This window comes from Pelodiscus sinensis, chromosome 3 (genome assembly GCF_049634645.1).
Source record: "Pelodiscus sinensis isolate JC-2024 chromosome 3, ASM4963464v1, whole genome shotgun sequence".
Taxonomy (NCBI): Eukaryota; Metazoa; Chordata; order Testudines; family Trionychidae; genus Pelodiscus; species Pelodiscus sinensis.
Window position 1 is genome coordinate 43,300,256 of NC_134713.1, and position 144,179 is coordinate 43,444,434.

A 144,179-nucleotide genomic window follows, 5' to 3' on the forward strand; every position below is an offset into this window, starting at 1 on the left:
AGTTATGAACGGGGCTCACCCCGGAGGACACGGACTGCGGGACCTCGCGGTCCTGCCGCCCGTGTACTCCGGGGCTTTCTCCGCTTCTCCCTGGTCTGAAGACCAGGAAGACGCGGAGCAAAGCTGCCCGAGCCCCCCCGCGGCTTTGCAAAGCCTCGGGGAAGCCGGCAGCGGAGCAAAGCCTTGGGGGAAGCCAGCAGCAGGACAGCCCAGACGCCCCACAGCTGTCCCGCTGCTGGCGTCCTCAGAGGCTTTGCTCCCCATCTCCCTGGTCTGCTGGTCTCCAGCAGACCAGGGAGATGGGGAGCAAAGCCGCAGAGGACCCAGGCGGCGGGACCACGGTGCATCTCGGTCCGCCGCCCGTGTCTTCCTGGTCTGCTGGGGTGGGGGTGGGGGGGCGCAGCTAGTACGCCCCCCCCCAGCAGACTAGGCTTTTCTCCAGACGCCTGTGGCAGAGCAGCTGGGGCGCTGCTGGTTGGTCCCGCAGTGCCGCTCTGGGCGCTACTTGATCAACCCAGCAGCACCCCAGCTTCTCTGCCCCAGGCGTCCCCAAGTCAGCTGCTGCTGAAACTGACCAGCGCTGACGACAGGAAGCCCGAGGCAGAGTTGCTCTGCCCCGGGCTTCCTGGAATCAGCTGCTGATCAGTTTCAGCAGCGGCTGACTTGGGGACGCTTGGGGTTCTTAAGTTGATTCTGTATGTAAGTCAGAACTGGCGGTCAGTTTCAGTAGTGGCTGAATCTGGACGCCAGTTCCGACTTACATACAGATTCAACTTAAGAACAAACCTACAGTCCCTATCTTGTACATAACCCGGGGACTGCCTGTAAGAAACACAATTGACGTAGCTCAATTTGCCTCGCTTATTTTGATCCCCAGACCAGGGAGACTGGGAGCAAAGCCACGGAGGACGCCGGCAGCGGGACAGCCGTGGCGCGTCTGGGCCATCCCTCTGCGGCTTTGCTCTGCGTCTCTCTGGTCTGCTGGGGGTCCCCTCCCCCAGCAGACCAGGGAGACGCGGAGCAGCTTTTCTCGCCCTGGAGGATGCGGGTGGTGGGACCGCGGTGCATCTGGGCATCCCGCTGCTCGTGTCCTCCGGGGCGAGAAAAGCCCCGTTCGTAACTGCGGATCCGACATAAGTCGGATCCGCGTAACTCGGGGACTGCCTGTAGTTTAATGCTATACACAGTTCAGATAATGATTATGTCTTTAAAGTAGTAAAATGAAAGCTATTTCAACAAATGTCAGCAATAAGACATGAAATTCAGCTAACACCATCCACCGTAACAGACATTCTCTTGTGTTCTAGATTTAAAGAACATAGAATCATAGTATCAGTGGGGAAATGGTCCCACTATTGTGGGGAACTTTCTTGGCTCTTACACTACCCAGGTGAAATGGACCAGCAAGAGGATCTGAGTCCCCACTCCCAGTTCCTTTACCCAAAGGTCTCCCTGACTCTGAGGGCTCTGCTTCCACTCTGCTGAGTAGCAGAGTGGGCCCAGATTTTCTGGAGCTTAATCCCCAACCTTGTAGTCACTTAGGGCAAGATGTAGCACTGGAATTGAATTTTTTAATTAATAAATCAGTTGTAATAAATTTGTTATAGCAAAAGGTTTGGATTAAACTTAAATCCAAGATGTAGGCCTTACAGGGCCAGGTAGCTTTGTTATCTTAGCTCCAGCTCTGTTTGATGTTATCATGTTAAAGTGAAGGGGTGGAATATTGTAATATATAGTGATGTTAGTGTTAGATAAAGCCTTGTAGTAGATAGAAAGAAGTTTAATGTTGAAAGACTTTGTAACTTTGTAAAAATGACTTAGAAGTACCCCTTTGTTCCATGCTGCAATTCTGTAAATGTATTGTTTGTGTGAATGAGAGAAAGAGAATGTTTTAGGAGAGATAAATGTGAAGGCCACTGCATGTCAAATGGTCAGAGGAGGGGCTGAAAACTCAGAAGTACAAAATAATTATCAGCTAAGTGAAAGAACTCAGAAGACGCAGACTACCCAGGCAGACTGACGAACTCTGAAGCTAGAGGCAAACATCCCTTGATAGGGAACCAATCACAACTTTTGCAGGAAAGACAACACCCCCGAGGAGTCATCAGCATACTGATATCAAATGACTCTGAGAACTTCTTCCCAATAAACATATGTCATAGGAAGATTGATTGTGATGCTGAATGACTGACTAAGGCCTGATGAAGCAAAATGCATAGACTTGCATGGAAGGAAAGTCCTATAAAGTATGGGGTGTCTTGTATGATTCTTTGGGTTCTGTCCGGCTAATATCAAGACCAGGAGTGGCATCAGTCTGGACTGACATGAACCCGAATCCTACCTTGCACCTGACCTATTTGGGCTGAGCAACAGACTAGTAAGTATTCCATCAGCAAGTTGTGTGTGTGTGTGTGTGTGTGTGTGTGTGTGTGTGTGTGTGTGTGTGTGTGTGTGTGTGTAAAAACATATGCTACTTTGTTATTTTGTCAATAAATTTGGTTTGTTGCCTTATCCCCCTGAATAAGCATAACAAGGGGCTAGGGTGTCCCCACTCTGGGGTTCTCTCTTCACACTAACCCACTGATTATTACATACAATTCAAAGCAAATACAATGTATTAAACAGCAATTGATTAAAAAGAAAAGAATAAGGAAAAAATGAGAAAGATTAAAAGAGAACACATAGTCCCGCTCTGTAGCACGGGGACATTACAAACATACTGTAGAGTATAAGGACAGTTCACAACCTGTTCCTCATAGGTCCCAGGGTTCTTTCTCAGGCCCTGGCTGTGCAGCATGGGGGCTGCAGGTTGGACATGCTTGCTCTAGCAGTGACCACATGACTTCAGGCTCTAGGTGGCAGGACTCTTCTCCCAGTTGGGGTTACAGTCCCTCCCCAAGTTTGGCCTCCAAGCCCTCTTGGCTGGTGGTGTCTCCCTGCCCAGAGCCTCTTCTCCCCGCTTTCCGGTCCCAGCTCTTCATCATACCCAGCTGTAGACTATGCTGCTTTGCCAGCCTCCAGCTCCTTGTGTTGCTTCTCTGACCTCCCCTTTGGCTCTGGTCACTGCAGGTCTGCTTCTCAGCACAGGATCTGCTCTCTCTGATCTATGTGGGTCTCTGGCTCTGTCACTGCAGGTCTGCTTCTCAGCACAGGATCTGCTCTCTCTGATCTATGTGGGTCTCTGGCTCTGTCACTGCAGGTCTGCTTCTCAGCACAGGATCTGCTCTCCCTGATCTATGTGGGTCTCTGGCTCTGTCTCTGCAGGTCTGCTTCTCAGCATAGCTTGGACCCCTTGCTGCTCTTCTTAGCTCTCTCCCCTTTCTCTAAGAGACCCAGAAAATCCAAGGTCCCACTGAGCATGGGACCTAGCCTCCTAATTCCCTCATTGGCCTGTCCGACCTGTCAATCAGGCTGACCTGGAGTGTTGGCCTCTTTCCATTGTCCCTGGGGATTGTGAGTTTCAGGGCCCTGATTTCTCATGGACTCCCTTTTGGTACTGGGAACTAGCCAACCAAAACCCCCCACTGAGTTTTAGTAAGGGGCTAATAGTCCCCCTACAATAGAATATTAGTACAAGAAGGGACCTCGAGAGAGGTGATCACATCCAGTCTCCTGCCCTCACGGGACATGAACTTAAGTTTCTGGTATAGCATGACTCAGAATCAAAAAACACAGCATAGCAAATTAGTATTATGAGTTTATTTATGAGATCTTAAAATATAGCAACATAGTCCAACAGCACATTTTAAAGAATATAATTTTCAGTTTCTTATTCTCAAAATAGTACATCAAAAATATATTACTTAATGTACACCAAATTCAGTTTCCATTAAATTTTATTTAGAATAAATTGAATTCCAAACATCATAACCATCTACCTGCTTTATTAACAAATCCATCACTTTTCTGAAAGTATCCTCCCTGAAGTTTAATGTCAGTTATCTAAGTGATCCTCAAATAGCAATTCATTTAAGAAAATGTATTAATATACCTTACTGTACATGAACTGCAATTCAATATAGTTATGGAGGTATATAAAGTATAAAATAGTAATTGCAATGTAATGTTTGGAGAAAATGCTATGACTGAAAAAAGTGTTAAACTCTTCAAAAGATTAAGTGTATGTTTAACAATCTAAGATGCAAATCCAACAGTGAGATAAAATAAATTAGTTTCTGCAAAACACACACACGCACACGCGCACGTGCGCGCACACACACACACACACACGCACACGCACACACACCTGATTATATTAATCTGCACAGACTGTGCTTTGTGGAATGTGCATTAAATAAACATAGAAATCAGGATTTAAATGAAGAGATTATGTAAGGCATGAGAAATGAGTGTGTTCTATTCATTTTCATTAACACTCAAATCTAGCTATATTTCTACTGAAGCAATTCCAAAACAAAACTATATAAAATAATGGCTGGTTGCTGAGATGGTAAACTAGGAGATTCTGTTCTCCCATATGAACATTGGGATATTCAATTAAATTAAAATGGTAAATTCAAAACTAATAAATGGAAATATAAATTGCAAATAGAACTTAGAACTTACTGCCAGAGAATGTAATTGAGCAAACAACTTAGCAAGACAACAAAACGTAATGGACATTTATATGGTAACAAGAATATCCAGAGTATAATAGTAAATACAATCAAGTTTTGGAAGAGATTAGAGATTAGGAGAAGACCTATAGTATGAAGAGATTATCAGAACAACTGCTGCTGGTCACTGTCAGAGATAGGTTACTGCACAAGTCCAATCACAAGTCTGACCAGGTATGGTAACTCCTATGTTCCTAAATACCTTACTGTGCACAAATTATCAAGACCAGCAAGAAAAGAAAGTTAAGGAAAACAAATTCTGTCCAGATTTTATTCTTTTACACGTTGCACACATATATTCATTATTGCCCATATGGAAAGGGGACTCAGGTGAATGTAGAGATTGGTTTGTTTGTTTTGTTGTTATTAAACACAACAAAAATCTGTTCCAATAGTGTTATAGATAATAGACTGACATAAGCTATTTGAGGAAAGAAGATTGTACTACACATTTTTAGTGTTAACTCAGAAAGCTGCAGGCACAGACTAAAGCCCATCTCCACAGAATTCCTGAAGATTTGAGCCTGTTGCAAAATCCCACAAGCCAAGATGTAATATGTTTCCTCCAGTTAAATGGATTCTGTTAAAGAAAATAGCTAAAACAATCATGTGCAGTCTTTCAGCTTTTACATTCTATGTACTGTTTGCTTACTTAAACACTGTTCAACATTTCAATTTGTCTAATAAAGTGGAACTTCTAAAAGAAAAATTATGTTTAGCCAAGTGTTTTTTCTTCAATTTTTTTAGTACCTTTTCTAAATAAATATCCAAGTATATATTTCATTTGCGCAACATAACCAAATGTATCCAATTTCCTTTAACAATATAAAACAGTCACAGGAGTTCTGGACTTTCTAACTTTAAAAAAAACTATACAAAAAGCCATACTTTAAAATGTTGAAATGGACTGAAAAAGGCCTCTCTGTGATCAATTGAAAACAGCTTTGGAGGTTTTCCAACATAGTAAAATGACCCATAAAATAAACTGTTTTGAAATTTCACCCATACAAAAGAAACTATATACCTGTAAATAAATAAAAGATACTATATACATTTCTGTACATTAAATGAGAGATGACAAGAAATGGAATAAGTTTAGGGATGCTTTTTTACTAGCAAGAATCATATTTTGACTTGATTACAATTTTGAATAAGCACTGGGTTAGAATTTTTTTTTAATTTTTCTTTTTTTATGCTAGTGGCAGCCACATGAACGTACCACCATATTTCTGTATTTTTTCAAAATAACATTAGAACTGTCATCAAAGTAGAGCACTGAGATTGCATTCAGTTTTGTAGGTGCACAGCATGGCTTAGGTACATGATCAGGGAACATCAAATGAACCTGAAAGAGAGAGAGAGAGTGCAAAATTGCTTTTATATCAAAATAGAAAGTATCAGGGCAAATTTATTGAAAACACATCTATTCAATTTGCAGAGTTCTGTACTTTTTTCATTTAGCAAATTTTGTACAAAGCTCACCTCCAGATGCTCTACTGATCTAAATAATACACTTATACAATAATAGCTCATGGAGAAATAAATTAGGAAGCATAGCGAAGAGAGAAAATTGGTTTTCAGATGAGATTTGAAAAAGAAGAAATGGAGATAGGTCCTGGTTTAGGAAAGCATTTGAACATATCAGGACAGAATTTGAGCATATGCTTAAATCCCTGACTTAACTAAATTGTCTTCCTGAATCACAGCCTTATGGGGAGGAAGAAAGGAGTCCAGACAATGTGGAGGCAAATACTCTCACAAAGAATATATGGATTCTATAAAGATTCAAGAACATGGCTCTTTTTCATCATCTCTATATTTCTAAGTTGTCTGTTGCTTTAGTGTCGATTATCCCACTAAGGTCAATGACAGTTTTGACAGAGGAAAAAGAATCAAGCCAAAAGGTAGATGGAAGATGCAGGGAGCGGTATAGAGAAGGTATTCTCTGAGGGTGCGTCTATACAGAACAGTTATTTTGAAATAACGGATATTAATTTGAAATAACAATGCGAGTATCTACACAGCAATTACGTTATTTTGAAATAATTTAAAAAATAACGGACAGCTTATTTTGACTTCTATAAACCTCATTCCATTAGAAATAATGCCTTTTCCAAAACAGCTATTTCGAAATCAGCTGTAGCGTGGACGCTCCATTGCTGCTATTTCAAAATACTCCTCTCTAGGAACATTCAAACTAATTAGTCTCCAGTGCCTCCTAGGGCTCTAAATCAAGGTAGCAGATCCACATTAGGGAAGCTGCCCCAGAATAATTTTGAGGCTTCCCTGTAGCTTATTTCAAAATAAGCTATTTCGGAGTATTTCTTCTGGAACAGCTTATTTTGAAAATAAGTGTGCAGTATAGACATACCTTGAGGTAGGCTGGCATACATCAATGGAATGATAAATAAAGGAAGGCAATTTTGAGCACGTCTCAAAATGAATGGCGATCTAGTGAAAATGCAGACAATTTAAATATGCTCTTTTTATTCTTGAAAGAAGGTTGAGAGTAATAGCTGGAAACTGGGAAGGTAAGAGAGAAGAGAGATGCGACACAGAAGGCAAGAGAGGAATAGATGAAGACTTCCACAGTAATCCATTTTATTTGTACATTAAGTCTTTTTAAATATGTTATAGCCATATTTCTAGCAGTAAAAGCCTTTTCCACGCAGGCTATGTCTACACTGCAAGGTTTTTGCACAAGAAGTCTTTTGCAAAAGAGTTCTTTCACAAAGACTTCTTGTGCAAAAGTGCATCCACACCTCAAAGGTTTGTGCAAGACAGCGTCCACACTGCATGGAAGCTTTGAATTCAGTGATTTTTTAGGGAATGCCAGTCCCTAAAAATGCCAGTCTCTAGAATTTTGGCTCTGACACTAACTACATCTGTGGTCCTAGTCAAGTCACTTAGTCATTCTGCCTTAGCTTCCCCATCTCCAAAATGGAGGTAATAATTAGAGATGGAAACAAAGCCAGCCTCATGATCTGAATACACCTATCCTTTCAATGTGCATCCAAATTTTGCAATCTTTAACAATACTGAAAGTAGTATTAACAATTAATAGGGTGGGATTTTCAAAAGCATTCAGCATTAGCCTAACTGCTTTCACTGAAGTAAAAAAGAGTTTATCCAGGGATGTTGGTGGGAGCAAAGTTAGCTCTACTCCAACACCTTTTTACTCCAATGGTTACAGCTTAGACCTCTGTAGAAATGAAGATGTGATCAACCAAAGGTTGCTATAAAACAAACAAAAACAGTTAGTTATGTTTGAAGGGGTTCCATAAAATAATCTCATCCCAAAACAAAGAGCTGCTTTTTTAGAATGTGCAATCATGGTGGACAAGAGCTGATTATGTTTGTATTGGGGAGAAAGTATTATTAATTGCTTCCCAAACTCTCCCTGTGTGAAAACCTTAAGTAAATGCAGGTAACTTGTATAATTGAAAACAAAGTGTTTGGCTACTGCTGATCCAGCTAATTTATGTGCATTTAAAATTCACTTAGCTCCACCTTCCCCTCCCTCCTCATACCTTCTGCCTTCACCTACAGTGAGAAACTACCTATCGGAGATTTCGGTAAAATCTCGGTGAATGCATGAACGTTGCTCTGGTATGTTTTATCTTGCATGACACACAATTGCATGAGAGAAGCTGCAATTTAAAGTCTCACTGACCTTGGCAACTTTTCTAGGCAATCTTTGCCATAACAACTAAAGAGAAATAACAGTTTATTTTTGTAAATATGCTTTTCTTCATCATCACATATGCACACTGCCTAGTTCTTGCCAAACAGCACTACTTTCCCTCTCAAAATGAATCTCTTTCCCACAGCTCGTTGCTTACTTCCACCTTTGACTCCCTCCCCTCCTCCTATTCCCTTCCTACTCTCTGTGCAGGATCTTGCTGGCTTGAATGTCGGGATGGAAGGATATAAAGTCATTGGCTCTCTAGCTGGGGACTGCTAGGGGTGAGAGGATTGAATGGTGGGAGGAGAAAAAGCACATTTAGTGCATGTTAAAAATGGATCTTTAAGAAGATATGTGCCTGTTTTGATCATAATCACCCTGCTTGTCCACTGTATTCCTTTCCCCTGTCCTTCATCAATCTTTTAATTATATATACTGTGAAGAGCTTGGCAGTGGATCAGATCCTCAACTGGTGTAAATGAAAAAGGAGAGCTTAACTTTAGACTTCTACATCCATATTTAGGCATATAATAAGTTTACTGAGCTTTTTGAAGTGCTGAGCACCCGTAGCTCCCACCAAGCCTTTTCTAGGGGACTGTCCCAGTAAATATAAGTCAGAACATCCCATGGTGCTCCATCTCTTATGCTCAGGGCTGGCCTGACCTCTGGCTGGAACCAGGACTGGGAGAGGTGGATAGGTGGCTGTAAGACTCTTTCCACTTCAGCTACACCAAGTGGAGAATCAAATCCAAATAGTACTAGTTTTATAATCGTAACTGGTTGGCAGACATGACTGCACACAACATGCTTCCTCCTTCCAACTGCATCAGCTCACACATCTTATTTTAAAAGCATTTTTCAGGCCAGTCAACTGACTAAGGCTTTTCTGATAACAGTTGAAACCTGAGAGCCACTGTGCGGCCACAGGTAAAAGTTACCGGAGGTTGTAGTGAGAATATTGACAAGGAAGTTCAAAAGTTGCATAAAACAGTTGGAAGCTGGGAGGGAATCCCTCTTTGCTTCATGTCAGCACAGTGGTGGATTAGCCACTAGGCTGATGGGGCTTGTGCCCAGGGGCCCTGGACAATTGGGGGACCCTGGAAAAATGGGATCATCCAATCCCATTCCTCAGCAGGAATGCCAGATGTGGGGGCGGGAAGAAGGTCTCCATGCCCAATCCCAGCTGTGGCCCTGGGACTGGAGAAAGGCTAGCTCCCTGATGCAGCCTCAGGGCTGGGGGAGCTTTCACTTGCCACTGCTGCCCGAGGCCAATGGCCAAGGGAGGGAGGGGACAGAACTTCTTCAGTTCTGGGGCTGAAATGGGTGTGTGTGTAATGGGGAAGACCATAGGCAGGAGCAGCATGGGGTGGGGCTGTGAGTGGGGCGATGAGCAGCAGGGGTGGAATAGGGACAGGACTGCAGACAGAAGAGGTGGGAAGGGGTTCTCCGCTTGCTCTGGCCCAGAGCCCTATGAAACCTTAATCCACCTCGAGGATTAAGCATACCTACTCAATGCTGTGACACCAGTTTTTTCCCTCTGCATTACTGGGCCAGAAGCAGAATGTAAATATATCAAAGAGGTTTTCTGGGCATTTCATCCACCAGACATTACAATCACTAACATTTTTAGGCACGGATGTAATTTAAACAAAATTCATCCGAATCCAATAGTAATAAACCAAGAGGAAATATAGTCCCCCTGTCCCAAGCTGCTTACATGTTACAAAAATGATCATACCAGTGTTTGAACTATGGCATGGTTGGTAGCATTCATATGGGCATTGAGAGGAAAGGAGCATTCTCCATCACAGTAGAATGCAGCATAGCCTTCTGGTGCGATTATCCAATCCTGAAAAATAAAACAAGCAAATTAAATAAACCCCACCACAAACAATCTCAATCCTCAGTTCAATCAACTCAAAACTGTATCACTATCCACTTGGCTCCACTGATGACTGAATATGCTATGTACAGAAATACAGTATTTGGGGAAAACAGTCCCAGTCTCTGTTTCTACAAAGCCAAGAGCAAAACTGAGTTAAACCTAGAAATAAATATTGAATACCCCCCAAGTAACCCACCAGTAAAGGAATTTAGCAAAGAAATACATTGAAAATAGCCTTTAAAATACTTTTCCTCCCAATTTGAAATTCTCAGGCTATTTCTGGTTCACTTAAAGCCTGCCAAATGTGTCATTCTCTGGCATATCCAGTGCCATGATCCTATGATTTGTTTGAGACTAAGACAATTTATGGACACAGGAGTTGGATAGGGGATGGTGACATTAGTGGGGTCACAGAATGATCCATTTTGGGAGTCTTTCAGCAAACCAGAAGAGAGGAAATGTATTTTAAACATTCAGTTATAGAATTTTTCTTTGTTGACGTCCCCCAATAGCCTGACTGAGATGGAGAGGGGAAGGAGTATTAAGCAAATATTTTGGGATTAATCCAATGTTATTGTAACCCTGTTTACCTTTAATTTTATTGATTTAATATTGAATTGTTATCCTTGGTTAGGTGCTTGCATTATGAGATTATCTTTCCTTTTTATAAATAAGTATTTAGAGAAATCTGAGCTACACAAGCTACAACATTTTCGTGAAATAACAATATTTTACATTATCTGTGATGTCTTGCATTGCCAAGGATCTCAAAGTGTCTTACAAAATGATGGGATCTGTGGTAAATAAATCTATAGCAGAACTGGAGGTACTTGAAAAATTCTGAACTTCATCACAATCCCACCACATGAACTATGTGAGTAGTTCTTCCTTGCCCTAGGTTGGCCTCTACACTCTCTATGGGCACTGCCAGACTGAGCAGGGAAACAAAGGAATTAACGTCAATGGCTTTGGTAGGAATTATGCCACAGAATGACTCTTCAACCGCATTAAGGAACTTCTGCTGAATCAAAAGAAGCTAGTGCTTCTTGAGTTCAATCCTCCTTGTCAGGGTTTCCCTCCCTCCCCCCTGCTTCTTTTTAGTAGAGTTTCCAGTACTTTATGGCTTTATGTCTAAAACTGGAGGCAAGTGACACAACTTTATGAACAGTGGCCAAACGTTTAAACTAGGGTGCATAAAGTTAAACATCTATATCCACATCACCCACTCAACTTCTGTTTATGTGCTTAAATATGGACCATGGAACCTAACTTAAGCCATTGTATTTGAAAACTGTAGCTGGTTGATTCTTTTTGGTCTTACAGCTAAGAATAAGTACACTATTAACAGCAATTAAGTATATACCACAGCTCATATTTAAGGATTACATCCTGACTGTACCTAACAATGAACACTTTAGTTTTAACAACAGAGTTCTATATTATTTATAGGGATCACATCAACCATCACTGAAATGAAACCACCTCTGGGGTATAAAGTTCCAACTGTTTAAGAGCACACAGCAGCTCTACACATCTAGGAAGCAAAAATGAATTCTGCAGAGGGAATTTTAATATACATGGAAACCTGAAATGTGTTATCTAAATCAGTTGCTGATGGCCTTCCCATTATTTCCTTAATAAAATATTTCCTTTGAAAACAGCTTTTGCTTCTCTGGAAGAACCCAGAGGAGCCTCTGTTTTCTCTGCCTTTTGATGCCTTACCTCTGCCTTTTTGGCCCCACAGGTACCATCTTTTCTGTTAGACTATGGCTGCATAAAAGGTTTGCTGTTGAGTGATTCAAAACACCTTGCAGGGGCTAAAATCTCTGCTTCCACAGAACTCTGAACTCTGATGGTATAATTCTCATCTGTCAATACACAGCAAATGCAGGAACTAGAAAGAAACTCAAGCCAAAACTGGATCTGGATTTCAAATACAGTACACCAGAGTTTGCCAGGGGTGCTAGAACAATGTATACAGTGGAAGTGTTAAGAGCCATTGAACCAATCTGTAAACCCTTTATATGATGGAAACTGCTTCAAGCCAGCACTCCCAGCATCCCTAGTTCCAGAACCTATGAAGTACTGGGGTGTTCAGAGATGGGACTGTAGTTTGATCAAATATTGACAGTGTTGAGTGGCAGTATTCTGAAGCAGATCCAAACCCCAACACCACCAATATACACAGAGGCTGTGTCTACATTGGCACCCCTTTCCGGAAAAGTAGGAATAAGAGATCCTCCGGAAAAGGCTTTATTTTCCGGAGAATCACGTCTAGACTGGCGCTTTTCTCCGGCTTTTCCCCAAGCCGGAAAAAAGTTGCAGCCATGTTAATGCAAATGCCGTTGGGGATATTTAAATCCCCCGCGGATTTGCCTATTCCAAAGTCTACATTAGCATCCCTTTTCCGAAAGGGATGCCAGTGTAGACACAGCCAGAGTGTCTGGCTCTTGAATAAAGGTTAGGGCTCATTGCTGGTAAAACCTATTAATTTATCAGGACTATAATACTATTAGGCTACATCTAGACTGGCCACAAATTCCGGAAAAGGGATGCAAATCAGGTAAGTCAGCATAGGGAAATCCGCAGGGGATTTAAATATCCCCCGCGGATTTAAATAAACATGTCCGCCGCTTTTTTTCCGGCTTGGGGAAAAGCGTCTAGACTGGCGCGATCCTCCGGAATAAAGCCCTTTTCCGGAGGATCTCTTATTCCTACTTGAAAGGATCTTATTCAAGTAGGAATAAGAGATCCTCCGGAAAAGGGCTTTATTCCGGAGGATCGCACCAGTCTAGACGCTTTTCCCCAAGCCAGAAAAAAAGTGGCGGACATGTTTATTTAAATCCGCGGGGGATATTTAAATCCCCTGCGGATTTCCCTATGCTGACTTACCTGATTTGCATCCCTTTTCCGGAATTTGTGGCCAGTCTAGACGTAGCCTTAATGTCTAGGGGATGTCTTTCAGAGATTTATCTGCTTTTTTTCCCCACATGGCTTTGTAGGTTGTAAACACAAATAGCTCTATAACTGCTACAAAAGGATTGCAGATAGGATCACAAATCACTATAAAGTGCATTTTGAGAATTGTTTACTTTTCAGGGCAACTCCAGTTACCACCAAGAAAAATTCCTCTACAACAGATAGCAGATTACAAAAGAGACTATAGAAATTAGCACTGATATGAAAGAGTATATCCATACCTGCCATCCCAAGTCACGAAAACTCACATAAAGTTCATGTTTTTTACAGGCTTGCTTTTGTTCACTTGTGTTATAATCTGCAGAGAGAAAAAGACATTCTTCAGACACACGGCTGTGGAAGACAAGATTCAGATTTTAAATTCCTTGGCAAACTTGTGCAAAGCAAAGGAACAGAAATTGTCTCATTTCTACAGCTAGGGATGGTCGTAAAGTCAATATCATATTTTGAAGTTCAGAATCCCCAATCTCAGGTTGGCATAGTGTATGTACAGAGCATAAATGATGTGTTCAGTATTAGTGGAAATAAATGTTCATGCTATCTACTTGTTAGCTATCAAACAAACAGGTCAGATAATATTGACAGATATAAGTTTTCAAAGATGGGAAAAAAAATCAAGGACTTGATCTAAATCTCATTGAAGACAGTGAGAGCTTTTGCTTTGGGCTTTGGATCAGGCCTTAAATTCTAGCTGAAGAATAGGAGGGACTCTGATTTCAAATTATAAACATAAAATCATAATTTCAGTTATTTAAAACTTATCACATTTTGTATAGCTATATTTTTTTTTACCATTGTAAAAAATATCCACCAACCAATGACCTTTAGCTGTTAATACAAGTGTAAACAAATAGCACAATAGATGCACTTTAAGACATAGGCGTGCCAGGATGGGATGATCCACAGAATCTTCACTACATGCCAGGGATAACCATAATTCCTCTCTTTGGTAACGTACAAAGATGTGGGGAAGCCCCTGTCCCATCTCATCACCACCCAGCAGAGGAATTGGATGGGCATGGAAGGCACCAGGCTGTACCACCTTATGGGATGGTGCAGCTTAGTGCATTCCCGTGTGTGCCTGGGATCTGACAGAGTGACTATGCTTCCTGCTAATGTTCAATATTACAACCAGTTAATATTTGTTTTAAAAATATTTGTTTTTAAAGACTAAAATCAGCTTTTTGATCAAAATAAACATTTTCATAGAAAATTCTCATTTTGGTTGAAATTTCAGAAACCCCTTCCCTCCTTGGAAACTAAAAACCCACAAATTTAAGTGTTGATAAAAATGTCAAATTTTTAATGTTGATAAAAATGTCAAAAATTTAAACTAAATTTTTAAAAAACTGAGAAAGGTTTTCAAACAATAAAAACTTTGTAAGTTTGTGTGTCTGTCTTTTCAATATATTTTCTTTAGAAATGTAGGGGGCCATACTTTTAAAAATGCTGACAAATAATTTCATATTCCAGCCTATTTTATTTAATACACTGTGGAATGACATGGATAGGCTTTTTGTTGGAATAGCTCTGGCATGTCCTGCAGATACATTAGATAGGTACAGCCACTGAAGGGTCTTGTTAGAACTTATCTGCACAGTGCTCTCCATTTTAAATCAGCAAAGTATTGAAGTATCATGTGCTTTGCTTTAAACATGTTAAGAGTCTCATTAACTTCAGCTTAATTTTAAATACAATTTTGCTGGATTGGGCTGGCATGCTCACCACGATGATTGTGCCCTTGGTTACTAATACAAATACACATAGGACTAATATTAGTTTAAAATGTTGAATAAGTTCTCTTTCATAACTTTCAAAGAATATTTTTCTGGTTTTAATGCTCTTTAAAGATTAATTTTGACCTCACATATTCAAACTCTCACAGTGAGTTTTAAATTCATAATCCATGGAAATCCGTACAAGAAACTGAATTATGAGTTACATTCATTCAACAACGAAATAAAGACAATGCCATGTGTCATTTCAAATTGGAATAGAAATTAAATTTGGAATAGAAAACCACAGTATAAATGAAACACATGAAAAATATGACTGAGGAATTCACAATCCCTTTGTAGATAGTCCACAATCAGAAAAACAGGTGGAATCTGGTGAATACATTATTCTTAATCCAGTTGTCCATCAGCTTGAGCTCTGGAATCAATTTCTAATATTGTGAAGTTTTTGTATTTAACACACAACCTTCAGCACCAAGAAGCTTGAGGAGAAGAGTCCTATGGCTATAGGAAGAAGACCCCCCAATAAATATTTATAGTGTCACTTCAAATCTTTTCACAATCTTCAAAATCCCCCAAATTTTTAAAAAAATGGATGATCTTGCATGGATGTAAAAAAAGTCCAAGAATACTTGTTATGAAGACATGCATTCGATATACAGGTTTCTGAAAACTACATAACCACGCACCTATTTAGAATTCTAAACTACTAAAGAAAATCCATATTTCTTCCCTACATTCTGCCTTTTATATAAGACAAATGTTGTGTGTAATGTAACATTACATAAAAGTAGCCACAGTGACATTTACAACAGAAATCTGTGCCAAGGATCCAGTTTCACATTCTATAGCTTCAAGGTCTATATGCTTATTCTGTCAGGCATCAAAACCATGGTATATTATGACTGAGTACATTTTGTACCTAAGCCATCCAGGGACTGCAACTGGGTTCCAAATCTGTATGTGGCAGAAGGAGCTACGGGAGTAGGACAAAGGAATCAGATTTATTATTCCTATGCATATTCACTAGCAGTCAGAGAGGATTTTGGTTACTAAAGAAGAGATGGAAGTTGAGACGTATGAACCTGCCTGCATTTGCTATCACAAAGTACCATATGTTTAATTAATTAGTGTAACAGCAACCAATAAAATCCAGGAAATACACAGTTAAGCATGTTTTCCATTCTTATCTCTTAGCATCAGTAATAAAAAGTACCACAGCTTTGCTTTTGAATTTCCTGGTATATGTCAGTTTGCATCAGTGTCTCTATATTATTAAAATATAGATTTTATTTTGTGCCAAATTACTCTTTCCCTCTTTAGAACCATTTTGTAAGGAAAAGGGTTTTGGAGTTTCTTTTGTTCGTTTCAGGACAAGTTAAATAAAGAAAAGATACTTTTCCTCTAGACCTTATTAGCAAGATGACTCCAGTTTTACTAAATAGAAGTAGCGCCTGAGTAATAACTCAAGGAAATACTGCAAATTTCACTCCTGCATGTGGAACCAGAGAGCGGAGAACGGAGGCACATGAGGATACATTGTTCTTTTCTGCCTTCTGTTGTTGCCTTGCATTTAAACCATGTGCCGTAAAGTTTTCATTCCAGAGAGAAAGGTCAGTCACAGACCTGTCGACATCAAGAAGAAAACTTTTGCAAAGTGTTATGATCAGTAGCCATATATTTAGGCTTTGTTCTTATTCACATTTTGTTTGTTTATGTGCACATGCAGGAGTATTTCAAAAAGGAACCTCTGAGTTTTAATTAGCTGTAAGGGAGGGAAAAAAGTGAACTATGGCAAGTAGAAATGTCTTTCTTGACTACGTAAGGTGTTTGCAGGGTTGGTTGTAGCCACATTCATCCTAGGATATTAGAGAGACATGGGGTGAGTTAACATCTTATCTTTGGGCCAGTTCTATGGGTGATGAGGCAAGATTCCAAGCTACTCAGAGGTGTTCCTCAAGGTCCTTCTCTGATCTAAAGAAAATGCTGCATAGCTCAAACACTTATCCCTCTCACCAACAGAAGTTGGCCCAATAAAAAATGTTACCTCACGCACCTTGTCTCTCTAAGAAGCATCAATAGATAAGCTACTGTAATCTCCATTGCCTGCCCTTGGGCAAGGCTAAGCATAGTGGGCAGAACTACTAGGTTTTCTATTTAGTTTACAGAAGGGATCACTCTACCTTTTAGCAACTGGCCATTGACAGAGGCTGCACCCCAGCACACTAGTAGAGTGTGCCTTCTGTACCCCCCTCAGGAGATGTAGCCAGCTCCAGTGGCTAGTGAACAAGCAGTCCTGAAATGCAGAGAGCACAGAGATTTGTGACTACTGTACTCTGCCACTGTTCAAGGACACACAAAGGCTTGTTTTTTATTTTGTTTTCTGCTTCCTCTTCTGACATCCTAGAGCAGCTGAATAGAGCTTGCAGCCACTGGTATCTTCATTTGCAGGTAGTAACTACTGCCACAATAACTATAATCTCGAAAAGCTGATATTGCTCAAGTCTTATATCTATATATGTAAAACCCTAATTAAATGGACTGGTTTACAGCTACACAGTAATGGGTGATATGGAAATTGTTTAGGGAAAATGTAAGCAAGACAATGTCAGAGCAACTTGGTTTTCATGATGAAAGCAGGTACCATGGCTTATGCTTCAAAACAGTTCTGTGTTTCAGGACCCTATAACTTGATTATCTCTAATCAGCTGCTCTATTTAATACTTGAAAGCAAGTCCTTGAGATGCAAACGGACAGCTCTTCAGCTCTACTGTGAAAATATGCAAACAAACTCCAAGACTACTTTAAGACTGAGAAAACTCTCTCTTGCTCACACAAACCCTTTCATCTTGAAGGAATCCCAAGATACTTTGCAAACATGAAATATAGATGTCTAAATATAATTACAGCTCCTTTTTTTCAAAGAGCTCTGAACAGACCTGAAATTCAGGAAATATGGGTCATGGGATAAGCAGGGGAGCAACCCACAATGTTTACGGCCGGTGGGGGATATGACTGACTGTCGATTAACCAAAGGTCGAATAAATGCAGTCATTGTTAATATGTAGGAATCATTTCACTAACCATTGAAATGCAAGCATCTCTAGGGTGGAACATGACATTTTTAACAGTGCACTACATCATCTGAAATGAAGAAGAATAGTATATGCTAAATTTAGGTGTCAGGAAAATGTAAGCAGATTGTAATAGCAAAATATAGTTATCCAAACCGTAATTTAATGAAGACATTGGGCAAACACCATTGCTCTTTCCAAAGGTGCCAGGCGATCCTTAATTACAAGATTTTGGATTTTAGGATATTTAAGAATATGTTTTTACATATTATTCAAACAACCCCTAATAATACCACAGTGACCTGTACAATCAGACTTCAGTCCTGATTTAAAGGGAATAGTATTATCTATACATGAATTACTTAGATGAATTATTAAAAAGTGTACTATATCCAGCTTTTAAATGAGCTTTCACAAAGTTACTAAAGCAGTTACAAAATGATGGCCAATCATAGAATTTGGTGGTGATGGTCAAAAATTATTGGTAAACCTCCCAAAACAATTTGAATTTTAGTGTGGTTTTTTAACTGATAACCACAAGGTCTCTGAAAACTTCTTAACATACCTCTTATTATAAATCTAGTTTATTGAGAATGGGCATGGGACTAAAATACCAAACTGGCCTACATGGCAACATTAGCATTATCAGAATTAGTAAAAGTGTTGTAGGAAATACACAACAATGGATTTTATATATAATTTATGCATGAAGTACTAGTCACTGTAGAAATCAGTGCTAGCTTCTCTGGAGTCATTCCAGTTGAATGTATCTAACTAGGTTTCTTTTCAAAATTACTATTTATGTCACCTACTCAAAGCCATTTTATGTTACATCTTTCTATGGTAAGTATTACTTACTGGAAAGAAACAGTTCCTCTAGAACCATTCCTGACCATCTCGCAATTACACACAGGCTACGTCTACACTGGCATGATTTTCCGAAAATGCTTTTAATGGAAAAGTTTTCCGTTAAAAGCATTTTCGGAAAAGCACATCTAGATTGGCAGGATGCTTTTCCGCAAAAGAACTTTTTGCAGAAAAGTGTCCGTGGCCAATCTAGACGCGGTTTTCCTCAAAAAAGCCCCGATCGCCATTTTCGTGATCGGGGCTTTTTTGCGGAAAACAGTACTGTGCTGTCTACACTGGCCCTCTTGCGCAAATGATTTGCGCAAGAGATTTCCACAAGAAAACTGATGATCTTACATGAGATCGTCAGTGTTCTTGCAGAAATTCAAATGGCCAGTGTAGACAGCTGGCAAGTTTTTCCGCAAAACCAGATGATTTTGTGGAAAAACTTGTCAGTCTAGACACAGCCACACAGTTGCAAAGAAAGTTACAAAGTGGTGTAAGCAGGTGCAACTTCCATTAAAGTCAGTGGATTTTGACAGATTCAAACCTGGTGTAAGCAGGCATAACACAATGAAGTTCAAATCTCAGAATACCAGATCTGAACTTGTCAGCTGGTTTAGAGCATTTTCCCCGTCTGCTTCTTTTTTGGAGTTATAAAGTGCTGTTGCAGGTGAGCTGCTCCCGAGATCATTCTATAACAGTAAATGAAAGAACTTTACAATACCCAAAAGAGACAGGCAAGAGAACAATTATAAGTAAAGCACCACAAAGTCCTAACAACTTGTAGGTGCTTTTAACTTTACGGACAGGAGGCTTTTCAAAAGCTGAGTGATAGGGTTCTCAATCCCTGAGCACAATGAAGAGATGTGTGTGCTTTCTATGCTGCGTGTCCCATAGGATAATTTCTCCTCCAATACCTCAATGTAGAGCAGCGCAAAGTGGAAGAAGCCCTGAACTAGCACAGAGCACAGCATTTTATTGATATTTTACATATAATTAAAACCCACAACCACTAATAATAGCTGCTACCAACTGAGCCTTTTTTGTTGTGTTTTATGGGCACTGACATTTATTTATACCCTAAAAGATGTTTTGGATTGAATAGATCATGGAATCCATCTCCATAGCCTCTGACTGCAATAGCCACCCTCAAGTAATCATCATTTTGAGCATCAACTCAGCAGCAGTTAGTATTTAGTAAACAGGAAATCCATCCCTGAGCACAAGGCTTATCCACTGATTAATACCCATTTAATCTGCTAGTCTGAGGACTAAATGGGGCATATATGGAGTATAGGACTTGTACTAGTTTCCACACATATCTGAATGTTACCTTACAGCTGACTTCTGTCCACATAACTGCCTTGTAAGGGCACTGATTTACCTACATAATGGTCATGTTTGAGAAGCTGGCAATAGCTTTCAAGAGAAATTCTTGATCCATTAGTACTATACTCGGCTACAATATCTGCTAAAAAGATACATAATTGGATGTGCCGGTCCCATCCCACAAAAAAAGAAAACAAGGTTTCTTCACAATAGGAAGATCTTGAATTTCAAACAAGTTCTTCATGTTCCTCTAACTGAAAACATATCAGGAAATAATTTATTGACTATAATTAATTCCAGAAAATTGATTGAAAACCACTTTAAGCATTCTCGTATGCATTATTGACTATGTGAATTTTTCAACACTTTTAAAATAAGAAAGAGACCAAATTGTGCAAGACATACTAGCATTTAGGGATACCATGTAGATTTATAACACCAAGAGAAATCTGAGTTGTCTAATCTCAGTACTGACCATTTCTTTAATTTGAATCAGATCTTTCACCTTTTCTGAATCAAAGTTTCTCAGTGAATAATTCACCAAGCAAGAAGACTGAGGCTGCTGAATTATCACAGCATTATTCAATTGGACCAAGTAACCTGAGAATAGGGAAATTTAATTCAGTATCTAACTTCTGAAATGTACCATCTTGCAGTTTTACTCACAGAAATGCCTACTACGTAGATAGTACTATTGCTTCATTTTACCTGCAACACTGGGCATCCTGGAAGAATCCTGGTGGCTACTGGATTTGTTGCGGTTCTGATTTTTCCTTTTATTGTTAGCTGCTCGGACAGATCGAAAAAGCACTTCACTTGCCTTGAAGAATGCAACCATGAAAGGCTGCTTTGATTGAGGCCCGTGTCTTCCTATAAGGCCAGCTGATTTAACATTTATACTGCGACCTATAAAATAATGCATACATACAATCAATACCATAAGTACTGTCAAATGTTACTATTTCTTATTGCCAGATAAATATGAGTAAAATCTTGGTCAAAATGACATCAATAGGAGTTTTGCCATTAACCTTGTGGAGGCAAGGATTTTACTCATGACCCTGAATTAACAAAATAAAGTTAAGGTTTCTAATATTATAATGTAAAGGGGAGAGAACGCAACACATTTATTTTTAAAAGTTTCAGCAACTTCACAGTCTACCACTGCATGAAACATTGTCTTTGTATGTTACGCATTATACACAGAACCCAGATATATTAATTCAGTAGTATATATACCGATGCATTGCAAAGAAATAAATCAACTCCATTAATGTCTATTCTCTTGGAAAAGAATAAAATGATGCAGTCTTGTTATTTTACTTCACAAATATGTTAGGGGAATTTTATTTCCCTAACTAAAATCATTAGGAATGAAAAGAGTAGGCAATAAATATATTTACACTTTAAACACTGTAAAAACATTACTCCAAGTTCATGTGACGTCATTATTACATATACAGGGGCACTCAATCTTTCAAGAGGAATATAAAAGAGTTTGAAATATGTACACAATTGACTCCGGTCCTGCTCCTAAGGGATGTACATACTTCTTTAAAATATTTGTTCAGTCAGGACTGTGTGGTAACCTCACTGTATCGGAGGAACTGACCCTCCCTAAAAGACAAGTAAGCAAAACAAGTCACTGAAACGGCATCAGTGACATTTTAAGAAATAAACTCTTTCTCTTAACAGAATTTATTTTGGCAGCATAAACACTTTTGTGTGTATGCGTATTATGCAGAGCCCTTCAACCATCAGAAAATGAGTGTGTCACATGAAACTATGCAGCTGTGCAAGGGTGGGGGACACGGAGGTCCTGTAAATGTGAAGATATTGGTAAAGAAATAGTCTGGTGTGGGCCACTGATGTGGGCGCTATCAAGGCATTCAACTATTGCCCTAGTTGATTTGAAAGAGTTGTTAAATAGCTACAAGGATAATAAAGGAGCATCTGCCTCACAAATGAACTGTAGAATGCCATTAAACTTAATTTTACTAGTAAAAGACCTTACAAATAACCATAGGAGTAAACCTTAAACAAATAAGCCTATAGGTTTCCTTTTAAATGCAAACTTACAGTGGCTCTGTGCCAGGGTCTATATTTCTTAGAAAAACTCTATCACTGGCGTAAATGAAAGAGGCAGTTTGATTTGTGGTTAAAGCAGTTTCCATTCTACTTCCACTGTAACAAATGTATTAATTCAGCTCAGACTTCCTCCTTCTGGCAGCCCGTTTGCAGTAAAAAGAGAAATTAGAAGTTCCAGCCAAATACCATACCTTGAACTGACCCACTTCAATACATAAACACTTTTACAACATGTTTATTCAGGTGTAGCACTTTAAATTGGTTTAAGATGTTTCCAGTGACAGAGAGCCCAGCAATGGCAAAAGAAGAACTGAGAAAGTTAGCAGTTATGAAACGGAGTAACTGGCAACATATTCTGAACAATTTTGATAATTGCTTTTTTGACTAGAAGGGGAAAATTATTTGTTAAAGCTTCTGATTTCATTTTTAAATGGCTTTTTAGTTTTATGTTATTCTAATTCTTCTCTTCATCTATTTAAATAACTATGAAATAACACATTAAAATTAATTTCTGAATGTTCAAGTCTTATGTAGCAGGTCAAATATGAAACACTGTACAGACTATTCTCTATTCATTACAACATGGACCGACCAGCTACTTACCACAAAGTTCCACGTTTCCTTTCCTTTTCTAGAGGGAATTCTTTTTGTCCCAATGACTTTCAAAATTTTAATTTTATCTGTAAAAGATTAATACCTTACTGGCAGACATTTTAGGAATCCTATTAGATTTATGTACTGAGGACTGTAAAAGATTGTGTAGGTTCTCTAAATTTAAATCTAGGTTCACTGAATTTACAAAGGTGGATATTGTGTGAGAAGCAAAATACTCTCAAACCATGTGAACTCCCTTTAAAATAACTTTTAATATTATTAAGTTTCCTCTTGGTTTCCTTTAGACTTCAGCAGTGAGATGACTATTAAGATTCCACAAGTTAAGGTTTACTTAGTTACTCAAGGTATAGAGATATAAACCATAAAAAAAATCTAAGCCCATAACCCACACTCCTTTTAGACACAGAAGCAATTTATGTGGCTCTGTAGCCTCTGTTTATTTGATTTTCTGAGTAGCCAAACTACATTTTTTAGGAAAAGAGGGGTTTTTTCCAACTCTGCTGTAGAATAAGAACACAATTCTACCTACTAAACTCAATTCTACTAAAGTCAAAGGTAAAAGTATTGCTGACTTTTTACTTCTCAGTGCTTTGAGTTCCATTGCCTACCTTAGTTTATTATATATGTTAGATTTAATTGCATCTTTCAGAAGATGATTCCATCAAAAGATACACTTTTCACTAGTAGTACTAGCTATATTTTATATTGGATAGATTAGGGTAACTTCTAAAATATATCTCAAACTCTGGGTCATATTGTCTCCTGTATATTACATCCATGTAGACTACTGGAAAAATTTGAAGAATTTCTGTTTGCACAGCATCCACAAGATTACTCCCTAGGAAGAGCAGGAATGCCTATCAGAGCAAAAAATACAGACCCTCCCTAGACACAGTAGGCCCTCCTAGCTCCTTGCCTCTGAATTGCCTCCAGCTTCCTGTCCCTATCTACCTCCATCAAATGTGCCATAGGCTTGCTTGTCAGCTACTGAATCCAGACTAAATTTTCATCTGTGGTGAGTATATTAGCAGGTGTTCTACACTGTGGTAAGAGAAGGAGACGTATGTAGGTGTCACATGGTAGGAAAATGTTTGTTAATCAAAAGTCTTGAATAGCTAATGACAAGGACAGTTACTGGACAAAACTGAATACAGGCAGTCCCCGGGTTACGTACAAGATAGGGACTGTAGGTTTGTTCTTAAGTTGAATTTGTATGTAAGTCGGAACTGGTACATATTGTAGGGGAAACTCTAGCCAAACATTTCTCCAGAGCTCAGTTTTATTCTCCCACACCTCACTTCCCTCAGTCCTTTATTCTCAAGCAGAGGTGTCTGCTGAGAAAAGCCGCTCCACGACTCCCTGGTCTGCTGTGGGGGGGGCACTAGCTTCGCGTCTCCCTGGTCTGCTGGGGGGAAGCAGCTAGTGCGGGGTTGCCTCACCCCGTTTGTAAGTAGGGATCCGATGTAAGTCGGATCCATGTAACCCGGGGACTGCCTGTATATCTAAATGGATTAGCTTGAGAGAGATATTCAGATTTCACTTGGCAAATTTTTGAAAACTATCCTATTGTGCCAATTATTTGCAGGCAAAACCTGTAGTTCTTAATCCACATGCCAGAAACCCCCCTTTTGACTTCTCTGGGAGAACTCTGGTTACAAGTAAATAACCATCATTTATTTTCATTGGTTTAAAAAACACATGCTGGTATATCAGAAAAGAGAAGGTTGGGCTGGGGGGAGGGGAGGCGTTCTCTGGATCTTCATCTTGAAAAGTAATTCCTGACTGTTTTGTATATTTTTTTTAAGAGCAGGGTCTGGTCCTTGTTCTGGCCAACTGAGCTGATTATGAGTTGATCCCTGGCTTGCTGCCCTCCCTGTGAGGAGTCAATCAGGTCAAGAGAACTGGACAGATGCACTTTGATATAACTATGAAAGGGATGGTGCAGATAAGCAACCGAGTCTGAGTGATATAACATCTTTTGGAGAGAACCAGAACCTGAAGTTCTTCAGGATGGACTCTGAACATTCACACTCTTGGGGATGCACTGAGTACGTCCAGCCAGGATGGTGGAATCTTCTATTTTTAGGGCTACTCCTTCTTCCCCCACCCCGAGCACACAAGTGTATTCTGAGTTCATGGTCATAGGAGGGGCATAGCATGCATTTCTATCTCTGTTTCTTCTAATCACTAAAGCAGAATATAAATTAAGAGGTGGGAAGAGAGAGTGAATATTCAGAATCCATCTTGAAGAATTCTAGTTCCAAGTAAGCAACCTTTATAATGCCTTGAAAGCGGGCACTCTCAGAGCAGCTAGGAGCTTCTCTGCAACACTCTTGAAAACACAGTCTAACCCTCTTTAAGAAGGATTGTGGTGAAATGGCCTGACCTTTAAAAGGAACAGTATGGGAGAAGACCTAACGCTCTTAGTTCTGTCCAAGTAGAATGAGAGCACGCGCTTCACAGCTAAGTAACATAATCTAGATTCCCCTTTAGTTGTAAGAGTTTTTGGGAAAAAATAGGTAAATTCATACTTGCATTTCTATAAAATTCTGAAACCTCCTTTGGAAAGAATTTAGGGTTTAATCTAAGAGCCACCTTATTTTTATAAATGGAAGTATTGGGGAGTCTACTATCAATGCATGTACCTCACAAACACTTCTGGCAGAAATTACTGTTATTATAAAGGCTGTCTTCACAGAGGCTTTGTCTACATTGCAGGGTTTTTGCACAAGAAGCTTTTTGCGGATGTGCTTTTGCGCAAGAGAGCATCCAAACTGCATGGACCCTCTTGCACAAGAAACCCCAGTTGAGCATCCACGCACATCCTTTTGCACAAGGACTGTTGTGCAAAAAGGAGTTATGCCTCATAACAGGAGGTATGCTTACACCACAAAAAGACCTCTGTTCTGTCGATTGATTGTAGATTTTCTTGTGCAAAAACGCATGTGAGGTGTGGACACTCCATGGGTTTTTGTGCAAAAATGCCTGGTTTTATGCAAAAACCCTGTAGTGTAGCAATAGCCAGAGATGAACCAAAGAACAGCTGAACAGTTGTCCAAACAGCAGAGACCTCAACTAAATTCAAATCTATGGAGGGATGGGATCTAAAATTGGGGAATATAAATTCAATAAAAAGGTTTTCACTATCTTGTTTGAGTATTCTGGATTTACCATCAATGTGTGTATGGAATGCTTCTGTTGCTGTTGCTGCTAAGTGGATTTTCATAGAGGAGCGAGACAAGTCCATTGTCTTTAAGTGTAACAAGTATAGGGACAGAAATAGGACCAATATTCTTATTAGTTGCCCACATAACACATCTTTTTCTGGTAGATGGGTTTGACATTAATAAGAATTCACTGCTCTTCAACAGAGTAACACTGTTGTTTTGGTCATGCTGGGGCAACTAGAAACACTCTGGCGAATATCAGTCACATACCCCAATTTGGGAGGAATGTGGCCTTCAATGACTGATTGTCTGGCAAAAATGAGCACATTTCATAATGAATCTTGTAGCAAACAGCTCTAGTTTGTGAATTCCCTAAAGGCTGAAAATGTTCTGAATCACTGAGTTCCTCAGAGACCATGTATGCATCTACAAGGAATCTCTGCTCAGATGATCTGCAAGCTCCCTGTGCCATCCTGCAACACATAAAGCAATTGCTAATATGTTATATAGGATACACCAGTCCCAAAGTTTTGTCACTTCATTGCATAGGTGAGATGATTAAGTTTCTCCTTTTTTGTTCACAGAATATACTGCTGACATGCCATCTGTGGCCAAGTGAATTACCACATCCTGAATCTCTAGGAGAAACACCTTGAGAACCAGCTGACTGGCCCTCAGTTCTCACATACTTCTATGTAGTAAGGATCCCATATCATTCCAAAGATCTCAAAGAGTAAGGATTGAGGAGGTGTGTTCTCCAGCCTATTCTGGACTCTTCTGTGTGACCACTTGGAAAGGAGTAATAATACTCCCCTGAGGACATTTGTGATTTTGATCACACTAGACAGAGAAACTTTTCTCAGAATGGTATTTTGGGCATAATGTCCATACTGGTTTTGAAGTCTTTTAATAGCCAATGACTTTATTCTGAGTCTGGTATAGAAGAACACATATGTTGTGGATACCATGAAGCCTATTAATTCCAGGAAATATATTATGCTCTGAGAAGGTTGTAGCAGCAATTTCTGTATAGTGGCTTTTAGTTTCAAAACTGTCTCCCTTACAAGTTCGAGGATTCCCCAATGAAGGTAATCTTTTGTGATATAATTAGAAGGGACTTCTCTTTGTTTTTGAGAAAACCTATGGTTTCAAACAGAGAACAAGTGATCTGAATGATTTTGTTTAAATTCTTTTCAGATGGGGCCTTGAGCAGCCAATCATTTAAGTAAGGGAAAACAAAGATCCCTTGTCTCTTTAAATGTGCTGCTAGTGGAGTCAGTCATTTGATAAAAATCCTGTGCATGGTGGAGAGGCCAAAGGGTAAGACTTTGTATTGGACATTATCCAAACCAAGGACAAAATGTAGATATTTGTGGTGAGATGTCTTACAGGGATGTGAAAATATGCAACTTTGAGGTCAAGAGCAACAAACCAACCCAGGGTTGGCAGAGAGGGAATAATCAAGTCAGGGAAAGCATTATGAATTAAAACTTCCTGGTGTATCTATTTAGAGTTCTGAAATCCATAATTGGTCTGAGACCTCAATTTTTCTTTGGTATTAGAAAGTAGAACTCTTTGTTTCTGTAAATTAACAGTACTTCTTCAACAACCCCTGCATGCAGTAGAGCTGTTACATCAGTCCCTTCTGAAAAGGAAGGGCAACAAAGGGTTACACGGCAGTAGGCATTTCAATTGGATGAAATAATCTTACATTACTGTGTCTAAAAGTTACATGTCTGAAGTAATATTTGTCTCTGGCTCATAAAATTAAGACGTGGTCTCCAAAAATGTGGATTTGGATCTAAGCTCTCAATTATTTACAGTGAACATGCAGCCTGACATTCTATAGGAAGGATGTGCCCACATTCTTGGTCTGGGACTTGTAGGGTTTCTTCCTTTCCTGTGTTCGCTGTTGATGATGTCTGCATTCTTCAATTATAGTAAGATTAAAAAAGAAATGGGTGAGACATATTGCCTCTGATACCTGAACCACATTCTCTGAAGAGGACAATGCTGTTGCGAGTTCCATGTTACCATCAGATGAGCTACTTTCCAGCTCCATGGTATATTCATATTCATTTTGCAGAGATCCCTCCTGGTACTCCTCTTCCAAAAGTGTACCCTGAGACTGAGGCAAAGAAGAGGAATGTTCCCTAGCTCCTGGATATGGATCTTTCAGATCCAAAATGACTCATATTCATGGATCCTGGCAATATTCCAGCATTGGACAATCAGATTTTTGGAATGATAAGCAGGCATGGGACAATACGGCCAGGACATCCAAAGGGGCATAGGCTAGTCTTGCCAATGTTCCCTGGTGTCATATTACTTACTTGATACATAAGATGTTGAGCATTATTACTTAGAGAAATACATCTAGATGTAGAAAATTCATAGCTCTTTGCCAAGAGTATCAGCTCTCACTCAGCACACAATCACAGACCTAATCTTGATGCAACTGGCAGGATCACTGAAGTTGGGATTCAAAATAATGGAAAGTGGCAAAATGATCTTTCTAGGTGAGATCACTGGAGTTTTATGACAGGAGGATATCGATTCAGAAGCTCTGTTCTGCTCAATACTTTATCTCAGCTCCTATCATGAGATCAGTGAGATATTATTACACCCATTAAGAGATACAGATACAGGTGAATTTGTGCTGGAACCATTTCAATATGGTATTATTTTGTCATGATCAAATCTGGCGGTCTTTTCTTCAGGTCTGCACTCCTCATACAATCCAAAGTCTTAAGTCCTTAGAATTGAGATGCACATGATATAAATGATCTGTGGAGCTGCTTGTGTGTTTTAATTTAACTTTTCTCTTCCTCACAGCTGAAGAAGACAGCTCCAGTACATGGTGCAGATTCTCATAATGTCTGTCCAGTGCTGGTCCCGATGGAGACTGTCCAAGGATCAGAACTGGATCAATTAACTTGGAATTGTACCTTGATGTCAAAGTCAAATCTTTTGTGTGTAGTCCTTAGATCTGGAAACAGTCAGGTCCAATTCAGATCTCTTGTTCTTGTTTTTAGATCCTTTCAAATTATCAGCTCTACTGCTCAGTTGACAAAGTCTCTTGTGAGAGAAGAGCCTGACATCTATTTTGTCTCTCCTTTGGGATTGATGAGTAAATTTGCTGCTTGTAGCACAATGTGTCAGCAAATGTTTCTTAACCAAGCATGTGTATCTCATGATGAGATCTGCCATGTCAGAACCAGTAAGTATCTGAACTAGATAAGAACAACAACCATTCTATGGGAAATTAACTTATCTTAACTATATATACAAACTATTAATGGGAAGAATCCATAGGCACTTATCTCAGAGATCAGGAGGTTCAAGTCCTACCACTGTGGCAATTAAAAGGATCTTAGATGGTAACAAGCAGCACATTCCTATCATGGCCACAGAACATGCTCAAGCACTGGGATGATGACGGGGGAAGAGGGATGCCCTAACAGGCACAGGTACTAGAAGATTCAACCATTCTGATTGAACCAGGCCGGCACATTCCTGAGAGTGGTAAAATGCACAGTACATTTGAACAATGTATTGTCTCCAGCCTATACTGATTTTTTTGAAACTATAGACTTTGAAACCATTATACTGCAGATCTGTTGATCTCCTTACATTTTTATTCATATAGTGCTGAACATTTGGCAAGACTTATTTTTTTGGCTTGGCATTTTAAATTATTTTTAGCTTTTATTCCACCTGATAGTGAAGCACCCTCAGCAGCTAGCATGAAGGATAATATTTTAGCGCACATTTTATTATTTGAATGAATGACCATTTCTTTTCATTTTTTCATCATAACCTTCTGTAATTAAGGAATTCCTTATTAAAATGTTCAGGTAATTTCAGCCGGGATGTTAAAACATTTAATCGTTTTAACTCGGGGCTCACCACCTGGGCTGTTACGTGTCTCTGTTGTGGCCATGGGGTCCTGCTTCCAGTCCCGCTGCATACTGGTATGCTTAATACTTAACCATTTTAACATCCCTAATTTTCAACATGCAAGAAAGGTGCTAACTTGACACCAGTGAAGATTTAATTCCTCTCTTTCTCCACTCAAAAGGTATGACACGTAGCAGAAACTGCAAGCTCCTCCATAACAATGTCTTCCAACCCTGGTCTGGAAAGCTTTACTCTAGGTTTAGAGGGTAGCTCATTGCTATTCAAACCTTTGCCTGTCAGCTGAGACAGCCAGCATGGATGCCAACTGTGGTGGTGATTTTTGTGACTTGGACATTTGTCATGAGACATTGTATCCAAGACCTTTAACTGTCAACTATATTAGTCACAGAGAGGCATTAGATTTTCAAAACCTTTCACCCATTAAATGTTTTGGTCAGATTTATATGCGCAACCTAGGCCAAAGAAAGGTTACAAAGTCCATTATTATACCCTGAGTCAACCACTTGCAGCAAAGCACTCATGTTGTCTTTAAAAAATAAATACTTATTTATCTTCAACAGTGTTCAAGAAGTGAGAAAACATATTTTACAAATTTACCAGAGCTTGGAAGGAGAGTAGCAATTCTTGTAATATTCTTATCTATTTTTAGCTTAAACTTAAAAATGTAGTGAGGGTGGATAAGTAATTTTTGGTTTGCTAATTCAATCATTCAGATGTCACAACCATTATTTATTTCTTATTAGGTGTAACATATAAGAGGAGAGCTGGAAAGTTTTGAAGCAAAACTCTGCTAATAGAAGACCCAATAAAATCTTTTTACTCAAACAAAAATCTCATTGAACCCAGTGGGAGTTTTACCAGAGTGCAAAATCATACCAATATGATCTAATCCTACATCTGCTTAAGAGGATCATCATGCCAGTCCCATCAACTTCAAGCAAAAGAATGTGTGTAGTGTTAGGCTAAATGAAGCTAAACAGCACAATTAATATTTTCTTTAATATTTTCCCTTTCTTGCAGTTTGTACACATGTACACAACTCATATACACCCCTCTGTCCCACAAACAATATGTGATCAAACATAATTTATGCGTTGCACTGCCAAGTCCCAATAAAGTTAGATCACTCAAGTTCCATAATTCCTATGCTGAAGTTAAAGCTGATGTTTAATTCGGAATTTCTAGCAATCTTCCCATTGTTGCCTTAAGTCAGACCAGCAAAATTAATTGTACATATTTTTGTGGTTTAACTATACTTGTTGAAAGTGGTACTGTATTTGAAAGCACTTTAAGGCAAGCTCCCTGGATAATTTATGAAGATATGAGGAGCCATAGAACAGTATATTCCACTATAGTAGAATATATTATTTAAAAGAAAAATCTTGTAATCATATAAAAATATGACCTTCTAAATATTTGACCTATTCTTTAAATTTAATGTACTTAAACTGTGAATGGTATGTGGGAGTGTTTCAGCTTTCTTGGCACATGTGCTATATTTTCAGCAAGAGGATGAAATATGGAGAGATTGGATTATTCTGTCATCTATTGAAAGAGTTAAAAGCATTTTCCAAATAAAACAAACCTCCTTTTATTAAATCTGCAATTCTGGCAACTATTTAAGTGATGCAGTGGGCCTGATTCTAAAATCAGATTTATCCCAGAGAAAGTCAACTGATCACTGTGAAAGCACTTCTGATTGTTCTCTGTCTGTGTAAACTCGAAAGCTTGTCGGTTACATGAATAGAAAACAAGCCAGTAAAAGATATTACATTACCTATCTTGCTCTCTAGCATAAGTGACTACAGACTCAAGCCTAATGTTTCTATTATTTAAGTACCAAATATGTACTCAGTTCTGTAGCAGATAGTCTCCTTTCAAGACATTCATATTCTAGTTTGACTGCAAACAGAAGCATCATTGAAGGTGCAAGACTCGTGGCTCAGTTTACATACAAATACAGATATAGCTAATAGAGGAGCAATATATAACATGAATGATACCTTCTTGGTGGATTAATATTGACGGGTCAAGGGAAAAAAAGAAGGATTTAAAAGAAAAGGTTATTCACTCACACACAAGGAGGCAGGAGGAATTCTAAATGTAAGTACAATATAATCATGATCCTCACTTTAGCTTTCAAGCATTACCAGAAAAATAATTGTAAGTGGAGCAAGTAGGGATCCACATATTTGGTTGCCTAAGACTTATGATTATAAAGCATTCTTGCAACCATTTTTCTCTGAGAAGCTCTCACACCTAAAGCGTTTGCAGCAGGCCTTTGGTATTCTCCATCGGGAGAATCTACTTGTGCTATAAAATGCCCTTTTTTGGTTCCATATTATTCCATTCAAATTTGACTGTGACATCGTATTACAAATAAAGCTCTCTCTGACTCACATGCCTCAGGAAAACTTTGGCAGTTTGCCAAAATCACTCAACATTCAAAATTTGGACTCATGCCACCATGAAAGTATCACCTCTGCTGTCACCAGATGCTGCATGGAAGCTGGCCAGTCCAAGAGAGCATGTGATCCCAGTGGCCCAGTTATCCTGCCACCCTTGTGCCACTATAGAAGACAGGATCTCCCCCAACTCTGAGATTAGAATTGCCAGGTGTCCAGTATTGACCAGGTATTTTTGCCTCCAGTCTGGTAAAAAATTTCAGAAAATACTGGACACCTAAAATGTCTGGTATTTTCTGTTTTTTTTCCTGGCCAGGAGGTAAAAATACCGGGTGCTTACCTGGTTCCGCAGGGGAGCTCTCTGACCCAGAAGACAAGATGGTGGATGGCCATTGGCAGTCTGTTAGGGCCAAAAAGCCTCAAAGGCATTTCTTAAAGGAGTCATGCTGTTTTGTTAATTTAATTTAATTTTTTTGTTTGTTTAATAATTCTCGGGGACTTTGGTCTCCTTTTTTTTCTTCAACAGAATTTTTTCCCCAGTGGTATTTTTTTGGGAAGGGTGGGGGGTGTTCAGTATTTTTGGATAAATCATTTGGCAACCCTGTCTGAAATGAGGAAGTATGGAGGCCATTGGAAAGGATGGGGTAGAGACAGAGGCGGATTCCAAAGGGAATCATCAAATCATAAATGCTCCTAGAAGCACATTTTACTCTTTCAAAGCTGCTCTAAGATTCTAACTTCATAATGCTCAGCAGCAGGGGAAACAGCCAAGAGCAGCAGAAACAGAAGGGCAAACTGGAGGGTCTAGAGGCTCTCTCTGAATCTGTGCTCAGATCCGTGGCTCTGCAGTCTGCTTTCCCTCTGGATTTTTTTGTCCTTGATGTTACAGACCTATGTTTTCTTCCTCCTTTATGTTTCAGAGAGAACGTGTTGAGTTCTTTTTTGAGTGACTATCATGACAGAAAAAGAATACTCATACTTTTTCCTCTCTTTTGGGTTCTTATCCTCCTGCATTAAAAATGATGTGCCAATTGATGCTAACTTCCCATTATAAAAATGTGAAGCATGAAAACAAGAGGTGCAGAGTCACACAAACCATTTAAAGGTCTAAGAGATACATGATTGATATACAAGTACAGTAAAACATAAAATTAAGATTTTCAAATTGTTTCTACATCTGCATACATTTGTTAATGTTGGAATTCATTTAGCACTGCACTTGTATCAGTGTGAAAGAGATTTCCTTGTTTTAAACATGGCAGAGGCTTTCAGCATCAAAAGGAGGGAGTCAGCAAGAAGGATACACTACAGAATATCGAGGAGATATATGCAGATATTTAAAAAGAGAGAACTAAAAAACCCATGACCCTTAATTGAGTACAGCTCCAGGGAAACAGTAAATTATATGTTGACAGCTTCCATATGTATTATGAAACTCTTCATTTTTGATATTGACTATGTCCCATTAACAGAAAAATGGCCACATTTCATACCAAAGAATGCCTGTGATACCAAATATATCTTAAAGAAAACAACACATTCCAGTGCCATGGGAACACTTGTATGTTTTCAGCAATTTAAAGGGGGAAAAATCTGAACTCTAATAATGTCTGAACCCAGACATTTCTTACTCTTACTTCATTATTGTTTCAAAATAGTTATGAATTTGATGTTTAATATAAACATTTTTTAGACTTCACCAAAGGGAAGTTTTCACCCAAGGAAAACTCACATTTTTTCTAATTACCTGAAAATTCCTCTACAAATGACATTCAGAACACTACTTCTAATCAATATTGTGTTGGAATAGCATCTAGAAGGCTAAGTCATGATCGGGGCCCAATTGAGCAGGTGAAATACATACAAATAAAGTCTTTATCTCAAAGAGCTTCTAATGCTGGGACCTAATACTGCACTTGGATCCCCTAGCATGGACCCCAGCACCCAAACAGAATCCTTTTTATTTCACTGGGACTCCATACAGGTACCAATGGATCTTCACAGAAATTTCTTAATGTTTGCCAGTGCACAGCCCAGACCTACATTTCTCACTCAGAACTCCAGTTGAAGTCACAGGGAATTTTTCTTAAGGACTGCAGGGCAGGGCTCTGTTCTAATGCCTACAAGAGTCAATGGAAGTCCTTCCATTGAGTTAAATGGACAGTGCATCAAGTCCCATATGCACATATAAAATAGATGGGAGGTGGGGCAGGGATTCTGTGACTTATACACAAAATCTCTTACATATTGTGTATCATATTGTGTGACTTATGCACAGAATCTTATTCCATCTGTGCACAAACATGTCATTCAGCTGTCTGTTTATAGTATAATAGGTTCCAGAAATAAAAGCAATTCAATAAAAATAATTAAAACCTTAAGACCAAAATTCTTAGAGGCGCTAAAGATGATTTTCCCATTACTAAACTAGAGAAATGGCACAGCATGTCTCCCCTAGAATTTTACCAAAATCTTTAGATAGGCACTAAAACTAAAAAGGTAAAAAAGTAAGGAAAGAGGGGAAGTCATTCTCAAAATGAAGAGCTTCGTTTAACTAATACATCACCAAAAGAATCAAACAAATCAGACACAGAAATTGAAACTGCCTGTGGCATTTGTACCTGAGCACCTCTTCATTTTCAAATTTTCCTACTGAATTCCTCTCATAAGGTGTTCAAGAATATTTAACTTAAGTATCCTACAAAGAAACTGAACTGACCTGAAGCTCCTGAAAAAAGCAGGTAAAATTTATTCTACAGAAGAAATATTATTTTATATTCAATATTGTGTTTTATATCCATGATTACACCAAAAATGTTTAAAGAATATATATTAAGGCTGTTACGAGGCAGCTAATTCACTAATTGTGTAGTCAATACATTTTGTATTGACTATATGATTAGTCAACAAGGGAAGGCTTGCTCATTCAGACAGCCCGGTTCTTACTACCTTTAAAATGCAGAGCCACAGTGGGGGTAACTCCCATACTGAGGCTCAAGCTGGGACTGAGTCTGGCTTGCTCAGTCCCAGCTTTCATTGGGTCCAGCAGCCCTTGTCCACGGGGGGTCCCAGTGGGTAGCTGGGACCCCTCGAGGACAGGGGCTGCTGCTGGAGCAGCCTCTACCCATGGCCAGCTTGGGCCACTGTGGATAGGGGCTGCTTCACGGAAGGCTCCCCCCTCTGATAGAGGCAGCAGCATGGGGGAGCAGGCTGCACTGTGAAGACAGTGCTGGGGAAATCAGCTTTTAAGACAACTCCCCCCAGGACCAGCTCTTGCTTCCCTCCCCCATTGCTGCCTCTGATACAGAGGCAGTGGGCAGGGGGAGTGAGTAGTCGAGTAGTCAACTCAACTACCCGATAAGTCTAGGCTTATCGGGTAATCGACTACTCACTTACATCCCTAGTATATATCTAGTAGTCCCTAGATTTCCAACCCCAGATAAGGAATTGTTGAACGCTGATGTGACATGTTGGCATCCCATTGGTACTGTCACTTGATATGTTGAAACCCCACTGAGCCTGCTTCCTCTGACGGCCTTGGCTTCTTGTAACCATGTCTTAGGGTATGTCTACACTACCCCGATAGTTCGAACTAGGAGGGTAATGTAGGCATACCGCACTTGCAAATGAAGCCCGGGATTTGAATTTCCCGGGCTTCATTTGCATAAGCAGGGAGCCGCCATTTTTAAAACCCCGCTGGTTCGAACCCCGTGCAGCGCTGCTACACGGGGCACGAACTAGGTAGTTCGAACTAGGCTTCCTAGTTCGAACTACCGTTACTCCTCATTCCACTCCTCCTCAAGCCTAGTTCGAACTTCCTAGTTCGTGCCCCGTGTAGCTGTGCTACACGGGGTTCGAACCAGCGGGGTTTTAAAAATGGCGGCTCCCCGCTTATGCAAATGAAGCCCGGGAAATTCAAATCCCGGGCTTCATTTGCAAGTGTGGTATGCCTACATTACCCTCCTAGATCGAACTAGGAGGGTAGTGTAGACATACCCTTATTAAGCCCAGATCTCCAACAGAGCCAGAGGAACAGGGCCACACTTGCAAGGCTGCAGGCACAGAAAGAACTGCAGAGTGATACCTTTTCCCAGCTGGTCCCCTAGGAGCTGAACCCTAAATAAATCTGATGCTGTGTAAAAATCTGTGCAGTGTATGCTCATAAATTCACCCTTTCTCAGTGTAAAGAAAGAGATGCACAGGCTCCTTCATCACCACCCCCAATAATTATTTACACTGGTGATTTTATTAAATATAAAAGGTAGGATTTAAGTGGTCATAAGAGATGGGATGCAGAACAAATTAGGTTACTAAGCAAAATAGAACAGGGAAACTGAGCTTAATATATTAAAGAAACTATTTACATGTAATAGCTTACCTAAAATTTGTTCTAATAATCTTCACAGACTAGATCCTGGACCCCCAGTTTGTTTCCAGCAGTCATTTTTGGTAGAGTAGCCAGGGGGTTACTGTATTACCTCACTCCGTACCCTTAAATAGGATTTGTGTAAGGCAGGAGTCTTTTGTTTCAGTTTGTCCCTCCTCCCCCCAGCTTCTCATGGGAAAGTACAGAATTTAAGACTGATTCCATCATCAGATGACATGGTCACATGTCCCTGCAAGAACTGTCTCCATACTTCATGGGCTGACCCACATGTCCCCAGGAAGGTTAAGCTCCATTTCTCTCTTACAAATGGGACATCACAGCCCTGTACTGTAATCAGTGGGAGTGACCCAAAGTAATGAATATGCAATTACAGATACATAGCTCAATATTTTTAATTTGATCCACAAAAATGATATATGCATACAAATAGGATAACCATATTCAGTAGATCACAACTTTACCAATCATCTCACATGAAGTATGTTGCATAAAACCTATTCCAGTTATGTCATTCATATTTATAAGAATATTTCCATAAAGAATATGGGATGACCCATCACACCTGGGTCTCAACATGGGACTCCAGCATCCACACTGAAACTCTACTATCGCGAAGACAAAAAAGGTCAGCCATTGGTATTGTGAATAATTTTGGCAGACTTCCTGAGCATGCGTCCAGCAGGACTGAGTGTACACTGCAAAGCTTGAAACCTGGATCCCCAGCTTCACGCGCCTCAGCCCCTCCACCCCATTGGACCTCAGACAGAGGCTCCATTCTCAAGGTTAGTATGACTTGTGTGTATGTAGAAAGAAGGGTTGGTTTGGGCCTGAGTTTGAACCTTGGTCTCACACTGTAGACATACTCTAAGAATGCAACACCAAATACTCGAAAGTTAAGAAATGCCAGTATTAAGGTTGTCTGTGTAATCCCAATTTAATCATTTTGAGAAAATGCATTATGATTAGGCTGGGAAGAATTCAATTTTTTTATAATTTTGTTTGAGAATATTAATATTTATTTTTAAACATTTTTCAATTATTTTCCAATTTACATTTTAACCATTGAGGGAAATTGGTGAAGGACATTTAAGACTATAATTACTTAGTGCAGTCGATGTGGAGATTCAAAAAGCCAAAACTTTATAACTATTAAAACATAAATTGTAAACATATTGCTAGTAAATATCTTTACGTCAAAGTGTAATAATTTGTCAAATTTTTATTATTATCAATGGAAATATTTTTGGATTGTTTTCTGTAAGTGCAGTGAAATCAACATTGACCAACATTCACTGATAAAGATCTTCAGAGGGGTAGCCGAGTTAGTCTGTAACAGGAAAAACTTAAAAACCAACAAATAGTCTAGTACAGGGTAGCCAACCCATTCCGGGCAAAGGCCAAGATATCAGTGGATCTAGCGCGAAGAGCCAGGGCAAAGTTGTCAAGCACAGGGAGCCAGGAGGAGAGGGCTGTTTTCAGGGGCGCAGGGATGGCTTTATGAGCCACGGTGGGGAAGGGAGGGCTTTGCAAGCCGCATCCTGGGAAGGGAAGAGCCACATGCGGTGGCTGGCTGGTCTAGTAGCACTTTAAAGACTAACAAAACATGTAGACAGTATCATGAGCTTTTAGGGGCACAACCCATTTCTTCAGATGACCAGCTCATCTGATGAAGTGGATTGTGCCCATGAAAGCTCATGAAACCATCTACATGTTTTATTAGTCTTTAAAGTGCTACTAGACAATTTGTTGTTTTTTAAGTTTTTACTGATAAAAACATAATCCTTACAAGCCTAGTTATGATATCTTCTGTATTTATATGATCACATACTATTTTTTCCACAGCAGCCAGAGGCTGTAATTGCTGGGAAAGTCCTACCCAACCCTTGCTACTCTGGGTTGAAGCATGTTCAAGGCAAATAGAATCTGGATAATTCACCTGCCAAACTGCTACAAGTCTCTGTAGATAATGAACAAACTGAGATTTTTAACAGATTCATAACTTAGTACCAAATTTGGGTGATATTTCAGATTTGAGAATAGAAAAGGCACATCTCTGACATAAGGACAACCATTTCTTAGTGAAAAAGCTGAAAGCATTTTTAACAGGGGCAAAGCAAGGTGGGTTTCCCCTTTTCTTTCTAGCAAAAGGGCTGAATCAATTTTGCTGATTTTTTTAAAATTCAGCCTGAAGCATACATGTCAGTTGGAAAATTTCAGTCCCAATGCTTAAAGTGTGACAATGTTATAAGCAACCCACAGCAAAGTCTCATAGAGGGACATGTCAAGAACCCAATAACTTTTGGCAGTGCCACAATTTGGACCCTTCCTACTTTTCACAGTTCTACTTTCTATCACCTTTTGCTAGACAGCTTCAGATTATAATTAATTTACAACTGTTGATGAATAGGGATAGTAATTTATGGATTAAAAATAAAGTGGTGAAAAAAGGCACTATCCATTTTTGGGAGGCAGGCAGGAAATGACCTTTCTTTATTTTTCATGTATGTTTTCAAGGAGGATAATTGTGAATTTGTTGAATAATTTTTCCAAAGAGCAAAAAAGAAAATACTTACAAAAAACACTCTCTTTTCAACATCTATCTTCGCTGAATGTCAGAAGATGATAGACTACTCTGGATTTAGTCGTCTGTAACTGAGAGCTGAATTTGGCTCAGATTCATCACTTTTCAGTAGAAAATATGATGATTGGTACTTTTAACTGATAACTGCTGCATGGTTTATGAAAACTAACTGATTTTTTAAAAGAAAACACAAAGTAATGTTTGCCTTAAGAGCCCAAAGGCATTTTCCATAACAGAAAAAGAATAATTTTAAATCAGTATCTTTCTGGAAAAATGAAAATGTTGATTTACTCCCAGTGTGTGTTAGTTACTTAAGCAGCTAATGCTTGCTAACAAGTGAATGCTTACTACCAAGGGTATTCCCACTAATGTGGATATGTTAGGTAGCAAGTATTTGCAGGCTCATAAGATAGCAAGCAAGCCTATTTTGTCAAAGATTTTCAGGTTCTCAAGAACTATACACTAAAATGCAGCATCAGATTTTTTTAAATGACAGAAAAACTGTTGAAGCCTAATTTATTTATTATGTCTCATATATTGAAAACACCTGTCCCCACAATAACTTGATCAAAAATGGGCAGAATCTTCATAAGGAAAGGACCTGGGAGGGGACATCTCAGAGAAGAAGTCAGAGACCTTTTCTAACTTTCTAAAGATGAGTTGCTCACAGACTGATGAATGAGAAACCCAGTTTCTGAATGCTTTTAATTACCAATGAGAAAGTGCTACCTAGGACAGGAAAAATAGTAAAATATAACCCATCACCCCAGAATTTCTTCTGGTACTTATTAACATTATGTCAGCTAATGTTCAGATTAATTGACACCATAGATCACCTGACATTTGACACAAATAGTAAACTGACAAAGCAAGAGTTTAATTTGGAAAAAAAAAATTGCAGAGCAGTATGAGCTAGTTAAACCATATCAGAGATAATATTATAATTCAGTTTACTACTACATTCACTTTTAATTGGTTTTTAATTATGTGTAATTATTGGCCAAATTCTCTAGAATATCCTGTGTAAGTGAACTTGCATTTATGTGTAAGCTAAATGCAGCTGTGTTTAGAAGACATACTTTGGAAAGGTCAGTGTAACCATGAGAGTGAAGTCTGATTGAGCAGACATGAGTAGCTATCTTAGTCAGCTGGCAGATTTTTTTTTCATCAGAGTACTGCAGTTATTCTATCTCCAATTCCCTGCCAAAAAGCTTATGGAGGGAAAGTAGTTTTATCTCAGGGTACCACACAGGGTCACTTTACAGCTGAGTGGGAAATGTACAGGAAAAGGTTGATTTCAACAAATTTCCCATTTCAAAACATATATTTTCAAAATAAAAGTTTCATATTCTGGTTTTAAAACTAAATATTTTGATATCTTAGTTCTTTATATTTCAAAATAGGCAATGTTTTAAAAAGATTGGAACATATCAATTGACCAAATCTTGAAAAAAATCGTTCTGATTTAACAGTTTGTGAAACTTTTTTTCAAGATTTCACCCTTTGTCTGAATTCAGGATGGGAATAAAATTTGAAATCTCAAAAATTCTCACAGTTAAAAAAAGCCCTATCCAGATCTTTCTTTCTCCATGCCATTCTCCAGAGAAGGCAGCTGTGTGGTGGTTCTAATGGAGAGGACTCTGGGCAGTTCAGCCAAACCAGGGCTGTACTGCAGTAGGCTTTGGAGGTAGCATGGATAGGAGTTATGGGCCCTACAGGGTCATCCTTTTCAATAGAGGACTGTTGTGATAATTTTTCGCGGATGAAAATAAAGGCATGCTATCTGCAGCAAGATTTTTTTTTAAAGGTCCTATCTATGCTTCATGAATGGGCATCTTATGGGCATCTTCAATGTTGCAGACCTGGAGAGAGCTGTATGTAGCTGAAAGAGATTGTCTCTTTTACCAGCAGAAATTGTCCCAATAAAAACATTGTCTCACCTTTCTTGTCCTCTCATCTTATGGGTTATCATCAGTGGCAGTCCCATATAATAAATCTTACCTAATCTAAGAGTTCATTAGGTGTAACCAGGTTCACTCCAGTTTCTAAAGTCACCACATTCTGGAACACTGACAATATGTGGAGGTGACAGGCAAGTTAACAATCTTTTCCTGTAAATTAGCAGTGAATGACATCTTTTAACCACTGCAGTTCTAATCCGTCCTGCACCCTGAAGTCTTGCAGGGTGCACCCCAAGCTTATAAAGTGAAGTAAAAACTGTAACTTACCATCTCCAGTTTCAACACAGAGTTGCAAGCCTAAATTGTTCTGTGGATTAATCACCCAATGATTGCTGGTCACAGTGATATCAAACACAAGCCAACCCACATTAAAAGCTTGAGTTTTTCTTGTGTCCAGCAGGAACAGTTCTGCATCCCTGTTTTAAAAACAAACAGCATCAAGTTAGGACAATAGCGAAGTTGTTACTATATTTGTTTATCTGCACTTCTGAGTATGATATGTCAGAGCCCAGATGAGTAATGAGGCACAGCTTTCTGGTCTTCTTTTGCTGTGTCACAAGATACAGGTTGATCCTCTCTGGTCTGGCACCCTCAGGATCCGATTGGTCCCGAACAAGGGAATTTGCCAGACCAGGGGAGGTCAGGCATCCAGGATCTCCCGGGCCTTCCCTCCTGGCTACTGCTCCAGGAGAACCTGGAAGCCTGACATCCTCTGGCTCAAATGCCTGGCTCTGGTGTCCCCGTCCCCCTGCCCGACTCTGCTCCCTGCCGCCAGCCTCACGCAGCAGCAGCTGTTCCTGGGGTTCCTTGGCTCTTGTGCATCATGGCAACAACAGCTGGTCCTAGGGTTCCCGGACCTTGTTCCCTGTGTGGTGGCAGCTGCTTCCCAAGCTATCTGCCCCCAGGTCACTGGCCCCAGACCAGCTCTGCTCCTATTCACTCTGAATCTCTGGGGTCAGGGCTCTCTGGTCTAAAAACATCTGTGGTCTTGCCAGACTGCCTGTAACAGAATCCATGATGGCAGTGTTCCTTGAAATCTGAGCACTTAGGCAGTCACCCAGCAGAGATCCAGGTGCCACCTAGCTGACTAGCAGAGTGCCCACAGCTGGCAGCATGTGTTTCTATTGGTGGTGCATTGCACCCATGCCTTGGTGCACATAACAAAATGTATTCCACACATTAATGGAAAAATAGAGGGCACATTGCTTGGTGGTTCCTTTTTCAGAGGGTGGAGGAAACTGGCTTGTGATCTACACAAGACAGTCATATCAAAGTATATGCCATTGCTGATGCTGCCTGTGCTACCATGGCTCCACTACTATTTTTAGCATGTTAGTTCAGATGGGAGCAAAAAGAAATATATTCGCACAAGCTGAGAATCACTCTGGATTGTGGTATAGACATACCCTAAGTGTTTGGTATGGATCATCTCTTTGGGTGTGTGTAGACTACCTAGTTTTGTCGACAAAAGTGGACTTTTGTCGACAAAACTATACCAGCGTCTACACTACCGCTGAGTTCTGTCGACATAATGTCGACAGAACTCAGCAGTTTTGTCGACGCTGGTATACCTCATTTTACGAGGCATAACACCTTCTGTCGACAGAACTCTGTCGACAGAAGGTGTTATTGCCTGTAACATTGCGTCCAGACTATGGAGTTCTGTCGACAAAGCAGCTTGCTTTGTCGACAGAACTCAATGTGTCTGGACGCTCTTTGTCGATGGAAGTTTTGTCGACAGTATCTGTCGACAAAACTTCCGTCGACAAAACGCGGTAGTCTAGACGTACCCTTCGTTGTGTATTTGTACAGGACATAGCACAATAAGCCCTGATCCTTGATAAATATTGTTGTAAAGCAACTGAAAAATAAACTGTGCTTAATCAAATTCTTGAACATACAATACCATTTATTTAATTTTGGGGGGTATTTTCTACATGTTCAAATATATTGATTTCTATTACCACACAGAATACAAAGTGTATAGAGCTCACTTTATTTTTTATTGCAAATATTTGCACTATAAAAAAACTAAAGAAATAACACTTTTCAATTCCCTCCCATTAAAAGTACTATAATGCAATGTCTTTATTATGAAAGTGAAACTTACAAATGTAGAATTATTTCAGAAAAACTGCATTCAAATATAAAACACTGTAAAACATTGCAGCCTTCAAGTCCACTAAGTCCAACTTCTTGTTCAGCTAGTTATTCACACAAGTTTGTTTGCATTTGTATGAGATAATGCTACCTTCTTCTTGTTTACATGTCACCTGAAAGTGAGAATAGGTTTTCACATGGTACTGTGGTAGCTGGGGTTGGAAGGTATTTATATGCCTGATGTGCTAAAGATTCGTAAGTCCCTTAATGCTTCAACCAGCTTTCCATAGGACACACATCCATGCTGATGATGCTTTCTGTCTGAGAATGAGCCAAAGTGGGTAGACCAACGTACGCTCATTTATCATCCAATGCTGTAATGGACAGAAGTGCTGACCAGTACTCAGTGACTAAGGGATTAAACTCAGATAGCTAGCAAAGGTATTGGCTGGAGAACCAATTGACATAAAAGGATGAAATTTGAATTGGATATAGATTCATGGCCAACTTTCTTTGTGTGGAAGAGAAAAAATAGGAGTTAAGAGACACAGAATGATTTAAACACAGGCAGGACTACCATGCCTCCAAGGAATTTGGGGCATGGAAGTGGACTGAATAAAGAAAAAATTGGAAGTAAGTAAAAGAAAAGTGGATTTAGTCACAATCAGCAAATTCTTCTTCATTTTGGGGTTGTTTTGAACTGCTCTATCTGACTCTATGCCTTCGCTCCCCATTTAACATCTCACATTGTGCCCAGAGATTCTTCTCTATGTTTTAATTTGTTTTCCTTAGTTGCTCTATAACATCTAGCAACCAAATATGATTTATCAAGTTTAACTTTTGTTATGTAATAAAAAATCACTTTTTTTAAGGTGATGATTTGATTCTTGTGTCCTGGAAGGTCTGTCTGTCTGTGTGTGTATCTGCATGCCTCAGACTGGGAGGTCAGCTACTAGAGACTGCAGTTTGTTTTTCTCTTTTCTTTTTTCAAGGTCTTTTGGGACAAAAAAGCTTGGGGTACCTCTGGGGGTGGGTTCAAGTGTTCACCCCTGGTTTTAGGGATAAAACCACTTGATGGTTGCAACTTGTTTGTCTGTTTGTTTCTCAGATCCAGGGAATCTGTGACTCTGGGAAGTTTTTGTAACCAGTGCCTATAGAGTCACGGTTTTTAAACTCTGTTGCAGGCCCTCATCTTCCGCACTTAAAGTGCCAGGGTGGGGAACAGCCCTGACAGATGCCAACAGCAGACAATTGATTTTCTTTTTTGGTGACTCAGTTTCTGTTGGTTCCATATCAGTGTCTTACTTTTTTAAAACATCTGAAAGTATGTGCCACACCTCATCCCTTTCTGGCTATGTCTACACTGCATCCCTCTTGCAGAAGAGGAAATGCAAATGAAGCGATCATTAGCAACATCTTTCACTTCATTTGCATAGTCTCTTCCGATGCTTTTTGCAGAAGAGGTTTTTGCGCAAAAAAATGCAGAGTAGACGGGTCCGTTTTGCGCAAAAAAAACCCCTTTTGCGCAAAAACCCTTATTCCTCATTTTTTTGCGCAAAACGGACCCGTCTACTCTGCATTCTTTTGCACAAAAACCTCTTCTGCAAAAAGCATTAGAAGAGAATATGCAAATGAAGTGCAAGATGCTGCTAATGATCGCTTCATTTGCATTTCCTCTTCCTCAAGAGGGATGCAGTGTAGATGTAGCCTCCGATTTTGGAAGACACTTCATATTTTTAAACCTTGGATTGAGTGCTGTTGGTATCTTTCAACATGTGCTGGGTCATCATCTAAGACTGCTATCACATTAAATATATGACAGAATGCAAGTAAAACAGAGCAGAAGGTATACAATTCTCCCCCAAGGAGTTTGGTCACACATTTAATTAATACATTATTTTTTTTAATGAGAGTCATCAGAATAGAAGCATCTCCTCTGGACTGGTAGCCAAAGCATGAAGGGGCACTGAAATGTTTAGCATATCTGACATGTAAATATCTTGCGACATCAGCTACAACAGTGCCATGTGAACATCTGTTCTCACTTTCAAGTGACACTGAAACTAAGAAGTGGGTGGCATTATCTCTTGTAAATGTAAATAAACTTGTTTGTCTTAGCAGTTGGCTGAATAAGAAGTAGGACTGAGTGCACTTGTAGGTTTTAAAATTTTACACTGTTTTGATTTTGAGTGCAATTATGTAAGAAAAAAAATCTACATTCGTAAGTTGTGCTTTCATGATAAAGAGATTGTGCCATAGTACTTGTATGAGTTGAACTGAAAAATATTACTTTTGTTTATTTTACAGTGCATATATTTGTAATATTCATAATAATAATATGAGTGAGTACTGTACATTTTGTATCCTATACTGTAACAAATTAATATTAATATATTTGAAAATGTTGAAAAACATTCAAAAATATTTAATACACTTCAACTGGTATTCTATTGTTTAACAGTGTGATTAAAACTGTGATTAATCATTTTTTTTAATGGTCATTGTTTTTTTACTTAATCATGTGCATTAACTGTGATTAATTGACAGTCCTATTGTTAACTACACACACCAATATTGTATTTTAAAGAAATACAAAGTGACAAGCTCATAAAATATGAAATGAACACAGTAAAAATTATGGTGGCCTTGGGTAAATGATACTTCAGCCAGCAGTCATACAGAATGACATCACAGTGACAGATTTTCAGTAACTGGTGTGTCTAAGCTATCATTTTAACATGAAGACACATACGCTCTCATTCTGCAAACTAACACATATAAGAAATTTTACACATATGAGTTTCAGAGATACTATGCACCTAAAGCTCTCATAAATGCCAATGGGAGCTGCAAGTGGTCAGCATCTCTAAAAGCAGGCCAACAGTATACACAAGTATAAGTTCATGTATGTGTCTGTATGATCAGGGCTAATAAAAGGTGGACTATGGGGAGGAAATTGGCTTTTTATTAAAATAAGATCAATCTTTTTGCCAGTGCTTCCTCTTTTCCCTCAAGTTATAGCGCTAGTGATGACATTCTTCTGTACTGTTCTTATCTTTTTGGATATAGTTTGGAAATGTATTAATGACCACACAAGAAGAAAATGTACTGCTCCCTCTGGGTATAACTAAGATTAAAACAATCCTACAATTCAAGAGACCCTAACCTGCTACTCAAGCACTGAACACATTAACAGTGTACCACAAGCTCATAAAAGGTATTCTCTGGGGTCTTAAATGCCTAATTTTTCTCTAACATGCAGTTTTATCAGAACTTTAAAAGCTAAATGTCTAGCTGTAAACCCTTTTAAGATAGTTATTTATATATATTGTTATATCACTTAGTAACAAATATGCATAAAGAATATTATTCCATAATTCTATTTTGGGCCAAAAACATGAGATTTTTTTTAAATCTACTGTGATTTAATATTTACTATTCTCTTCAACAGGGGTTGGGAACCTCAGCTTAACTGGATCCGGCCCCCAAGGCTCAGAGATCCCTTCCCACATTGGGGAACCCACAGTGGTGCTCTAGTCCCCTACCATCAACCCACAGGTCTGGAGCACACAACATTTACTAGCCTGGGCCCCCCTAGTCTCCGGTGTGCAAGGGGAATGTGAGGAGTGCTTTTTTCCTTCTTAGTCAGGGGCTTCTCACTTTGCTTCTCACTTGTGTGCGGCCCCTGACTGATTTTCCTGTGGGTCAGCGGCCCCTGACCCAAAAAAGGTTCCCTACCCCTGCTCTTAAAAAACAAATTGCTTAAAATATTAAACAAGAAAAACTTAAAATATTAAAAAAGAAACAAATGCGCACAAAGCTCAGGATTTTATAGCAAATACTTAAAACATCTGAAACAATTGTACAGTGATTACAGAACTGAGAGTTCTATGCACACTCCCCACAAAGGAGTCCATGTGATAATGCCTGTTAAACATGATTTTCTTTAAGGGTGTGTCTAAGACTACAGGGTTTTGTCAACAAAAGTGGCCTCTTGTCGACAAAACTATACCTACGTCTACACTGCTGCCGAATTCATGACGTCGACAGAACTCAGCAGTTTTGACGACGGCGGTAAACCTCATTCTACAAGGTCGACAGAGTTCTGTCGACAGAAGGTGTTATTGCATCTACACTGTCCTTTGTGTCTACACCGTCATGTTCACAAAGCGGCTTAGTTTGTCGACAGAACTGGATGTAGTCTAGACACTCTTTGTCGACAGGGGGTTTTGCCGACAAAAGCCTGTAGTCTAGACGTACCCTAAGATTCAAATTAGCCATTAGTCCTGATTTGTCTTTTCTGCAGGAGAGCCCTTTTCAAGAGCCTAGCCACGGGCTGAATTTATAATAGGACAGGGGAGGCTAAGTTGAGAGGCTACATAACAGAGTGCTTGGTGGTTCCTTCCTCGGGTGGGTGTGGAAATCTGAACACGACTAATTAGCTGTCCTGGGTCGTCACAGTCCAGGCTCTATTTCTCCACTTTTTGCTTGGGGGTTCTGCCCTTTACTCCTTAAGCCTCTCTGGCTAGGGGATTTAAATGAATATCACTCATGGGAGGGTGGCTTTCATCTAAATCCCCCCTCCCATCAGTGATATTGCCTTCCTGAATTCTCAGAAAAGGGCAGGGCCAGTGGTGAGTTGATAGTGTTGCCAACCATTCAGACTCAGGCAAAGGGTTTGGTGAAATCACTCTATCCAGGTCTCGGAGATCAGCTCAACCTGTTCACTATACTCTCCTTAGGGTCAGTACAAAGGTTTCCTGCCTAAAAGGTCCCTCCATGCCTTCAAGAGTTATTACTGCAGTCTGCTGCTTAGGGCAATCCTGCTCCTTTCCTCCCAATTGGCTCCAGCCTCCTTCCTTTTAAAGGCCTTCTCCTGCATAACTGATAAGAGGCAAAAGGAGTGGAGCTTTCACTAGTGCTCCTCTGGCCCTTTCCACACCCATGTTGGCCCATGCACCTTGTCACAAGCTGTTACAGCCAAAACCCAAGTGTACTTCATGTACCTGTGTGGCCAAAAAGCCAGAGAAAGTCTGGGAGTACACATAGTCTTTGCTGGTGACCCAAAAGTTAGCAAATTTGGGCTTTGGTGGGCCAAATGGTAGAGAGAGGTACTTTCCAGAAGCATTTATCAAGCACCCCAGAGGTCATCAAGTCCAGACTGCTGCATTTTTGGGAGGACCACACCATCTAGACCATCCCTGACAAGTTTTTGTCAAAACCGCTCTTTAAAAATCTCCAATGACGTTCATTCTACAACCTCCCTGGGCAATTTATTCCAGTGTTTAACCACCCCCCTGACTATTAGGAAGTTTTTCCTAATGTCTAACCTAAACCACCCTTACTGCAATTTAAGCCCATTGCTTCTTGTCTCTTGGAGGGTATGTCTACACAACAGTGTTATTTCGAAATATCTTATCTAACTTAATTCGAAATAATGTGTCTACACACAAAATGCAGTTCGAAATAGCATTTTGCTATTTTGAAATAGTGCATCCACACTGAGTGGACTCTGAATCACATTTAAGGCTGGCCGGAACGAGTTCCGGCAGGACACCAGATCAGGACTTACTGTGTGGGGCTGCTGCCTGAGGCTATCTGAGGTCCGTGCTTAAAGGGACTCCCTCTCCGCCCCTCCCCCAGACAGCCAGTTTTCAGCTTTCCCTCCTTGCTTGTCTACCTCGATGAAGAACATCAAAGCATTTTGTCTCTGCGTGCTCTGGTTGCCCTCACTCGGGACACCACAGCACTCTACAACATGGAGCCAGAGCTGCCCCTGAGCACTCTGGTGCTTCTCGTGGACGCATTGCTATCAGCCTGGCTGCACTTGCTGCAGGCTGCCATCCGGGAGGTCCATCAGGGGCTGTCAGTATCCAGGAGGCCCTGTGGGAGAGCACTCAAAACCTCCCTGGTCTGCCCACTGGGGGTTGTGGCTCATTCCTCCCTCATGTCCTTCCATGTACCCTTCCCTAGCCCCCCTTCCTAATGTCAAATAAAATAGACGTATTTTCAAAAATATCAACTCTCTTTATTTAACAAAACTGGGGGGGGAGCGAATGAAACTATGGGGAGACTGGGGAAAGGAGGCGGGAGAGGGGAAGAGAGAGGGTGGGAGAGGGGAGGGGGAAAACTGGGAGGAGGGAGCTGGAAGGGGGAAGCAAGGGGAAGAAGGGGGAGGGGAAGCTCAGGGCTCAGGGGTGGAGGTCTCGCTGGGCCAACTGTCTTCCAGCACAGCGGGTGCGGGGGCCTCGGCATCCCCGGGGGGATGGGAAGGAGGGTGTGGAGGTTGAGGAGGGAGTGGTGGGAGGGGGAGAAGGAGTGGGAGGAGGAGTGGGCACTGGGGAGGCAGCAGGTGCTGGAGTGGCACGAGGCAGAACGCTCTGCACCAGGGTGTGCAGGTGGTCACATATGGCACGACCCTGGGGAAGCAGCTCCTGCCAGAACTCCGGTTTGTCCTGCACCCACTGCTCTTTGGTGCGGTGCAGGGCTCACAGGGCCTCCAGCTGCTGGTCTCGGTACCCCTGCAGTGTTGCAGTGGACCTGCTGAGCCTTTGGGTGTGGGAGGATGTCCCGGGAAGAGTGGTGCTCCCTGCACACACATCTGGTGCGGCTGTGGTGAAAGAAGAGAAGTGGTCAATTCTCCCTGGGGACACAGTGGGTTAAGCCCAGCCCCACTCTGCAAGGTGAAGATGACCGTGCCCTGCACCGTCAGAGCCGTTGTGCTTGCATAGAGGCCATGGTTGGATTGTCCGGCTATCCATGGGAGTGGGAGCTGCCCCAAGACCACACCCATGCCTCTGTGCTGTGTATAGCGCAGCCGAGGTGTGTGTGGGGGGATGTCCCATACTTCTATGTAGAGGGGGCTTGTGAAGGGAGGGCGTCCTGCTGTGTTCCATCCCGGGGTCAGGAGCATTGTCAGGTCTCTTCACACATGTGTGTGGCTATCAGGCCACGGCCCCTGTGTGGCATGGCACATGCTCGCATGTGCACAGGTTGCTATGTGATCCATGGTAAGCAAGGCCCATGCGCGCGGTTCCTGGTCTCCCTCCCTACTCCACTGGGAAGGGGACAGTGATGGCACTTACATGGTGTGGCCTCCCTGGACGACCCTGGTGACTCCACTGCTGGAACAGCTCGGGGGTCCGGCCAGCGTGGCACCTTCCGTGGCTCCCTCCTTGGCGGCTCCTCCTCCATGCCCTGGTCAGGGCACTCTGCTCTCGGCTCGCTGCCCCCTGGGCTGGCATGGACCGTCTCACCTCCCCAGGATGTGGTCCAGGGCCTCGAAATAGGGGCAGGTGAGTGCCCCTCTTGGGGAGCTGCCCTGTGTGGTCCTGCATATCCCTGCCTCAATTCTTTAATTTTCATGCGTACCTGTTCTTGGGTGTGCATGTGGCCTTTAGTGGCCAGGGTGGCAGCTATGTGGCTGTAGACGGCCGCATTCCTCCGTCTAGTGCAGAGATCATGGATGGTGGAGGCCTCCCCCCAAACCTCAATGAGGTCCATGATCTCCGCACTAGTCCAGGATGGCGCCCACCTTCTCCGGCCCCTGGCTGGCTCTTGGGAGCTGGGGGACTGTGCGGGGGAGGACTGGCTGGATCTGGCTGCCCAGCTCATCTTGGGCCACTGTGTCAGGGTCAGTGACTGCTGGCTCTGTGCTTGCAGGCCTGTAGCTGGCCCATGCAGTGTGGCCAGAGTCTACCCCTTTAAGGGCTCCGGGTTTGGGGAAGAAGAGAGAGAAGTTTTCCTGGTTTGGCCCAGAGTGGCCACCAGGGTTCCCTTGGAAGGGCTGGAGGCCCCCTATTTCGAAATAAGCATCTACACAGTGCTTATTTCGAATTAGCCATTTCGAATTTGGCGTTATTCCTCACAGAATGAGGTTTAACTAATTTGAATTAAGCGCCCCGCTATTTTGATTTTATTTCGAAATAGCGGTTTGCCTGTATAGACGCTAGTAAAGTTAATTCAAAATAATGGCTGTTATTTCGAATTAACTGTGATGTGTAGACATACCCTAATATCCTGGGACTGACGCAGCCACAACTACAGTGCCTAACTCACTCACACACATACCAGCCCTTGGTAGTATTTGATAAATACATATTTTTTTAAAAATATATCAATACACCTCTTGCTCTGACAAAATAAATGAAACTGAAGTACACAGCATATAGTAGTTAGATGAGACTTGCCTTCTGGTATCCATATGGCAATAAAGGTTATATGTTTTAACACTGGCCCCTTAATATGGGCATTAGATTCTGACATTTGCTTATCTAGAACAGCTAACCTATGCGCATGCTGAAACATGGAGGGCATGTGAGTTTATGTGTGCATATATTAGGTAATCAGGCTGAAAAAACTTAATTCTGCTGGCACTGAAGATTTTTTTTAGTTGAATTCTGTTTCCCAGAAATTAATGGCCTGTTAAATTAAATGACAGCAACAATATCTTGCAGATGGAGAAAGATGTACACCTGAGAAAATGCTAACATGAGGACTTTAAAAAAAAATAGTACCTGTTTGGGTATTCTTTGATGATCTGATATATGCTAATCTTAATGGTTTCATTCTCAAACCGATTGTAGCTTCGGTCCTTGTAAATCCGGAACTCAGCTGCTGTCACTGCTTCTCCATGTGGGATTTGAGTCAAGTCAAATCGAAACTCTTTGTAGTGCCTTCTTTGATGAGAAAAGTCTTTGTCTCTTTCAACTATGAAAAAAGATTATTAAAAGGAGTGAAATGTATATACGAATCCAATGATTAACTGTGCATTCACTATGTTTAAAAAAAAAACCCAACAAACTGGCTGATATAAAACTGCAAAAAAGAAAGCCATAAATCCAGACATACTTCCAGTTAAAGGAAACTTCACAAGCCAAATGGTCTTCAGTTCAAGAGTAAAAACCCTCCGTGGTTTTATATAAATTCCAGAAATCAGAGTGGAAAGAATATCAAGAAAACTGAAAGAAGTCATGTAAAGCAACTAGAAATATGGACAAAATGAAAGTTGCAGAAGGATTTGATACTTGGCTTTAGTTACATGTACAACAGAAATTATTTGAGACACACAAATGATCTTGGCATACATGACTGTATGTAATAATCAGGAAAGAAAACAGGGAAAACTGACTACATCTATCTGAAGCAATAAATTCTGGGACAGTGTTAAGTGCGCCGTAATAGCTACATATTTAAGAAGCAGCTACATCTTATAAATTAACACATGCTGTCATAAGCATAAGTGTCCTCTTCTCATTGGTACGAGCAAGAGAACCGCAAATCAGAACTAAATGGTTCTGGCACCTAAACTGCAAAATGAAGCAACGCTCCTAGCATAAAAATTCCCCTCCAAATATTTACAGTATATTAATTCTCTGCCACGTTTATATGTATAGTTTCCGATGCTTCTAATTCTTCAACCAAGTTTTACCAGGAGCTTAAATCTAAACTCATAACTAGATAATCAGGACTCCACAGTATTTTAAGAACAGAGAGCTAGGTCTTCAGTTGATATCAATTAGCATAACTCCATTCACATTGCCAGAACTATACTAGTTGAGGTTCTGGCCCAGAGTGTGAAAGGACATCTTTGCAAAATATTTGTATTGATGCATTGAAGAAGCCCACATAACTACTCAATGTGATTTTACATGTACGAAAAACAAACTCATCTGTCATTTTTACGCCTTTTGAGTAACCAAAGGTAGATCCCCTACTGTGTTAGGGTTCTGTACCTTACTATAAAACCAGTGATTGAGAGTTTAACTAGTACGTGTGTACTAGTGATGGGAGATATCCAAAGGGTTCAGAGTTTGAGTTCAGTTGGCATGAACCAACAAACAGTCTCATTCAGTCCTGATGAACCAGAGAAGTCCCACTATGCTTTCTTTCCACACCATCCATTCTACCTGCAAATGTAATACAGGTTGGATCTCCCTGGTTTGGCACTCTCAAGATCTGAGTGGTCCCAAACAAAGAAGTGTGCTGGACCTGGGGAGATGAAGGCTCCTCTCCTGGCCATCAGCCCTACTTTGGCCCTGTTCCTGGGTGCTAACTCTGGCCACTGGGCTCTGCTCCCAGCTACACTGGCCCAGTCCTGGCCAATCAAGGATGTTGTCGGACTAGAGAGTCTTGGATTTTAGAGATTCAACGAGTATTTTCATTTCACTGACCTAGGGTCGTAGCAATTGGCAGTCTGAAACCCTCTACTTTAAAAAATGAAAGGGAAGGAAAATAGGTCTAGATTTTGAGAGTGCATAGTTAAGAACACAAATATAAAAGTTGTCCTTTCAAAAACTTTGAAATCATTTTCAGAACTGAATTTAAAGCGAGTGTGGCAACTCTTAGTGCCAGTCTTTAGCTACTCAAGATCTTAGTTAGCCCAAATGCACATTTTGACTGTAAGGCTCGAGATTTTTGTTCCACGTAAGACAAAAAGGCAAGAGGCAGAAGCATGTAAACTGGCCACTCTGCAGCCAAAGATAAATGGGCTGCCATTGAAGAGAAACAGGATACAGTCTATTTAATAATTCCATCACTAGCTCCTAAATGGCAAGATGTGTACTGAGATCAGACCAGTTTTTAATGAAATGAGATCCTCTGCCCTGCTTACTTAATGCTCTAGTAAAGGATCTACATTTTAAACAGGATGACAAATCAATGTCTTTTTCACTGTTCACAGCTATAATTTGTATTGCACATTCTTAGAAAAATGGACTCCTCCAATGAAATTACAGTATAAAAATATGGCCTATCCTTGTAATGGAAAAGTTTTCACACCAAGCGCAGACACAAGAGAACTGTTTAAAAGACGACTGATATTTAAAAATTATAATCTTTTTTGTATACTCAGAAAAGGAGGGCATGCCAACCAGCAAGCTAGAATCTTTAGCTAGGTTCTTAGAATATTAACCTAAACTTGAATAAGTAATGTATGATGTAGTATATTGACAATTTATTGCAACTGTATCTCAACAAAAAGTTTTTAAAAATACACACTAATGTCTTTCATTATTGAGACAGAGTACAGCATGTAATCATAACGACTTCTTTGGGGTTGTTTTTGCTTTGTTTTAATGCGGTGAAGATCTTTCTATGATTTATTAATGTCATAATTGGGAACCGAAGATTATTTAAGATCATATGTGCCAAGAGTTTTCATTTGTAAAATATTTTTAAAATAGAATTTAGTTGGGGCCCAACTATGCAACCCTTTAAGTAGTACTTTTTCAAGGAATTCAGTGGGGTTCACAAACAGGGGAAACTGGCAGTCAAAGAAGATTTTGAAATAGACCCTACTGAAACATAATGGATTAAAAAACTAATGTGATATAATAACAGCTATCTATGAACTATAAAAGAGGACAGATTAGGTCATAGACATGGGGGAGTAATATTATTCCTAAGAGAATCCAAATAATCTATGGAAATAAAACTTCTTAATAGAGAATATAATATAGTAGAATCTGTAAACATCCTATGTTAACTCTATATTAGTTGAATTGAATCAATTTCTTACAGCTATGGCTGTAGGGGGGCAGCAGTTAATGGGAGGGATGTGATCTCCACATATGACCCTCCATGTGACTCCTTTCTGCTCTGCCCACAGCCTGGGGCCTCCACAGTCTCCTTGTCCCCTCCCCATCTTCCACCTCCCTTACATGGAACGGGGTGGGATGGGGGACTCTGTGCTCCTTCTGCTGCACCAAAGACTTCGGAATGGTAGGGATAAAAGAAGCAGAATCTGGGGCCTTTGGGCAGTCCCAAGGCAGCAGCTCCTCTGGCATTGCCCGGCCATTCCACACAGATGCAGCCCCACCAGAGGACAGCCAGCATTTTGGTTCTTTCCCAGCTATAGTCCATGGGAGAGCCCCACAGTTTAGGTCTCTTTTGGGAACTGCAATAGGGAAAGAAGCAGAATGTGGGACCAGGTGGTCCTGTGCCAGCAACTCCTCTAGTGTGGTGTACTGCCTCTAGCCCCGTCCCAGCAGGACTGCTGTACATAGCAAGGAGAGCCTACGTGTAAGGTATGGGGACACCAAAGGAGCTGCCAGCATGGGAACACTCAGCAGCCCCACATTCTGTTACTTCTGTGTCTTTACGGTAAGCTGTACCAGCTAGAAATACCTTGCTGGTATGGCGTACCCAGCCATTCTACCCTTCTTGCACTGCTGATACGGGTAAGGGATCCCCTACTGCCAGTTAAATCCTTTCCTGTCCATTAACACAGCTTTAAAGTCCTTTTAAATGCTGAAGTGGCACAAAGGTGTCTATGATGGAGTCAAGGATCAAGTCCCATGACAAAAACATTTTAACTTCGTAGGTGGAAGTTTCTGAAAGTTAAGAGACCCTGAAAAGTCAGGGTCTTATAAAGGAAACCTTAATATTCCTCTATAATATTCTCTCTCTCTCTCTCCCTCTCTCTCTCACACACACATACACACACCCCACAATTCACAGCTGAAATGCACTCATCACAGGGATGGACCACAACAGATGTTTTAATGGACATAGCAATACTATGCAACAATTGAGAATAAGGAGTGAGGAAACCATTTGAAATTACAAGGAGAAGTTAAATAAATGGAATATCAATTCCTTGAATTGGAATTTGGAATTTGACTAGAACATCAGAGTCAACGCTCTTAGAAAAGACCAGAAGAAATCTTTTGTCCAGGACTAAAATTTTAAGTCTCAGCCTAAAAATAGAACCTCCAGCTTATATGTTTAACATTACACTGGGCCACTCACTCATCACCAGCTCCAGGGGAATGTTAACAAGGAGTGATTGAGTAGATGACCAACAGCATTTTTTCTGCCTGTCGTCAATATGGCCAATGAAATATTCAGTGTTATAATATATTTATACTAAACTAAATTACAAAAAGAGAAACACCTAACAGTTGCATAATAAAATAGATCATTATTTACCTCAACAGAAAATACTGTGTTATATTTTCTACGGGAGTAAACTTAAATCAATAGAATTGTGCCAATTTTGATTAGCAGAGAATTTGGTTCACTAGAAAAAACAAGTGGACAGACAAAATAGGTATATTCTACAATTCAATTATAAAATCTCTAAGCAGGTATAAAGAAATCTGAATAAGTACCATACAGCAAGCACCATTAACAACAACTTTATCACAAAGGGACAATGTATTTTAAGTGAAATTAATTTATTAATGTCTGACTACTGATAACATCATAATAGAATTTGTGAAAGCCTTCTTGATCAAATTGCTAGCTTTGCACACTCAGAAGCTGACTTCATAGCAATCTACCACTTACCATCTACCCATCTCATCACTGGTCATCCCCTAGTAGGAGGACCTACCACCATCCCCATCACAATAATTTTCTCAAGGTTATTTCCATTGCTGTGCCTGAGCTGCAAAGTACATACATTTGCACCAGTTGATTTCTGGGTCTGCTTCTCTCCAAAACTGCTCCAAACATGTGCATTCATCTTCTTTTCCAGGCAGGAGATACCTAAGATTCTTTGTCAGCATCATATCTTAAAGGCTTTAATTTTCTTTTTGGCAGCAGCATAACTATCTAAAGATTCACATCCATAGGTCACTACTGAGTGTTAGAGAAAAGGAACTGCCCCCCCAGTAAAAAAGTTTGGCCAGGCCGCTCTTGCTATAGTGGGCTGCAGTACTCCTTGAGAGAAACCGGTCGTACCCTTCCTGCATACCATTGCCTTTAGAAAAAGGGAAGGTGTGAAAAGGGGAAAATAGCCTCAGACTCTCCCACCCGTCACCTTGGTGTGAGAACTGCGGGGCTTACCTGGTCGCATGAAACCTGCACAGTTTCGGCCCAACCCCTGGGACACAGACCCCCCCCCCCCCACTTGGTGACCATTGAGCTATATATGGTAATATGCAAGCACGGGAAAGCGATGTGCAGATTTGGGGATAAATACCCATCGCACGGTTCGCTCGAGGAGGTCTTCGCAACACACGTACCACCGTGCGTGTGCCTTCTCGTATACTGCAAAGCGCTGCCGGCCTGATCAACCGGCCAGCCACCTCCCCCGACTCTTGGAAGGCCTTCGCAACTGAACCGATATCTGTGAAATGTTCCATGTGCTGTGTAAGTTGGTACGTATGATTTGATTTTTTCTAGTATAAGCTTAGTATTGTAGTTGTTTTGGGTATTACACAGAGTTTGTAATTATCACTGTTATTTAATTAGTGTAGCTGGATATTTTTAAGATTAGAGACTTTTCCCCTTGCCGTTCCCATCCTTATATCTCTGACACGTTTAACTAGAAATCATAGAATAAATACTGTAAATTCCTTATTAACACAGTCTATTAAAAATCTTAGAATAAATACTATAAATTCACCACTGTCATAAATAAATATTTTTTATTTAATAAAACTGTCCACCTGGTTCTGTCCCTCCCCCCTTGGGTATGCATCATCGGACTGTGATTCTCGCGACACTGAGAAAATTTTATATTCAACCATCAAACCATATGCTTCAAGATGAAACTGAGGGGCTACGTCTACACTGGCCCCTTTTCCGGAAGGGGCATGTAAATTTCACCAGTCGTCGTAGGGAAATCCGCGGGGGATTTAAATATCCCCCGCGGCATTTAAATAAAAATGTCCGCCGCTTTTTTCTGGCTTTTAAAAAAGCCGGAAAAGAGCGTCTACACTGGCCCCGATCCTCCGGAAAAAGCGCCCTTTTCCGGAGGCTCTTATTCCTACTTCGAAGTAGGAATAAGAGCCTCCAGAAAAGGGCACTTTTTCCGGAGGATCGGGGCCAGTGTAGACGCTCTTTTCCGGCTTTTTTAAAAGCCGGAAAAAAGCGGTGGACATTTTTATTTAAATGCCGCGGGGGATATTTAAATCCCCCGCGGATTTCCCTACGACGACTGGTGAAATTTACATGCCCCTTCCGGAAAAGGGGCCAGCGTAGACGTAGCCAGGGAGTTGGAAAATGTCATTGTGGAGCCTTTGGCCATTATCTTTGAAAACTCGTGGAGATCGGGAGAGATCCCGGATGATTGGAAAAAGGCAAATGTAGCGCCCATCTTTAAAAAAGGGAAGAAGGACAATCCAGGGAACTACAGACCAGACAGCCTTACCTCAGTCCCCGGAAAAATCACGGAGAGGATCCTCAAGGAATCCATTCTGAAGCACTTGGAAGCGGGGAAAGTGATCAGGAATAGTCAACATGGATTCATGAAGGACAAGTCATGCCTGATCAATCTGACTAGCTACTATGATGAGGTAATTGGCTCTGTGGATATGGGAAAGTCAGTGGATGTGATATACCTTGACTTAAGCAAGGCTTTTGATATGGTCTCCTACAATATTCTTGCCAGTAGGTTAAGGGAGTATGGATTGGATAAAAGGACTGTAAGATAGACAGAAAGCTGGCTAGACTGTCGGGCCCAAAGGGTAGCGATCAACGGCTCGATGTCAGGTTGATGGTTGGTTTCTAGCAGAGTCCCCCAAGGATTAATTCTTGGACCGGTTTTGTTCAACATCTTTATTAATGACCTTGATGAGGGGATGGATTGCACCCTCAGCAAGTTTGCAGATGACACTAAGCTAGATATGCTGGAGAGGTAGATATGCTGGAGGGCAGATATAGGGTCCAGAGTGGCCTGGACAGATTAGAGGATTGGGCCAAAATAAATCTGATGAGGTTCAACATGGAGAAGTGCAGAGTCCTGCACTTGGGACAGAAGAATCCCAAGCATTGTTATAAGCTGGGGACTGAATGGCTAAGTAGAAGTTCAGCAGAAAAGGACCTGGTGATTACAGTGGATGAGAAATTGGATAGGAGTCAACAGTGTGCCCTTGTAGCCAAGAAGGCTAATGGCATACTAGGGTACATTAGGAGGAGCATTGCCAGCAGATCTAGAGAAGTGATTATTCCCTTTTATTCGGCTCTGGTGAGGCCACATCTGGAATATTGTGTCCAGTTCTGGGACCCCCACTATAGAAAGGATGTGGATACATTGGAGAGGGTCCAGCAGAGGGCAACCAAAATAATTAGGGGGCTCTTCACCTATGAGGAGAGAATGAGGGATTTGGGTTTGTTTAGTCTGCAGAAGAGAAGACTGAAGGGGGATTTGATAGCAGCCTTCAACTTCCTGAAGGGTGGTTCCAAAGAGGATGGAGAAATGCTGTTCACAGTAGTGACCGATGGCAGAACAAGGTCTCATGTTACATGGGGGAGGTCTAAGTTGGATATTAGGAAAAACTATTTCACAAGGAGGGTGCTGAAGCACTGGAATGGGTTACCTACGGAGGTGGTGGAATCTCCATCCCTAGAGGTTTTTAAGTCTCAGCTTGACAAAGCCCTGGCTGGGTTGATTTTGTTGGGATTGGTCCTGCCTTGGGCAGGGGGCTGGACTTGATGACCTCAGGAGGTCTCTTCCTGCTCTATGATTCTATGAGGGAGGCCATGGCTAAGCAAGCCATTCCTAATATTCTTCCAATTTCTTGTACAGTGCAAAGTGGGATGTTAGGCATATCATTTAATTGGATAACTAACGTCACAGAAGAGTTTGGATCTTTTAAGCTTTAAAAACATTTATTATTAGTGCTGGTAGATTGTGACAAGTGTGTAAAACTCAACCCTTCTTAACAAATTATTCAATAAAAATAAATATATATTGTAATAAGACGATTTTACAAGCAACACTGTGGTCAGGATCCCAATTGGCCTCCATAGATTCCAAGGCCAGAAAGGACCATAACCACCAGGGGTGTGCACAACGGGGAGGCAAACAGGGGTATGAGCTCCCCTCCCCTCCCAATAATCAGTGGGGGCACAGAATGGTTCTGGCCCCAGGGTTGCAGCAGGGAAAGCGATACTGACAGTTTCTCCTCCCCCATGGGCCATAGCAGGGGCACAGAACGCAACCCTCCAAAAGGGGTCACATTTTTATGCCTGTGCACATCCCTGTTTTTGTATCAGTCTAATCTGATTTCCTGTATAACACTTCTCCAAAATAATTCCTAAAGCAGATCTTTTATAAAGGCATCCAACCTTGATGTAAACATTGTTAGTGAGGGAGAATCCACTAAAAGCCTTATTAAGATGTTCCAGTGGTGCCTTATTTCTAGTCCAAATTTGTGTAGCTTGAACTTCCAGGCACTGGCTCATGTAATAACTTTTTTTCTGACAGACTGATGAACTCATTATTAAATATTTGTTCCCCCATAGATACTTATAGACTGTAATCAAGTCATGCCTTAAACTACTCTTGGTTAAGCAAAATAAATAGAATTCTTTGGTCTAGCCCTAGTTTTCTAACCTTTTAATCATTTTCATGGCTCTTCTCTCAACCCTCTCCACTTACCAATATCCTTATTGAATTGCGGGCACCAGAACAGAACACAGTATTCCAGCAGCAATTGCACCAGTGAAAATAATTGACATTAAAAAAAAATCTCTGCTCGAGATTCCCACTTATACATTCCATACCTGTAAGCAGTGTTTCTCAAAGTGGCCTGTGTGCCTACTCTGAGAAAGCTACTACCAGGCTATTATAGTTTGTTTTTCCGGCTCAGCAGCCACAAAGCCTCGCGGTTCCCATTGGCTGCGGTTTGCTATTTGAAGCCAAGGGGAGCTGCGGGAAGCAGCATGAGAAACATTGCTGCAAACATTGCCTACATTCTTTGTTCCTAGTATACATTTATATTTAGCCATATTAATGTGCATATTATTTTCTTATGCCCAGTTAACCAAGTGATCCAGATTGCTCTGAATCAGTGACTAATTACCACTTCCCTGATTTTTGTGTCATCTGCAAGCTGCCAGTGATAATTTTATATTTTCTTCTAGGTTATTGATGAAATGGTTAAACAGCATGGAGTGAAAAAACAATCTCTACAGGACCCCACGGGAAATAAATCTGCTCCGTGACCATTTTCTGTTTACAAAATACATTGTGAGATCCACAAGCCAGATTTTAATCCATTTATTGTGTGCCATGTTACTTTTATACCAAGTTAGTTTGACAGGATTTATTTTCCAGAAATCTGGTCTGATTTCCGTTCATTACATTACATTGTTCTCCTTTAATTTTTATTAATTGAGTCCCAATATCAACTGCTTCATTATCTTGCCCAGTTTCTATGTCAGGCTGATGGGCCTATAAAATTTATTCTTTTCAAAGCTGACACAAGATTAGGTTTGTACCACTCTTCTGGAACTTCCCCAGTCCTGCAAGATTTATTGAAAATCCATATTAACTGAGCTCCTCAGTTAGCACTTTAAAATTCTTCTGTGCAAGTTATCTGGACCTGCTGATTTAACAATGCCTAACTTGAGTAGCTTCTGTTTAACATCCTCCAGAGAAATGGAAAAATATTGTTATCACTATAAGATCTACTATATCATCTGTTTTCCCCCCAAATATGGAACATCAATATTTACTGAACACATCTGCCTTTTCTGCATTATTGATAATTTAACCATTTCCATTTAGTAACGGATCAATATTATTTTCAGGATTCTTTTTGCTCTCAATTCTCTTAAAAAAAAGCCCTACTTTTTATAGTCCTTAATTGTGCTAGCCACAGATTTCTTCATACATCCCTTTGCTTTCATTTTGAACTGTAGAAAATTGATAACTTCTGTTTTGTATTCATTACTATCATCTTCCCTTTTCTTCCATTTATTTTAAATATTAAATTACTTTTAATGGCTGCCTTCAATTCTCCTGTAAGCCAGATTCATTTCTTAACCAGTACAAAGTTTCTCAAATGAGGTTTGTGGTTTTTGGCATTTAATAAGGTCGTCTTAAAATGATTAGCACTTATAATTCACATTGTTCTGATTAAATTCTTCCTCCCAGTTGATTTGCCTCATGAACATTTTTAGATTTATAAAACTGGCTCAATTAAAGTACCAGGTGACATCTTACTAGTCTGTACTTTACTCTGGTTGCACATTATAAAAGTGATCAAGTCATGATTACTTCTATCATTATTTTTTGTTCTCTGATCACTTCTTTTTTAATGTGATAGACAAGATCTAACAGAGAATTCCTCAATGTCAACTGCAACACTTTTTAAGTTAAGAAATTGTTATCTGTAACATTAGAAATTTAGAGGAGAGTTTAGTACTTGCACCGAGAGACCTCTAAAATAGGAAACTGAAGTCCTGCATGATCACTGTTTTTCCCCCCTACACATTATACTTACTCATATTAAAGTTGTGATGTTTCACTACTTAGCTTATTGCCACTGTTTCTCTGTTAAAATGCACTGACAAACGAAGGCAACGCTTGTGGAACTTGTAGATCATTTGACTGTAATAGGTCACTTATCCTAATCACATGAAATTTCACTGTTTGAATTCTTTGCACAAGCATTAAAGTAATCTAGTCAGTTTTGACTACCTCAAGGTGAGAGAGGTTACTGTAAACTGATATATACTACAAACTACACTCGTTTACATCTTGAATACAATGAAATGATAGTTTATCTACAGTAAATACTTGTGGTTATCTTTGAAAACAGGCCAAAGGTTCCATGAGTTTTCTCCTGAAGTTACTCAGTCCTGCTTCTAATGACTGATAATTGAAAGCAGAGGCTGCAAATATCAAATGTGGTAGGTGACAGATAAGCAACAGATTAATGCAAATACTTTGTTACAGGACACTAAAAGGTCAGAGGCACTAGGAATGAGCTATTGTGCTACTGTGAAAAGACAGACATCAAACAGCTATTTACAGCAGTCTTGTTCTTCTCTCCAAAAATTCAAGTACTAGAAATCTATTTTTACTTTTTATGCTACATATTTAACACAAAACATGACAACAAGTTGAAGAAACTTCCAGTAGGTATGCAGAGACCAGAACAGATCTGATCTACAGCATAGTGAAAAACAAGGCCATCATTTTCACCTATGCAAATATTTTAATGTAATGAACTGAAGAAAAATTAAGAACTATATTCAGATCACCGTTCATGTTATACACTTCAAACACATGAGGAGAAAAGACTAACATCTACAAACTGTATTTGTAAAGCTGTCTATCTTTGTATAGGCTTGCGCCACATGGAAACCAGGGAACCTATATTTTAATTAGGCCAAGCTAGAAATAGGCCTAATTAAAAAAATATATAACAAATGGTCTGGTAGCTGGATTCTGGAAGACCTAAAAATGCAGGACCCAATCCAAAGTCTTTTAATTGACCTCAGTGGCCTTTAGATAAGGTCCACAGTCTTCTAGAAGCAACATGCATCTGACAAAGTGGGTCTTTGCCCACAAAAGCTTATGCTCCAATACATCTGTTAGTCTATAAGGTGCTACAGGACTCCTTGTCACTTTTGCATATCCAAACTAACACGGCTACCTCTCTGATACTAATCTTCTAGAAGAAGATTCAGGGATTTTTTTAGTTGAACCAAATTGATTAGTTGAACAACAGTGAAAAAATACTTTAACAACTAAAGTGATAATAAAAACATCTTTTAAACAAAGAGTTTAAACAGCAGCATAACAGTTACAGTTTATAGGTTATAAAGTTTGCTCTGTTTGATGAAAAACTAGGAGCTAAATACTGTACTTCCTACTCACAAAACTCTATGGAAATCAATGAGAATTTTGCTTAAGCAGAGTGCAAATCTGCATTCAGTTAAATTTTCATTGCAGCACTTTTGGCCCTTGAAGAGTACTTTTATTGAAATACTATACTGCATTTGTTATTACTGCACTGGTTGTATTTAAGCTAATAGTAGGTCTCCAGATGTGGTTTTGAAAATGTAATATAAATAGACTTTACATATAAAATTTTTTAATTAAATTGCAAAACACGAACTGTGTTGGGTCAAATTCTGCTGCAAGTTACACTAATGTAATTCCAAAATTACTGCATTGAAGCCAAGGAGGTTATTTGTTTACCAGTTCAGCTGAGCAGAATTTGCCCAGTTGTCCTTAACTGAACTAAAAGATACTTTCTACAAACTCTTTGAGAAAATGCTGTGCTGATCATGCCAGTTTCAATAAAAATTTAGGTGCTTAATATTTATTGAATACCGTAATTTGATAATATATAGTAATTACTCAGAATTATTGAAATCTATGAATTAAATTCAAAGCAGCGGTGGAGTTTATGGAGACTTTCATTCATGGCAATAGACTTGGATCAGAAGCTAGAGAGGAAGGAAACAACTATGGTTATATCAATCAAAGGCACGACAACAAAACTTCACTTTGTTCACTTCTTACAAGGTTAAATTAGTTTTAATTATTTATCATTCATAGAATTTTTGTAAATATTGTACTGCAGTATTTGATATCTTGTAAAAGCCATGAAATCTTACTATTAAAGGATCTCTCCCAAGCACTTTGCTCTTAAATCTTTGCCAAGAACTGCTGTAACACCACAGGGTTTTTTGCTTTTGAGAACAAAAGAGTTTTTATGGGTTAGCCAAATATGAATTTGCAAAGTTCTGGCTATTGGTTAGCTGGGCCTTTGTGACATTCCTTTGAAAACATCCATGTGACATAATCAACTTTAATAAATGGCAGACACCAATTCTGCAGCCAAGAGAAAAAGAAAATTGTGTGTGAGAGAAAGTGAAGTGTAGAAGGGTTTGTAGTAAAATTTATTTCCTCCTCTTTTTAATTCCTTTAAGAAGCAAAGACTAAGCTGTTACAGTCATCAGAATATTCTTCCAGACTTGCCTTCCCCAGAGTTTCCTCTCTCTGCAGTATTTCCAAGAGCTCCTGGGGACAACATCCCAGTGTCTGCCAGTGGCCCTCTCCTGCACAGACTCCCACATACATCAGTGCAAAGAGGCACTACAGGATCTCATCCCAAGGGAGCTATTTGTACATTCTGCCAGCAGCATCTTCCATTTTCTTTCTTATAGGCTAAAATATCCTCAAAGTAAATATACATTTTGAAGAAATAACCAGACTTACTTCACTAACTGTTTTGGTGAAAAATTAATTTGTAAACATATGGCATTCATTTCATTTATGCATTCCAAGTCACATGCTCTTGTTTACAAGTCAAAACAAGTATTACACTACCCATCTGACCCCAAAATGATTAAATTCTGGAAGGTTGTCAGTTAGTGATATTGTGAGTGGGAAAACAACACTTCATCTTCCCTGTGCTAGTATGAATCTTGCCAGTGCAACAGTATGGATAAGTAATTGCAAAAAATAGAGTCCAGCTCCTATTGGGACAGGGGTCTGGAAGTGAAACAGCACTGTGAAATGTTTACTATTATTATTATCACCACACCAACACAAATGAGAAAGAACTGAAAGTAATTTCCATTTTTCTTGTTTCCATTATATTTAAGGCTTGAACCACTTCCACTGAATCCTGTAACCATGATATTTGGCTGAAATACAGAAAATAACTATCTCTGCACTTTACTAAGCCTGGGGCATCTGTGTATCCATCCAGTTCCCTGGCATAAATTAGAGAAATCCGAAGTTATGCTTTCTTCCCCACTTCTCCCAGCCATACCACGTATAGTTGGTGGAGAGAAGGGTAGCACAGGATCTGTCACTCTGGTTCTATGCCAGGAATAGCAGTTCTAACTCTGCCATAAGCAGTGAAGAGTGTTTCAGGACTGCTTTTTGCTACTGATATGTCACAAAGTGACACGACTGAGGAAAGAATCTGGATCAACAGGTTTTTTTGGGGGGGAGAGGTTGTTGGTTTTTTTATGAAAAACAAATAAGGGCCTTTTATTTTATTTCATTACTTTAAATTATATGAAAACATTTATTACATAAGCATGCTAAATACCAATAACCTCACTCAAAATAGTATAGCCATTAGGTATAGGGTTGACATTGCCGTTTTCTCTAAGGAAAATAAGTCTTTCAAAAATGAATAAAGTATCATGTAAGTCTAAATCAGAATATATTTGAGCTCTCGTTTCAAGCAAGAAGTCAAGTTTTCCACATTTATTCCCTGTCTTTTTAGGAGACTACTTCCTACTATATAGTGGTTGATTAATGAAGGCATCTAAAGATAATTCATTCTAACACCATGTGAGCAAGGATATTGATTAATTTTATGCTTTTTTCAGTTAAATGAACTATTCTGATGGCTATTGTTTAGAAAAATCAAGTACAATCTTATATTCCCTAATATTTAGATCTAGTTTTTTTTCCCATACCAAATGGTTGCAATGAAAGGTAACAATTATAGCCAGGTTTCTTTCCAAGCCTACAGGTCAGAATGTCAGGACAACACAGCCTGCAGATTAGTGAACCACAGTGAAAAAAAAACTGCTTGAGAACTAGCTATGTACAATGAAAGCTCTGAAACTTTTATTGCTATCCAACGTGTCAGGTTATATTTCAAATCCAGATTCCTGAGCTGAGGCTACAGTACATGCAGCAATCGAAGGAATACGCACACAATTCTTTTTCCTCATTCTTGGAAACTTTCAGCACCAAATTCTGCCCTAACCTACACCCAGTGCAATCTCATCCAAGTCACTTGCTTTTTGGTTCAGCAAGGTTTGAACAATAAGACAGTATATACATTTGGGAAGAGTTGATCAGAAAATGGCTGTAAGTTATATATGATTTTGTATTCAAAGAATTTAGAGATGGAGCATAACTTTGAGAAGGCTGGAGGGAGATGTAAAACCATAAAGCAAGTATCAGGAGTGTATAAACTAACTCACATTTTATCTTCTCTCCTGTTAGTTACTTATCTTACTACATGCTCCCTTTCACTGAATCAGGGCTAGTTATTTGACCACTTACCCATTTTTTAACTAACTTTCTGCAGTGTTCAACTCCATCCTTCAAAATCACTGCTGAATTCAGCTGAGAGGCTTCTGTGTAAGCTTTACCTTCTTACTTCCAGATCAACTTGCCCTAATAAGGTACAAATCAGTGAAGTATTGCTCTTATGCAGTTTACCTACTTATAGGGGGTTACTGTTGTTTTAATATTACCCATACTACCAAGCTGATCTAGAAGTATCAATGATTCCTTTTTTACATAAAAAAAGAAAAAGCAGGGAAACACTTTCTGGTCAAGAAAACCAGGAATTAAAGTTTAACCCTTCAAATACTAATTGACTGAGTAGGCAACCATATGCTATGATTATTAGTAAATGTGTTGAATGATGAAGTTCCAACATTTTCATTTTAGAATGCTGCATTTTAATTTTGACTAAACGCTAACAAATATCAGGCCAACTGTAACATCAATCATAAATAAATGAATACACAAATAAAATAATTGAAATTTCCAGAAAGTACAATTTAGAGAAAACAGAAAAAGTGTATTATATATGATCACTTTAAAATTACTTTGACAAATTAAATTTTACACTGAAGTTTGCTAAAACAAAATAATTTCACATATTTTGGATCAGATTCTGAAATCAGTGAAGCTACACAGATTTATACCAGAAAATTTAAACCACCCTATATATTTCAGGTTTTCCATGTCCTATTTCTTCAATTTACTCAACATCATTTTACTGATTATTACAAAACTACATGTAAGTAGTTTAGTTAAAGCATTGCAAAATCTAGAAAGCCCAAAAGAATATTTATCCTTTCTGTTAACATCCTCACACTGGGGCACGTCTAGACTACCCTTGGCTTCCAAAAGAAGATATACATATTAGGCACGAATTTGCATATTTTCTTCTGATATCTTTTTCGAAAGAGGTTTTAAAAAAAAAAAAAAGCAGTCTAGATGGTATTTTTCATGTAAACCTCTCCCTTTTTTGAAAGAACTCTTATTCCTCAGAAATTAGGTTTACAGGGTTCTTTCGAAAAAGGGTTGTTTGCGCGAAAACCCCGTCTAGACTGCTTTTTTTTTCCGAAAAAGGGATTGGAAGAAGATATGCAAATTTGCCTAATTTGCATATCTTCTTTCAGAAGCCAAGGGTAGATGTGCCCAGAGGGTGCATCTAAATAACACTCTTACCTCTTCGCAAGCTACACAATTTGCAGCATGCAAATTGCGTAGCTTATTTTGATGTTATTTCGAAATAAGGTGCTATTCCAAATGTCCCTTATCCCTCCTACCATGAGGTTTACAGGGACATCAGAACAGTGAGCTCATTATATTTCAATATAATGGGCTTGCTGTTAAGATATGGAATAGCTATTTCGCTAAATTAGTTCCACTGTGTAGATGTAGCCTGGATTTGCTTACAGCAGTATTTGTTTCAGAGTATGTTTGGATCATGCTTTATTCCTGACCAAACAACAGGAGGAGAACAATGAGAACATTTCTTTTGTACCCTAACATTTCTCACATTGGGTGCCTTTGATGAACCATCCAGAATGAAACCCAGGACTTTTGCTGAACGATTGAAGTACATTCAGAACTTGCCAATTTGTATGAACACATTGAACAATGGTTAAATGGGGAAACAATGGATTTGGGGAAGGTAAAATGTCTCTGGATCCATCATGCTACTCACTACCAAATTGTTCCAGGTACTACAAGTTGAGAAGCACCTTGAAAATCCCTCAATTTTTTCCCCTGCCTCTGTAGAAGTAGGAGCATCCAGCTAATGAAAGTTTGTGTGTTCCCAAAGAACTCATTAAACCTCGGATAGTATCTCAATAGATGCCTACACTTAATGAGACATGTAACTTTTTATTGTTTGGATTACTAAGAGAACAAGAAAATCAGAACACTCATGTTAATTGAGAAGTCATTCATCAATATAATTAATCTCTGGAATAATTAACACAGTCTCAAGATGGTTTTTATGTGCTACAACTTTAGCTTCTTAGCAGTTAGCGGAGTTTAAACGTAAGAGACAAGTACTTATAAATTGAGCACTAAAGTGGGTACTTTGTGTTTTTATTTCAAATAATATGTTTGTAGTGTCAGGGCAATGAGGAAAATCTGACATTTACAATACAGTGCAGGATCTACCTTTTACTTGGCTGCTGTTTATATGATCCTCCTGTTTCTCCTAGGATGGAAAATAACTACTGGCCTCCTCTCTGACAATAGGCCAATTATTCTATTAGAAGAACCACCTGGAACCATCTGTTCCCCATCCCATGATTGTATCCTTCCATTTGGGGCTGCCTTGCTTTCCTGTTTTTGGTAATAAAAGTCCTCCTTGAAGGCAAACTGGAATAATTTGTTTGGAACAGACTGTAATATATCCCACTAATCCAAAGGGATGTTTGTTCCATCTTAAGGAAACCGACTTCTTTCACATACTGTGGCAATCTAAATACAGGTCAAACATATAGTGCTGGAAATCCCCTTTAAGGAAGTTGTACTATAGAATCTAGTATTTAAATCACCTGAGACTTGCACACTATTCTAGACTAGAATATTTTCACAACACCCCATTGTATGTTCACGTTATGGTATTTGTTTATCTGTATCAATCATGCAAAAATGGGCATGCCCTTTGGTGTATATCCATTTGAAAAATCTGGTTTTAAGTTTCAGAATTTAAGTTGGAGAGGGGAGTGAAAATATCCCACTAATAGTGATCTATTTGTGACACACAAAAAACAACACAAAATCCCCATTGTAAGCTGACTGGCTAGTCCTGGGCCCCTGATCTGTGCTCGGGCCTATAAGTAATGGTCCAGCTAGGGTTGCCAGGTGTCCGGTATTCAACTGGACAATCTGGTTTTTGGGCCCTCTGTCTGGTAAAAATAATTCAGAAAGTACCGGATATGTGCAATGTCTGGTATTTTCTAGTTTCCCGGCTGCCTGATGAAAGCCTGGCAGGGTCGGGGGGAGTAGCTGGGAGGCGGGGCGTGATTAGCACTGGGAGCCTCTGGTTGCGTCTGATGTAAGAGTGACGCCTTGGGGAGGAGGAGAAGCCCTATCCGTGCTCCTGAGCGCTGTTTAAGCGCATTGTGGAGCGGTAGCTGGACTCGCTCGTGCTTCGCCAGGACTGTGTGTGGGACAGGCAGCACTCTGGGATCTGCACGTGCCCGGGTCAGTCCTGCTCCCCGTCGGCCAATTCTCTCCCTCTCCGCTCTCCCGCCTACTCCCCCCGGCCAGGCCCACTTTCCCAAAACCCCCTCTCAGCCAACCCTGCTTCCTACTGGCCGGTTCTCCTCCTCCCGATCTCCCCCAGCCAGCCCCGTTCCCCCTAATCTCCCTCTAATTTCCCCCAGGCAGCTTTGCTGCCCCCGACCCCCTGACCAGCCCTGCTTCCCACTGGCCGCCCACCCCAATCTCTCCCAGCCAACCCCACTGCCCCCGACCTTCCCTTCCAACCAGCCCTGCTTCCTGCTGTCCCCCCCCCCAGCCAGCCCCACTCCCCTCCCGGCCAGTCTGTTCTCCCCCACCCAGATCAAGTGTATCCAGTATTTTTTCTGAAGGTACCTGTTAACCCTAGGTCCAGCAGCCCTTTCAGACCACGGGGCCAGAGGGTAGGGCTGGCAGCTATGCATATGCAAGTCCAATGTCAGTAGAGCCCAGGCCCTGGTTCAGGGTGGGGCAGACAAACAAATCCAGTTTCCCAAAGTCAGTGCAGCACGGGCCTGGTTCAGGGCAGGGCAGCCAACAAACACAGTTCCCAGGCACAAGTGAGAGGAGGGGGAGATATGTATATCAATTCTCGTAGTAAAATGCCTGTATATCTGAAATATTTGGAAATTTGCATTGTCTCAAAATGGAGTCTAAAACTCCATTTTGAATTTGGAATGCCTCTGGTACCATCCATTAAGGTCCAACATTCTGTCACGTCCACAGGTGACTGTTAAAGTTTAAAACATCATTCACCTGTCGGTTGCCATTTACATAAATATATGAATATTCAGTAGCATTCCCACCACCCAATCAGTTTGTACCACGCTCAAGGTGCATCGTTTGGCATCCAATCATTTTGAACCTTTCAGTTCATGCATATTCATGAGCGGAGGATATAAAAGCCCTTCCCTAGCATCAGTTCGTTCTGGTCGTCGGGCTTAACCCGGGATCAGGGCGTCGCTCGTTCATCGGGAATAGGTTTAGATAAGCGAAAGAGAGTGAAAGAGGTCTTGTACAGCCTATAATGCTTATAATGGTACTCTAGGTATCTTGCTTTTCCTTCAAGGAGTCTGACGGAAGGTCAGTTTTCCTAATTAGATTATTTAGTTAGTTTAGGTAAGGTTAGATAGGTAGATCTCGCCATCGTTTCTGTACGTCAGGCTGTGTTGGTCCACGCATGTCGGCCGTCGTCGAGTCTGTACGTCGGGATTAGTATAGGGTTTTTATTTTAGGTTAGGGTTAGGATAGGGTTAGGATAGAGTCTAGCTTCCATCGCCTGTTCCGGTCGCTACCGAAGCGCGAGAAGAGGATCCGGAGACCAGAGGATTCATGGAAGGTGAACCGACCGTCACCGAACTCAACCTGTACTTCGAGGGATCACCTTGGTTATTCCTCTCCTGCGGCTTCCAATTAGCCAAAGGATTGTAGGTCGCCAAGCGACAGGATCATCCGACCAGGGCACCTGGTAGTTCCTCCCTGAAGGCTTTCAATTAGCCTGAGGGTCGTAGGTTGCCAGCATCACATCAATCGCCCCTTCTCGCCGCAGACTCTGTTGTAGGTATAGGGACCTTAAGGGATTTCCCCTTCTGGTCTATTGTTAGTGTAAAACGGGGACTGCCCCCGATGTTATCTCGAGATACCTCTGTTGTAAATTTTATTTTTGTTTAATATAGTCTTGTGGTTGTCAGTTTAAAACCCAGACTTAAGTTTTTATTTCAACGCGCCACACACTCTACCCGATGATTAGATACGGGAAGAGAGGATCCCAACCTTGATATACCATCCCTAAGCAGATCGGTAGGGATATTAAATTATCTCTTTTGGAAAAGTCCTTAAACACCCTTGACATTTCCTTATTCTGTTCGACAAACAGGTAACAGATAGGGCCATGATAAGGTGGGTGCATAATTGGCTGGATAACCGTAGTCAGAGAGTTGTTGTTAACGGTGCTAAATCCTGCTGGAAAGGGATAACAAGTGGAGTTCCACAAGGGTCTGTTTTGGGACCCGTACTGTTCAATATCTTCATCAATGATGTAGATATTGGGATAGAGAGTACGCTTATTAAGTTTGCAGATGATACCAAACTGGGTGGGGTTGCAACTTCTTTGGAGGATAGGGACATAATTCAAAATGACCTTAGCAAGTTAGAGAAATGGTCAGAGGTAAACAGGATGAGGTTTAATAAAGAGAAATGCAAAGTGCTCCACTTAGGAAGGAACAATCAGTTCCAAACATACAAGATGGGAAGCGACTGTCTAGGAAGGAGCATGGCGGAAAGGGATCTAGGGGTCATAGTGGACCACAAGTTGAATATGAGTCAACAGTGTGATGCTGTTGCAAAAAAAGCAAATATGATTCTAGGTTGTATCAACAGGTGTGTCGTAAGCAAAACTCGTGAAGTCATTCTGCCGCTCTACTCTGCACTAGTTAGGCCTCAGCTGGAGTACTGTGACCAGTTCTGGGCGCCACATTTCAAGAAAGATGTGGAGAAATTGGAAAGGGTACAGAGAAGAGCAACAAGAATGATTAAAGGTCTAGAGAACATGACTATGAAGCCAGGCTTCATGAACTGGTCTTGTTTAGTTTGGAAAAAAGAAGATTAAGGGGGGATATGATAGCGGTTTTCAAATATCTAAAAGGGTGTCACAAGGAGGAAGGAGAAAATTTGTTCTTCTTGGTTTCTGAGGACAGGACAAGGAGTAATGGGCTTAAAGTGCAGCAAGGGAGGTTTAGATTAGACATTAGGAAAAAATTCCTAACTGTCAGGGTGGTCAAATATTGGAATAAATTGCCAAGGAAGGTGGTGGAATCTCCCTCTCTGGAGATATTTAAGAACAGGTTAGATAGACATCTGTCAGGGATGGTGTAGACGGAGCTTGGTCCTGCCTTGAGGGCGGGGGGCTGGACTCGATGACCTCTCGAGGTCCCTTCCAGTCCTATGATTCTATGATTCTATAACCCCATTGGGCCAGAAAGAAGCAGGGGTGGAGAAAGGGACAGCTATCTACTGTATATTTCAGAAATTTTCTTTCTTTGTGTGTCTGTCTGTCCCCCAGCTGGAGGACATACACCCCTCCCCTACCAGTGTCCACTGCAGCTGCAGCAGACATGCATAATCCCTTCTCAACTGGCTCCAAGCTACTGCAGTGAGAGAAGATTGGAGTTGTCCCCTCTTCCCACAGAATCCTGCATACCAAACCCTTTATCCCCAGCCCTACTCCAGAACAATGTTTTAAATGAAGGAAAACTAAACTTACTTGAGTTAAGGACTGAAGCAATGCCAAATAAATCTCCTAAATACTCTATTATTTCAATTAGATTTTATTTTTGGTTGACACCGAGAAGCTCATTCATGTTTTTATCTCCTTTTGATTAGACTACTGCAATATTTGGATTGTTTTTTAAACCAAACAGAATTATGACTAAGCAAACTGAAAGAATAGCAACTTCCATAACCAAATGTGAATATAAGAACCTAATCTGCAAGTTTTGCCTGTGCTACCTCTAAAACTTAATATTTCTTTCAAGATCTTTCAAGAACACATATTTTCAAGGCCAAGTTCATGAGTAGGCTAGGTTGTTAGAATCCAGAGTCAAACAAATTCCAAAATTCCAAGTACTACATGACAAGCATATATCTGGGCTTCTTCTCAATACTCAACAACTATGGTTAGTTCTTCACAAAACACTTAGGAGGTTAATTAGCTCTGGTTTTAGACAGCATTTGAAAACATACTATTCCATGCTCTGTTTTCTGAAAATCTTAAGGCCAGATTCTCAGATGGTGCTAATCAACTTTGCTAAACTGAATTGAATAGAGGTGAATTATTTTAAACCATATGAGGATCTGCTGTCTTGCTTTTCACTTTATTGCTTCTTTTCTTCATTTATTTTCAGATAGGAAGTACTCTGAGAACTTCCTTGTGAGATCTCAACAACAAAACAATAGCAATTCTATTTGTAAGATTGGAGTCTCGCCCATCTTACCAGCACAGTGAAAGGGCACATGGAAATACAGAACCACAAAGGGCAAATAAGCAGTACCTTCAAGCCTAGTGTTCAAAATTCATCAGTCACTCTAATATATATAAATCATGGGACTGGCTTAGAAATCATTCATTTAAAAATAAAGTTTAGGTTATTTTATTTGTTTTGTGTTTTTTTAAACAAGTAAGTGTTACATTTCTCTTTGCAATCGTAGGACTAGACACTTCAATAAAAAAGGCTGAGATTATTCTCACATAAATCTCAGGACTCCAAGAAGACCACCAAATACCTTGAAACTGACAATCAGTTCAAGAGAGATGGCAGCACTAGAGAAGTGAAAGGGAGAATTCTAGAAAGACAGAGTAAGCTGCCTTTTGGGGATAGAGATACATATCCCAGGTTATCTTCTTCAAACTCTAGTCATTGCTGCTGCTACATAGGATCTACGCTCCTCAATGCCTTTGGGGAAGCTCCAGATCCTTATCAGCACTGCTTGATCTTGCTCTTCTTACAAGTACCTGGGACCCTACTTGTGAAAAATAAGAGTTTAAAGGTCTAATCCTGAAAACTACATAAGCAACCCCCATCTCCCATTGAACTAAAGTGGAGGTTACTCAGCTTCTCATAGCAACAGGCTCAAACACTGTTATTAGTCCTCAATTCCTGGGAGCAGATCCATGAATTCTCTCATCCTTATTTCAGAATGTTACAACAGGATGCAATTAAGCACAATTAACACAGGGGTCAAATGGTCATCTGATAAACTCTGGTCCAAACAGGCAGCCTGAAAAGGTCAGTGTTGCTAAAGCTGCACAGTATTGATGAGGAGGGGGAAATTAGTATAATTTAAGGATTTTTTTTAAAGGCGAAAAACAACAATCCCAATGTATTCAACTAGAGAAACTTATGTTTTCTGTGTTTATTATATAGAGACATTTCCTAGAAAGTTTGCAAAATGTTATACCTTTTATTTTATACAGACATAAATTAGGCAAATCTCACAATATCTGAGTAAAGCAGGCTGCTTCCCCAGAACTGAAATCTGAGTTTTACTGCTATCGTTTTAATAACTCTTTATTTCATCCATATGGCTGCCTGTCTTAGATGAAAAATAAGTCTCAAAGATTATGATCCACAGCCATCTCCTCTTAGAACAATGACACTCTGGAGTTTCCAGGAAGAATGCACAATACCAGTGTAAGGGCTACAAAGGTCTCAAGAGCTAAATCCTATGTAAAATGCAGATCTAAGTAACAATAGAACAGAAAGTCTGAAGATCAGTAACTCTTCATGGCTGCTGCTCTACCTCTGCAGGGGGCAGAGTCCAACAGATAAATATGGTTGCAGAACTACCCTGTCTACCACCACTGGATGAACAAAAAGCTCAGACTTCTTGTTGGTTCCCCAAATTCTGCCTCCATCACAGGACACAACCACACTCCTAGACCAATTCTGAAACCTCTTTGGCCCTATGTACTTATGGAGAGAAAGCAAGATTTATCCTAGTGAAGAGCTCACAAGGCATGCAAACATCATTTAAACATCCTTATTTTGCAGGTGGAGAAACTGAGTCAGGGCATATTCATTTGGAAACTAAATCTCTTTTTCCCTGATTGTTTCTTGGACATTCCATGGGCTGTCCTTTAGGTCTGGGCTGCAACTGTGGCTGTGCACTAGACTCTCCAGCAGCTCATCCTCCATATAGCTTCTATGTTCCATACAGGAAGTGCCATTCATGTGAGGGTGACCGACTAGACCTCTGAATGGCAACCTCTTTCATCTAGGACAGAGAAGGACTAAGTATTTACTAGCAACCTGAGAGATGCCCTGGGTTAAAGAACCTCTAGAACATTTGCTCCAAAGCTGTCTTACCATTGGACCGTTGCCTGAGCCTGCTAGTCCATCATAAATCACAACAAAATCACTTGCTATTGGTGGTCTGCATGCTGGGCTTGCTGATGCATCATCCACTCTCAGGATTTCTACCATTTTCCCCTTTCATACCTCTTTTGCTTTGTGAGTTCAAAGAATCCCACGGCACTTTACATCATGTGTGATCAGGTGCCATTCTCCACCTGTGTAAAGTCTCCACTACCTCCCTTCTGGTTTATTTTTATTAATAGATTCTAAGGCAAGAAGGGACCACTATGATCACTGAGTCATAGAACTTCCACAGGGTTTTTAGAAAAACATCCATTCTTGATTTAAAAATTGTCAGTAATGGAGAATCCATCATGTCCCTTGGTTAGTTGTTCCAACAATAAATTACTCTCACTCTTTAAAAAAAACAAACACCTTACTTCCAGTCTGAATTTGATTAGCTTTCAATTTTCAGTGGATGGTTAGTTTTATACCTTTTACTATTAGATCATTAAATGATGATCTCATTAAAAAATTTTCCTCATCAAAGTTTTTATACATTGTAACCATTGTACCCTTAACCTTCTCTTTGTTATGCTAAATAGACACAAGGAAATCAATCTATCATTCTAAGGCATGCTTTCTAATTTTTTAATTATTGTCATGACTCTTTGCTGAGCCCTCTCCAACTTAGCAACATCTTTCTTCAATTGTGGGTACCAGAACAGAACACAGTATCCTAGCAGTGTTCGCACCAATGCCAAACATAGAGGTAAAATAAGTGCTCTCCTCCTATTTGAGATTCCCATTTACAACTGCATTTGCTTTTTCAGCCAGTGTCACACTGGGAGGTCATGTGCTGTTGATTATCCACGACAATTGCCCAATTTTTTCAGAGTCACTGTTTCACAGTATGAAGTATCTCATCCTGTAAGTATGGCCCATATTCTTTGATCCTTAATCTATATATTTACATTTAACCATATTAAAATGTATCATTTGTTTACACCCAGTTTACTAAGAGTCCAGTTTGCTTTGAATTGGTGGCCTGGCCTCTTCATTATTTACCACTCTCTCAGCTTTGTGTCATCTACAAACTCTCAGAGATGATTTTATGTTTTCTATCAGGTCATTGGTAAAGATCATAAATAGTATAGGGCCAAGAACCAATCCCTGCAGGATCCCACTGAAAACAGATCTGCTGAATGACTGAATCCCTGTGTACAGTTAAAAAAAATTAATGGAGATCATCTATCTCCTAGAACTAGAAGGGACCTTGCAAGGTCATTGAGTCCAATCCCCTGCCTTTATAGCAGGACCAAGTACCATCCCTGACAAATTTTTACCCCAAATGGCCTCCACAAGGATTGAATTCACAACCCTGGGTTTAGCAGGCCAATTCTCAAACCACTGAGCTATCCCTATGAATAAGCCATTTTTTTAATCCATGTAATACATATCAGGTTAAGTTCATCTTTTTTTTTAAATAAAATGGCATATGGCACCAAATCAAATGCCTTACAAAAGGCAAAATGTATTACATTAAAATCTTTATAAAGCAAACCTGTAATCTCATAAAAATATATCATGTTCGTTTGACAGGACCTATTTTTCATAAACTCATTACATTACCCTCCTTTAGTTAATTATCAATCAGATTCTGTATCAGCCACTCCATTTTCCTGCCCATGATCAATATCAGGTTGACAGGCCTATAATTTCCAGGTCATACCAATCATCCTTATATAAAAATCACCGCATTACCTTTGTTTCAGTCTTCTGGAACTTCCATAGTTCTCCATGTCGAAAATGATGGTCCATCAAACTCCTCAGCTAATTCTTTTAAAACTCTTTAATAAAAGTTATCCAAAACTGCTCATTTTAATATGCCTAACTTAAGGTTCTGTTCAACATCCTTTAGTAATACTATTGGAATGGAAAGAGTGTTATCACCATAGGATGAGAGTGCATCATTAATTTTTCTCCAAATACAGATCAGAAATATGTGATGAATCCTCTGCCTCTTCTGCATTATTGATAATTCTATCAGTTCTATTTAGTAATGGACCAATAACATTGTCCATATTATTTTTGTTCCTAGTATATTTTAAAAACTTTTATTTTCCAGACCAAAGATTTCTCATTGTGTTCCTTGACTTTTCTTATAAAATTGTTAGCACATAAATTAATGCCACCTCAACATAAAAGTCAGCTCTATCATCTCTCCAGGAAAATTATACTGTTAGTAAATTATGAATTAATCATTCTGTCCATATCAGGAAGACTAAACAGATGTGGTTTTGACATTATTTTATAATCGTTTATCGTATTTTACAACTGAATACTCATATTTTTGTTCTGTGTTCGTACAGCACCTATCAAAATGACTAAGACTCCAGAGACACAGAGAGAGAGAGAGAGAGAGAGAGAATGGAAAGAATGGAAGGATGGATGAATACAGATATGCATCTATCTCTACTGGTAGCATTGGAGTATTTTTTCTAGTTTGTTGGTTGCCAACAATGGATGCGTACCATGTTCTAGCACCGATACCTCAGATTTTCCTGACTATTTCCTTAGACTTCCACTCATTACTTTAGTAATGTGCCTTCATGCTTGGTCCCATGGTACCATTGCGCCTATTAGTTATACATGCCCCAGCCATCAATAGAGGATGGGCCACTCCAAGTTCTACACTTTTATCATTGTGGGTACAACATCAACCTCCGAGTTGATATATCAGAATGGTATATCAGAATACCATTGGTTGATATATCAGAATAGTCTAGTATACTAGCACTGTCGGTTAGCAACTACTAGCTTGGTTTGACTAACAAAGCATCTCTCTACTAATATCTGGCCAAAGTTACAGGCCCATTGTACTCATTTCACAGTAATTTTTACACAGAAAACAAGTCTCAAAATACAATACAAAATACAAATCAACTCCTGCCCCCCCAAATTAAATGAGCTGTTGCAAGGGTTGACAAAGTTCTGCCTGCTGTAGCACTTGTGTGTTTTATAGGAAATTTTAGCCAAGGGTGTTATTTTAAGAGAAGAGCAAATGGGGAAACCCCATGGCCTGGCAATAAAATATGAACTTTAGGTGCTATGAAGTACTCATAAATATAACTCAGAACAAGAGGATTCATTGTTCCTCCTGATCCTCTGATCTCAGCCTCTCTGTATGCATCATGGCAACCCTCATCCTTTAGCCCATGGTTTTAAAAAGTTCGCTACTATGTTATTTATGACTATAAGTGTCAGTAGCCAGTCTCTGTGCTCCCCCACATACACATACTCGGGGAGAGGCTTATTTTATTTTACTAGGATGAAAGGATTTGCAACTGGAACTGAGTGGTTTGGGGACATTGAATAAGTTATTTTGCCGTAAGGGAGGAACTGGAGTTTGAAGAGTTCAGTTCTCTACCTCTACCTGCATGGCTTAGGGAGCATATCACTCCCTCTCATTTACACCTCATCCATCAACATCTTGTGCCCTTTCATTGTCCAGTCTCTCTGTTAACAACATTCTCCATCTCTACCACCTTCTCACATTTTTCTCCAATCTTAAGAACTTTATTGGTATGACATGGTGTACAAGTGTTGCCAAAAGGAATACATCACGTTCCATATCAGAGATTCCAGAGGATCATTCCATCGAACGGACCTCTTTCAGTCTCTCCTTTGTCATCTTTAGCTCATTCAGTTTTCTGAATGAATTCTTTAATGCTTTCTTAAACTTTATTTTAAATGCTTTGCCTTCTTTTATTGTCAAGTGATCCACCTTTGTTGACAAGAAAGAGAAAGAAGAGACAATGGAAAGAATTTGAGAAATAATTACAAGCCTGGTACCAGCCAGAGTTCTCCCAAAGTTTTTCTTTAGCAGAAGTCTTCAGATGACACGTCATAAACTGCTCATCCTCACCTATGTGGGAATATAAAACTGCATCTCAAAATGATCACATAATAATCAATTTTTCTGCTAAACTCAGTTAGCCTGTAGGCCGGGGTGGGCAATAATTTTTGATGGAGACCACGCCAAGATTTTGGAAAGTGATCCAGGGCCACGCTCTTTCATGATATTAAAGGAGGAGATGCAGGGTCTGGAATGGAGATTGGGTGCAGAAGGAAGCTTGGGGTAAGGTATAGGGGAGCAGGAGGGAGAATGGAATCTGGGGTGGAGTTTGGGTGAAGGAGGCAGTTGTGACCTAGGGGAGGGGACTGGAGTGCAGGGGGTTGGAATGTTACCTAGAGTAGGGGGGATTTTGATCTAGGGTAGGAGATTGGGATGCCAGATCTGGGAGTGGGTATAGCTGCAAGGGGGGGGCAGAGGTATTTGGTATACAGGCAGTCCCCGGGTTACGTACAAGATAGGGACTGTAGGTTTGTTCTTAAGTTGAATCTGTATGTAAGTCAGAACTGGCGTCAGCCGCTGCTGAAACTGATCAGTTTCAACAGCGGCTGAATCTGGACGCCAGTTCTGACTTACATACGGATTCAACTTAAGAACCCCAGGCATCCCCAAGTCAGCTGCTGCTGAAATTGATCAGTGGCTGATTCCAGGAAGCCCGGGGCAGAGCAACTCTGCCTCGGGCTTCCTGGAATCAGCCCCTGGTCAGTTTCAGTAGCGGCTGACTTGGGGACGCCTAGGGCAGAGCAGCTGGGGTGCTGCTGGGTTGCTCCAGTAGCGCTGCTCCTTGGCGCTACTGGAGAAACCCAGCAGCACCCCAGCTGCTCTACCCCAGGCGTCCTGATTCAGCCACTGCTGAAACTGACCAGCAGCGGCTGAATCAGGACGCCTGGGGCAGAGCAGCTGGGGTGCTGCCGGGTTGGTACAGTAGCACCGAGGAGCGGCACTGCGGGACCAACCCGGCAGCGCCCCAGCTGCTCTACCCCAGGCGTAGGCAAGAAAAGCCTGGTCTGCTGGGGGGGGGGAGAGGGGGCACTAGCTGCATCGCCCCACCAGCAGACCAGGGAGACGCGGGTGGCGGGACCGCCCGCGTCCTCCACGGCTTTGCTCAGTCTCCCTGGTCTGCTGACCAGGGAGACGGGGAGCAAAGCCACAGAGCACGCCCACAGCGGGACAGCCAAGGCGCGCCCGGGCTGTCCCGCTGCGGGCGTGCTCCGCGGCTTTGCTCTGCGTCTCCCTAGTCTGCTGGGGAGGGTTCCCCCCCCCCCAGCAGACCAGGGAGACGTGGAGCAGCTTTTCTCGCCTGGGAGGATGGGGGCGGCGGGACTGCAGCGCATCTGGGCGTCCCGCCGCTCCAGTCCTCCTGGGCGAGAAAAGCCCCGTTCATAACTGCGGATCCGACATAAGTCGGATCCGCGTAACTCGGGGACTGCCTGTATTGATTGTCAGGGCAGAGGGTTGGGGCAGGAAGGGGCTGGGGTGCCAGAGGCAGGCTCTGGCCAGGAGACTTATCAGCCAACAATCAACCCAGCCTGCCTGACTGCAGAGCTAAGACTTACAAAGCTTAAAACATTTCTCAGCCAGTTTGCTTGCCTGCCTGCCCTGCTCCTGCACGGGCTGCATGGACATGTTATTCTAACAGGCAGCTCCCCTTAGCCAGTTTCTATTCAGAAACTGGCCAGTGGGATTGTGCTGGGGGCGGGGACAGCTACTGAAGCTTTCCCCCTCCCCTCCAGTTTTGAAACAGATACGGAGCCCGGCAGCTGCATTTCTGAGCGGCGCGCAGGGCTGTGGGGCAATCAGAGGAGCCTGCCTGGGACTCCCTGCTGCCTCTGCAGGCTGGATTTTGTGGCTTGGTCAGCCGGATCTGGCCTATGGGCCATATTTTGCCCAGACTTGCTGTAGGCTCAAGAAAACCTGCCCAAAGGAAATATGGTTAGAAAGGGTTGGCTCATATCTGCTGTCCCAATTGCTCAGGCAGTAGGTGGGTATCAATGGTAATACTCAGAATATCACGTTTAAAGAAGGTAATAATAACAGCAGTATATGTAAAGAGAACACATATTAACCAAGGTTGGCTTGTTATTCTGAGAGGATACTTTAGCGCGGGAGGTTTCTAGTAAGGCTGGGGGTTAGGAGAGGAGCCAGGACATGAAAGTCAAGAAGTCCTCTTCACATCTCCACTGAAGTCTTATTACTCCCTGGAAATCCTCCTCAAAGACTAAATCCTCACCAACCTCTCTCTTCCTCTTTTGTAGCTAGTCACTAGGGCTATGTCTAGACTGCAAGCCTCTTTCGAAAGAGGCTTTTTTGAAAGATACTTTTAAAAAGCCTCTTTCGAAAAAGAGCGTCTAGACTGCAAGCGGAACTTTCGAAAAAGCAAGCCGCTTTTTCGAAAGAGAGCAGCGAGTGAGTCTGGATGCTCTCTTTCTAAAAAGCCCTGTTGGCATTCAAGAACGCCTTTTTTCAAAAGAGCACTTTCGAAAAAAGGCGTTCTTCCTCGTGAAATGAGGTTTGCCGCCGTCGAAAGAAAAGCCACGTTCTTTCAATTTAATTTCGAAAGAACGCCGCTGTAGTCTAGACGCAGGTGATGTTTTTTCGAAAAAAGGCTACTGGACACAACCTAGGAGTTGGCATTTTCTGAGGAAAGTATGTACTGTACAATACATACAATCCCTATGTCCTCACCCCAAGCTGCGTTTAATCTGGAGAAGCAACACATATTAAAGAATAGAAGCAAGACTGGGGCAGCCTTCCTTCCAATGGGAAAATATTCAAATTTTAAATATATGTTTATGTATAATTTTATATAGAAAGATTATAGATATCTCTTTGCCACGCACTTCTGACCATCTGCTAAACCAGTTTCTCTTCAGTTATCTGCAATTTCTTTCAAATCTGTCGGCAAGGGAAGTCAGACAGCTTTATGCTCCAGTTAATGGAGAGCTTGACATATTTTTGGCTGAGTTGCTACAACAATTTACTTGAATTTAAAGTGTTAACTTTGGCAAAAGAAATAACTGACAGTTGTAAAAATATTATTTTGTTAGAAGATATTCATGCAAAACACACAAACCTATCTAAAGGTACGCCTATATAACTCATAACATTCATGTAACATGAGAAATTTCCAAGGAAATATATAAATATGAAGTGATAAAGTGATATAATTCCAGGATGGAAGGATGGACATCTATTTCTCTTTTGAAATACCAACAGCTTGCTCTGTCACAATATAAAATGCTGATTAGTACTGACTAGCAAATGGTTAGAGATGAGTGAGCTGTTGGTAGTTAATAAGTTATTCAATGACTTTATTGCCTTTTTGTTCCATAACAAATTTGTTCGTTTGTTCATTATTCAAAGCTGTTTGGCACTGTATATGAACATATAAAATTATTCACTTGGTACTCATTGTTTGCGATGTTTGTTTGGAATTCTAAGTCATTGGATTATTTCCGTTGGCTGGGTGGATGACTGCAAAATTTGTTGTGAAGAGAAATCAAAAAGAGGTTTCAAATTGCCAGAATGGCTCGTGTTTGGATAGTATTAGCAGGACTCACAAAACTTTCACTTAGATGAAAATTCAGAGAAAAGAAAGAAACTCAGTGATTTATACTTTCCATTCAACATCTTCATGAGTACTTTATTGCAGTATTTGCCCAACTAATTAGGATCTTAAATAATTAAGATCTGTGGGCTATTTTATTTAATCTTTATTTCTGTAATAGCATCTGTCCATTTAACACAAGATAATAAGAGCATTTTTGCATCACGTTCATTAAAGTTGTTTCAATGTTTCCATTGGAGACTTCTATGTTTGTGATAACATTGCATCCAAAATTAAGCCTGAAAGGTCAGAAACTGGCCACTTTTTTAATATAAAAAATTTGGCCGTTCACAAGTGCTAAATGAATACAGAAGTTAATATCTTTTTATGCTCTTTGCATTCATACATAAACACTAGCTGAGTTTCAGCTGCTCTTGACATTTTCTAGCCTTCATGCCCTTCACTAGTGATTGGTTACTTTAGTGCAGGAGGTTATACAAGTCAATTATTTTGGTTTAGGAAACTAGCTACTGTACAGACACAGTGGCTAAATATGGATAGGAACCCCTCTTTTTTACACTAATAAATAGATTTGTAAATATTTTAAGTATGGATTCATACTATAATCTTAAAATAACTCCAAAAAGTTGTTTTATATCATATTTGTACAGAATAAACAATAGGTTGCAATGTTTTCAAATTTTATATATTTTTCATTTCAGATTTTAAAGAGGAGCATAAATATGCCTTAAACAAGCAAACTCTTTCATGTCAACATTTGATTGGATAGCTAATCTCAAAAGATCTGATCGGGGAGACACTTTGAATAAAGAGTGCAGAGCCCCCAAATGCTTTATATAAGAGTAATTTCTGTTTCTGGACATTTGCTGCTTTTTAAAGCAAATATCACAGTCAGTTCCTTCTTTTAAACAATATGCAATTTTTTAGCTGACTAATATAATAATGACTTTCCCATCTGCATTTTTAAAAATTAAAACTGTTTTCATGTTAGGCAAGATAATAATAATAATTGAAAACTAAAGGTTTTATTATTTTTGTAGTCCATAATGTAGCAGTGGCCAAAAGTATTCAAACCAAATGTAGCAAGACAGAAAATAGAATTGCTTGCTAAAAACAAATATCTGCTTACAGAAAGTTTTATAGATGTCTCGTAAACAAAAGTAAATATATAGATATTTAATAGAAATAAGGATAAACCCTTAAGCATATTAGTAGCAGTAGTCATTGATGGTTTATAGAAAACTTAATCCTTCTACTGGAAATGTTTGAACATAACTGTTAAACTCTTCTCTGTTTCTTTGAACCAAACTTGAGACAAGTTTTTTTCTTTAATTGATTTTTTTAAAGTAAGGGGTGGGCAAACCTTGAAGTCTTTTTTCAGCTGTGTCCTTCCTTTGACACAATTCCCACTGTACACAGTGAGCAAGGACTCTTTACTTATTATAGGATTTAGCTCTTCCCTGGTGAATACAGTGTCATAGATGTCATTTTGGAGATCAGCCAAAAAGAAGATGCCAGAATTCCAAGCTGCAGTCACTCACTTACAATAGTCTGGGTCAAAATGTAGCAGGAAAAAACCACCCATGAACAAAAAAAGAAGCTCTGAAGTTGTAGGTTATATGATCAGATTATTAAAAATCTATGGTTTATTCTTTGTTTTCTGGACCAACTCAGTTAATTCTTCCGTTACAATCATCAATATTTATGGTGAGTTGCCAATATGCGTAGCATTATATAAAGCATAGGGAAATACATAGCTCATTCCCTGTGTATATCTTTGGAGAAAGAAGGGGCCATAATTCTCATATGAACAACATGTACTTACAGTTATAATTTTAGACAAGATAAATATGTTCATTTTTTTTATCCTGGCTGCTCAAGGAAATGTATTTTATATTTGTTATATTTGTAAAATGCATTTTAAAATGTGAGAAGTTTAGAGCTGCATTCTGACAGGTAGATTTTTATTGAAATTAACATATATGTGAAGATTTTGTTCTTCAACAGAAAGGGATTTGCCCTTCACTGATTTTTATTTTTCCCCAGCTTCTTTTGTAATTTACAGTGTTTCCCATAAGGATGATTTTGTTTTTGTATGTCATACCTAATAAGGATTTTATTTTTTGTAGCTCATACCTAATAAGGCTTTTCCAGCTGGATGCTTGCACATTTTTTAATCATATGTGTTTCAAGCAATTATAATTGGCAACACAATGGATTAAATTAGCAAGACAATTAATCTGCTTTGAAAGCATTAGTGACAATATTAACACTGGCATATAACTAATTACATACATTTTATCAATGCAATCTGGGACTACAAAGGTTTATTAATTTGATAAAAGTCGTTCAACGTTTCAAATCTAAAATAATTTGTGTTCTTTTACTAACAATTTTACCTCAATTTGTATTGTTTTAAGGTAAAGTGTAAGTATTGATTTATTAATGTATATTTTCCCCATTGTATGTTAACATAGCTTGCTCTCATCTGTTGAGATCTTAAATCAAACCAAATGGTTACCTGCTTCAGTGACTTATTTAGTCATATGTTATTATGCTAAAACAGAGGCTCATTTAATAAAAATGTTAAAGCTAATAAATATTAGCCATCAATATTTATTACGAATGTTGCACAGTGAAGCATGCTATAAACCGCAATTACACATAATGCACTCTGTGGAAGGGCATTCAAACTGATTTAGGGTTAAGCCTAATTTATGTTTAAAATATATTTTAAATGTCTTACAGATAGATAACAAACAAAACCTGAAATTCATAGCCTATTCTTGAAATTTTATTCATGTGTAATTACTGTAACCACAAGAAAACTCGCACTCCAAGTTTTCAGTTTAAAATGTAAGACAAAATATATAATGTTAATGTTTTTTTTAAAAGGAACGTGGACCTCAAGCCAAAATGAGAGGCAGAAATACTAAGACACGTAGACAAGATTTTAATTCACCTGAATGGGAGTTTTGGCTGTGTAAGCACTGCAGAATTTTGGCCAGTCCAGTCTTGATCCTAATCATGCAAAGACTTATTCACATGTTTAATATTTCATCTTGTAAGAAATCCTATTAAAATAATCTAGATTACGCAAAGGGCAGGTCTTCAACTATTGTAGGTGATTGTAGTTCAATTAACTTTAATGGAACAGCATCAATTCACACTAGCTGAGGATATGACCACTTTGAATTAAGTACATAAGTAAACTTTTGTAAGACTGGATACTTAACTAATGCTTAGGAGATCATTATGCTTCCTATTTTTTTCATATTGGCATTTTAACTTTAATTGCTGTACTTTTTGTGTGTTGTATCATGTAGCCAATAATTTTCAACTAATATTCAAGAAGTATAATGTTTAGAAAACCCCTGGAAAGGAACTGGTCTTTAAAAAAGAAGTTTTATTCTGTTCAACTTGTTGACTTCTAGGAACATAAAATAAAATGTATTAGTTGTAACTGGAGTTTCAAATATATGTTGCTGTTTTGTAAAAAAAAAAAAGTAGGTCTGAAAACTGAGCACACTAATCTGTCAACTAATTAGTTTAATGAAATTTTATTATTTGGCAATTAAAGTCTAGGGTGTAATTTTCCTACAAATTCTGGTTAGCCAAGAAGATTGGCGATTTAAAGACACGTTTAATCCTGCAGCAGGTTTAAGAGACCTGGAAGACAAAAAAGCCCCAAATGTGTGTGACAATGATTATTTCAGAATATGGGCCAATATTTTAAAAGTTACCCGTAATAACTATTACTCTGGAAACCAAGAGGGTTTATCACATCTTTTATAGCACTTGCAGAAAAACTTCAGGTTTTCATTTAAAGTCTTTTGCTGCTAAACTCAAATTAGAAGCTGTATAAATAGTGCTGTCAGGCTTGCTGCAAATGCCTTTTTCATTTTACATTGTAAAATAGTGAGTAAATTAAAGAATTGTTTGCAACATTGTTAATGACATTTAAGTTGCCTATTTTAGTTAAGATATGTGCAGCTGATTTTTTTAAATTGAATTATGTAATGTTTCATAACTGGTAAACATGTGGCTACTCAAGATCGCATAACTTAGATTTCATCCATATATTTTAGTATATATTTTCAAGAGCCCAAGCATGCTTTTGATATAAGATAGTATATCTGTTATTTATGTTATAAACAAACATACAAAGTAAGACCTAACCCAAGTTCCAGGCATCCTGACAAAATACTAAAAATATGAACCTTGATTATAAAATAGAAACAAAAAATCAGCAGCAGATACCACAAAATCCAACCATCCAGCTGAAAAGATAACAAAAATCTGACATTTACAAACAGAAAAAAATAAACCACAAAAAGGCCCTCTCTTGTCAGAAACGGCTTGATTCCACTCCTTCTTAACATTTTAGCCTTTAAAATATTAACATTTGATGTTTGTTTATGTTTGAGCTTGACATAAAAGGCAGAGGAAAATAACCCATCAATATACATATATGTCTGATTTTTTTTTTAATTTTAAAAAATGGAGCTGGCCTAAGGCTAGCACTTTCATTACATCAATGAAAGAAAGAAAACAGAAGCCAGGAGAGGAGAGTTATAGAAACTGACTTTACATAAACAGTGAGAGAAACCTTTTTCCATGACCACCTACAATGTAGCTACTTTACCATTAGTACAAGTTCTATTTTATTAGAAGTACAACTTCCAGGGCCCAATCCTGCTTTGTTTATACAGGCTAAGCTCCTGCTGGGAGATTTGTGTCTGTACAAACTACAGGATCAGGGCTCTAGCTTGTAAAACAGAGAAGAAAAAATGTTTAAACATACCTAAATTGACAAAGCTCATGACCATGTCGGCATCATTCAGAAAGTTGGTATCACGCAGGCTGGCTAAGGGAGGACTCTGTGTGGTCAAGGGGGTCATGCGAGATAATTGTATTCTCCGGGAGTATGCATTTGGAGATGTAGAATATCCTTTTCTTACCCCTCTGGTCACTCCTCCCATTGATTCCCTCAGTGAATACTCCAGTTCATCAGTATCCTCTTCATTTGTCATGGCATTGTACAGGTCCAGCATGAAGAGGGGTGCAGAAGAAGCCTGCTTTCCAGGTGAAAATGGTCTGGGTCTGTGAGGTAAACCCAAGATAGAGAGAATCTCTCTCTGGATCTCTCTTCTCTCATGGTTCCGGAGCCTCCTGTAAATAAAACTTGAATGGACATGATTGTCTCCTAAGCCCCCCTGTGCATGACCCACCAGAACCCAGCAATTCCAGAGCAAGCCCAGGAAAGCTCTGAGTGTCGTTAGGTTCATCTTTGAAAAGAAAAAAGAACAAAAATACTTCTGCTTATTCTGAGCTCCTATGAGGTCTGCTTTCCCAGTGGCAGAAAAACAAAATTTACCTATTCTTCATGTCAATGTCATCTCTAAACATAACATCTTTGGTGATTCTCCCCCGCCCTCTGTTTAAATATTATGGAATGTGTCAGGTTGCAGTTATTTCTAGGAAAGCTGAAATTCAGACTTCCAATTTTCCACTGTTGTTATCGCTTTTTCTGCATTTATGGAGCAGAAGACCAGTATTTTGTCAGCTGACCTAGGCATTCCTATAAAAACCTTAGATAACCAGGTCTTTAGTTCAGGGTTGTGTTAGTAAGAGATGATCTTCTGATACACTGTAGTTCCCAGAGTTATCTTCACTTGTTATTCTGAGTTCTTCTCACACCTTGCCCTCTTTCCAAGATAAAGTCCTGAGTCACAGATTTGTCTTGATCTCTATTTCGGTAGTATAATTTATATTTTTCCAGCAGCCTGGTGATAATTTTAACATCTTTTGAATCACCTTAATGTAAACTAATTCTTAAGCATGTACTAATCTAATTCATATGTTTCCCTGAATTTACTTGAAAAAAAACTTCTGTAAATCCATTCAACTCCTGTCAGCTTCTTAACTGTTATTTCCAACTCTTGCAGGCACAAATATAACAGCTCTCTTCAGCAGAGATCTAAAGACTAATGTAAGCACAACCCTGCTGGGAAAGAAGAGGCTTCTCATTGTAATTTGAACCCAGCAAAGCAAAAAAGTCCTTAACCCTTCTGCTGCCAGACAAAGCTTCACCCACCCCCAGAACCCCAATGTACAGTAATATATGTAAATTAACTACAGAATTTGACATTTACACACAGCTTCCAGAAAAGTCCAGCTCTATAATTTAATTTTACTTCAACTGTATGTCTTAAATTTGTTAATGCTTATAATACAGATCTTTCCGTCTGTATATTAGTAAATTTGAATATAACACATTCAATTATATGACATATTAGGATTTTATTCTGAGAATTGTTTATATTTTAAGATGCTTAACTAAATGAAGATTACCCTTAAAAAAACGCCTGTATGATAATTTATCAATTAAAGCTCAGTTTACTTCTCTGTTTAAACTGAAAATTAGCAGAAGGCAATCTAAATAAAAACAAAGTCAGTAAGCAACGTATTCAAAATGCACATGTAGTTAATGGTGTAATTATACATTACATAGGTTGTAATTTGTAATTATCAATAATCATTTGTTTAAAGTGTATTTTGTGTCATAAATGACTGTACTGCATTTCCCAGTAAAAGTCCAAAACTGAGATTTAAACTATTTCTCCAATGTAGTATAACTGGATAGATAGCTAAACAGTTGCGCACAAATGCTTAACTTGAAATTATGGTTCTCATCTCCATTTTATTAAGGCCTGCACATTTGATTTTCATATAATTTACATAAATTCATAGTGTGTGTCCTAATTGTATAAAATTACCATATGGTTTAAACTTTAGGGAAACTTCCCTTAATGAGGACACAACTGGGAAGTGAGGCAGGGGCAAGAATACATAAAAAGAAAGAAAATAGGAAAAAATGAAAAAAGTTACTGAAATGCCAAATTGCCTTCAGCAGCTTTCACTGATGTGACTAGCACCTTCTCAGCAGATGACCATAGTTTTCAGTGAACTTACGAACACTACAGAAATATATTCTCACCCTAATGAGCCACTTTGTGAACAATTTCTCTACTATTGTAGGCACAAATAAACTTTTCTCATACATTCGGGTCTGCCCTTGGGGCCCAATCCAACTCTGATTGAAGCATACTGAACACTTTCCATTAAATCAAGGACCCATTCAAGGCACACTGATGATAGCCAGGCAACCCCACAGGCATTGTCAAAGGAAGGATTTATCCCATAATAGTACTGCTACTGTTAACAATGAAATTCATGGTAGAACCCTTGGTCCGTTATGAGAGAATGATCAGGATCCTACTGAGTTTTCTTGTTCCATTTATTTTCCCTCGACCACCATTTGCTGTGTCCACTATAAAGTAAATCTTAGTTTTCATTTATGTATGAACTCCCATTTGTCCTACTCAGAGGAGAGGTCGGGTATCAAGGATATTATTTTACACCTCCTCCATAATCTCCCGTAACCATATTTATTTCTCTTTTCCACCAAAACATCCCCATTCTTCTCTGCACAAACAAATTTTGTAGGACTAACTTTTGCCGGTCAACAACACAAGGTTTCAAATTTACTCAGAGCTCTTCTTTCTTCCGTGTACGTTCAACAGCTTGTCTCTTTCACCAGCTGAAGTTATATAAGAAGTGGGTCTTTGTCCACAAAAGCTATGCCCAAATAATTCTGTCAGTCTTTAAGGTGTCACAGAACTCCTCACTGATTTTAGAGATTCAGACTAACATGGCTACCCCTTTAATACTTATTCCTCTTGTTTCGCTAATATTTTGGGACTAATAGAGATACATTTTTCTCTAAATATTCATAAAAGGTCTTGGTCTGATTGCCCTGGAAACTTCAGTGAGATAACATAGGAAGTTTCTATTGTTGCCTGTTGCCCCTTAGATGAACTGAGGGCTAACATGCCTAAAGTACAAACCTGGTCAGTCAACCTTTAGTTTCTCTTCTGAAAGTGCCAACGAATTCTCTCAATGGTGAGAGTGCTTTTTAATTTTATAAACAGCTATTCAATAGGAATCAGAATAATCAAGTAAACCACTAATCATACAGTTAAGGGCAATAATTTCAGTCACTATCAAACTAAGCCAGAACAAAATACTTAAACTAGAGCTTACCTACTCTGAACCAGCAAGTCCTCCTGATTAGAACCTTTAAAAAAAAGCCCTTAATTCATTTTATGGGAACAAACATAGCATTCTTCCATAACAGTTCATGTTCTACAGACAACAGACATTTATCACAGATCTCTCACACATACGATACCATAGCCCCTCCAAAAATTAAAGGTTCTATTAGTTGAGCTGAAGCAGATATCCTGTAGCAGTTTAGATAAATAAGAACTGATTATGTCCTTTTCTTATCTCTTTTGTAGGTAGACTGACTAGCCAAGGAAGACACCTCACATAAATATAGTATAGTGGTGTCTTTTATTGGCAAGTCTTCTTCTTAGTGTATTCTCAACCTGCCTCAAGCAGCATGTGACCAGGATCAGGATTCATGATTCATCACTGAATTTGGTCCCCTAGTTGGATAATTAGCTTTCCAGGGATGAGGAGGAAGACAGGAATGCTGATCCATGCCCCCACAAGTATTGCTTACAGTTGAAACAAGTAGTGCTGTTTGGATCTGGATATTTGGATATTCACAACCTGGCTCAAGCAGCATGTGACCAGGATCAGGATTCATCACTGAATTTGGTCCCCTAGTTGGATAATTAGCTTTCCAGGGATGCAAGACAGGAATGCTGATCCATGCCCCACAAGTATTGCTTACAGTTGAAACAAGTAGTGATATTTAGATCTGGATTGAGTTTAGGTGAGGACTCAGGTTCAATGTCAAATTGGAGCTAGGATTCAGATTTATGACAACATGAACTTTGCATAAGATTTCAGTTTAAAAAGTAACGGAAACTGTATGCAACCAACTACTTTCATAAGATTTTAGCTGCATTCAAGGCCTCTTGTGGTTTTGTATCTAATCCAGAATCAAAACTGCAGCAGTGTGTTTGAATCCGAAATTCAGATTACTTTCGATTTGAGGTTCCAGTTTTGGCTCTCTCTAAAACCAACAATCTTTATTCCAAAATACAAATATGCACAGAATTTATATACGAGAGCATGTAAGCAATCTCTTGCCAGACCTAGCAAATGACATTAACCTCATAACTGGTATGTCCAGATCACTCTACAGATTGGATGACATTAACAAAAAATAATAAATCCTGGAATTACTTTTGCTTGGGAAATAGCCATTCGCAGATTCAGGATGCCTGACCATACATTTCAACAAATAACAGTTCCAAAGTCTGCAGCAGGTTACTGCAGTAACTGAATGTGGCATTTTTATTGGAGGACACTGCTGCTCAAAACTATGCACAGTAAGTGACATCTCAGTAGAGTGCTCTGCTAGACTCAGTATCTCACATCAGTTTACACTCACAAAGTGATGATAGCGCTGGTTCTCTAGAAATAACTGGTTTGCTGCACACAAAGTAGAGGAAATCACAATTTAAATGAGATGGAGACAATATAGCTGAGGCTCCAATTGTCCTGTCAAGTCTATGAATGCAACTGATGGAATATATCCACCCCCAAAATTTGTATCATACATAAAAAGAAGGTTGAACCTTAATGCTGTGCAAGTTTGCTCTTTGTTGGCATAATTATTTTCTCTCTTGAGTTGTGGTTGAAAAAGGAAGAAGAGATGTGTGGAGAGATTTCACTAACTGAGAGAAATGATGTAGAGCACAAGGAGATGGTAAGATTTCCAAGCACAAGAAACAGCATTGAAGGAGGCAACATGTGGGAGGAGCAAGAAGGGCCACCTACTCCTCCTCAAATGCCTAGGCAGGACATTCAGCAGGAATCATAATGGAGAAATAAGTAGAATGTGGGGCCGCAGGACAGCACTAAGCCAGCTGCACCACCGATGTGGCTGCACTGTCCCAGGCCTATCATGCAGATGCATCTCTTTGGGTCTGTACAGCCCCACTGGAGGGCAGTGCTGGTGCTATGGACTGACACTGACCATCCACAGGCATGGAACTCTGCAACACCCATCGTTTGCTGTTCCTGGCCATTGGTAACTGCGAGAAACGATGTGGGCTACAGGGATACACAGTCCAACTCTTCCCACAGCTCCCATTGGCTGGGAATGGTGAACTGTGGCCACTGGGAATTACAGTAAGCCATGCCTGCAAGTGCTCAACATCAGCAAATAAACTTGCAGCCTGCCAGTGGATTCCCCTGATGGGCTGAGAGCCAAAGGTTGCTAACCCCTGGCATAGGGCCATAGATTACACTGAAGTTATGCATGGAACTCTAAAAAGGAATTCTGCTGGCAGAGTAGAGAATATGATCTATATTGGAATTTTTAATTATATTTAATGAGTCAGAATAAATTGCTGAGATATTGCTGAAATTAAGTGCTGGAGACAAGTGATGCAGCATATGATTAAATGCAACATACCTGAATAAACATCTTTCATTCCAGAGGTCCCAAAACATTTTCTAGTTACATAGTATGGATAGGAATAGCTTTATCTGTCATTATATCACAGCAGGATGAGGAAGATGCCATATTAAATTCTAATCTCAAGGGAAATTTAGATTAGTCTTTGGCCTTAATATTTTACCAGGAAATATTTCTGCTAATGTCCCTATTGTTACAAGTTCATGGGATCAATAACTAAAAAGGATCTATATTTCTTGTTTCATTCAGATGAATGCCCTGCATCGCAAGTGTCCACTACATAGAGAACCTGGTTCAGTACTGACCCATAGCTAAGTGCTACCTAGTCAGTTACCAACACAATTTTCCAGAGAAGTGTATATTTCCAGAGGTTTCTCATCCAATTCTTGAAAAGTTCAGGCAAGTCTGCAGCCCTGGCCAGGGGGTATGTCTTCAGGCATTTGATAGAAATCATATAACAGAATAAGCGATGAGGAATCCTGTGGCACCTTATAGAGTAAGGGTATGTCTACACTTGAAGTCTAATTAGAACTAGGGTTGCAAATGTAGGCACTCAGAATTGCAAATCAAGCCCAGGATTTAAATATCCCACGCTTGATTTGCATCTTCCCAGCTGGGTGCCATTTTTTAAATTTACAAGCCCGAAGTAACTGCCCATGTCTACACGCGGCAGTGAAACGGGCATTCAAAATAAAGCCCTAGTTTGAACTCCCTGTTAAACCGCATTGCAGGAGGAATAACAGGTAGTTTGAACTAGGGCTTTATTTCGAACACCCGTTTCACTGCCACGTGTAGACATGGGCAGTTACTTCGGGCTTGTAAATTTAAAAAATGGCGTCCGGCCGGGAAGATGCAAATCAAGCGCAGGATATTTAAATCCCAGGCTTGATTTGCAATTCCAAATGCCTATATTTGCAGCCCTAGTTCGAATTAGACTGCAAGCGTAGACATACACTAACAGATGTATTGGAGCATAAGCTTTCATGGGCAAAGACCCACTTCGTCAGATGCATGTAATGGAAATTCCAGAAGCAGGTATAAATATACAGGCATAAGAAAAGAGTAACAATCAAGAGTAAGGCTAGAGATAATGAGGTGAATTCAGTCAAGGGAGGATGAGGCCCACTTCTAGCAGCCATTCACAGTCTTTGTTTAATCCTAAACTGATGGTGTCAAAAATTTCCACTACATACATGTAAGGAATTTCCACTACATTCATCTGACAAAGTGTGTACGTCTACACTGGCCCCTTTTCCGAAAGGGGCATGCTAATTTTACAGGTCGTAATAGGGAAATCCGAGGGGGATTTAAATATCCCCCGCAGCATTTAAATAAAAATGTCCACCGCTTTTTTCCGGCTTTTAGAAAAGCCGGAAAAGAGCATCTACACTGGCCCCGATCCTCCGGAAAAAAGCCCTTTTCCGGAGGATCTCTTATTCCTACTTTGATTGTTACTTTGAAGTAGGAATAAGAGATCCTCCGGAAAAGGGCTTTTTTCCGGAGGATCGGGGCCAGTGTAGACGTTCTTTTCCGGCTTTTCTAAAAGCCGGAAAAAAGTGGCGGACATTTTTATTTAAATGCCGCGGGGGATATTTAAATCCCCCGCGGATTTCCCTATTACGACCTGTAAAATTAGCATGCCCCTTTTGGAAAAGGGGCCAGTGTAGACGTAGCCAGTGGGTCTTTTCCCACAAACGCTTATGCTCCAATAAATCTGTTAGTCTATAAGGTGCCACAGGACTCCTCTTTGCTTTTGCAGATTCAGATTAACATAGCTACCCCTCTGATACATCATAGAATAAGGGGTTGTTTTTTGTTTGTTTGTTTGTTTTTTTTTGATCCACAGGCAAAGACCTCTGTCTTTAAGCAAAAATCATCTGTGAAGGTTGTTCAATATAGATCACCATGCACTATGCTGTAAAAGCCCTCAGGATGGTATAATCAGTATCATAAAACACACTACAGTTTTAATGATTCAAAAGAGTCTAAAAATCATTTTGCAATATGTAAAATGAGCTTTTTTAATGATATTGTGTTTGATGACTGAAAAAAATAGAAGCTTCTTTCACAAATATTCTTTGCAATACTTGTACCACAGAACATACAATTGACAAAATGATCCATCATTCAAACATCATCATTTGCATATTTTACAAACCAAAAGAACTTCAGTAATCCTCTTTGGTTTACAGTAAGGCTCTAATTAGTAAAAGGAATTGCACAATGGCAAATGAAAAACACTTGGACATAGAAAACATTTAAGAAGCAGTGCATAACTTTTTACGGCTATGTCTACACAGCAGCGTTATTTCGGAATAACTAATGATACTCTGAAATAACAGTCTGCGTCTACACAAGAGCAGTTATTTCGAAATGATGTTGAGCTGGACTTCTTACTCTGACCCCTGTAACCCTCATTGTACGGTAAGGGAAGTTGGGGGAAGAGTGCTCTATCTATAAATAACTGCTGTGTAGTCAGCGCCAAAAGTCGAAATAAGCTATTTCAACTTAAACTACTCAATTCATGTAGCTCAAGTTGAATAGCTTATTTGGAGTTTAGCTCTGCTATGTAGATGTGCCCTATAAAACCTTTATGTTTGACTTCGCCTTAAAAATTTTTTCTTCTGCTCTAGCTAAAAACTGGTGCCTGTTAGACTCCTTGACCACTGGCATTAACCTTTCTGTTGTACCAATGTGGTCCTAGCTCCTCTATCAGGGGTTCCTCTAGATTTTGCTGTCTTCCTTTGCTTTTTGTCATTATTTACTGAACATACATTAAATAACTGTGTTAATAAATCATAACTTTTTAGTTTAAATGTCTCTGTCACACTACTGATCTTCTCTTGAAATTTTTTAATTTATTTCAAACTTCCAGGATTTTTTCTCTTGTGCACTTTCCCCAAGTACTCTACTTATATCTTTAGCATATTTCCTGGAAATATTTTGATCTGACTTTTTCCTACTCACGTTTTCGCCTTTCAAATTTTTTGGTTTTACTACTTTATCTATAGGTTGTCTGTATGCCTTCTCTTACTTTGCTTCCTACTCTCTCACTCTCCAGTTCTCTCCTTTGCAGACTGTTGCATGGATGAGTTCAATGTCCATTTGTTTTCTGCTTTCTTACCTTAAACCTTTTCCAGCATAACTGTTTACTTTCTCCCTTTTCCTGCCCCCACATCTCTTCTACTCTTTCCAACATCTGTGGAGAGAGATGTCATTTTCTTTTCTTTTTTTCTAGTTTCCCTCCTCCCTGGTTTAGCAACACTTTCTTTCTCTTTTTGTAATAGATACCTCGAGACTTAGAGAGAGACATTGCTGTTTCAGTACTTTTAATCAGTTTGTACTGCCATAAGTAACACAGCCTCCCTGTGCATCAGTTCACCATCTGTAAAATCGACATAATAATACTTCTCCAACCTGCAAGAGTATTAGGAAGATAAAAGTATTAAAAATGTGAAATACTTTGAGATCTACAGAAGAAAAGTGCTATATAGATATTCATTATTATTAAAGAACCAGTTTTCCCACATGGTACAAAGACCACTGCAAGACTAAAAGATGTACATAAAAGCATATTATATTAATGGGGCACAACATACACACTAAAATCTTTGAATTATGCTAAATAAACCTTGTGCACATATTTCTTTGGGAAGAATCAATAAGAATGAAGAGACCCAGGTAAAAAGCTCCTGTACAACTGCTATGGGATAGTAGACAACAGTGGTATACAACAACCAAAGTATACAAGTATGTGAAATACCCATGAGCACCATGAAAAGGGATGTGTAGGCATAGCACTGATACTGATGCGGGAGGGAAGATATTATTATTATTAATTATTTGTACCAGTAAGAGAACTCCGCTATGCTTAAAGCTGTATAAACACATAGGGAAAAGACTATAAACTGTCTGGTGCAGGGACTGTATTGTTTGGTAAAGCACAAGACTTCAAATCAAGAAGTCTGTGTTTATTCTAGTCTATAGCTGGATGACCTGTGGGATCCTCAGTTTACTTCAGCTGTAATAATAGGGAAAATACTCACTCACTTTTGTAAAGGGCCTTGAAATTCCCAGAAGATATAAAAAAAAATTATTAGCAACTGCTACTCCTCCATTCACATAGCTGGTGTTGTGAAGTTGGGATTTGCAGTCATTGCATTGGTATGGCATAGACTCGAATACCATTGACTTACCTGAGACATGCAGATATAGAACCTATGGCCTTGAGTAGAGCAATTTGTTACCTTGCCTCTCCCCTCCATTTCCCAACAGACAAGATTTAGGAAGGATGAAGATTAATACAACTGGTCCACCCTTAGGAAAGCAAGAAAATCACAGGTTAGTTTAAGCAATGGGTTAATTATTTACACATATATGCTGCATCCTTGTATGGCTAAGAATGCTCCCAACTTCCACATTTAAAACTACACCATAGTCTCCATGCTGTATAATCATTCGGACTTGGCCTCTGTAGCCTAACAAACTTCTGTGCTGTTGACTTAGCATTTGGAACTTTTGGTGGGTAGAAGCTGTACATCATGAAGGAACTAGATCATGGCTTCCCAAATTGGGGGGCGTGCCCCCAGGGGGGCATGAAGAAATACCAGTGGAGAGCGCAAGGCATCCCATCCTCTCCCCCCCCCTCATCAATCTCTTCCCTCCACCCCCAAGTTTTGCTGCTATTTTTGTTTTTTGGCCCCAGTCAGTTCCTTTTTTTTCTCAACAAGTTTTGCTGGGGGTGGGGGGGCGTGAGGGTTTCTCAAAACTCAAAAAGGGGGCGTGATGCTGAAAAGTTAGGAAACCCCTGAACTAGACCAAGTTTTTAAAAGTCATTTCTGCCTTGAAAAGTGACTAGTTTCAGGGGTTTCCCTGCTGCCTCAATGATTTCATCTCACATCTACCCAGAAAAGTATCGTTCCCTGTTGATTAACTGCCTGCCTGCAAACAGAGCCTTGGATCTGAAAATCAAACTGGGTTTTGTCTGTTCATGCCTCTTCAGTGAGAACATGTTATGCAATGAAAACTTAATTAACAAGTCCATTGATAAAGCACAAGCAGGAATAGTTCACATCCCACAGTAATGTTGGCCTGGAGTGCTAGCAAATTGAGCAGAAATTACCAGCAGAGAACAAGCATACTTGAATACTCTCTCAGGGACCTATGCTCCCTCCCTGAGTAAAAGTCTGCACAGGAAGAACCTGTGCTTTAGGACAGTATTTTCCTGACCTGTTCTGTGGGATCAGCAGCAATATAGATAGGCCAGGGCACGAAGAAGCCAGTGATCTGCAAAGAAACCTCAGCCTTTTTGTTTCCATGAGATTCATGAAAGGCTGCTTCTCCAGTTATGGAAGTAGAACTGGTTTGGCACCTTCTGACCAACACAGTCTCCAGTGAAGGCCCAGAGATTACAGAGGTAGGAGGCTGGCCAATATTGTTCCAATCATCATTAATTCACCTTCCTATCTTCCCTGGATATTGATCTATATTGACTGGAGAATGTCACTAGTCACTTGATCAGTAATAATTTGGAATGTAAGTGAGGCAATGCAGCTTGATTGATTGAGCATGTGACTGGGGGACAGGAACTCTTGAGTTCCAACCCTGGCTCATGCAATGTCTTGCTATGTGGCCTTGAGTTACTTCTAAAACTCTCTTTGCCCCAGTTTCCCATCTTTAAAATGGTGATACTCATACTTCTCCATACTCAGGGGTATTGTGTGGTCTGCTTTCATGTAAGTATGGATCTCTGAAGAGGTAAAATCCTACTTGAGAAGTGAAGGATACTAGTCCAGTTTATAAACTGATGCATTTTTAAAAAGAAACTATGTTTATGTTATAGGATGGATAGAAAGCTTCTGAAACCATAAAATTTCTGGTTTGTTAAGTGCATGCCTAAAAAAATATAAAGATGACCAACCACATTGTTTTTGTTGAGGAAAAAAAACAAACCCTGAAAACTTCTTGGTCTGAAACCTTCCATGCCAAGTTTTAGTCCAGAATGATTTTTTACGGCTGAGTTATAAATTGCTTAAAAATGGGGTTTATAATGGAAACGGTGACAGACTTAACTATGGCGGCACTAGCAGGCGCCAGTATAATTACAGTCTTCTCAGGACATAACTTATTACAGGCTACACAGCAGAGCCAGTATTTTGTATTTTAATTAAGAAACCTGGATTTTGTTTGTAATAATTGACTGTTATGCTGCCCTTCTTGCCAGGATACTCTTGTAAAAGAGATTCTTGCCTCAAGTGGTCTTTTCTGGTTAAATATTTTTTAAAAATTTAGTATTTTGACTGGATGGTTGGATATATTTTACAGCTCCTTATTACCTATCTTTTGCTAGCTTTCAATTGTTCAATATTTCCTTTAGCGGAGATTTTCATTCCACTCATCTGTCACTAGAAAAAGTTTGCATTTTGGGTTTAAATAATTTAATCCTCTAATAAACAACTACCTACCTTGTCCTGTATCATCAGAGTCTTCTAAGGGGATTTTTTTTTTACTATACACTATTATTTATAACTTTGTTATCAAGTGTGTTATTTACAGGGCCATTATTGAGGTAGAGAACAAAAGCAATACATAAATTCTGTAAACTAGTGATATGACAGGGGTATAAAACTCTTGTATACTGCTTTGTAAAATGTATATCTAGGTATCCTGTTGTGTCTTGTCCATTGTTGAGATACATAGGATGTTTCCATGTTCCTGGTGCTAAACAATATTTACTTCTCATACCAGAGGTCATTTTGAATATGGTATTCCTATAGACTAGAAAGCATATTGGATAAAATTTGTTTTATCGAGATGAGCTTGAGAAAGAATGGGTAATTGAAAGAGGTGTTCTTATAAATATTGTATGGAATGCTGCCACCTTTTGGTTATACACACTATTCTCATGACACTAACTCTTTGCAGCCAATTGAAAGACAGTGCTCAATTTTAATAATGTTTTTGTTTCCAATAATAGTAGTTTTTGTTGTGTTTGTATATTGTAATTTATCAAACTTAAAAATCTGATCCTTTATTTATTTTTGACTAATTTATTATTGCTGGTGCATATCCTTATTCTTTTCCAGCAAGTGAAGAATCCTTAACTTTTTATGTAAACATTCTCATGTAAATGCTTTAAATTCTTTATGTATAGATCTGCCATAAACAATCACATTCATAGATGGAGCTAGGAACATTTAAAATCAAATGCCTGAGTACGTTCATGGGACGTGGACAATGTGTGTTATAGGGAGAAGTGGAGAATACGAATGGGGTAACATACTTCAGAGGTGAAACCACAGCAGAAGTAATCACTGATAACACCATCAGTCTATCAGACAGGGAATATGCGGTGAGAGGGGACTTTTAAAAAATTTTTTAAAAATGATCCCATACTAGAAACAATAGAGCAGATTTTCTACTGTGTGCAGCTAAGAATGGGGTGTGATCTTGCTAAACCAAATGGCAGCTCTGGCCAAGGCCATAGGAATTAGCTAAATTAAATTTCAGAAAAGCCTCTTCTGACAAAACTATCGGAAATTGCGAAGCGCAATTTGCATACCTTTTTCCGATAAAAAGCAGCAGTGTAGACAGCCTCAGAGGATCAGAGACATTAAACTAAGGCAGAGATTTTCAGGGATTGCCCTTAGTTCTGCCATGAATGACATCTGAACTGACAGATTGCCAAATCTCTGTCATCTTTAGGAACCACAGATGGTAACTCATTTGTGTGCATATGTTTGCTTGTTTGAACTTGCAAATAACTCATTTCTTTTTCTTAATAAACCTTTACTTAGTTAGTTACAGGACTGACTAACAGGCATTGTCTTTGATGTGAGATTTAAGACACAAATTGATCTGGGGTAAATGACTGGTCTCTTTGGATTGAAAGCAATTTAAGTAATTTGTGACTGTTGATATGTCACCATTTATCACTGGATCCAGCTTGCCTGGGTGGCAAGATAAGCTGGAGAGCCTCAGTGGACTGTCCGTGAATCCATGGTAAGAGTCCAGGAGTTCACATTTGGCACTGGGCTGACGAAGTCTACTTATCAAACATACAACCAGCAAGAAAGGGTCTCCTCTTAAGTAGGCACTCATGGTCATGAACCACTCCACATGTGACTGGGGCTATCAAGGACTTCTCCTGGCTCCCTAATCTTTCTACCTGACCTCATAATCTTTCTACCAGGCTGCTTGAACAAGCACAAGATTCCCAAGAGACATGTTTCTGAGCCAGAATACATTATGATCCAGCCACTCCCTCTAACCTCTCCCCTGCACCAGGGAGAATGGCAAAGGAGCCATTTTTTCCAACTCTACACCCCACAGATTCCTCAAGGCCAAGAGAACCCTATGCAATACGATTATAGCCATTCTCTGCTCTTTGTGCCTTCTGAGTAATGCAAAGGAAATGCTATTAATGAGAACATGTTCCTATATCTTTTGAAAGAAGAAAATAGCTGAAGATGTTTGCAGGCAAGTAATAATCAGGGCTTATAATTGTTTAAGCCCATGAAAAATCTATAGCTGTAATTACAATTACTATGAAAAAATAGTGCTATTATTACGGACACTTGACTGAAGATTAAAGTACAATGCAACATTTTTAAATGTCCCTAGAGAAAAGATTTCAACAAAGAGAATATAAGCAATGAACTGAAGTTCCATAGATATAGGTAAGATGTAAAGAGCTTTAAATTCCATAGAAAATGCACAGAAATTGTGTCAAATGGTTTCTGAAAAATACCTGTAGCTGCTAGTTCCTCCCCACCAGCTAATGATCATGATAGAGTTGATGTCATTAGTAAGGGAGAAAGTACTGGAAAGCCCATTTTAATGATAGATTCTGCTCAGCTGCTAAGTATTAGAAGTCAAGCAATAAGCCTTGGATATTAGGGAAGGAACATTCAGCTTCATTTGTGAGACATTAATTCTCATACGAGTTCCAGCATGAGATTATGGGCTTTTCATTAGAAAACAGCAAATCTGTAGAAATCTATAGATTTTTTCTGTGATGCAGATTTCCAGCCAGAAATGAGGGATTTCAAATGAGATCTAATGCATGGAAGACACTCAGAGTTCCAGCCAGATGATGAAATGTAAGCAAAAGCTCTTTCCACCTGAGAGGAAGAGACAGCGAGGAACTGACTGAGGAGCAAGTGATATGAGGTCAAGGAAACCGGGTGGAGTAAGTATATGGAGATGCTTGAAAGCCAGGAGAACAATTATGGAGTTGATTTGGAGACTGGAAAAGAAGGATTATGGCAACATAACTGCAACCATAGGTTCCGCTTCATTGAGATTCTTTAACCTGACTTAACTTGGACATATTTATAAAAGAAGGAGGTATGGAAGGAAAAGAAAGTAAAGTGACTAATGATGATTCCAAAGCTTCCAACCTTAGGAGGAAAACTCCCATCTGAATATGAGAGAATGCAGTGGATTTAAACATATTGAGCAAATGGTACAACCAAAAGATCATCCTGGAATTTGAGGGTAAATATAGTGCCCCTCTATAAAAAGGGAAATAAGAACAAGCCAAGTAATTTACAGACCAATCAGCTTAACTTCTGTGCCAGGAAAGATAATAGGGTCAATAATTAAGGAATCTATCTGCAAAAATTTGGGGACTAGGGTGCAAGCATCTGGAAGATAAGTAACAGCCGGCATGGATTTGTCAAGAACAAATCATGTCAAACCAACCTGATAGCTTTCTTTGATTGGATAACAAGCGTTGTGGATAAGGGGGAAGCAGTGGATATGGTAAACATAGACATTAGTAAAGCATTTGATACAGTCTTGCATGATCTTCTTATCAATAAATTAGAGAAATACAACGTAGATGGGCTACTAAAAAGGGGGGGGGGACAAACTGGCTGGATAACTATTCTCAGAGATGTATTGGGGATTCATGTTAGTCTGATTCATGTTAGTCTGAATCTGCATAAACAACAAGAAGTCCTGTGGAACCTTATAGACTAACAGATTTATTGGAGCATAAGCTTTTGTGGGCAAAGACCCACTTTGTCATTCTCAGAGAGTAGTTATTAATGCCGTAGTTACCAACCAGTAGATCGCGATCTACCGGTAGATCTCAGGGGCTCTAAGAGTAGCTCTTGAGCCCTCTCTGAACTGCGCGCCTGCGCAGTATATTTACATTAGATTTCCTCATTTGAGGAGCAGCTACTCACTGAGCAACACCACAGGTGAGTAGCTGTGAGGAATGGTGGGAGCTGGGAGGTTGGGAGGGCTGAAACACCCCAGCCAGCTGACTGTGGCTTTCAGCTGAAAGAGGCTGCCCCGCACTCCAGCTGATTGGTGCCTTCTCCTCTGCACCTGCCCACGTGGAGCTTGGTGCACCCTGGCTGAGCGCCATGGCCAGCTGGCCGGGCAGCTGCTTCTCTTCCCTCCAGCCCGGCTGCCCTGAGCTTAGCCCAGGGAGGCTGCGTCAGGCTCCAGCTGTGCTGGAGCAAGCTTCCCAGGCTGAGCGCAGGGCAGTCAGGCGGGAGCGAAGAGAAGCAGCTGCCCGGCCAGCTGGCCATGGTATTCAGCCAGGGTGCACCAAGCTCCACGTTGGCAGGCGCAGAGGTGCAGCCGCCCAATCAGCTGGAGCATGCTTCAGCCTCATCCGGGCTGAAGGCCACAGCCAGCTGGCCAGGCAGCTTCTTCTGTGCACCAGCCCATGTGGAGCATGGTGCACCCTCGCTGAGCTTTAAGGAAGAGGTGGGGCGGTAGATCTTGGCTTGGTCTGTCATTTAAAAAGTGATCTTGGGTGTAAAAAGGTTGGGGACCACTGTATTAGTGGTTCACAGTCATGCTGGAAGGGCATAACAAATGAGGTTCCACAAGGGTCAGTTTTGGAACCAGATCTGTTCAATATCTTTATCAATGATTTAGATGATGGCATAGAGCAAGAGTGGGCAATAATTTTTGATGGGTGATCACTCCAAGAATTTGGAAAGTGGTCAAGGGCCACACTCTTCCATATTAATGGAGTAGGTCTGGGGTCTGGGACAGAGACTGGGGTGCAGAAGGGAGCTTGCAGTAAGGGACTGAGGTGGAGGAGAGGGTTTGGGGTGTAGGAGGGAGTTTGGGTGAAGGAGGCATTGTGACCTGGGTTAGGGGACTAGGATGCAGGGGTTTGGGTTGTGACCTTGGGAAAGAGGGGGGTTTGACCTGGGGAAGGAAGGCAGAGGGGGGCTGTTACTTGGGGTAGGAACTGGGGTACAGGAAGGGATGCAGGGGTTTGGGTTGTGATCTGGGGCAGGGAATTGGGGTACAAGATTTGGGAGGAGATATGGATGCAGGGGGGCAGAGGGTTTTGGTTGTGACATGGTGCAGGGGATTGGAGTGTAGGATCTGAAAGGGGATATAGTTGGGGGGGGACAGAGGGTTTGTAGGGTAGGGAAGCAAAGGGTTGGGATGCCAGAGGCAGGCTTTGGCTGGGAGACTTACCTGCTTGACTCCCAGCCAGCAACCTTCTCAAGCAGACTCTTTCCTTGCCCCATCCGCACACTGGCTGCAGGGGCCATGTGCTTTTTGAACAGCTATGAGACTGAGGGGAAAGGGAGGATGCTTTGCAAGCTACCTGTTGACAACAGGCAGCTCCCATTGGTCAGAAATTGGCCAATGGGATTATGGTGTGGATGGGGGCAGCACATCAAGCCTCTTTCTCCTCCCCGGGACTCACAGGTATTCAAACAGAGCCCTACAACTTTTCTCAGCAACATGCAGAGGGCAGACAGGGAGTCTGCCTGAGGTTCCCCTCTGCATGCAGATGATACCAAGATAAGAGGGGTTGCAAGTGCTTTGAAGGATAGGGTCATAACTCAAAATGATCTGGAAAAACTGGAGAAATGCTCTGAGGTAAATAGGACAAATGTAAAGTACTCCACTCACGAGGCGTACAGATAGTTCGGAATGGCTTGCTAGTTCGAACTATCTAGCCCGTGCCGCATGTAGCCGCGCGGCACGGGGTTCGAACAAGCCGGCATTTAAAAATGGCGCCGGCCGGCTTATGCAAATGAAGCCCGGGAAATTCAAATCCCGGGCTTCATTTGCAAGTGCGGTATGCCTACATTACCCCGCTAGTTCGAACTAGCGGGGTAGTGTAGACATACCCTAAGAGGGGACATGATAGCAGCTTTCAAATACATAAAAAGTTGTTACAAAGAGGAGGGAGAAAAATATCCTCCTTAAGCTTTGATGATAGGACAAGAAGCAATGGGCTTAAATTGTAGGAGATTTAGGCTGGACATCAGGAAAAACTTCCTGTCAAGAGTGGGAAGATATGGAAACTCCATCACTGGAGATATTTAAGAGCAGGTTAGACAGACATCTGTCAAGGATGATCTGGTGCTTGCTCCTGCTGTGAGGGCAGGCAATTGGACTTAAGAACATCTCAAAGTCCCTTCTAATTCTAGTATTCTATGTTTCTATGAACAAACATATTGCTAATTGTTCAAGTGGGGGGAGGGGATGTAAGCTTTGACATGACAAGGTTCAGGTCCTGGGGAATGGGGGCTCTCATCTGTATGTATACCCTGCCATCCAGTTTCTCAAAAGCTTGGACCATGTTGTTAGAGAAGATGATCAGCTAACCAGTTTGGGATCTAAGGCAGAGAAGGGAAGTAGGCAGACCTTGAGAAGAGAGGGTTAGATCTTGTTTTTTCAGTAGAAGTAGGTATTCCATGATAAGCTTCAGAGATGACTCTTGTGATAGAATTTGCTATTTGGAGAAACATATGGAAAATCACTTCCACTTTGCAAGGTAGGTAGCCTAGGTGTAGGGGTTTCTACTGCCCAATAGAACCTCACAGACATGCTCCAGGCAAATCTGTTCCTTTAGATTAAGCCATGGAGCTTCCAGGCTATCAGATGAAGAGAGCTGAGATTCAGGTACATCAGCTGACGATGGTCCCAGGAGCTCAAGTCTGGATGCAGTAGAAATCATAGTGGCAATTTCACAGACATGCCAAGGACAGTGATAAACCAGTGCTACCTGGGCCATGCCAGGACTATCACAATGACCCACAGTCAGTCTCACTTGATCAGAACCTTGTAAATCAGGGGGATGGGAAGTAATGACAACATACTGGTGTCTTGTGCATGGCAATTGGTAGACATCTGAGCGGGAACCTGGGCTGTCACCTTCCAGGAAGCATCACTGATGGCATTTCCTGTTGTTGGGGAAATAGGTCTCTAAGGGGTGTTCCCCCCCACCATTGGAAGATGTCCTTCATGATATCTGGTTGGAGGAATCTTTCATGGTGAGAAAATAAAAAACCTGCTGGCATGTCTGCTAGCTGGGTCTGTGACCCCAGAAGGTAGGACACCTCTAGATTGACGGAATGAGAGATACAGAGCTCCCATAAGCAGGTTGCTTTTTGGTACAAGGGGAAAGAACACACATCATGCAGTGTTTATGTAAAACATAACTGTGGTATTATCTGTGAAAACTAAAACAGTGTTGGCTGCCATGCAAGGTAGAAATCTCTGGCAGGCTAGGCACACTTCTCTGACATAGATATGAAAAAACAGTTCTTCTTGGGGCCAAACACCCTGATCCCCAAGTGATCCTACATGGGCTCTCCAGCATTGGATAGTATGGAAAAGGATGGTTAAGGTCTTGAGTATGTTACCCCTGTATAAATCAGCCACTATCCAACTCCTATATCAAGAAGAGCACTTGGTTTTGAACTCTGCACTTGGTTTGGAACTCTGACCAAGTGTAGCAACTGTGAGTGAGGTGCAGAGAAGAGTTTAGCATATGAAGGGGACTTTTTGGGTCGTTCAATTTAAGAACCTGATGGAAAAGAACACTGCCAAACGTAATTGGGGTGGGTGTTTTACGCATGGTTTATGTTTATGAATTCTGTGTTGTTTTCCCAAACTAATGCCAAGTTATTTCCCTCCTTTTATCAAAAATATCTTTTCTACACACAGACTGTGTGAGTGGGAAAGTATTGCCTCTCAGACATGCTCAAAAGACAATTATTTTCTTATCCAATGTGTCCATGTATAAGAATAATAAATATGAGAGGAGCAATCATAAATAAAAAAAATTCTGAAATACATCAATGAAATTCTCTGAATAAATTTGCTGAATATTTTTATGAATCATTCAGCTGGCTGGGAAATTTGAGTGAATGACAGGAAAATACTCAAACAATGTATCTGAAAACTATCATAAAACTGGTTAAATAAACTATTATTCAACCATCCCCAATAGATTCTTTTAAACAAAGTTTTTTTTCAATTCATTCCAGAAAATACAGATTCTAAAGAGGAACTTTGAAACAGAAGATTTTGGTGTCTGGCTTTGAATGGCAACACAGTCCTACCATTTGGAAAAATGCAGGTTTGCTATCAAGTAGACAGCCATATGACAATCTTATTTGAGATGTTGATCATATTATGGGCAAACTTAATAAAGAAAAAGTTTTGTTAAGATAATTCTGGAAAGAAACTTACTTCATTTGGGCAGAAAATAAAGTTTCACAAGTAACCATAGTGAGTTCATATTATTGCTGTTGTTTTTATAAGTAGTTGCCATGACTATTTTTTTTAACTTTGGGGCTAACTTGGACTTACAACAGATGGCTACAATTATGCATCAGTGATTTTTTCCCCTCGAACAATTAAACAGAGCAGAATAAAACAAACAGATATATTCAAAAGACTCTTGTAATTCAGGAGAGCTATACATGGCTATTAAAAACAACAACAAAAACCCTTATTCTTAATAAGATATGAATGAAGTATAAAAGAAGTTTTGAAATTATAATGTAGCTGTTCAGTGAGTGGTGAATTCCTATACTTTTATTTTTGGATTAACAGTTTTACAAGCTCTCAATACAATAAAAGTATGTTATAATTTTATAATTATTTGCACCAGGTACAACATACCTTTATTCAGTCAAGACTCCAACTGCAGTCAAGAATTTTGCTTGCATCTGAAATGCTACTCTGGCCCTTGATTTTAGCTGACTATCTTGAAGATAGTCAGACTATATTGTCCACATTTATTATTTAAAATAATTAGTTTAATCTTTAAAACAGATTTGGAGCAATTGCTTTTTTTTTCTTTTGACAAAAAGCCACCTCAACTATTCAGTAATGTCACAGGTCTGTTTCTGTGTTAGCCAGATGGAAAATGTAGTAGGCAGAAGGTGGGTAAGACAGTGATTAAGCAAAAACCAAAGCGCTTTTCTATTAAATTATATATAACTTGTATTGACACCTGGACTACTAGCAAAATCCACAAAAAATGCTAAGTACAGGATGAGCCACCTATGTCCTGAATCCATCTTGCTGTGTCAAATCATGAATACAGAGGGCAATTTTGAGGATCTGAATGGCAGCAGTTGATACAGTAAGAAAAGAATGTTGGAAATTTCGATTTGGACTTTGAACTTTTTAATTATTATATTTTTTAAAAAAATCATGTCTAATATTATTTAATTTATCTCTTCTATTTAACTACCTATGCTGTATTTAAAAATATATAAATTAAAAAAAAACATTCAAAAGTTTCTCATGGCTGTGTGCAATATTTGCCAAATTCTTATGCCAGTGCTCAGCAAGAGGAACTGAGCTGGACAGATGCAATGGTATGAGAGAGAGGAATTCTCCCCTTGCACACCACAAAATTGAGCCCAAATTCTGCTGCTTCACTATGGCTACGGCAAAGGTTCAGGAGTATTTGGTAAGAGGAGTGAAAAAATATAGATTAGTAGTGCTCATGCTGTAATTATGCATCAATACATACACAAATAATAGGCCAAGTCCAGGGTCCTGCAGCTTCTGTAAGGGTAGAGCCCTCAAGAGCAGCATGACCTGGCCTGCCTTCACAGCACTGAATATATTACACAACCTAAGGAGAAAGAATGCTCTTTTGCCCATCCTCCACTTTGAAGCATCCACATTATGCATATGTGACTTTTCATCCATCCCTCTCCAGGGGTGGAATCTGCAATTGGGTCTTTGGTGAAGATATCTGGGAAAGCAATTCTTTAGAGCTTTTTTCTTTTTTATTATTTTTAAGACACTTCAGTCTCCTGATGCCACTAAAGAATTTCCATAGGATCCCGAGCATTGCAAACAGGAGAAGTTGTATGAAGTGAGCCTCTGCTATGATGTCTGATTAACAGTATGTGGGAGAAAGCCAAGCTAGTCTGAAGTAAATGCTTTCTGTAATCCACAGAGCATAAAAGCAGCTCCATCACTTCAGTCCTTCCATACACTCAACAATTCTAGTCAAGCCTTGCACAGTTTACTTCTGGGCCCTGCTGTAATATGAAACACTTTGGTTATGTATACGCTGCAAAGTTAATTTGAAATAACAGCTGTTATTTCGAATTAACTTTAATAGCGTGTATACATGCAAATCGCTATTTCGAAATTAATTTGAAATAGCGGAGCACTTCATTCGAATTTGGTAAACCTCATTCTACAAGGAGTAACGCCAAATTCGAAATAGCTATTTCAAATTAAGTGCTGTGAAGACACTTAATTCGAAATAGGGGGCCTCTAGCCCTTCCCAAGGAGCTCTGGTGGCCACTCTGGGCACAATCAGGAAAACTTCCTCTCCTCTCCCCCAGCCCCGGAGCCCTTAAAGGGGTAGACTCTGGCCACAGTGCCTGTGCCAGCACCAAGCCCGCCAGCCCAGGGCCCCTGACCCAGTGGCCCCAAAACATGAGCCATCAAGCCACTGGCAGTCAGCCCTCCACTGCTCTCCAGGAGCTGTCTGCCAGCTCCCAGGAGCCTGACAGGGGCTGGAGAAGGTGGGCGCCTGCCTGGTCCAGGGTGGAGATCATGGACCTTATTCAGGTTGGGGGGGATGCCCCCAACGTCCATGATCTCTGCACTAGATGGAGGAATGTGGTTGTCCATGGCAGCATAGCTGCCAGCCTGGCCACCAAAGGCCACATGCGAACCCAGGAGCAGGTTTGCATGAAAATCAAGTTGGTCCAGCAAGACCCCCAACCCTGAGCTTCCCCTCCCCTTACTTCCCCCTTCCAGCTCCCTCCTCCCAGGTTTCCCCCTCCCCTTTCCCATCCTATCTTTTCCCCTCCCCCACCTCCTTTTCCAGTCTCCCCAGAGGTTCATTTCCCTCCCCCAAGTTTTGTTCAATAAACCCAGTTTCTATTTTTGAGCATATGTGTCTTTTATTTGACATCAGGAAGGGGGGCTAAGGAGGGGTAAGTGGAAGGACATGAGGGCACGAGCCCCCAGTGGGGAGGACTAGGGAGGCTCTGAGGGCTCCTTGGGGTGGACGCTCTCCCTCAGGGTCTCCTGGATCCCGATAGACCCCCTGGATGGCAGCCTGCAGCAAGTGCAGCAGGGCTGATGGCAACGACCCTACGAGATGCACCGGCGTGCCCAGAGACAGCTCTGGCTCCATGTGGCCGAGTGCTGTGGTGTCCCGAGTGCGAGCACTCAGGGCACTCCAAGACAGGACTGCTTTGCTGTCCCTCATTGACATAGACAAGCAAGCGGGGAACCCTGAGAACTGTCTGTCTGGGGTGGGTGTAGTGTCCCTTTAAGCACGGAGCTCAGTTAGCCTCAAGCAGCAGCCCCACACACTAAGTCCTAACCTGATGCCCTGTCGGTACTAGTTCCGGCCAGCCTTAACTTCGGTTCAGGGTCCACTCAGTGTGGACACACTATTTCAAAACAGCAAAATGCTATTTCAAAATGGTTTTTGTGTGTAGATGCGTTAATTCGAATTAGCTTAATTCAAAGTAACTATTTCGAATTAAGATAACTCAAATTAATGCTGTAGTGTAGACATACCCTTTCTTACCTTGCAGTGCCACACTTCCCACCCAATGCATTAGTATTTCTCACAACACAGTCAATCGGTGAAACTACTTGACAGTGGATGTTGTAAAGGGCAAGATTATAACAAGGTTAAAAAAAAGAGCTAGATAAATTCCTGGAGGATAGGTCCATCACTGGCTATTAGCCAGGACAGGCAGGGATGGGGTCAGAAGCTAGGAATGGGTGAAAGGGGAGGGATCACTTGATGATTACTTGTTCAGTTCATTCCCTCTGGGGAACAGTCATAGAGTTGGCATGCTCATCCTCCTCTAAAGGTGGGCCATGTGCTCTAAAGCCCCACAGGCAGGGCTCAACCCACATGATTGTCTAGTCTGAGTCTTCGCTCAGAGTGCCAACTACCTGGCAAACATGGCTGGGCAGCCAGACTCTAGAATAAAACCCTGCTCTCCCAAGGGTATGTGGCCTAGCAGCCAGAGTCAGTAACAACACTCTCCTTTCGCAGGGTAATGCAGCACAGTAGCCAGAGTCAGTAACAATGTCCTCCTCATACAGTACAGTGTGGTCCAGCAGCCAGACAATAACACAGGGTGCAGGTGACCCCTCCCCCCGCCCTCCTCTCAGGGTCTCAACACAAGACTCTGTTGGTGGCGGAATTGCCTGCCACCAGCTCAGTGGGAATCCCACAGAAACACACTGAGCTGTTCTGGTAAGGCTATCGCTCTCCATAAAATTCCCCTGGGTTAATTCCTACCTGATTTTCTAGCACTATACTCTCTGTATCTCCCTTCTCAATGGTGTCCTAAGCTGGGGCATCTGCATCAGCCTCTCTCTGGCTTGTGTTGGCATCCTGGTGTACTGGCGGATACTCATCGGGAGATGCTGCAGCCCTTCTTTCTCCATCGGTGGTCAGCACATATTGATATGCTCTACTGGCCTTTGTATCTGGCCTCCAGATAGAGCATATCCAGTGGAGCTGAAGGGGGGTGACCTCCTCAGGCTAGGTGAACTGGATTAACTTTTGCAGTCCCAGTGCAAGGTTATTACACCCCATCACTGGGCAACATGAACATTTGGTCTGACCAAGTATGGCTGTTCTGAAACTTGCATAAAATATGTTATGGAAAGGAGATTAGTTTGGTTTTTATTTAACCAGCTAAATTGAGTGTTATTCCTGGAAACAGCTCTAAGCTTTACAATTCCCCTAACGGGGGTCCACATTTCTATGGATGCTACCAGCTGAGACTATTGTAATGTTTTATTTGGATTTCAGTCTTTAAATTGGCAGCATTGCTGTGTCTCTGTGGACACCTATCATTTTGGTTGATTACTCACTCCAGTAACAGGACTCCTTTTCACTTTGAGTAGGGTTGTGCTTGCTACCCCAGGATTATATTGAAACTTGAGCAGACATGAATGGGCTGTATTTTTGTTTTGCTATATCAAGACCAAAGTAATCAGCGTGCATTTCATTTATTTGATATAATTTTTACTAATCTTCCTTGGTTCTTCAGAACAGTTGGAGCTAATGTCTTTTGCTAACAAAAGAGCAAACTGAGAGAAGACTTGTACTGGGGGCAGAAAACTTATTTTAAGATAGTGCTGTTTTATTTTGTACAGTGACAAAAGGATTATAGGCAAACAACAAAGCTGATTTTTTCCCCCCACTGGTTTCAAGCTCAGGGCTTCTCAGGCTGTTCATGTGGAATGAAAAGCACCAAAATCTCCTTGCAACAATAACACTGTTAAAGAGACTTCCAATGCCCTTATCTTCATTCATACAAGCACTCACTTCTGTAGCCTTCCCATGCTTGGAACACTAAAAGCATGTCTACACAGCTGTATTATTTCCGAGTAACAGACATTATTCTGAAATAACTTTGTGAATGTCTATACAGCAAGCTTGTTGTTTTGAAATAATTTTGAAATAACAGGCAGCTTATTCCCGATTCTGTACTCATTCTACGAGGAATAATGCCTCTTCCAAAATAATTATTTTGGAATAATGCGGCTGTGTCTACACTGGGCCACTTATTCCGGAAAATCATCCGCTTTTCCGGAATAAGCTGCAAGCTGTCTACACAGGCCCTTGAATTTCCGGAAAAGCAACGATACTCTACTGTACAAAATCAGCCACTATTCCGGAAAAACTATTCTGCTCCCGCTCAGGCATAAGTCCTTATTCCGGAACACCGTTCCGGAAAAGGGCCAGTGTAGACAGCCCAGTAGTCTTTTCCGGAAAAAAGCCCCGATCGCGAAAATGGCGATCAGGGCTCTTTTCCGGAAAACCACGTCTACATTGGCCACAGACGCTTTTCCGGAAAAAGGGCTTTTCTGGAAAAGCAGCCTGCCAATGTAGACGCTCCTTTTCCAGAAAAACTGAAAACGGAAATTCATGCCAGTGTAGACAGCCTGCATGTCTAGACATGCTCAGGTGCTCTGTGGGGACAGTATATGCACAACCCTCTCACCTGGAACTGTGAGGGTATGCAGCTAGCTCAGTCTGTCAGTGGAGATAGCACATGTGCAGTCTATTCAGCAGTGAGAGTTGTGTGAGGAGATGGAGCATGCTCAGCGCTCTGTGAAAATGGTGCATGCCGGTCCACCGATGGAGGGGCAAAGGGGCCAATTGCTCCAGAGCCAAGCAATTCAAAGGGGCCCTGGGCTCCCAGCTGCCACTGCTGCTACTGTGCTACAGAGCCTTTAAATTGCCACTAGAGTGCCATGCTGTGCTCTCTGTGAGGCTCTAAAGTGGGAGGGCTTGCCATGTTCTGGGAAGCGCTGAGGTCTGGCTTCCCTGGCCTCACCTCTTCTTCCTAAGACTCTCTCCATTCCAGGAGCATGGAGCCACACCCCTACCCCCAAAATTAACCAGAGGCCCATGCAAACAATTAGCTCCCTTGGGTGCATGCAGTCTGGGAAGAAATAAAACATTGCAAAAGGCTGTCACACTCTCAGTGAGGATGGAAAGTTCAGACATTTTAGCTGCTATAAGTTTCTGCTGAGCATGTGCACAATGTAACTTTTTCAAATGCTTATTGATTTGGCCACATTTGAGTGGATTCTCATAGGGATGTCAAAAGTCATATCCCTAATACAAAGGCTCCTAACATGCCAACATTTTTTGTTCCTGCTTCAAACATCAGGACACTAAAATTGTTTAAAGAAAAGTTTGTTTTAATACAAAAACTATGGGCAAAACACTGTTCCCTATGCTTGTTCTCAGAAATGTCTGAACAATTCTGAGGAAAAAATTCATTCTAAGGTAGATGGTCTGAGAACGGAAGTGTTGGGCAACCTGTCACAGGCCCTGCCCATAATAAGCAATATATGCAATAGCTAGGTGAAGAGATGGAAGCCTACTTTATCACAAAGTAATAAACTAATTAACGACTGAAATACTTTTATTAAACATGTCACTTTGGAATTATTAGATTTAGACGCTGTTTTCACTCACATAATGCTTGGCATTTTCATAAAGCTGTTCTTTATAATTAGGCTTGGAAGGATAACATTTTTTTAAAAACTATAGATTATAAATTTAAAAACCCCAAAACAATTTTGCGCAACTGTGAAAATCTGAATCAATACAAATAAAGTTTTTAAAAACAAAACGTTTGTTACCTTGCTAAATTATTTTTTAAAGTCCCTAATTTGGTCAAGCCTCAATATTCTTCTTGCCCAAAGTGTCTTCTGCCACCTAGTGGACAATTGGTTTTGCAATCTTTTAATATATTATTTTCAGCTTTGATGAGTGCAATATAAAAAGGACACATGCTGATCTGTATATTTTTGAAAGCAGTCCTAAATTTCTCCAGAAAATAAATTATTTTCTGAAATCCAAATATTTCTGTAACCAAATTCAGGGGTTGGTGTGGGAGCTGAGAGGGTTGGGGGAGAATAGAGGGAGCTACTGAGTCTTAGAAGAAGTGGGTGGGTGCCCCGATAGCCCCATCATCGCAGTGGTTAGTGTCCTGTGCTGTTTCCTACCATATCTCAGCATATCCTGCTCCCACAGCTGGTGCCCTGCACAATGACCTCCCTCTGCTTCTCAGCCATTATTAGTATTTCTCAGAAATACATGGACACAGAAGTTCAAACTATATTTTTTGTATCATTTCATGACTTACTAGGTCTCACATAGAAGTACATTGTTCATGTGCCACATCATCAGAGTTATATAATGAAATTAAAATATTTTTAAAATCTGGATGTTCTTTAATATACTCAGAATTTCTTTAATAAATGAAAATTCTGTATTTTTACATTCATGTTTCTAATTTGAAATCTGTCGATACATTTATAATGTATAAAAACATAGAAATGTAGGGCAGGAAAGGAACCTTGAGAAGTCAAATCCAGCCCCCTGCTCTGAGGCAGAACCAAATAAACATAGACCATCCCTGCAGGGATTTGTCCAACATGTTCTTAAAATCCTCCAATAATGGGGATTCCAGAACCTCTCTTGGAAACCTATTGCAGGGCTCAATTATCTTTGTAGTTAGAAAGTTTTTCCTAATACCTTACCTTCAATCTCCCTTACTGCAGATTAAGCCCACTACTTCTTGTCTTGTTGATGTTTTCTGTTAGCTCCTAAAATTGTGTGCTTCCATTTTCAAAGTGCTGAACTCAACTAAGCATTAAGTCTTGTTGAAATAATATTAATAAAATACTGCAATTTAACTCTTAGGCCCTCTAAAAACCAGTATCCCTCCCCTCCCAATTTCAGAATCAGGAACTGAACACAGGTTAATGAAGGTCAGAGGCTGAATACAAACCTGCTGAACTACAGCACCATCCAGATTAATCAGTCTGCCTTTCCAATCTCTAAAATGGGCACTGAATTAGAACATTTTCCCTCTGCAGTTCACAAGGCACTCCAGAAGTGGAGAAGCCCAATTTAAAGATTTAATGAAGCATGCCAATTTGAAACATTTGTTCTGAGAACAGTGTAGGCTGCTTAGAAAAACCCAAAGGCTGTGACTTATCAAGGATGTGGGTTCTGTTCCTATTTCTGCTACATGTTACCTGTGACATCACAGGCAGGTCACTTTTCTTTGTGCCTCAGTTACCCCATTTGTACAATGAAGTTGTTATATTACTGCCTTCTAGAATGCTGCAATACATAAGAGAGGCGTAGTGCATAAGGAGTAAAACTAGTCAACAAAAGGTAAAAACAGAACTCAAGACATTAATTGTTTTCATGGGCACATTCCTAAGTAAGGAGGCATTTTGGTGAGAAGAAAAAATTCCCTTTAATTCACTCCTCATTTGCTTTCATGTGTGTATGTGGGGGGTAGATTATGACTTGCAGTAGTATTGGAGATCATGTGATTAAAACCTTGTATTTCATACAAAGACACAGAGTTAAAGATGGGTGCTCAACTTGAACTTTGGCATTTGACCCTCACCTTAACTGTCTCCTAATGTAGGTTTCTAAATTGAATTTCCTGACTGGGTGGGTTTTTTTCTTCTGCTTTTCTTTCTGTGTCCCACATAAAGGTGCACATCACAGCATACAATAGTACAAGCTGATACAGCCTTAATGATCAAGAGCTCTATGGAATTCTGCCTCATGTAATGTGTGCTTTAACAGAGCCCATCTTCAACTTAGAGCTGTTAACCAGTTATAACCAGTTAGTCTATTTTTTAAATACTCATAACATAATCAAAATTGGACTAATTTTCTCCAAGACAGGCCAAGTAATTTCTCTTGATGACTATTTTGCTTCCCAGTTTCAACTTTCAACCAGTTATTTCATGATTGGAGCTTTTCAAAACAAGTTACAAGTTGCACCAATGGTGCCAGGGACAAGAAACTGAAGTATTTCCCAAGAATTATAGATACCAAAACTGATGATGATCATTGCTTTAACTCTGGACTGTAAGCTCTTTGAGAGCGAGTTCTGTGTACAGCAGCTAGCACAAAGGGGTCCTGATCCATGACTAGGAGCCCTGGGTACCTAAGTAACGAAAATAATTAACAGGGTTGACAGTCTATAAAACAGTCTAGCAACAACATGTTTCATTTAACCAACTTCTTCTTCACTGTGATCATTTATTTATGCACTACAGCATAAATTATGACTGATATCTTACACAAGTAATTTTAATTCCACATCTGGTAATTTCATGATTGGTGACATTCACAAGGGTTCCCTACAACACATCTGATTTTATGGGCTTGGGCCAGTTTACTCAGAGGATCTGTCCCTATATTTTTAAGTGTCACTGTCCAGGATACGGAAGGACTTGGTTACACAGGAGCCCAATTCAGTTCCAACCATACCAATCTCTGGCTAATCTACAGTCTTCCTAGAAGCATAGATCGGGATATTTACACCACGTAGGGTTCTTTAAAAACCTTCCTCTCAAATCATGTATAGCCAAGAGATAGCTACAAAATTATTTTTTAAGCCAAATAACATCCCCATGTGACTGATATGTTTAGTTTATTATTTCTATTATTTAGGCTGAAGTCTTTAGGGGACCCTAGTAACAGGACAACCAGTGCAGCCTGCAGAAGATGCCGGAAAGAGAGAGTTAAATGGTAGAAGATATTCTCTTCAGGGACAGTACCTATGGAAAAGTAAAAGCATTTACTGTAAAAGAAAAGTTCAGGATTTTGTACACTAGAGGGCAATCTATTCTTTTAAATGGGCAAATGAGCTGCATTTTACATGAAAATCTTGTGTTTTCTCTGGAGAAGCTGGCTAACTTTTAAGAGAACAATATGTGCGAAGGTAATTTTTGAAACATACTTGCTTATTTTTAAAACCAGAGGAACCCAGTGATATACTGTAATACTTGTAGGGTTGCCAGATGGTTTAACAAAAAATACCAAACACCCCTCTCCCCCAAAAAAAACACCGGGAAAAAAATTCTGTTGAGAAAAAAAAGGGGGAGACGAAAGTTTTTGAGCAAAAAAACCAAACAAACAAAAGGGAGGAGACAAAAAAAAGGGCCCCGTGCTCCTTGCTCCCCCACCAGATGTGGCAGGGGAAAATTGTCCTCACCAGGCTTCCGTCTGAGGGAAGCAGGAAATACTGGACATTTCACGTGTCCGGTATTTTCTGGGGTTTTTTTACTGGACAGGGGACCCAAATAATGGGCAGTCTGGGCAAAAACTGAACACTTGGCAACCCTTAATACTTGCTTAAAGAAGTCAAAGAGTTTAATGGGACATTGCAAGTAACAACTTGAACATGCACAGGCAGGATTTAACTTCCTACAACCTCTGCTCTCCCCCCCCGTGCGCCCCTCCCCCTCCCCGCCACTCTTCTTCCAAACCAAGACAAATATCAGAATATCAATTCAAGACAATGTAACACTAAATTCTATCTAAGGGGAGAAATGTTGTCCAGATTGATCACTACTATTTTATGGGAAAAGAGCCAAACCAGAACAGCTGATCCATACAGCCTTGACATGTGGGAAGATCTGGTTTAAGATCTGAGTGCCTCAGCACAGGCCCATTTCAGTAGGAGTGATTCTAATATCCCATCAACTGTGGAAGTTTTATTCTTAATCTGGATCCAGACCTAGATAAAATATAAAATTCTAGTGGGCTAACTTGTGGTCTTGAACGTGAATGACCATCACAGTCTGGCTAAAAGGATTCTCCAGACATAGGAATGAACTAAAACTGAATTACCATCTCAGCAGAAGGTGAATTAGTCCAATGAGCATTGCTTGGCAGCAGTAAGCTTTGATTGTAAAGAGAAGCCCCAAATCACAGTTGCTCAGTTTAGTCATAATTTATAAAATCAATTCCCTAATGGCAGCTGTAGGAAGCTCTCTATTCCCACTATGAATATTTCCTTAAGAACTATGTTGATACTTTAATAGGGTCACATTACTCCTTTTCATGAAAGACGTAATATTAAGCCCTGAAAATCTTTGCTTTTCCTCTGCATATCAACCTGCTAGAGAAAGATGTGCAGCAGTGTGTACAAGGAGAAAGTGGCAAAGCATGCAATGGCAAATGGAAGCCTACCTGTGGAACTGATATTCCTATAAGCATTTCTTAGCCCTTTCTCCACCAGTGGATGAGCCATACTGACACTAACAAACCGAACCAGTTACTTTTCTGTCATCCCTTCATTTACTAGGAAGTTACAGATGGAAGCCTAGTGCTGAAAGCCAATGTATTAAGTATGTAGCACACAGCCACATTAGTTAGGCCTATTTCTCACAGAATGGCACCAGAGATCTCGTAACTCTATCCCCAGGTAAAGCCTCCATTTCTCTTAGCCTCGATCATTTTTTAGCTTGGTAAGTGTGACCACAAGAACCACTTCCATGTCAACCGACAAAGGTTTCTCTCATCTGGAACACAAACTCTTCTCAGGCCTGCCAAACTTGCTACACCTAGTATGCTGCTTTCACAGTCTTTTTCTGCAAAGAATGCCACCTAAGATCTTAAATGAAAGCCAGGATCTCATAAGCCATTATCATCCTTGTGAAATATACATATTGACACTATGTATGGAGGACTGGAATAAATATTCTAAAGTGAGAATCAAAACACTATCGAAAAACAGATTTTTGCCAAAGGATGTATATTCATCTATTTGCCTCAGTTCAAAGGTAAATTAAGAACTGCAAGCCAACACAATGGAAGTCATGTGTGATGTCATGTGTGTCATGTTACTGGATTGTAATATGAGTAAACACCACTGTTATATGTTTGCAACTAATTTTGTACAAAGTGTGAGATATCTATAAAAAGTTTATGATTTTCTGGTTATGTTTATGCCATTTGTATGCATCCAATTTCTGATTTTGAAGTTGTAAGTTTTGGCTATGTATGTGTATTTCAAATGTTTCTTCTGGTAGACATCAACAGGAGTCTTGGTCAGCCTGTTGTGAAAAGACTGCTCATCTGGCAAATAGAAGTATTTGATGGACTAACATGGGAGCAATGGCATCCACCGGTAAAGAACTGAGTCATGCATGGACAGGTAACTTACCCATGCAACAAACTCCATCTTGAGATATACTTTTACACAGTGAGAACAATGGGATTCCCTCCACATGAACGAGGATATACAAATGGCCCTGGAAGGCCCTCCATTTTTTCTCACGTAAAGAATGCCTTTGCTATGAACTGAAGATCTAAACACATGACTAAATAACCCATCCCAGCTGTGGGTGTACTCCAGAGACCTGACATAAGCCCACAGTTGATTCCATCTCTGCTATAAACCTACACCAAAAACTTTTGTAATCAGAATATGTATGCAATTCCTTTAACAATTTTAACTCTCATCATTTCTTTCTTTTTATAAATAAACCTCTAGATTCTAAAAGTTTGGCTATAGCATGCTTTCTGGGTAAGACTGTTACCAATTGACCTCAGAAAGTGGCTGGTCCATTGGGATGAAAAGAACCTTTTTATTTGTTGAGATTAGTTTTCATAACTTCTCATGTGTATAACAAGTGGTACTAGTGGTGCTACAGAGGCACTGGAGTGTTTGAGGGAATTGCTTTTATGGCTTCTTGTTAGCCCATATGGTGAATAGAAGTGCTCTTTGTGACTTATAGTGGAGAACACTTAGTCTTGGGCTGTAAGTAGCCTTCTCTCTAAGCAATTCTCCCATAACTCCCTTGTTACACTGTTTGTGCCCAAAGTCAGCATGGTACATGACGGCTACATGGAGTCAGCACATCAGGGGATAAACAAAAGGGTCATCCTGATTCAGAGGACAAAACAATGAATTTGGGGGGATGTAAGGTAAAGGCAAAAAGACACCTCTTGATCTTTCAGTGAAGAAGCAAAAATGATAGTGCTGTCTGCACTTGTGAAAGAGATACTGGAAAATTGCTTTCGGTGAGATTAACAGGCTAAAATGCTTGTATAAAATAGTTTGTTAGACTCTAGGAAGGGTGTTCCCTTTAGTTCCCATCATTATCCTTCCTTACTCTCTCTTAAATCTCAACCTTTGACAGCAAACTTATGATTGTTTTCACTATAAATTTATCTCAGTGCTATTACATAGGAGCTGATCATCTGAACCAAACAAGCATGTATACTATCCCCTTTGGGATAGCAAATGTGATCATTTTTGTGATCATCCAGTTGTTAAGGGCTGAACACTGCTGGTAGTGCTTCAAGGACTTGGGGGCTGGTATATGCCCATCACTAGTGTGCACAGAGAGAATGGCAATTTTTGGGTTGTCAGAGGCTGTTGGTTTGAGGCAGCTGAGCCATGTTAGGAATCAACAAGACAGCTTCAAGTTAAGGGCAAGTAGAAATGTTCCTCCCAGCCCTGGGTTTCCCTGGGGAGCCCCCTGGTAAGAAAGTTTAGTTAGCCCTCTGGCTAAGCTAGGAAAATTAACACCTTAGAAAGGTAAAGTCTGAACAACTGCTGGCTTCAACCCTCCAACCCTCATTCTCGATATCTAGACCATAGCCCCTTCCCTAGTATCTAAGTTCCCTTCACCCATTTTAGTAGGGGTTCCCAAAATACTCTTTTTTTTTCTTGTTTGTATAGTACAACAATACATATTCAGCCAGCTATTCAGCTTGATCCCAAACTCTCTGCCAGTTCCCAACTGTCTGCAGGGTCACATCCTGTTTCCTTTCAAAAAAATTCAGCATTAGTCCCCTAAAAAAGAAAAGGAAGTGCTCACCCTGTACACTTTGCTTCAATGTCCAGGGTCACTTCCTTCACCCACGTCTGGGACTCCTCTCTGACTTTCAACAGGCTACTCTCTGCATGCCCTAACTAGTCCACAGCTCTATGGGCCAATGACATGCAGACTCTTCACCTTATCTCTCTATTTATACAGAGTCCCAGAGTTTCTGCCTTTTCTCAGCCTCCCTTCTCCAGCAGAAACCAAAGCCAATTACTTCTCAGCTTCTTTCCTTGTGTCCCTAGCTTAGATTGACCACCAAACTCACGGGCGCGGGAGCGGGGGGGTCTCCCTCTTCCTCTGAGCAGCAGAGCATGCTTATTATTCTCCATTCTTTCAATGAATGCATTGCTGCCCAAGCTACAATACCCAGGATTGCTCCACAGCAGTGGTTTTCAACCTGTAGTCCACGGACACTTCACAGAAGATCTAAGGAGTCTGCAAAAAGAAGTATGAAAATAAATTTCAGATACCAGAAAAGGCATTGCTTTGTCCAATCAACCATAAGCATGTGAATACCCTCACCTATAGATTAAACCCTGGAAATGTTGTTACTACCATAGAAGCCCACAGTTTAGTGCCCTTTCTCATACTGTGTCAAATGCTGCATCTCTCAAGCACATCTAACATTTATGGTTCAATTCCATTCAGTCAGTTTCCAGTCTAAGACTTGTATGGTAGGAGGATGTGGGCCACAGGTCGAATTTTCAAAGGGATCTGCAACTCTCTTTAAAACTGTATAGAGGTCCACAAATTATAATTTAAAAAAAAAGGAAGAAGAAGAAGGTTGAAAACCACTGCTCTAAGAAATACATGGCCCAGAATTCTTTTCTTCAGTGTTGAATCAGGACTAGGGACAGGCTTGGCTTGCACCTTTCCTTAAAAGGCCAGTACCCTGTTACAAAATGGCTACACGTTGACTTCTTCCCTCAAGTGATAAGAATGTCCTCCTTTGGACAATGTTCAAGAAATCAACCTAAGGAAGTAGAATTCTTCCAGTTATGGAAAGCCAGTTCCAGGGCTTTGAACATTAGGAGAATGATATTTAAATTCTGTTAATGGGGAAAATGATCAGAAAATAATCCCAAACCACAACTGATTTCAATAGATTAAGCTGCCAGTCAATATATGCATAGCATAATCTGGTTAGGAACTCAGCTGCTTTACTATTATTAAAGTTTTCATAAGTGCCTTTGTGATTTAGGAGCTTATGATTTACAAAGATAGCTTTTGAAAACTGGATTTAGGCCTTTTGAAAATTACACCCATTAGGTTCATTGATGTCTTGACCATGCCATGTAGGCCCATTTCTAAGGAAAGTACAGCAGTATGTGAATACAGTGGTAACATTGGAAGGCCTCACTGAATTCATTCCAGATCCCAGTGCACATCTGTCCATATCACATGACATCTAACAGCTGAGGGCGAGAATACAAGTAAGAAACGAGGTATAAACTGATAATTATATTTATCTTCAATGTGAAATTCTTGCCTACTTAAAAATAAGGATATTTTCTATGGGTTGAAAATCTCTCCTAATTCAAAAGACTTCTTGATTTCCGGATGTACTCTTTTTCTTTTTGCTTTTTTGTTTTTTGTTTTTCCACTTTCCCACAGTATCAGCAAACTGAGATTTTCTGCTTCCAATTCTTTGGCCCCAGTAATTTAATATCGAATTTTGAGAAAAAAACAACAACCTGTACTTATGAACTCAGCTCCAGTGAATTCTATTTTCCTATTTTGCTACTATAGTAGCTAATGCTAATCATTTAATTGAGCCAATAAACTAAAAACTTTGGGCTTCTTGGTTAAAAAAAATAAATGCACTGAACATCAGAAAACTGCATTTTAATATAACAGCCTTATATGGCAGGATATTGGAAACACCTGAGCACTTAGAGATATTTTCCAAAAAATTCCCTGTTGCACCATACTTCTTCATTTTATTTGAAGACTAAATATATATTTTATTGTGCCTTTCCCTCTGTGCAATTAAAAAAATTCAACCCATTTTCACTTTCAGTTATGCAATCAAGAACTCCTACTGAAATCAGTTGAAGTTAACCCTTTTCATGGCAGAACAAGACCAATTATAAATTTTATTATAATATGCTAAAGATGTATTGAAATATTTGCATATTTCACTGTCTTTGTCATTTTCCATTCAGAGAAAATAAACCCTCATTTTTCCAAGTTTCAAAGTAGTTCTAAATATATGTATTGAATGTTCTCTAAAATTTCAAATACCCTTTAAAACTTTCTTCTGGCTCTTCTCTCTCTGCTTTAATTCAATAGTACCTCTTAAGAAGAAATTTAGGTGAAGGAAGTTAAGTTGGATTCATTAATAACTCGTTAACACTGCCCTACCTCTTGTACATAGTTACTTATGTTTGTGTATAGTGGATGTAAAAATGCTGTGTGTGATGGAGCAGAAAAATTTTCCCAGGTATGAGAGAGTGCTTAGGGTGAAAGGCAGGAAGAAGTGTACCCTATATCATATCTGCTGTGCCTTCTAAACAAGGCATTGGTGCTGTCATGTCTTTTACACTATATTTCATAACAGCAAACAAGAAGAAAGATGGTTCTGTGGTCAGATGACTAGTCTCTATATTTCTGAAATTACAGTAATTCAGCTGCAACATAAAAATCATGGATAGATGTTACTGTTTGACAATGTTGTGTCCCCAAATATAGTAACATCCATTCTTTGATGGGCAGAATATTCCACCTTTCTCCTGGACTCCTGCCAGATTTCCCTAGTTTGGAGAGTATCTCAAGTCCTTCTCTCACACTTGAGCTTTCTCCTTGATTCTCATATAAATTTTCTGAAGTTGGGCACCAAATATAACTGAACATGTTTGAAATTTCAAGCTGTAACTGAGACTGACAAGTGGAGACATGAAAGAAGAGCTATGCTTTTGGAAGCTGCTTCTGTTTTAACTGTTAGTAGATTAGATCTGTTATCTTCCATAAGGTTCAGCATTCAGCTATGACTGGATAACATAGGTAATATACTTGTCACCATTTAAACTCAGAAGTGGCGGATGTCTGACTAGATAGGTATTAGAAGATTGGTAGGTGGTGTCCACAAAATGGCACTTCCAAGAACAGCTCAACATTCGCATCACTGTTATTTATTGCAACTTATTAGGGTCAGATTCATTTTGTACAAATTGAGCATCTGAAGAGAGCATATTTACATTCATTTTAATCATAGAATTACATTGTTTTCCATTCTGCATCATGACAAAAACAACATTACCAATGCTAATATTGGCATCAGTAATTTTTTTTACAACAAATCAATCCCAACATTTCCTACATCAAAAACTATTACAGTGTGATATCTTAATTTGTTTTGAAGTCAAATATGTAACATGGTGTGACTTCAAAAGGTGCATTTTTAAGAAAGGATTTCTGGGCTATACTAATCCAAATAATGATTTCTTCTTTATGAACTACGACCTTTCTTTCTGACTGCTCTTATGCTAGGTGCCTTGAAGGTAAAACTTCAGATCCTTTCCCACAAAAGTATCTGTAAACAATGGTTTTCCTGTTGGCTATCCTATGGTAAGACCAAAAAAATGATTGCTACTCTTTTGTAGAGTGAATAAGGAAAGTTGACCCCTTCAATGTGTGTGATATTAAAGTTAAATACCATTGACTGCAGTTTGTTGCACTCTGACGTTCTAGGCAGGTATCAATTATGGCAGGGGTGAGCCATACGAGACTCCCAGGCATCACGTTAGCTGGAGACAGGAGCTGCAAGCCCTTTCAATTCCTGCTATTTAAAGAGCTTGCTGCTCCCACTCAGCTGTCCAGCCCACATAGCTGTTCCAAGTCCTTGCCCCCTAGCATGTTGCCTGGGAGCTGGAGACACATGAGCCCTTTCAACTGCGTCTATTTAAAGGGCTCACGCTCCTCCCTCCCCTCCCCCCGGTCAGGCAATGTATTGCTTGGCAGCCCCAGGAAAAGCATGAGCCCTTTAAATAGAAGCAGTTGAAAGGGCTCACGCATGTCCAGTTCCCAGGCAACGTGCTAGCAGCTCCAGAGCTGTGAGCCCTTTTAACTGTTTCTATTTCAAGGTCTCACGCCTTCCTGTGGCTGGTAGGCAAGAGCCCCAGGGAAGGCACAAGCCCTTTAAATAGAAGCAGTTAAAAGGGCTCTTACATCCCCGGCTTCCAGGCAATACACTAGCAATGAAGCTGGGAGCAGCAAGCCCTTTGAATAGCAGGAATTGAAAGGGCTTGCTGCTCCTGTCTTCAGCTAACGTGACACCTAGAAACTGCAGGGGAGTGAGCCCTTTCGACTCCTGCTATTTAAAGGCCCTACCCCTTCCATCTGAGGTCCAACTCCTTCTGGGGTGGCCCACGACCACTTCAAAAATTTTGTGGTTGCCCAGCCCTGAATTATGGCAACAGACAAAATCTAAAACACATCTAAAATGCAGTGAGATTTCTAGTTAATTAAATCCAGCTCAGCCCACAGGAATGCTACATCTTTCCTCCCACTTTCCCTAACTCCTCTTACAACATTCTAAATTCTCCATCACACGCAGAAGAGTTTGCAGTGGGTCCCTCATATGTGATGCATTATGTGAGTGCACAAAATAAATCAAGAAGGAGAAACTTTGGCCCAAAGGTATGAATGGGAGTTAGGCACCTAAATATCTTTGAGGGCCTGAGTTGTAATCTACCCTTCATTTTCCTGTCCACAGCCCAATGCAAACTGCAGTATACTTCCCTCTAAATTCAGTGTTTGTCATTAATACATCAACACTAACCAGTACAATGGTAGCTAAAACACAAAATGTGTCTACTACACACAAAATGTGAAATCTGTGGTTACTATGGTTTCTTTATGGCAAAAACTGACTTTTTATCTAGTCAGTAATGTAAAAAGAAATGGCTAATGGAGCAGATAAAGTGGAAACAAATGTTTATCCACCATAAACGAAGGGTGGGCAATAAGTGGCCTGTTGACTGCTGGAAGATGACCAGATATTTTGTTTACTTGAGCGTCCACAGGTACAGCCGCTCACAGCTCCAATTGGCCACAGTTCACTGTTCCCAGCCAATGGGAGCTGTGGTAAGTGTGTGGGGGGGTCTGGTCGTGACTTCCCGCAGCTCTCATTGGCTGGGAACAGTGAACCATAGCCAATGGAAGCTGCAAGTGGCTGTGTCAGCAGAAGTTCAGGTATACAAAGTGTCTGGTATCTCACCAGAAGCTAACCCTGGCAAATCACATCTGGCCTGTGGGCTACTTATTGCCCACCTCTGATACAAATATCCAGGTGAAAAGAATTGCCTTGATTTATTGATGCAGTGGAAATTATTGTTGGTTCGTAAGCGGCCCTTGACAGAAAAATATAAGACAAGTTTGGAAAACGTGAGTTTCATGTACAGATGCATTGAAAAAAGGCTTACATTGACCTGGTTGGAGACATGATATATGAGTTTATATTACCCTGAGTCTCCTTTGGCACCATGCTTATGGGAACATGGATTTATGTTTGGTCAATTGCTGGATACCAAATTGCTTTCCAAACTTTTGGACCAAGATTTTTAAAAATTGGAGTCCAAGACTAGGTTTCTATTATCCATATTTTTGCGTCAAAGTAAGGAGTGTGGGTTTCAGAAGTACTGAAGAGCACTCAGCAGATTCCATTAAAAAACAATAGGTGCTATGTACAGCCAAAATATATTTCTAGGAGCATAACTTGAGATTTCAGTTTTTAAAAATCTGTGCTCTGATTACTTCAGACAAAACTATTGCAGATTACAAACAAAATGAAATAATTAGTACATAGATATTAAAGATAAAATATCATATTATAACTTTATTTGGGTCAGACAGTTAAACTGTGTAGTTTTGTTTTATGTGTGGAACATGTGCATTTGCTCTGACCCCTCTACATATTCTATATTTCTGTTTGTTTTCAAATAAATAGAAGAGTAAAAGCCTGCAAATAGCCTACTTCATTTTGTCAAACACTACCAATAAAATAATGAAACAATAAAATTCTGCACTTATTATTTTGAGAATATACAAAGTGACTGATCTGGACCTGATAACACAACCACAAAGGCAGCAACATTTATCTCCAGGACTAATCAAAGTAGAAAGTGCTTTGCCCATGACAACTATCCCCTATTCTAATCATCCACCATTTGCATACCACATCTTCAGAAAGTGACTCAAGCCCAGATCTTCAGAGGTATTTCAGAATCTAAATACATATGAGGATCTAGGACAGGGGTGGGCAATAATTTTTGATGGGGGGGCCACTCCAAGAATTTGAAAAGTGGTGGAGGGCAACATTCTTCCATGATATGAATAGAGGAGGTGCAGAGTCTGGGATGGAGTTTGGGTGCAGAAGGGAGCTTGGGGTAAGGGCCTGGGGTGCAGGAGGGACACTGGAGTCTGGGAGGGAGTTTGGATGATGCAGGTAGTTGTGACCTAGAGCAGGGGACTGGACTGCAGGGGTTTGGGATGTTACCTAGGGTAGGAGGGGATTTTGATCTGGGGCGGGAGACTGGGGTGCCAGATCTGGGAGGGGGTATGGGTGCAAGAGAGGGACAGAGGGTTTAGGAATGTTGAGTGGGGGAGGGCAGAGAGTTGGGGCAAGAAAGGGCTGAGGTGCCAGAAGCAGACCATGGCCAAGAAAGTTATTTACCAGCTGCCAAACTAGCCTGCCTGCCTGGCCTTTTGCTTCATGAATAACTAAGCAGAGGAAAGGGTCCGTGGTTATTCTTCGCTGCCTGTTATTCCAACAAGCAGCTCCCATTGGCTGGTTTCTGCCAGAAATTGGCCAATGGGAATGTGCTGGGGGCAGGGTGGCTCCTAAAACTTCCCCCTTCTCCTGCCTTTTTAACACAGAAACAGAGCCCTGCAGCCGCATTTCTGCCCGGCATGCGGGGCTGCAGGCAAGCAGGGGGTACTGCCTGGGCCTCCCTGCTGCCTCCACAGGCTGGATCCGGTGTCTTGGCAGGCCGGATCCAGCCCACAGGCCATATTTTGCCCAGGCCTGATCTAGGCCTAAGTGACTACTTCTCAAGCCTTCAAGGGGCCTGCAAAGGTAAGTGCAGTCCCTCCATCGGACACACATACGTATTCTTCAAATGTCTTCTAGCTATGTGCTCACTTCTTTTTTTCCTGTGGCAGAAAAGCTGAGAAGGCTTCATTAGAAGCAAATTTACCATACGACATTTCATTGCATAATATTTGTGATCTATCATAGCAAGCAATAAATATCAATACTATTACTTCACTGGGTAACAAATAACTGGCAAAACTTTCAGTTTCTCTTCTTTTCACGCCTTCCCAAGAACCACAACTATAGCAGTATGAGTAGCCATCTAGTTTCAAGTTTCATTTTGAATTAAAAATCTCACTCAGGTTAATGGAAAGGCTTGGATGATCTTTTCTAAAGTTTCCAGAAAATCAGCCCTAGTTTTGAACAAACAGGTTGAATTATGGATTCAAAATGAAGCCAGGTGAATCACAGCAGTTTCCACTAAGTTTCACTTTCTGAAATTTAAAGCAGATGGATTATTGTGAAATTATCTGCATTAAAACAAAAGAAAACATTCACACAAATTCCTAATAGCAGAAACTATCCAGTTTCATACGTATCTTGTCAAAACCCTATTACTTTATAAACACTTACTTTGGCTCAATGGGTGTTAAGTATACTTAGCATTTTAGAAGCTAAGGTATTGTAATAAGGTGCTATTTTGGTCATATTAACTACATATTGGACCAAACGTCAAAACATTGTCCATGTTCCATTTTAAAATAATGTGAGTTAAACATAAACTGTAACTAAACATCTGAATAATATTTTGCATCCACTTTGGACTTAGAACCACATAACAAAATAAACAAACCAAAGCCAGAGTCAACTGAACTGCATAAAGTGCAGAGAAGTTGCACTCTATCATAAGGGAAAGAGAAAAACTCCACTAAGAGTAATAAAAACAAAGCTACTTATACTAGATAAGACATTTATGTTGCATTTTACTTTCTATTCCCAAACACACCACAAAATTATATTTGTATCAGAACTCCTAATCTCTCTCCAAACTCGTTTGAAATATTTCTTTAGACTTTTAAAAGGAGTGTAAACATGGATCCATACAACTAATTCAAGATCTGCCTCGTTTATTGCCAAGATTTCTTTCCACGTTATTAAGAGGGGTCAAAAATGTATCTATGCAAAATAATTGTGTTAGGCAGGAAATAGTGTTCCTCTTGAATAAAATACATTTTCTTGGCAATGAGAAAGGAAACTGATGGAAGATGAGAGAAACCAGTGATGTACCTCCTTGCAGAAATAGGTATGCATGAATGTTGACATCAGAAACTTTATATCCAAAACACACAGTATAAAACTATACTAACTCCTTGTGTGTTGCCCAATGCATCTGGCTGTTGGAACATCATGTAAGTGTGTCTTAGATGAAGAATCTCAAAGAGCAAGTTAAATAATTAACTTAAAATATTTACTCCACTTTTCCACAAATAAGTTATAAAAATCTTTCCATGAATCAGAGTTCATGACAAGTTTACTAAAATTGGAACAAAGTCTTTCAGCTTTATTACTTTAATCACTTCCCTTTTATCCTTCAAAACATCTTGACTAGAATGCTGTGAGAGCTGGAGTCTCTACAAATATTAGAAACAGGAATCTGAACAATGTCAAACTTGTTAAAAGTTATTGTCCATTAGGAAAAATCCCAAGCTGAACTCAAAGCTGAATTGCAATCAGGATACAAAGTCTGGTAAGAAAGGGCATGTCTACACTAGGAAATTATTTCAAAATAACTTAGGGTACGTCTAGACTACCGCGTTTTGTTGACGGAAGTTTTGTCGACAGATACTGTCGACAAAACTTCCGTCGACAAAGAGCGTCCAGACACATTGAGTTCTGCCGACAAAGCAAGCTGCTTTGTCGACAGAACTCCATAGTCTGGACGCAATGTTACAGGCAATAACACCTTCTGTCGACAGAGTTCTGTCGACAGAAGGTGTTATGCCTCGTAAAATGAGGTATACCAGCGTCGAAAAAACTGCTGAGTTCTGTCGACGTTATGTCGACAGAACTCAGTGGTAGTGTAGACACTGGAATAGTTTTGTCGACAAAAGTCCACTTTTGTCGACAAAACTAGGTAGTCTAGACACACCTTTATTTCACAATAATAATGCCTGAAATATCTATTTCGAAATAAGCTTTGTCCCCAAAGAAAGCAGGTTTATTTCAAAATAACCAGCTCCTTATTTCAAATAACGGGCTTGGTAATGTGGATGTTTCACTTGTTATTAAGAAATAACTCCCTCGTGTAGATTAGGGCAAAATCAGCACACAGATGAGACAGTTTCAGAGGTTAAGAAATTCTAGAAACAGTGGCCAAAACAAAAAAATTAAAAAACCCTCAGAATTTCATCTTCCATTATCACACCAGAGGGTGTACTACAATCCTTCCACAGTTTGCACTATTTTATAAACCAAATCAACAAGACGAGAAGACAAAGATAAGAGTTGCTACAAAGGAATCACACAATCCTCACTTGTAGTGCAATTCAGTTCAAAGGGGACAGTTTGTATATGTAAGGGCAAAGGTTCAGGACAGCCTTGAGAAGTCTAAGAGGAGATCATTAGTCTTTCCATGATATTTATATATTATAGCTTTGGTCCTTCTTTGGGCAGGGGGTTGGACTCGATGACCTCCTGAGGACTCTTCCAGCCCTAGGATTCTATGAATTGAAAACTTATCCGGTGCTGCCCTGATCCTTCAGGGCCAGAGCCTTAGAGATATAGGGGTAGGGAGAGGTGCTAGAGAGAACAGGCATCTGGCTTCTAACTTCTCCCTCCCCCCAGCTCACCTGCTCTCTTCCTTCCCTTTCCCCAGGTCGCTCCCCCCCACACTTGGAGCCTGTTCTCTTTCCCCCAGGGGTACCCCCTAGTCCACCCAGGACAGGGCTTGTTTCCTCCCTCCACAGGCCACCCGTCCCTGAGCTGCTTTCCTCCCCACAGACTATCACCAAGACACCAGGGGCATTATCCCCTATGGTAATGCCGCTGGGCGGGGGGGTGTTATCTTGTCACAACCAAACCTTGGCCTTGCTTTAAGTTAAGAGAGGAGGAAGTTATATACCAAATTTGGTGGCCCTAGCTCTTGCTGTTTAGGAGAAGTTCCTGAACAAATGGACTCACAGACAGACTCTAACCTAAAAGCTTTTCTCCCATGCCTGTAGTAAAGACAATACTAGAGCATTCCTACAGACAGACAGGTAGATACTCTGGATCCAAGCACAGCACAAAATTCAGGGTAGGGTAGGAACCTATTGGAAAATCTGACTCCGCTGTTATATTGCTCTATAACAAAGTTATGACAAATTGCAGTCACACATTATTTTTAGTTCATAGAGTGCTCTTGAAGGGTCTCTAGAAAATAAGAGGGAGGTCATTTATTTACCAGAACAGAGGGTACAATGCCGCCAGTGGGTTCCTTTCCATACCATGGCTGTACATCTTCTCTCTGCCTGCAAAGGCTACCAGTGAAGGTGAAGGTGTAGCTAAATCATGTCTCTTCACTTCTTGGCCACTAAGAAGAGACTTCCCAATAAAGGTGCTACTACCATGTCATTTTTATGTAGGCTTTTAAAGAGTCATGTGGTGAGGATGTAGGTAATGCCCAAACAGATGAAAGGTATCATGTTCCACACCAAATCCTCTCAGTTCAGCCATTATATTAGACCCTGCTCAGAGCCCTTAGAAGTTTTTCCTACACATTCAGTATGCTTTGGCTCCTGATCCAAATTTGACAAAGGAACTGCTAAGGTGACACTACTGACTCAGAAAGATTCCAGATGAGTTGCCCTTTTATTTCCCATACTTCTTTTCTCTCTGTTTTAACCCAGAGAGGATACCTCTCAAAAGAGAGAAATAAACTTTCTCCTTTTTTACAGCTTTGTTTGATTGATTGGTTTGTTTAGAGGCTACCTCAAAAGATCCAACATGCCCTCAGTTTCTACAACAAGAATAAGCACCTATACTTAATCCACAGAATAATTTATTTTTAAATTGCATACTGAAGACACAGTAAGCTGCTGGATGCCTGACTTAGAATGTTAAGTGCCAAAAGCGTAGGCAACTGATGGATAGTGAGGCAACAATCACCACTAAGTTATAATAATTTAAAAAGGATGTTCCCAAGAAATTTCCCTTGAGATCCAGCACACACTGAAGCACAAGCCTCCTACAGTTTTCAGCAGCCAGCACTGTACATGAAACAGAACTTTTGCTTTCCACAGTGGAAATGATTTTACAAGGCATGCTCTGGCTGTTGGAAACTCAATCTCACTGCTAGGTTTAATTGACCATGTCTCAGATTAATTTTTACACCAAAAGCATCTGTGTCTGCATAAAGACAGTGGGTGTGTGAAACCAAATAGTGTCCCAAACCAGTGCAAGAGATTTGAATTCTGTCTTGGTGAAATGTTTGCAACTTTATTTAATGTGTAACAAGAGACAGAATTAAAGCCAAAAACTGTAAGAAGCAGACAGAAAAAGATAGGTATAAATGTCAGCAATTAGACAAATTCGTTCCTCCCGCCCCCCAATGCAGGGATTTGTAAATTACAGCATTGCTCCCTGTGCAGGAAATCACCATCTGAATATTCATTTCTATCTATGGTCACAGGGCATGTCGACACAGGAGGGCAAAAGTCAAATTAAGATATGCAACTTCAGCTCCCTCAATTCCATATATGACGTCAAAATAACTTAATTCGGGTTTTGGTGCCATCTACACAGCAAAAGATCTAAGGAAGAACACTCTTCCTTTGACTTCCCTTACTCCTCATGAAATGAGGGCTACAGGAGTCAGAATAAGAAGTCCTCCATCTCAACATTATTTCAAAATAATGGCTTGCTGTGGAGACACACACTTTGTGATTTCGAAATGACATCAGTTATTCTGAAATAATGCTGCTGTGTAGACGTACCCTATTAGGTGGATAAATATTTTAAAAATCTAACCTCAGAAACCTAATTTTTAGTGAAACTCAATGAGCTTCAGCCCTCTAAGTGCTTATGTAACTTTTAAAAATAGGTGCAGTAAAACTGTTGTACCTTCATGGCCGCTGGCTGCAACAACTTTCCCTCAGTTTCCCCAATGTTTGGCCTTCCCCTGCCGTAGGAGTGGCCAGGTCCTCCTTCCAGACCACTTTACAGTGACCAGCCCTTTCTGGGACCTCAGCCTTTTTCCATAATCCAACAAATATATGAAGACAATGAAAGCAAGAATATTTTCCCCCAAACCACAATTTTATATGTGTCACAGATTATTAATAGAAAGCATTAAGAATGTAATCACGTGCATTTTAAACCCTGAGCTAAGAGTTACTCTCATCCAATAAGGAAATGGAAACAAGCCATCTTCATCTGTGTCTAATCTAAACTTCTCAAACTTTTGGATTATCAGTCACAACAGCCTCACTGAATACAAGCTGCAGACCAAGACTTACTTGCAAAAGTTATTTAGTACATTGTTTTGAGTAATGAATCCATGTGAGAAAAATGACAGCTTGTTTGCAGAGACAAGGTGGATGAGGTAATATCTCTAACTTCTGTTGGTGGAAGACAAGTTTTCAGGCTTATGTACATTTTATTCTTTCACCCCCTTTGTCTAATATCCTGGCTTCAACAACACTGCAAACAAATTGTTCACAGACAATTCATGAAATGAAGCAGGACACAAACATTTATTTAATATTTGTTACAAATCATTTTCCTTTGCCTTGTTTTGCCACTGTTTCTAATACCTGATACACAGAGCAATTTGCAGTATGGAGGATTATTTCAACACCAGTGAACTTCCCCATGTATGCAGGGTTTAGATTCAGAAAACAGCACAATTGAAGAAAACAGTTGGGTCTTCCTACTCTGCAACACTAGATGGAACTGGAATTAGAATCTTGCCATGAGACAACATTGGTGTTATCAATCCCTGGGACATGGTGATTTTTGTCGTGCAGAATGAAACAAAATTGCTCAGCTCATTCTGTCCTTAGCAGAAATAGACAAAGTCTGCATGAATCAAAACGGCCAGCTAACTTCCCCCGTCTCCTTAGTTTTTCTCTATTTTCCCCTGAGTTTCAGAATCAGTATATTCAAATGGACATAAAACTGCAAATGAAACTCAAGTAAAACCACTAATTCTTCCTGATTTTAGATCAAAACCAAATTTCAAATAAATCCTGCCCAAAACCATAAATTGCCGAAAGATTTGATCAAAATCGAGCTCAGGCTTGCTTAAAATTCAGCCCAAGCTTGCTGCAACTTGACCTAAAAATTCACCAAAGAATTGGCAATTCTTGGGGAACCTGGACTCAGTCCACATCAAAACCCCACCCCAAGGGCTTTACATAGTTAAGTCATTAGTTTTCTGAGATACCCTCCTTGTTACATAAATTAAATGTCATTGGCACATCCTCCACATATACTAAGTTGCGGAGTTTGAAGCCACTTCCTAGTTATGAGGAGCAGTGGGCAAAGACAGTCAAACAATACAGCTCTTACGTAGCACTTTTTAAAACTACAAGTGCCACAGCTATCTCAAGGGTTACTAACAGAGAAACAGAAGCAAAGAGAAATTAAATGAATTGCTCAAAGTCTAATCCTCATGAGGAGTAGAACCAAGGTCCCTTGGAGAAGGATCTGTGCTGTAGCCACCAGAATACATTTTTTGGCTCTGTCTTGAAATCATGTGGCACACACACTGGTGCACCGACATCTACCTTTTAAAGTGGTCTGACTATGCTTCTCATGTCCAGGATAGGCAGCTAATATTGAAGGGTGAATGCTGCCATGGATGCACTTACCTACCCTTATAGGGGCTATGATGTGGCCTGCATCCCTGACTAACTATATACTTGCATCTTTTATGCATCATATGCACATCATTTTGATTTGATAGTACACCATACAGCTACTTTGCACAGCAGTAAATACCTCTCCCTGGTAGAAGATAATGATAAAAATATAATTCTGAGCATTAACAGCAGAGGAGTCATAAATTCAGGAAGGCCCACCTACTCATGATTGCCAAGGGCATGGTTCTTTTGCACTCCCTCAAAAACAGCCAGAATAAGTCTGTGCCCTCATATAACCCCTAGTAGTATTTTTTTCTTCCCAGACTGGTAGTAAGATTTTTCCAGACTATCCAAATCACTACAATTGCATCATTCAAAAAATTTAGTGTAAAAATCTCAAAAAGCTCATAATGGTATTTATAAAATCTAGTGTAACAGAGAAAGGCAAAGAAGTAAAGGAAACTTTGCTGCATGTTAGCAGTGTTACAAAGGTAGTTTCTAATTATAAATAGATCAGTGTAAGTAAACTTAAAGCACATTTTGCTAATGTAGGCCCCACAGATATAATCTCTTTCAGCAAGAGAGTTTCCAATTCTTTTTACCCTGTTTACAGCATGAACTGTCATGCTTTAACATTAGGCAGAAGAGTAAATTTCCAAAATCAATGACCATAGCAACAAGATGTATTTTACTAGCCAACACATGTGGTAGTTCTATTAGCTCACAGGTTTCAAATGAGAATCTCCCAAAATCAGCTGCACACCGAAGCTCCTTAATTGTGTCAGCTGTGTGTATTTTTTCCAATTTAACAAACTGTGCAAATAATTTGGCTAGATATTAGATGATTCCTGGCAATTTTGAGTGCTTGAAATAACATATGTTAAGTAACTTTCTAGTTTTCTGTCAATGTGTTTGAGCAGTTAAAAAAGGGAGGGAAATGGTACCAAAATGCATTAAGAATAATCTAGTTTGTGAATGTTAATAAGAACCAAAAAGTTTTTGATGGTTTCTAAACCCACTTGGAGAATTATAACAGGTGTTTTGAGGTCAACTTTTAGTTTTCAAGTCACCTTATAACATTTAATCATAAATACTTTCCTCTGATTCAGTTGATATACATTTTCCCCAATTAATCAGGATTATTTTTTGTCAATACTTAAGTGGGAAACCTCTAAGGAAAACCTCACTGCAGACATGAAAGTCATCTTCATATCACCAAATGTATGTTAAGCAGCTATCTGGTCAGAACCCACTCATACTGGGCAGGCCTGCCAATGCGGGAGGAAGAAGAGGGGAAAAAGGGACACTGTGCAACATGCTCTGGGTGGCTCTGATGGCAGTGGGGGGAGGGGAGAGGTTGAACTGAAATCCAGGTGGCACTGAAGGCTGGCTGCCCATGGCCCCACCCTTCTGGGAGCAAGGAGCCAACTCTTTCCCCCTCACCACCACACCCACCTTCCCTAGCAACCTTGAGGCTGTTTGCTCACCTGAAGCTATCAGTCAGAATTCTGAGGTAATGGTCAAGACTGAGCATAAGCAAATGAGGTAACTATTGCTACAAATAGGAAGGTGTATAAAGAAAGAGGGACAATGCAGCATAAAAAGCCAGCTGCCAGCAACAGTTTCAGAGTTGGCATCTGAAAATCATAGAACCATAGAGCTGGAAGAGACCTCAGGAGGTCATCAAGTCCAGCCCCCTGCCCAAGGCAGGACCAATCCCAACTAAATCAACCTAGCCAGGAGAGATGCTCACAGGTAGAGTCAGAAAGCCAGCCAAAGAAAAACTGCTGCAGAGGAAGAAGTTAGAATGGAAGAGAGCGAGTGACCAGCACCTAAACCAACGCTGGTAATCTGACTCTTTTAAAAAAAGGAACAATGAATGTTTTCATATAAGTATAGTTTAGGATTGCATAGAGTATTAAATATGTGTGTGTATTTTAATTACATTTTATTTATGTAGACTTAAATTGTTTTAAAGACATGCTGTCAGCAATTTGTTGCAAACTGGGCACTTGCAACAGATTGCTTCACTTAGAATCATTTCAACAATATGCTATAAAGTATATAGACTATATTGTAGTTTAAGTGCTCTTTAACTTGTAAATAGGCCATTTGTGTGCGCCCGCCAAGTGCTCGGAGCTGGCCTGGCCCCGGGCACGTGGTGCATGCATCGTGCCGGAGCAGGCCCGGGCACATGGTAAGCGCCGGCCCCGGGAGCGCCGCGAATTGGCCACTCGTGCCCCGGGTGCGCGGCGCTTGGAGGGTGGGGGGCGCCGGCTCTGGGCACGCGGTGCTTGGGGGCGGGGCGCCGGGCACGCGGTGCTTAGGAGGAGCGCCGGCCTGGGCATGCGGTGCTTGGGGGCGGGGCGCCGGGCACGCGGCGCTTAGGAGGAGCGCCGGCCTGGGCACGCAGCGCTTGGGGGTGAAGGAACCGGCCCCGGGCACGCGGCGCTTAGGAGGAGCACCGGCCCGGGCGCGCGGCGCTTGGGGGAAGAGGGGGCGCTGGCCCCCGGCGCGCAGCGCTTGCAGGGGGGGCCAGGAGAGCGGCACTTGCGGGGGGGCCCCCACCCCGAGCACGCAGCTAGGGGGGGGGGGCCGCCCGTCCCTGGGCGTGCATGTGTCCCCGTCCTCTGGCGCCCGGCAGGCGAACGGCCACGCCCCCTGGCGCCCGGCAGCCTCTAAAGGTTGGGGACCACTGCCCTACATCATCCATTACTAAGTGCTCTATATAGAAGAGTTGTCTGTCTATACATATGATTTGCACACTTGTCTGTCAATTTGCAAGTCCATTTGTTCAAGAACTCCCTGTAAACACTAAGAGCTAGGGTCACCAAATTTGGTATGCAGCTTCCTCATCAACTAACTTAAAGCAAGGTCAGAGTTTGGCTGTGCTAAGACAACCAGACATATCAGGAAAGAGACTATTTTCCATAACATCGAAAGGGAGGGACTGGGCTGGTCAGAGGGATGAGAGTGACCACTGGGGGCAATGAGTTTGCACAGGAGAGTTATCCTCCAGGGTGCCCACTGGGGGCAGCCATACCACCAAAGGAGCAGCCAGCAGGTCTGGGGCTCTACCATTTGCCTACCAACACACCAAGTAAGTAGTCCCAAACCCTTTCCCTGCTTCCAGGCCTTGGCCACAGTGCTAGAGGGGGAGGAAAAAAAGGCCCCTGTTGGCCTGAATGGGGGAACTGAGTAGAGGGAAGACTCCTGGCAGCTGGGAGAAGGGAAGGGGGGGGGGTAGAAAAAAGGCCCCTGGTGATTGGGGTGGCCCAGAGAGAGGAAAGGCCCATGCTGGATGGGATCCCCTTGGCCTGAACCCCTCCTCATCCTTGCACCCTTATTCGCTTCTCCCACTTCCAGCCTACTACACTGCTCCCTCTGCATTCCCAAGTCCCTGCCCAGACTTCTGCATCCCACTAACCTGAAGGACTCAGGTAAGTCTTCTCGTAGATAATTAATAGAAATAGGATAAACTACTGACACAATAGGAAGTAAATTAGTATACTCAGTAAAATGTTTTTGTTATGTACTGCAAATAATTTGTGGTGTGCCATTAGCACCTTACCATTATTAATCCCAGAAGATAGATTACTTCATTATACTAAGTTACAAGGGCATTTCCAGGTTTACCACATGGCATGGAAACACAATACTAGTAGTTTTTATGTAATCTAAAGAAAACAGGCCAGCAGTAGGAAGTGTATCACACAGGAAGTGAAGGGAATAACTGGGATCAAGTCAGAACCCATTTCAGAAGAAGGTAGAATTAAGCTCCAGTACAATCTTCTCACCGCTTCCTCAAACCTATGGCAATTCCAGTTCCAAAATATCCAAATTCCTAAGGATCAGAGGTTGGTAGCAATATCTGAATCATCACCTTATTAAATACAGTGCTGAGTTTGGAGATTTAAATTAATCTTTGTTCTCATCATAGGGTTATTTTTAAGTCACTGAACTCTAATTTGAGTATAATTATGGTCAGTCTCCATAAAATTTAAAAAGAGTGGTATTGTCACTGTTTCCAGTGGGCTAGTTTCCCCACTCCAAGTATTTAAAACAGCAGATATACACTATTTTGCTCAGCAAACTTCACTATTTCACCACTAATAGCCATTATTGTTCATATTGCAGTACTGCCAGCATAGGTAGTACTAGAGCTCTGCAGAGAAAGATAACTTAATTTCATAGAGGACTTCATTGTAGCATTTGGTTCTTTCTAATTCAAAATGAAAACCAAGTTTTGAAATTCTTTCTGGAAGGGAAAGGCCCAGAATCTCCAGCTCACAGACATTACCAGCTGGGCTGCCCCCTTAGCCAGGGAGTTCCCAGCTCTGTTCCTAGAAATTTGAGTCCTGTAACAGCCAGTCGTGGGATGTTGAAGAGGAAGATTGGCAGGAAATCTGACAGGTTTCACAAAACTAGCTGACAGAACCCTGTCTGGTTTCTGAGGAACTTTGTTATAAACCATGTGCCCAAAATGTTTTGATTTCAACAAATTAGAAAAATCCAACAAAGAATTTTCACTAGAATTTTTCCATTCAGGTCTAAGTGTAACCCAGTGAATGACACCCACTAGATGTGTGTAGGTTTGTGGGTTATATAAGCAAGACCCCACTATAAGATGGGCTGAACAAATACATGCCCCAAACAGTTTACAATCTAAAGCCAGGTCTACACTAGACCTGGAAGGTTGGGTTAGGGTATGCATCTCCAGCTATGTAAATACATAGCTGGAGTTGGTTTACCTTAAGTTGAGCTTGGTTCTGTCTTCACAAAGGGCAGCTGACTGGAGCAAAGGCTTCCATGGCTTCCCTTACTCCTCACAACTGTGAGAAGTGCCTCAGTGTTTGATTTAGTGGGTCTTAACAAACCTGCTAAATCAAACACCAGGGCTACATCTACACTGGCATGATTTTCTGGAAATGCTTTTAACGGAAAAGTTTTTCGTTAAAAGCATTTTCAGAAAAGAGCATCTAGATTGGCATGGACGTTTTTCCGCAAAAGCACTTTTTGCGGAAAAGTGTCCGTGCCAATCTAGACGCGCTTTTGTGCAAAAAAGCCCCGATCGCCATTTTACCATCGGGGCTTTTTTGCGCAAAACAGTACTGTGCTGTCTACACTGGCCCTCTTGTGCAAATGATTTGCGCAAGAGGGCTTTTGCCCAAATGGGAGCAGCACAGTATTTCCGCAAGAACACTGATGATCTTACATGAGATCATCCGTGTTCTTGCGGAAATTCAAGCAGTCAGTGTAGACAGCTGGCAAGTTTTTCCGCAAAAGCAGATGATTTTGCGGAAAAGCTTGCCAGTCTAGACACAGCCCAGAAGATTAATCCCCAGTAGGGCAAGTGAAGATGTGGCCTAAGTAATCCAAACTCCTCCAGGCTTTCTTAGACATAATTTTAATTGCTTATGTGCAGCTATCAAAACTATATTCCTTAGTCAACTGAAAGCCTAGATTTGCTTTATGCTTCTTAGGCTTCAAAAGTTGTTGTTTTATTTTGCATTAAGCTATTGCTGAGATGTAAATGCTGCAGATACTGCTAATACATTGTGGAAATGCTTTCCACTAGGTTCAAAACTGACAGGGAAGAAATAATATTTGCTTTAATGAAGTGGGGGGATAAAGCCCTAAAGGATAATGAGACAATCACTTTTGAGATTTTTATCCAGTTTTATTTGCTTTATCAGGTGGGTTAAATTAATATTTTGCACTCAAATTTGTCAAATGCTGATTAAATAGGTCTTAATTCTTCTCTTCAGTGACTTTCCTTCATTTCTCTGCTAGATTGCTATAGAGGCATCCTTGTACTCTAAATTCCTCCTTTATGCTACCACATTTCTAGCACTAGTCACCAGAACTGATTCCCTTATGATGGAAGACAGGCCTTGTAATATATGACTGTCTACACTGCTCCCGTTTTGCACAAAAAATATGCAAATGAGGCAAAGCATGCAATATCACTATGCCTCATTTGCATAATTAATAAGGCTCCGTTTTTGTGCGATATTCCACACTTAGCCTCATTTGCATATTTTTGCACAAAACGGGGGCAGTGTAGACATAGCCTTCGAGATCTGAAACTAAAAAGGGAGATCTTTTTCCCAAGACCAGTTCACATAGACCAGTGTTTCTCACATAGATTTGTGGTGGTCCCTGAGATCTCACTGACAGTTTAGGAAAGCAACAAACCAGTCCCTGGTGTCAAAATGGTTGAGATAACTAAGTACTTGTATTTTATAAAAATTTCCTCACATGCTTTCTGGAGTAAGTTCAGTACAGCCTTAGGGCATCTAAAGGTAAATAGCTATTCTTACATTAGTTACAATGGGGCAATAAGCATAGCAAAAATACATACATCATCAGATATCTCCTACCATGGACTACTTCGTGTTTGAGCCAGAGTCCATGTCTGGTTGTTTCTCTAACAATGGATCTGTGAGGTAGAGCTTCATGGGGACTGTAAAACTACAGATGGCCTGAATGTGGTCCTGCCCTGGAACAAGAGCTGTGCTCTCTGGCCCTAGAATATCCTTGGTGCAGTTCCTTGACCTTGCTACTGACTTGGTCCAAGGTGCAGGGGTGGTGTCCTCTTTCTGCTAGAGCCTCAGCCATCTGGCCATAAATGTCAGCATTGTGCCACCAGGAGTGGTGATCCTGCAGGTGGCCTCCTCCCCCCACAGCTACAGGCGGGATAGCATCTCCATCCCAGACCAGGAGGGCGCATGGCATTTTGCTGCCACTGGGTGGGTCCTGCGATCCCTGGGGCTGCTTCCTGTGAGGACCAGAGAGGTCTCCAGGGGCTTGTTGCTCGGCCATACCTCCAAGTTGTGTGGCAGGGAGAGCCGTGCGGTCAAGTGCAGCTCTCTGGCCGGCTTCCTGCCACAAGGCTTGTCCCAGGTGCCTGAAACTTTAAGAGCTGGCAGGAGACAGAAACTATAGAATTGTGATTAGTATGGATGGAGTGTCCACCAGGGCACCTGTGTTATTTCCTGGAGGCCTCTTCTTTTGAAAGAAAACCCTCCTCCGTGTCCACACATGCCTTTTTCCGAAAGAGGTGTTTTGGAAAAGGCGTTCTTCCTTGTAGAAGCTCCTCTATTCTTTTGATTTACTTTTGAAAGAACACAATTACAATGTGGACGTAACTTAAGTTTTGTTGGAAAAAATGGACGTTTTTCCGATAAAACTCTGTAGTGTAGACATACCCTAAGAAACACTTACTGCCATTTACAAAATGTCCCTCAGTCTTCTAGTGGGGATTGCTTCATTCACCTTTGACAAGAGGATTGCACTAGCATTAGCGCTAAAGATACTCCTGAATAGATATTCTTTGGGAATGTTTGCTAGAGGCATGGAAAAAGACTGATCAACTAGGAGGCAAGCCTGAGCCTGCTAGATTGGCACAGAGGACTCCTACTCTAAATTGCTCCTCTATGCTACCACATTTCTAGCACTATTTACAAGAACTTTTTTCCTTTTTTTAGAAGAGGAGTCTTGTAGCATAGGGAGTCCTCCTGCTAGATTGCCCCAGAAGAGTCCTTCTACTGTAATGAAGAAGAAACCACTAGATCTACATGTTCCATGTGTTCTCCACCAAATGTAACTCTCAAGCTTATACTGCAGCATTTGATATTTTTATTTTATTTAAGCCCAAATGAAGGGAGAGAAACAGTAGAAAGGCAGGCATGGAGTTATCTGTCTGGATACAGATAGAGACTGAGCAGGGCAGTTTAGCAACCAGGCTCCA

At 40.5% G+C, this 144,179-nt stretch overlaps 1 protein-coding gene across 1 annotated transcript; it reads right to left on the reverse strand.

The window, feature by feature from the left end:
• Positions 1 to 3,690: 3,690 nt before the first annotated feature.
• Positions 3,691 to 89,661, reverse strand: BMP5 (bone morphogenetic protein 5). The gene is made up of 7 exons (XM_006110971.3): positions 88,469 to 89,661; positions 51,895 to 52,087; positions 41,546 to 41,694; positions 20,862 to 21,059; positions 13,387 to 13,463; positions 10,040 to 10,150; positions 3,691 to 5,961 (listed from the first exon to the last, which is right to left on the reverse strand). Exons 1-7 carry the CDS (start codon positions 88,950 to 88,952, stop codon positions 5,812 to 5,814), a joined length of 1,362 nt encoding a protein of 453 aa, XP_006111033.1. The 5' UTR covers positions 88,953 to 89,661; the 3' UTR covers positions 3,691 to 5,811.
• Positions 89,662 to 144,179: the final 54,518 nt, after the last annotated feature.

Excerpts from the sequence above, each read along its gene's own strand:
- BMP5 (XM_006110971.3), bottom strand. The coding sequence starts at position 88,952 with ATGAACCTAACGACACTCAGAGCTTTCCTGGGCTTGCTCTGGAATTGC. Across the intron at positions 41,695-51,894 it reads ATCAAAGAATACCCAAACAG|GGATGCAGAACTGTTCCTGC; the intron begins GTACTATTTTTT and ends TTTTTAAAACAG. Across the intron at positions 21,060-41,545 it reads CTGTGTTGAAACTGGAGATG|GTCGCAGTATAAATGTTAAA; the intron begins GTAAGTTACAGT and ends ATTATTTTATAG.